Here is a 144,179-nt window from a genome sequence, read left to right on the forward strand (position 1 = left end):
ATGGACACAATAGCCTCACATGCAGCAGTTGTCAATCGCTGCTTCACTCCACAGTGGTGGAGCATTGAGTGTTGAATCTCGTGTACCAAACGATTCCATTCGGCACAGCGCAAGTAGACCTATCAAATTCGATCCCATAAGTTGAAAATAGATTGATCAAAAAATTCGATAATTCGATAATTTAATTACGATTCGAATTCAATAACTCGTTAACCTAACAAATTAAATATAGATTATGCTGATCTGATCGAAATAAAAAGTTATATATATATAATATAATATAATCATAATATTATATGTACAATAGTGTTGTGTTGTCGCCCACGCACTGTCATAATATTTTTTCATTTACTCTTTGATCTATTTTTTTTTTTAATTTTCCTTTCATATTTTATTTATCTTTTGTTTTTTAATCATTTTTTTAAATCATTATTTTTTGATCTCTTTTTGACATTAATTTCTTTTCTTTTTTATATAAAAAAACTATACCGTTATTGGATCTGATCGAATTATCGAATCGGATATTTGTTTATTAAAAAATTGAATATCGATCACTTACAAAAATTTTGTTGATTATTATATTGAATCGAATCAAGTAAAAGGCTTAACGAATTCGGATCGGATCAAGCCAGATCTGGTCCGAATTTGATCTGCGAGTTTAAGCACAAGCCATTATCCAAATAGGGTGTTAATGCTCTTGGTGGGTGTTTGAGATTGCTTCTCTACGATTCAAAAGCACTTTCAATACAAAAAATTGCGATTCAGCGTGTTTGGTAAAAAAAAAATAGGTGGTCAAGGTTAGGTCAAAAAAACGTCTTTAAGTGAAGTTAGGAATTGTAATTTTTAAAACTGCGTTAGAGATAGAGATTTATCTTTTTAGGTAACCAATTTTTTTTAGACAATGTAATCCTTTTATATTTTTTATATCTTTTATATATTTTATAAATACAATTTTGTCCCTACTAGAAATAAATACCAAACAATATCCTAGTTATTCTGGAATTCTGTAAGGAACGAATATCATAGTTTATTCTAGGACTCTCCAACCACCTTCTATTTATATTTTAGTACTAAATACAAATTCTATATCATAAACAAAATATGTAATATTTAAAAAATATATATATATATATTTATAAATTATTGAACTCAATGAAATTTTATAATATTTAATATTAGGGAATTAACAAAATTTTAGTATAAGGGTAATATAGTAAAATTAGTAATAAAAGTGTTTTAAGCAACATTATTACCAAACAAATTTAAAAGTGTTTCAAGTATAAAAAATTCTTTATACAATGTGTCACCAAATGGATAACTGCGTTTTACTGACAGCAAATTTATAACAGCTCTACTAATAAAAGCGCTTTCAACATTCTAACAGCAATCCCAAACGAAAGTAAGCTACTTTGTATAATTGTCGTATGGGACAAAATAAAAGCGTTTGGGATTGCTTATTTGTTTAAGTGCCATTGAGACCGCATTTGGATATGACAATTATACAAAGTAGCTTACTTCCTCGCCACCACATTCACCTTCAAAATAAGGTATTCACATAGTGCCGGCTAAATAATGTCACATATAAATGTAACTCAATTCAACATATTATTTATGTTATTATTTGAAGTTAAATTTTACACAAAAATAAAGCATCATAAAAATCATTGTCATAAGTTAATTTAAAGACTTCCATCCCAATGTTATAGTCGTTTGGGTTAACTTTAGACAACATAAAAAATATTCGATATTTAGCAAAATAATGAAAAGAGTCATAGGCTTCTTCTTCTTTTTTTTTTTTTTTTTTTTTTTCATGTATGCAGGACTTGGTCGATGTGAAGTAGTTACACGTTGACCGATTAGGGGCTTTCGGCGACGTCTGGTCCTTAGGCATCGACCGATATCTCCAATTTTTAGGCTAGATTTATGTGTGACATTAGTTATTCAGCATAATGTGAAATATCTTTATTTTGATGGTGAAGTTGGTGAGTGTGATCTTTTTATTTTATTTTATGTATACAGGACTCGGTCGACGTGAAATGGCTACACGTTGACCAGTTGGGGGATTTCGGTTGACGTTTGGTCGTTAGGCGTCGACCGGTATCTCTAATTTTTTGGGTTAGATTTATGTATAACATTAGTTATTCAGTACTATATATGTGAATATCTTCTTTTGATGGTAAAGGTGGTGAGTATGGCAATTAATATTAAACTTTACCAAGTTTTTTTTTTTTTTTTTTTTTTTTTTTTTTTTTATAAATATCAAATAATAACATGTGAATACATTTATGTGTAATTGCCGCATATATTTAATATCAAATAATATCATAAATAATATATTGAATTTAGTTACATTTATTTGTGACATTATTTAATCGGCATTATGTGAATACCTTGTTTTGAGGGTGAAGGTAGTGTTGAGGAAGTAAGTTACTTTGTGTAATTATCGCATCCAAATGTGGTCTCAATGTCACTTAAACAAACAAAGACGTGATAAAATATAGGGAAAGTAATATACACTGCATGAAACAGTAGGGCAAAAATGACTTAAAGAGGATTTTCGACCACATTGAAATGGAAGCGAATCACCTGTTGTGCAATTCCCATGCAGTTTCCTGCAGTGAGCAGTAAATGACCTTAGTTTGGCCACGTTTTACTCCACTTAATAGACATTAACACTGTGTTTGGCAATTGCACCACTATTTATAAGTAATATTTTACCACCATTTTTAAGTAACGTCACAGAAATTTAAAAGTAATATCACATAATTTAAAAAGTAACATCACCACCATTTATAAGTATCTCTCACCCTCAAAATGTGGTGATGTTACTTTTAAAACTATGTGCTATTACTTTTAGACTTTTATGATGTTACTAATAAATGGTGTTGATGTTACTTTTTAGACTATTTTTACATTTCACCACTAAGTAACATCACAGAGTCTAAAAAGTAACATTACCATTTGTAAAAAGAAACATGATGAGTACTGAAAAGTGCGCATTTAAACCTGTTAAGCTTAAGCATTCTAGTACCTTTATCTATCTTACTTTGCCGTTTTAGACTTATTACGTGTTATTTATATTTTCAGGCACTAATCCCAAAATTGAGCTAACTCAGCCAAATAAGAGCTTAATTGAAGCAATCCTGAGATAAACCAAAGGAGGGAGCAAAGTGGAGAAAGAAAGGAGCAAAAAGGAATCAAGTTGTGCAGCTGAAAAGTTCGATCGATCCAACTTAGAGTTCGATCGATCGAACATCTATGATCGATCACAGTACTTCTCGATAGATCCAACCTTGGCCTTTGCTGAAATTCCAAGTTCGATCGATCGAACATCACCTTCGATCGATCGAACCTTATTTTGTCCTATTCAAATGATTGATCTTATCCACAGCTGTACGCCTACCAACCACGTTTGTCTTTTTCCCCATAAATATCTTGAAAATATCCCAGTGTTATCATTATCCGGAGGAGTCAGACCACTTCGATCGATCCAAGATGCAGTTCGATCGATCGAACCCATTTTCGATCGATCCAAGTTAAGGTTCGATCGATCGAACTTCCTCCAGCGAGAAAAAGTTAAAGTCCAACTCATTTATTCCGTCCTTCATCCAATGATTGGAGAATATGCCTTGCACGACCACAGCTCATCATGGGGTGTATTTGACCTACCTATATAAGGAATATGATACACTTTTTGAGGGAGTCTCTTGTCACACATTGAAAATTGATCTTAGAGGCTATTCTTGGAGATGAGGAAGGAGGGAAGCTAGAGCACCATTGGAGGAGATCTTCACCAACAAGGAGCAGCCATGGAGTTAGCCCTTGAGGGTTGGATCATCACTACCATGAGTGGCTAGACATCCTCTTGGGGCTAGAGTTAGCCCCAAGCATGTTTTCTATACTCTAATCTTGTGTATTATTGAGGGATTAGTGTTATATGATACATCTTGATATTCATGTATATATAAATCTTGATTATTTCATGGTTTGTATGGTTTAATGCTTCCAATTGACTATTCTATTCTATCCATATGTCTATGTATGCTAGAGTAGGATATTCATGTGCTTATCCCTAGATTTAGTGTTTTTGATGCATGTCTATGTGTATTGATGCTATAGATCTAGAGATTATCAAGATGATATGCTTAATAAATGTTATTTTGGTTCATTTAATGGTTTATGCCTATTCTTGATGGTTTGTGCCTCTCCCCTAGTCTAGATAGCTTTATTTTCATGCTAGTAGTGTAGATTTAGTGTAGTGGTAGTGTAATGTTAGATGGGAGGATAATCTACTCTTGATGTTTGATGTTCCATGCTTGTGAGTCCAAATGGCATATTCCTCTAATATTGTATTGTATGTGGATTGTGAGCTTAATGAAGGATTAATGACTTGTTTTGATCTATTGTGCTATCCCCATGTTATCTAGACAATATATGCTCTATTGTTTAGATATATTGTGCTCTTCACATGATGTTTAGACAATACTTGCTTGATTTGTCATCCTTGCCAATTGAATCAACCTAATGCACACACACCCTTATCATGTTGCAACACATCCATTACCCTCAATTGATCACTTGTTAGTAGTATAGAAAAGTATTGCTTGGTGGTGAGCTCTACACCCCAAGACCTCTCTCTCTCTTGTTTACTTCATATTATTTTATTTAGTTGAATTCAATTTAGCTTAATCAACCAACCAATCAATTGTGTGATCACTCGACCTATTAACCCTAATTATCATAGTTTCACAATTCGATACACCATCTAATCCCTTGGGACGATTCCTACTCGCCCTATCTATATTTTATATAGAGAAAGGTAGTAGTGGCTTTCTTTAAATGTAAAACTTGGCCACCTCCTAAATTCACAACTCTTCAAGCTTGACTTGGTATCGCGACCCTTGTAAAGGACCGGTCAGTTTTTGGCGCCGTTGCCGGGGATTTTAAATTGGCAACGTCGAATTGTGAAATTCAATTAGGATTAGTACTCTTTTGATCGTGTCTTTACTTTCTTTTTATTTTCTGTTTTTGATTGCTTATTGAATTTGTTCTCCATTGACTAGGTGCATTGAGCAAGGAGCTAGCAAAGTAATTCCAAGCTAAGGAGCAAAGCAAAGTAAAGGAAAAATGCTTAAAATGAAAAATTGTTAAGTAAAATTGCTAAGCTAAGCTTTTAATTTTGGAGTTGAAGTGCTAAAGGACTATTGTGAGACCTTCTTACTCAATCTCCTTAGTTAAATCGGGGGCCCACGTGGAGGCATTGCATAGCATCATTAGATAAATCGGGGGCCCACGTGAGGCATTTATTTGACATGCATTACATTTGAAAATTGTGGTTGTGAAGTTTAATTGCATTGTTGAGAAAATTGCTTATTCGTGTTGCATTGTGCATGCATGGTCGTCGTTCATTGAGACCTACTCTTGTCCCTCTTGATTTGCATTTAGAATCCACTATTAGGAATCCAAGGGGAAGAGGAAGTTCACATAGAACCAATCTACCAATGGACACTCTCAATGATGATCATGTTGAAGACCTTGGTCACATAGGCCAACAAGGCATCCTTCATCCTAATGTGCAAAATGATAATATGCAAGTTCCATTAGGCATGCCTAGGCCATACATTCATCAACCTCCTCAACAACAAGGCCAAATTCCAATGGGAATTCCAAGGCCAATGTATGCACCACAACCCCCCATCATTAATCAAGCTCAATATAACCAAGGTGTCCATGTTGCACCTCAAGTTGTTAATCCACCACTCGCATTGAGAGATCACTATGTGCCTAATGAGTATAATGCACCCACACGCATTCAATTGCCACCATTTAGAGCACACCATTATGAGATTAAAGCACAAACTATCCAAATGCTACCTAACTTTCATGGACTTCCTAGTGAAGAACCTTACAAGTATTTGGATGAGTTTCTTGAAATTTGTTCTACCATTCGATACACGGACATGCCAGAAGAAGTTTTAAGGCTGAAACTTTTTCCATTCACCCTTAAAGATAAGGCGAAGTATTGGTTTAACAACCTTAGGCATTTTTCTATAACTTCTTAGGCAGAAATGTAACAAGAATTTTTAAAAAAGTACTATCCGGTTTCGAAGACCAATGCTATGAGAACCGCCATTAGAGAATTCACACATGGGGAAGGAGAAACTTTCCACGAGGCATGGGAACGCTTCAATGAATTGCTTAGGAAGTGTCCTCACCATGATATGCCTAAATGGCAATTGGTCCAATTCTTCTTTGAAAGCTTATCGGACAATTATAAAGGCATGGTTGATGCTTCAATGGGAGGTTCTTATATAGATCGGCAAGAGGAAGACGTGTGGCGTCTTTATGAGAGCATGAGTGAAAACTCTTTGCATAGAACATTGTCATCTAGGAATGGTAGAAATTCTCAAAGTAGGAAGAGTGTTGGCTTGCATCAAGTTGACCACTCAAATGATATAACCGCCGAGATGAAGTCTTTATCTCAAAAGTTTGATCAATTGATCAATCAAAACTTGGCGAATCAAGTGTCTTCCTTTCCTAACCATTCTCCTAGAGCTTAAAATGAATCATGTATGACTTGTTCTAGTGTTCTTCATTCTACTTCTAATTGTCCTCATGGACAAATTCAAAATGAACCCATTGAGCAAGTTAATGCAACATTTGTGAACCAAGGAAACAATCCTTATGGTAATCATTACAATCCCGATTGGAGGAATCATCCTAATTTTTCTTGGAAAAACCAAGGGGAGGGCTCAAACTCTTCCGAAGGCGATTTTCAAGGGAAATACATTCCACCTCCACTTCAAAACCAAGGATCCCAAGGTTCAAGACCATATAACTCACAAGGAAATCAATTTGCTAGTTCTCATTTTCCTAACCAATCATATTCTCAAGGAAATTCTAGAGGTTCCGCTTTTGAGGAAAAGGTTTTAAATGCTTTGGGCACTCTAGAAGCAAATACTCAATTGTTGCATTCTCATTCTCAATCAATTGCCAAACTAGAAACCCAAGTAGGGCAAATAGCTGAAACACTTAATGCTAGAGAGAAGGGAAAGATGCACATGAATACCCCAATCAAACAACAATGTGTTGTAGAAACCAAATCCTCATTGGAAGGGCATAATGTTGAGCATGTCAATGCGGTAACAACCTTGAGAAGTGGTAGGGTAGTAGACAATCAAGTTAGAATGCCTAATGAAGAGAGTGAACCGGTACAACCTCAAGTTGTCACCCGTCCCGTTCCACACACTATTCCTTCTTCATTGCATGTGCATGATCTTGAGAATGAGAAGCCCTCAAATTGTGAGTTGAAAGATAATTTCCAAAGAGATTCATTGAAAACAGTGTTGAAAAATGTGTTTGAGAAAAGTTCTTTGAAAAATGTTATTCATGATTCTTCTTTGAAAAGTGATTTGAAATCCAATGAATTGAATAAGTCCAATGCTGAGAATTCTTTGAAAGAAAATGCTAAAAGAGTTTTTGAAAAAGCTCCATTTTCCGGACGCCTTGAAAGGGTTCATTTCAAAAGAAAGGCAAAAGACCAAGAACAATGAGATAATGGATATGTTTAGGCAAGTCAAAGTCAATCTTCCACTTTTGGATGCAATTAAGCAAATTCCGGCTTATGCCAAATTCTTGAAGGACTTATGCACTCAAAAGCGGAAGAACAAGAGCCAAACATCAAAGAAAGTGGTCTTAACCGAACAAATGAGTTCCATTCTACAACACAACACTTTGCCAAAGTTTAAGGACCTCGGTGCACCTACAACATCTTGTATCATTGTTGAACATGTCATCAACCGGGCACTTCTTGACTTAGGGGCTAGTGTTAACCTTCTTCCCTATTCGGTTTATGTCAAATTGGGCCTAAGTGAATTGAAACCGACGTCGGTGGTTTTACAACTTGCCGACCGATCCATTAAGAAACCTAGGGGGATAATTGAGGATGTGTTGATTAAGATTGATAAGTTCTTCTTCCCGGTTGACTTTGTCGTCATTGACACGGAACCGGTGCCCAATCCAAAGAACCAAATTCCGGTTATCCTTGGCCGTCCTTTCTTGGCAACCTCAAATGCCAACATAAATTGTAGGACGGGGATAATGAAGATTTCTTTTGGGCACATGAGAGTGAAGTTGAACATCTTTAACCCCACACCCAATCCATTTGACAAATATGAGGAAGAGGTTAATGTGGTAGAGGAATATCATGATCTTGCTTGTTAAAGGAATGAGCTTTTGTGTATGAACAATGTTTCAAAGCCTTCATCTTTATCTTCAGCATTGCATGCAAGAAAAGTGATTTCGAACTCTTGTTGTGAAAGGGCGTGAAAGCCCAAGGAAAGTTTTGACAAGGAACTCAAGACGTCTTTTGAGTTTACCCCAACAAGTTCTTCCAAGAACCATTTGTTGGGAGTGACTTAAAACATCTCTCATCCCAAAAAGGAGGGGATGCATCACAAAATCTTTGATCCGGGCTGAAAGAACCCTAGGTCTTGCTAGAGACGTTAAAGACTAGCACTGAAATTCGTAGGATGTCAAAACCCTATTCCTCCCTCATTTCTATCTTGCATTTTGATTCTTGCGAAGTCTAGATACTGTTTTTGTGGTTCATATACATTGGAAGGAACTGAGTAAGGGATTGCATGAGCATTCAAGTCATTTTGAGCATTTAGGCATAATTTCGATCGATCCAAGTTTTGGTTCGATCGATCGAACATTGGTTCGATCGATCCAACTATGGACTCGATCGATCGAGCTCTCATTTTGCACCCAACACTTAGAAAAATTTTGGACCTGCATCCAAATTCCAAAATGCATGCTCTCGGGATCTCCAAATTTTCAAAAGTTCGATCGATCGTAAACCATTTCGATCGATCGAACTATCTTTCGATCGATCCAACATGTGGTTCGATCGATCATGAGTCCCAACACTTAGAAAAATTTTCAGGCCTCATCCATTTTTCAAAAATGTATGCTCTCGGGACTTTTCAAAATTTTTTATGTTCGATCAATCGAATTCCAAGTTCGATCGATCCAAGGTTCCAACATGTGTCACCTCTTGAGCCCTTAAACTTGTACATTCTTTATCCTTTTCGATCGATCGAAATCTTTCTTCGATCGATCGAAATTTGCATCTCATTAATTTAATTTGCTTTGATTTTTCAAAATTCAAAATTCAAATTCAAAAAAAAAATAATAATAATAAATTTAGAGTGAAGACCTAGGTTTGATCGATCGAACTTAATGTTCGATCGATTGAACTCTGCATATCGTGTTTTTAAAATAAAACCGAGTTGGATCGATACACTTGGATCGATCCAACCTCGAAACAAACCCTAACCCTAAGTCTCCCTTTATCTCAATCTCAAGCTCAATCTGGCCAACCTCCATCCCAATCATCTTCCCTATCTCCGGCGAGCCAATTCCGCCAAGGATAAGCTCCATTTTTATCGCGGCTTTGCCCCTTCTCTCTCATCTCATCTCTCTCGGTTTAGAGGTAAACCGAATGCAATTTTCTTGATTCCAAGCTTAAATTGATGCATGTTATTGATTGTTTATGTTAAATCATGTTCAATATGTATGAATCATTCATTGTTGAAGCTTCAATTTCATGATTACATGCTATATATACACACATGCATTCGGCCGAACCAAAATTGGGAAGTTGGGGAGTGTTTGGGTGTTGTTGATTGTATGAATGGTGTGTAGATGGGCCCACAAACACGTTTGTGTGGGCCCCGTACTCTAGATCTCACAGATCTGCGACTTTTCAAATTCGGCATTCGCACAGTTCGATCGATCGAACTTGTGCTTCGATCGATCGAAGTAGTGAACTTCATTTCACTACCTTTGATCGATCCAATCTTGGTCGTCTTCATGTTATCTTTATATGCACAATGCCTGTGATATTCCACATTGGATGCATTTCATACCTACATTGCTTAGCATGATTCACATTTCATTACTGTCATAGATTCATGTCATCCATATTTTGTCTATCTTATTTGACATGAATATTTCTATATTATGCTTTAAATTATTTATTCTGGTACTGATTTCCATTGCAAGTTTTTCTTTTTGCAGACCATGGATACAAATGCCACTTCTTCTGCTTCTGCCATTTCTGAGCCTCATGATTCGATGCCTCGCTTTGAAGAGCGATTTCAGATTCTTGAGGATATGCTAGTTGCCCTTAGAGCTAACTTTGTTACCCTTCGTCTGACTCTAGTGGCTGCCCTCAGGAATGAAATTGCTTGCCTGCGCGGAGAGATATTGACTGCTATTGAGGGCCTCACCAGCGAAATCCGCACAGTCCACCCTACACATCCCGCTTCCTCTATCTGATATCTTTTTATGCTCTATATCTCTGATATGCCTCTGCCACATTTGTGATACTTTTATTTTTGCAGCCAAACCTGTCGGCTTTGACTCTGGATGTATTGCACTTTATTATCATTTCTTATCTATGATGGATGTTTTATGATTTTATCTTGATCTATCCCTGTTTGATCCATCAGGTGCATCCCAATGGCTTCAGTGAGAGAGTACCACCCGATTTTTCAGAACCACCTTACACCTCTCTCTATTCTCTATCTTTCATCCCATTTACACTTGCATGTCCACTGTGCACTGATTATCCTATCTTGTTATCTAATGAGTTTAACTAAGTGCAAACTTTTCAGGACCACAGTTTATCCCAAGTTTGGGGGGGCCATGCCACCCACTTTGGATACTTCTATCCCGATCATTCATGTCTAAAGCACTGGTATACTCTTTCCTTTGTTCTCTTCACACATTGAGGACAATGTACAGTTTAAGTTTGGGGGTATTGGTGTATGTTTCAGTGTTGCTTTAAAATTCAAATTTTGAGCATGTCTTGTGTATTTGAGGGATATTTCTATACTTGGTCCATCTCTAGCTATGATTTTGATCTTTTGAGGACTATATTGTTTAAAATTTAAAAATTGCTTGACTTGAGAGTCCAATACTCCTTGTATGCCTTTTGAATGCCATTTAGGAGTAAATTTTTCAAAAAAAAAAAAAAAAAATTTAATATCATGCTTGCACTTGTGGTCCACATCATCTTGATTCTGTGATTGTTTTGAGATTCATTCTAGGATTCTACACTAGCACCGGCGCACGCTAGCATTCAATTGTGGGGTACATGCTTTGTTGATTATTGAATTGGTTATATCCCAATTGGGCTAGTAGTACATTGAAAACTTTCATTCTTGATAAAGGTGGATAACAACCCCTTTTCATTGAGTAGCCGGGATTCTTGCCTCATTAAGCAGTGAACTTCTCGCGCCGAAAGGTGGAGGGCTCAAACTCTAGGTTAATAATTGAAAAAAAAAAAAAAAAAAAAGAAGTTGCAAAAAGTAATAAAAGTGAGGACTTCTCCCAAAAGGCGAGAAGTGGGAAATGATTAGATGGTTGTTGTCTTGATTTGTAGCCTAGTTGATTTGAGTTTGTAAGTCCGTTGGGGTGTCTTAACACCTAATGCCCTAAAGCCATCTGGTTTGGGAGTCATTGACCTAAAGCTCGCTACATGAATCTTCTAGAAAGCTTAAGAGATCAACACATTGCACAATATTTCCATCTTTGATCCTCAATAAAAAAAAATAAAAAAAAAGAAGAAGAAAATGAGTGAAAAGAATAAGCGCACCTAGAACAATAAAGCTTTAATAAAAGGTCCACTCTCTTATCTTGATGATCGGTACTAGATTTGTGTGCTAATTTGAGGGTAAGGATGTGATTACTTCTCTAATTGGCTAAGATAGCAACACACTTGATGCCGGACCTCTCACATGGATTCTAGACTTGTTTCGATTTTCATGATCATTTTCTTGATATGTGGAGGACCATACTTGCTTGCTTGATATTGAAATTTTGGGAGATTGCTTAGAAAAGGTTGAAAAATTGCATACTTGAGGTAGTTTTCTCCCAATACTTGTTTGCAATATTGGTGCCTCTTTTGAAAGAATGAGCTTAATGTTTGTGGGTAGCATTTTTGGAAACCCTCACAAGACTTTACTCGTCCACTTGGGGTAACCTAGGGGTTTAAAAGGCTTGTTGCATATGCTAAATGCAATCGTGTTCCCTACGAAAATGGTGTTATCATTTTACTTGTTTTCCAGTTTATACTTGTATAGTTGTTTATTTCATTCTTTTACTTCTTAGTTCATTGCTAGGGACTAGCAATATTTAAGTTTGGGGGTGTGATGAGCACTGAAAAGTGCGCATTTAAACCCGTTAAGCTTAGGCATTCTAGTACCTTTATCTATCTTACTTTGCCGTTTTAGACTTATTACGTGTTATTTATATTTTCAGGCACTAATCCCAAAATTGAGCTAATTCAGCCAAATAAGAGCTTAATTGAAGCAATCCTGAGATAAACCAAAGGAGGGAGCAAAGTGGAGAAAGAAAGAAGCAAAAAGGAATCAAGTTGTGCAGCTGAAAAGTTCGATCGATCCAACTTAGAGTTCAATCGATCGAACATCTATGATCGATCACAGTATTTCTCGATAGATCCAACCTTGGCCTTTCCTGAAATTCCAAGTTCGATCGATCGAACATCACCTTCGATCGATCGAACCCTATTTTGTCCTATTCAAATGATTGATCTTATCCACAGCTATACGCCTACCAACCACTTTTGTCTTTTTCCCCATAAATATCTTGAAAATATCCCAGCGTTGTCATTATCCGGAGGAGTCAGACCACTTCGATCGATCCAAGATGCAGTTCGATCGATCGAACCCATTTTCGATCGATCCAAGTTAAGGTTCGATCGATCGAACTTCCTCCAGTGAGAAAAAGTTAAAGTCCAACTCATTTATTCCGTCCTTCATCCAATGATTGGAGAATATGCCTTGCACGACCACAGCTCATCATGGGGTGTATTTGACCTACCTATATAAGGAATATGATACACTTTTTGAGGGAGTCTCTTGTCACACATTGAAAATTGATCTTAGAGGCTATTATTAGAGATGAGGAAGGAGGGAAGCTAGAGCACCATTGGAGGAGATCTTCACCAACAAGGAGCAGCCATGGAGTTAGCCCTTGAGGGTTGGATCATCACTACCATGAGTGGCTAGACATCCTCTTGGGGCTAGAGTTAGCCCCAAGCATGCTTTCTATACTCTAATCTTGTGTATTATTGAGGGATTAGTGTTGTATGATACATCTTGATATTCATGTATATATAAATCTTGATTATTTCATGGTTTGTATGGTTTAATGCTTCCAATTGACTATTTTATTCTATCCATATGTTTATGTATGCTAGAGTAGGATATTCATGTGCTTATCCCTAGATTTAGTGTTTTTGATGTATGTCTATGTGTATTGATGCTATAGATCTAGAGATTATCAAGATGATATGCTTAATGAATGCTATTTTGGTTCATTTGATGGTTTATGCCTATTCTTGATGGTTTGTGCCTCTCCCCTAGTCTAGATAGCTTTATTTTCATGCTAGTAGTGCAGATTTAGTGTAGTGGTAGTGTAATGTTAGATGGGAGGACAATCTACTCTTGATGTTTGATATTCCATGCTTGTGAGTCCAAATGGCATATTCCTCTAATATTGTGTTGTATGTGGATTGTGAGCTTAATGAAGGATTAATGACTTGTTTTGATCTATTGTGCTATCCCCATATTGTCTAGACAATATATGCTCTATTGTTTAGATATTGTGTGATCTTCACATGATGTTTAGACAATACTTGCTTGATTTGTCATCCTTGCCAATTGAATCAACCTAATGCACACACACCCTTATCATGTTGCAACACATCCATTACCCTCAATTGATCACTTGTTAGTAGTATAGAAAAGTATTGCTTGGTGGTGATCTCTACACCCCAAGACCTCTCTCTCTCTTGTTTACTTCATATTATTTTATTTAGTTGAATTCAATTTAGCTTAATCAACCAACCAATCAATTGTGTGATCACTGGACCTATTAACCCTAATTACCATAGTTTCACAATTCGATACACCATCTAATCTCTTGGGACGATCCCTACTCGCCCTATCTATATTTTATATAGAGAAAGGTAGTAGTGGCTTTCTATAAATGTAAAACTTGGCCACCTCCTAAATTCACAACTCTTCAAGCTTGACTTGGTATCGCGACCCTTGTAAAGGACCGGTCAAAACATCACCACTTTTAATTTCAAATAATAACATAAATGATATGTAAAATTGAGTTATGTTTCTATGTGATATTACTTTTTAGATTATGTGATGTTAGTTATAAATGGTGGTGAAATGTTACTTATAAATAGTGGTGTAATTGGCCAAACACAGCCTCAGTGTCCGTTAGTTAAAGAATGATGTGGCCAAATATGGATCACTTAAAAGTTACATCAGGAAATTGTATGGGAGCCTCACTGCAGGTGATTCGCGCCCCATTGAAACATGCATGACTAGTTGTGAGTTTCGGAATAGAATTTTGACCCAATCCGGAGTCAGTTTCAAATTGTAATTATACCGTTACATTAACATTATAAACTACTAGAACTTCTTAGATGTTTTAAAAAAACTCGAACATTTTTCTTTGGATGAATGAGAGACAATAAAAATGATTACCTTCCCACGAACCAAACAATAAAAAGTCAAAAACTCATTCTATTTCTCCATCCTATAGCTTCCCACACATCAAACAAGCTTTAAAGTGAGTAAAATATTTGAGAAATCATGACCAAATTTGAGTTCAAATTTTAGAGTCTTTAATTCATGGATCGACATAAAGTTACATGTTTTATTTTACTTCTGTGACATTATATATATCAATTTTAGGGAATATATATATATATATATATATATATATATATATATATATATATATATATATATATATATATCAATTTTGGAATATGTAATTATTGTCGTAGAATAAAGTATAAATTAATTTAGTTATCTCTGAGAAGTTGGGGACACATACCCATTTGTCTCGGACTTGAACTTAAGCCCCTCACATTAGAAGGTCGACGAGATATTTTTAAAGTGCCATGGTTGTATCAGACACTTCTTGGATACGTGAATATGACTAGACACGTGTTAGATACGGCTAGAAGTATCCTGAAAAATTAAATATTTTATTTTCTGGTTGGACATGGTTGACACGACAATGATACATTTTTTAACACTTTCAAGATACGATGAGGTGATTTTGAAATTATCTTCTTTTGAAAGAATGTGATTCAATGTAATTAAAAATATATTATGGGTTAATTAAGAAAATAATATAAAATTTAAGAAAAGAGAAAAAACAAGCATCTAGCTCTAAGCTCTAAGTTAGTGGTTTTATTTACTATTATATGGATAAAATCGCAATATACATATATATATATATATATATATATATATATATATATATTTGTATTTATAATATATATTAGGGAGATGATCTTCACATTCTACTTTTGTACAATTGCATTTTATTTTTTTATTCTTTAAAGGAAATGATAAAGAAGGTTCCTAAACTAATTAATATATCATCTCATTTTATAATACCATTATAACCCAAGAAGGTTCCTAAGCTAATTAATGTATCTTTCATTCTTATAATACCATTATTACCCTTTTCACTGTAAACCTTGTCTTTTGTTACATTAATTACTCTTTTTACTATTATTTTTAGGCAAACGAAATTTTATTCAACTAAAATTATTAGGATAATGGTTAATATTAAAATCAGTCACAATTATTAAAATCAACAAAATTTATTCAATTAAAATTATGGATTCAACTATACGATATTTACTAAATATTGTAATTTTTTTTTTTAAAATTTAGAACAGTTATTTGTAGATATTTTAATATGTATAATGTCATAGTTGTATATAATACGATCTCTTTTTTATTATTATTTTTTATTTTCACAAAATCCATGTTCTTGCAATTTTATTGTCAAGAGAGTTAAAGACTTTATTTATCAACTAGGTACACTTAGATATTAAAAGAAACTCCAATTTAATTCTTAAAATTACATCCTGAAAAAAAAAAAAAAAAAAAATTCCAAACCTAAACTCAAATCATAAAACAAAAAAGAAAAAATGAAAGAAACAAATTACCATTCCCATCACCATTAGTATTAGAGGAATTTAATGGTTCATAAAATTTTAATAGTTATTCAGTGATTTTTTTGCTAACAAGATCAATTATTTTTTTAAACTCTGTTTTTTTCTTCTTTGTAAAATCTTTCATTATTACTTATAAAGATTAATATCAATCTCTAATGAAAGAGATAAGAGAAAGTCAGTACAAAGTAGAAAAATAATTTAGAAAGGCACGAAGACAAAAAAAGAGCTTATCATAACTAAAAATGATGGTTGTAGTATTTAAGATAAATAATTATTAATTTTTAAAGTTCAAACAAAAGATGTCATTTTTTAAACAAAATTAGAGTGCAATAGTATAATAGTGGAGTGCGCATCCTTATTTTACTTTTATTTATTTATTTATTTTTTCTGTCTTGCAAAGTAGCTGGACTGCAAATCAGGTCCTTGACTGGGGATGATGGTATCAATACTTATGGTGAAAGGGGAAGGAATCAATGAAAGCTTTGGTTTAAGGAGGCTAAGGTTTCTCGCAATATAAATAAATAAATATATATATATATATATACACATATATCATTAATGGTGGTAGGTCATATTCATCTAACTAATTTAGTTATCTCTGGGAAGTTGGGGACGCCCATTTGTCTCGGACTTGAACTCAAGCTCCTCACGTTAGAAGGTCAAGGAGATATTTTTATATTACAACTTAAGAAGTTCAAGTACTTCTTAAACTGCCATAGGTGTATCAAATACTCGGATACTTCTTGGATATGCAAATATGGTTCGGACACGTGTTATATATAGTTAGAACTATCTTGAAAATTAAATATTTTATTTTTTGGTTGGACATAGTTATGATACGACAAGGATATGTTTTTGAACATTTTCAAGATACGACGGGGTGATTTTGTAATTATTTTCTTTTGAAAAATGGGATTCAATATAATTAAAAATATATTGTGAGTTAATTAAGAAAATAATATAAAATTTAAGAAAAGAGAAAAAAACAAGCATCTAATTCTAAGCTCTAAATTAGTGGTTTTCTTTACTATTATATGGATAAAATCGCAATATATATATATATATATATATATATATATAGTTATAATATATATTAGGGAGACAACGATATTCACACTCTACTTTTGTACAATTGTATTTTATTTTATTTTTTTATTTTTTAAAGGAAATGATAAGAAAGTTCCTAAACTAATTAATGTATTATCTCTCATTTTATAATACCATTATTACCCAAGAAGGTTGCTAAACTAATTAATGTATCATCTTAATACCATTATTACCTTTTTCACTGTAAACTTTGTCTTTTCTTACCTCAATTACTTTTTTTAGTATTATTTTTAGGCAAAATAATTTTTATTCAACTAAAATTATTAGGATAATGGTCAATATTAAAATCAGTCACAATTATTAAAATCAACAAAATTTATTCAATTAAAATTATGGATTCAATTATAGGATATTTACTAAACATTTTAATTTTTTCTTTAAATTTATAACAGTTTTTTGTAGATATTTTAATATGTATTTTTTTTTTTTTTTTTGTCTCTCCTAATTGGGAACTCACACACACATGCCTCCATGGAGGTTCGAATCCTCTCTTTGAGAAGTATGGGCTTGGTATCACTAGGCCACTGGCATGTTGGTGATATTTTAATATGTATAATGTCATAGTGGTATATAATACGATCTCTTTTTTATTTTCACAAAATCCATGTTCTTGTAATTTTATTGTCAAAAGAGTTAAAGACTTTATTTATCAACTAGGTACACTTAGATTTTATAAGAAAAGAAATTCCAATTTAATTCTTAAAATTACATTCGGGAAAAAAAAATCCAAAGTAAACTTAAAGCATAAAATAGAAGGGTAAAAAAAAAAAATAATAATAATAATAACTTCAAACCTAAACTCAAATGATAAAACAAAAAATAAAAAATGAAAGAAACAAATACCATTCCCATCACCATTAGTATCAAAGGAATTTAATGGTTCATGAAATTTTAATTGCAATTCATTAATTGTTTTGCTAACAAGATCAATTATTTTTTTAAACTCTGTTTTTTTTTTTCTTCTTTGTAAAATCTTTCATTATTACTCATAAAGATTAATATCAATCTCTAATGAAAGAGATAAGAGAAAGTTAGTACAAAGTAGAAAAATATTTTAGAAAGGCACGAAGACAAAAAGAGCTTAAGTATAATAGTGGAGTGCGCATCCTTATTTTACTCTTCTTCTTCTTCTTCTTCATTTTTTTTTTTTTTTGTCTTGCAAAGTAGCTGGACTGCAAATCAGGTCCTTGACTGGGGATGACGGGATCAATGCTTATAGTGGAAGGGGAAGGAATCAATGAAAGTTTTGGTTTAAGGAGGCTAAGGTTTCTCGCAATATAAATATAAATAAATAAATATATATATATATCTCATTAATGGTGGTAGGTCATAGTCATCTAACTGTTCCTCCTGAATTAACTGAAGTAATATATGACTTTCCTATTATGGAATACAAATGTCAGTAGACAAGACAGAATTACTAGCATATAGGTACCCCCCTTAGTTAAGTTTCAGGTTGGATCTATACATATGGCATTTGATTGGCCTCGTAGATTCTTGGTTGTTGGCATGTTATTGTATTCTAATGTTTTTCTTTATTATTATTATTTATTTATTCCAAGACGTTTCTTCATCAGGTGACTTGCTATTAAAACGAGAGGTTAAGGTTTGTTTGGGACGTGTTGTGTTTTGTAATATTTTATTTTAGTTTAGAATAAAATAAATATTTTGTCATATTTTGTTTTGAGACGAGAACAAAATATGTTTGGTGATAAAAAATTATAATTAGAATTTTGGAACAGAAAACATATTTGGCAAGGTATTTCGTTTCAAAAAATATGAGAACAAAACATATTTGTCAGAGTGAAAGTGTAACCAAAATCACAAAAACTAAAACATGAAATATGTTTGGTAAAGAGTATTTTTAAATAATGTTTTCATCAATACATTATTTATAACTTTATTAAATATAAAGTAAAATTTAATTATTGTATAATTTTAAATTTCAATTGATATAACTTTAATATATATATATATATATATATATATATGTTTATGTTAGTTTATTAACTAATCTATAAAAACCACACAAATATATTTTAAATTGTAAAACCTATGAATGCTGTATATTGTTTTGACAATTGTAGAAGACATTGCTTTAATATCGAACAGAAATAAACTTTTAACATATTACACATTATATGAGTTTGAAGATATTATAAACATGAGATTCATAAATATTACATCATTTGTCAACAGGCACAATAAAAGTTCATGAAGTAAAATTGAACTAATATATTACATCATTTATCAACAGCCACAATAACCAACAACAACAACATGAACAATAACATAAATAATATAGTTATAGTAAGACTACAATAACCATCATAGATAATGTAGTTTTGCCTATTTTGTTGAGCTTGCATAACAACAACTACATCCTCCAACTCTTGCTCCACATGACCACCCACTTACAGACGTTGGTGCATGTCATCCAACCATATAAATGTACGAGCATGTGACTAAAATATCAATGACTTGTATATTATTATAATGCCCCTATGACGATAAGATGTACGTATAAAAAATGATTAATGTAAAGGAAATTGTATACCACCGAGGTTGGACATCTATAGAATGAACGTCCATATTTGAAGTTATATCTTTATAAATAAGTTATAAGTATATTAATATTCAATTTTCAAACTCCCTATTAAGAATTCAAAGTTTTCAAAGTCTATCAACAACTCAAAATAGAATCAGGCATGCATAACAAAATCCTTATACATATTCTAATAGAAAGCTAACAATAAAGGTTGAAATAATATACATATTCAATATATAGAATTAAGGTATGACAATGGTTATATGGGTCATGTTTTAGCAATGAAAGTTGAAATAGTTTTCCTATCAAGTAATTTATCCAAATTTTTTGCAAGTATCATAAAGAGAATGTATGTAAAATGGAAGAATGAAGGCATAAACAAGTTCGACTTCCATTTACTACAATAGCACTGGAATTTGTAACCATCAACAGAGAAACTCATACGAGACAAGAGAAAAACTCATATGAGACTTGCGGTCTCGATGCTAAATGTCAAAATTGCATCAGTTTTTGTTAATATATGAACGAAGAAAGTTTATAAGGAAGACATTGGTTCTAAAATCTCCAGGTTTTGTATACAGTTTCTGCAATTTCTTCGAAACAACTTTACTGCCTCAAAAAAATTATAATATGCTTTGAACATGGAAAGGAAAAAAAAAATCATCTTTGCTGCCAAAAAAAAATCGAACAACTGCTGACTCAAAAAAAATTTAATATCTCCGGTTATGAAACAAAAATAAATCAAAAAATCCAAATTACAGACCATCCATGGAATTCGAACCAAAAATTCAAAAATTAAAGAAAAATTAGGGTTTTAAGTAGAAAAATCCATATTACACCCCATTTGTGGATTTGTAAGTAGAAAACTCAAAAAAAAAAAATTTGAAAAGGAAAGACAAACTCCAACTCTTAATTGAACAAAAGAAGCAAAAATGGTTCAAACTTGGGCTGTTGTACAATGAAAAGACTGAAATAGCAAAGTTTGTTGGGCAATTTGAATAAAAACTCAACAGATTTGTAGTCATTTTCAGCAACAATGCACGAACAGTGGAATCGCATCCGGAATCGCCAGACGAGAGCATAGAACAAACCTTAGAAATTTGTTGCAACTCGTTAATATACTTGTGCTGCGTTTGGGCCAATGTTCTATCCACTACACTGCCTTTGTAGCCCAACTAATTGTCGGAACAACCTGCAACACCTAAATGGTGTTTCAACTTTGGGCCCGAAATCTTGGGTTGTTCTGGTACTGTTGAAAACAAAACAAGGTGGGCCAAAAATATTTTGGACTAAAAATGGGCTATTGTAATGGGCCGAGAACATTACAAAATATTACAAAACACTTCCTAATTAGGGCCTAAGTATTCAACTAGACTTTCAATGATAGAGAGATTTGAGAATACAGTACCTTTGGTGTGTTCTAAAATTTTTCGTACTCAACATAGGTAGATGAAGGATAATGTTACCAACTCTATCACCGGCACCAAAGGGCAATAACTCTGGCATGACCAGGGACTGATCCACATTGAATTTTTATTTTTATTTTTATTTTTAGTATTCTATCCTTATAATTTGTTCATTTTCAGTAATATCCCCATGAAATATTACATTTGACTCCCCTAAAATTACTAAAAAAATGCACTATTACCCCCCCAAAATTCATTTTTGTCCTCCCTTACCTTACATCCTGGTTTCATCCCTGAGCATGATTATAAACGATTGAGTTTTCGAGTTATTAGGGAGAATATTATAAGTATGTTTGTGATTTACAATTTTTTTTTATTTAAATTTTACAAAAAAAAAAAAAAAAAAAAAAAAAGAAAAAGAAAAAGAGGAGGCATGATTGTTAAGCATTTTTTTTTTTACTTTTTGGTAAAATCTTATTTATTTGGCACATATAGGAGTGTTAAACCTAAAGAAATATGAACAAATAGATGACTAAGTTTTTTATTTATTTTCTGACTAGGTAAAATACTCGTTGTACACACAAATTTCGTAGTCTGCAAATAAAGAACAAAATAGGGAGCAAATAGTAATTTATTTGTTTATGAAAAATTGAGTACAATCCTTTTAGATATTCTTTACAAAAGAAAGAAAATATCCTCTGATTCAATCTCTTTTGTTGGTTGGATTCAAGGGCTTTTGAAGATCTTGAAATGGGTTGTTGACAATCTTCTTCAAGTATTTGTAGTTGAAGAAGATCACCAATGATTTCTAATCTCGGGCTGATGAAGCTTGATCTCGAACAGTGTTGTGTGGTGATTCGTCAAACTTATTGAATCACGGAGAAAGAATAATACGATTTTGATGTGCTTGTTATTTTTTGTTGAATTTGAGGAAGAACGGCATGGCTTTAAATGTACTTGTTATTCTTCGTCTTCAGAGAGAATTTGTTAAATTTGGTGAAGAACGGCACGACTTTGGATGCGCTTGTTGTTCTTCTCCTTCAGAGAGAATTTGTTAAATTTGATGAAGAACGGCACGGCTATGGTTGTATTTTTTGTTGATCATCGTGGAATTTTGATAAAGAACGACACGATTTGATGTGCTTATTACTCTTCGCCTTCAGGTTTGGGGATGAATGTTGGCAGATCTTCTGTATTTCTATATACAATTCTCAATTTCTCTCTCTCTGAATTTCTGGCCCTTTGGATTTTCGAGTCTCTCAATTTTTGGACCTCCCTTCCTCCTTCCTCCACGCCTCTATTTATAGGCTTCTTGGATTAATAGGATGATGACACGTGTCCTCTCTTGATAAGGATAAAATCATAACTGGGCCGGGCCGGTTATATTATGATAATTATCCTTAAAAATAATTATTCCAAATATAGTTTATTAGGAATAATTATCTTTTCATTTAATCATCTGAGCTGGGCTAATTAAATAATTTAAGTGAACTAAGTTTGGGCTAATTAAATAATTTTATTAAACATGAGACCCATATTTGATGGGTTAATTTGTCAAAACCAAAGTTCATTAAAATTTTAGTGTCTACAAATTACCCCCACTTCTCGTCCTATGTTTGATAGGACTTGTCTCCTTTTTCCGGTGGGACTTGAAGTATCCAACTTGGTCTTGAAATTGTAAAAGGTTTTCCTATTCAACTTTGGATCAAAATTTTGCTTTCCCATTTGAACTAAATTATACAAATTGGAATACAAATAGGATATATTTTGTTGCCTATATATACCACCCATGTCATAGGATCTGACATCAATTCCAATAGCCTCTGAAGACTTGTCAGATTACAGACTCTACTCGAACTTTTTATTTTATTTATTTTTTTTTTTTACGCCTCTCCTTTTTTTTTTCTCTTCTTTTTTTTTTTACGCAATTTTTTTATTTCCTTTTTTTTTTTTTCACGCTTGCTCGGATTTTTTTTTTTTTTTTCACAACTTTTGCTTTTTTATTTTTATTTTATTGCCACCTAATCAATGCAAGGAGACCTAGTTGTACAAGTTTCCATGCACCTGTATATTGCTTTGACTATAGAGTTTATTATTATTTGTTTTTCCTTCTGATGCATATTTGATCTACATGAAAGACCTGCTACAGTCAACATCCTCATCAAATACATGAACTTTCAAGCACCATTTATATCTTTCTTGATTCATCAAACTATAATTTTGTATTACCCAAATCTTTTTCTTTAAGATTGGTAATAATAGATCTTCTAAGCAGTCACAATGAAAGTTTAATTCCTTCACTTCCTAAGAAGCCAGCAATGACGGAGATGCCAGCAATGGCTACGGGAACAACCCAGTATTGCTTTGTCAGATTCATGAGAACGTGCGTTGTTTGCTTCTTGGAGGAAATTTCAAGCTCAGGGATGGCTGGGGAAGTTGGTGAACAAAGCCTCTCTCTTTATAGAACTGTTTTTACTCTCTTAAAAAAAACTCTGGTTGGCGGTCCATGAACCAAGTGATTTTGCTCATACTTCAATTCAACATGTTCTGTGTAATTTCTTTTAGCATCAACACATTTCCATACATCTAGATGGATTGGCGTTAAATGAACTGCTTGATTTTGCTTCAACGATCTTTTTTATTTTTTATTTTTAGAGCTAATATTGTAGATGAACAAGCGTTCCCATCAACCATAAGAAAGAGAGGCCGTGGTTGTGCCATGACCACTAAAGCTCTAAGAAGCCAAGTGGATAGCCGGAGTACCATCATAATTCTAGCCCGTAAACAATATAAATTACAAGATATGTTATGCACCATGTCCTGGTTCTTCAATTGTTCTCCCCAATGGATCATTCATGCTTGTATCTCCAGAGTGATAGACGTGAATCCATGGCATTCATGTCCCCATAAGAACAAGATCGATCACCACAACTTGGTGAAGACTGTCTCAAGCTCTGCACTTTGCTCTATTTCAAACTTCAGCAGGGATGGAGTGACTTGAACATGTATTGTTATATTTATTTCACATAATCTGAGCATTGCAAGAACTCAATCACCATGTTGGTGCACGTCTATCCATGCCTTGAAGTCAGACAAGACCCAAGATTTTGATTTTTTTTTTGGGTACCACTTGAGTTGCAGATTTGTTGTAGCCTTACATGCATGGAGATTGCAAGGGAGTATCAAGGATTGGGGAGCCATGCATCACATTCTTCGACTTGCTACCATTCTCATGGAAGAATTTCCCCTCAAATCAGTTGCTTAACATGGAAATCTTGATAAGAGAAGATAGAAGAGTACATAGCTCAATGTTGTTTTCTACCTCTGCAACTTTTTTTCCAGAATTTTCCGAAGAGTTTTTTTTTAGCAAGGCTTTTTCAGGCTGCAACTTAATTTTATCGACCGAATCAAAGATTGGAGTCAGGTGGCATAAGAAGTGATTTTTTTTTCAACAATACCTTGACAATCCAGAATTTGTTACAGACTGTGTGAGGAGTTGACAAACGAAGATTGCATGCCCATGCCTCCCATTGGTGACTTGTTTTACTTCAGCAATACCTTGACTGTAAGTATAATTTTTTCTTGATGCAATATTTCAACGGAAAGTCAAATTTCTCTTTCAGCAATGCCTCGGCGGCGAGCAAAATTTTTTTTTTTTTCAATGACACCTCAACGGAAAGTCAAATTTCTCTTTCAGCAATATCTCAGCAGCGAGCAGAATTTTTTCTTCAATGACACCTTAGCGGAAAACCAAATTTCTCTTTCAGCAATACCTTGGCGACGAGCATAATTTTTTCAATGACACCAAAGCGGAAAGCTAAAGATCTTTTTCAGCAATACCTCGGCGGCAAGCAAAATTTTTTTTTTCTTCAACGACACCTCAGCAGAAAGTCAAAAATCTTTTTCAGCAATACCTCGGCGGCAAGCAGATTTTTTTCTTCAACGACACCTCGATTTCTCTTTCAGCAATGCCTCGGCGGCAAGCATAATTTTTTTCTTCAACGACACCTTAACGAAAAGCCAAATTTCTCTTTCAGCAATACCTTGGCGTCGAGCAGAATTTTTTCAACGACACTTCAGCAGAAAGCCAAAGATCTTTTTCAGCAATACTTCGGCGACAAGCAGATTTTTTTTCTTTAACGACACCTCAACGGAAAGCCAAATTTCTCTTTCAGCAATACCTTGGCAGCGAGCATAATTTTTTTTTCTTCAACGACACCTCGACAGGGGCGGCTCGATGTAAATCGGGGCCTTTGGCGAAAAATAAAAATGGTCCTTTTCATATCATAATATGCAATATATTAATTATTATATAATAATTAATTAAAAATTATCCTACTTGCTTTTTGAGATGTAAACGTACTAATTAAATTCTTTTATTCAAGTGTGGTTAAAATGTCTTTTTCAATAGACAATATAGCCAATCTATTTAATCTTTCTTGTGACATAGTTGATTGTAGATACGATTTTATCAACTTTAATTTTGAAAAACTTCTTTCTGCTACTGCAACGATTAAAGGTATTGTCAATAGTATTCTGTAAGCAATGTATGCATTTGGAAAAGAATCTAATCTTTTAATATAATTTAATATTTCAATTGAAGTGTTTGTTTCTATGTGTAAAATTTCTTTTAAAACTTTTAATTCTAAAAATAAATCTAAACCATCAATATTAGAAGACTCATCATGTTTTAAAAATAGTTCTAAATTAAGACAATATTTTTTCAAACTATCATCATCTAATGATTTTAGCTTTTTGAAATTAAACAAAAAATCAAAAATATCTTCATATATTTTAAATTGTTCAAACCTATTATGAATTGAAGAAATAGCTTGATCAACTATATAAAAAAAATAATCGATCCTAAAAGATTCTTCAGCTGATTGAGTTGACTTATTATCTACATTCTCACCAAATTATTTTTTCTACGAATTATACATTTTTCATGAAAAACAGGTTCTATTTCCATTTCATTAGCAATTTCTTTAGCTGAAATGATAGTGGATGTAAATCCATTTTCTCGATATTTTGTGAAAAAAGAAATAAGACCTTTTAATTGATCTATGGCAATATCAATATGCATATCTTGAGATTGTAAATTTTTACTAACTAAATTAACTGCAAATAATATGTCATACCAAATAGTCATGCCTAATAAAAACTCAAAATTTTCAAATTCATACGTTGCTAAACATTTAGCTTCACTTCTTGTCTTAGGATCCTCACTTACTTTTGCTAATTGAAGTAAAGAATCTCTTATTTGTTGAGCTTGAAATCTTATTGCTTTAACACTTTCAATTCAACTTTCCCAATGGGTTTGTGACAATGACTTAATAGTTAAACCGGGTACATTATCTTGTAAAATTTTTCACCATTTTGTGGACGAAGAAAATAATGAATATATGTGTTGTACCACTCCAAAAAAAAATATAGCTTTAGGACAAGAATTGGCCGTGTCATAAAGTAATAGGTTAAGACTATGACAACCACATTGTGTATAGAATGCTCTAGGGTTCATGTCTAGTAGTCTTTTTTGTACACCTTGATTTTTTCCTTTCATGTTAGATCCATTATCATATCCTTGTCTTCTTACATTATTAATATCAAGCTCGAGATTTTTTATTGCATTTATAAGTTCATCAAAAAGGCCTTTTTCAGATGTGTCAAAAACTATTAGAAATTCTAAAAAATATTCTTGTACTTTTATTGAAGTTGTTGAAATATTCACACATCGTAATACAAGAGACATTTGCTCTTGATGACTTGCATCTGGAGTGCAATCAAGTACAATTGAAAAATATTTTGCTTCTTTTATTTTTTTAATAATTAAATTTTTTATTTCAAATGCTAACATGTTTATTAATTCATTTTGTATGTTATGTCCAAGATAATGATTATGAGTCTCACCATTTTGAATACGTCGTATATGTTATTGCATTATTGGATCAAACTCTGCAATCATTTCCACTAGACTTGAAAAATTCCCATTATTTTCTTGATATATTTTCTCTTTTTTTTCCACGAAATGCCAAATTATTTTTGGCAAGATTTTTCACAATAACAATAATTCTTTGTATAACATTTTTCCAATGATCTTTCTCTTTATTAATTTGATCTTGGATGCTTTTATCAATTGTCTTATTATTTAACAACCTTAGTTCTAAATCCACCCAAGAGTTCATGCTAGTAATATGCTCATTTGTTGTTTCGTGATTTTTTAGCTTAACACTAAGATTTTTCCAATCTCAAGTTCCATCATTAGCTAATTGACTCGTGTTATACTTTGAATTAAACAACTTACAACAAAAACAAAATACTCTATCTAAATCTTTTGAATAAACGAGCCATTTTTTATCATGCTTCTTTCCATTTGGTAATTTTCGAATATAATATGAAGTGGAAATGCCTAAAGTTTTCATCTTTTGAAAAATTAAAATCATTAAATCTAATTGGACCATTTTCTACTAATAAATCTCTTACTTTAGTATCAATATTTTTCCATTGTCCAGGATCATATATATTTGTGGGAACAGTCTTAGAATATGATTTTCGATTACTTATTTCACTTTCTTCCAATTCGTTTGGTTGTTCTTGATTATTATTGTGAATCAAGTCACTGGTATTTTTTTCTTTCACTATTGTATAATCTTCTAATTCTTTTAGATGATTTGATTGTTCATTTCCTGAACTTTCACCTAATTGTTTTTTTAGGTTTTGATTATTAGTGGTAACAAATTTATGAATAACTCCCTTTTGAGATTGAATTAGTTTATCTATTCTTCTCCTTTTTTTTTCTTTTTTTTTTTTTAAGTTTTTCAAATCCAAATTCATACTTTCTAGCAGATATATTAAAAAATATCACAAGTCACAAACAGATATACAAATATATTAACAAAAGTATAGATATAGTCTTATAGATATATACAAATTTATAATAACAAAAGTCAGTAAAACTAAAAAATAATTAAAGAAAAAAGAACAATATAACTTGATTTAGAAAACCCCAATTCAATGCTGCTGCAAATTCTTTAATAAAAGAAAAATGGGTTCAAATTGAGATTTGAGACTAATGAATATTAAGTCGAGAAGAAAAAAATATTGTAAAGTTGTATAATGAGAGAGGATTGGGAAGGGATATGACTTGTAACTTGTAAGTAACTTGTTGATTTTGCTTAGAGATGAGAGAAATCAGAATTCAGAATGAACACGAGGATTAGGAATAAGAAAAATAGAATAAAATAAAAATCTAGAAAAAAAGAATATTGAAAGTTTCTTTAATTCCCTATACAATGGCTAAATATTTATTATGGTGCAACTTACTGAAAAAATATTAAATATATATAGTGCTAGTGTAAAAAAAAAAAAAAAAAAAAACACATATAACAATATAAGATAGACAAATAAATAAAATATTAATGAGATATTTTAGGAGATAAATAAAAAAAATAAGATATTTTAAGAGATAAATAATTTCTCTCTTGGTTAAAGTTTAATGAAAGGTGTGAATGATGATAAGGAGAGAGAAAATAAAAAAAGAAGAGTTATTTTAGTAGATAAATTTTTTAGAATTAGTGTTCAATAAGGAAACAATTACAATATATCATATACTAGACAACTATAACATTTTGGGGCCTTTTTATTGGCTGGGGCCTTAGGCGGCCGCCTAACTAGCCTAAGGCTCAAGCCGCCCCTGCACCTCAATGACGAACCAGATTCTTCAGCGACGCCTTAGCGGCAAGTTGAATTTATTTATTTCTTTCAGACACACCTCAACGATAAACCAGATTTTTCAGTGACGCCTTAGCGGCAAGTCGAATTTATTTATTTCTTCCAGCCACTCCTTGACGATGAACTAGATTCTTCAACGACGCCTTGGCGGTAAGTCAAACTTTTTTAGCGACACCTTATCTTTTCCTTTGTAACGACATTTTGGTGATGAAGTAAAATTATTCTTTGTAACTACACTTTCCCGACAGATCAAAATTCTTCTTTGTAGCTACACGTTGGCGGCGGACCAAATTTCTTCTTTGCAGCTACAATTTAGCGATAGACCAAAATTTTCTTTGCAGCTATACTTTAGTGGCATGCCAAGTTGATATATGCGACAAGCACTTTTGATATCGCATGATGAGTGACAACATCTTGATAGCGAGCCAAGTTGAAAATTTGTGACGAGCGACAACAATATTTTCACAGTAAGCCAAGTTGATTAATTGCGACTAGTCCTTTTGATATCTCATGACGAGCACACTTTGTCATTTTGCAACTTTGAGGAGTGTTTTTTTTTTTTTTTTTTTTTTTTTTTTTGGTGGACTGAACTTGGAACAGGCCTCCAAGATGCCTACGTACCCTGAACAGGAATCAAGTCATCATGTAGTTCAAATATTTATTTATTTATTTTTTTTGGGACAGTTTAAATTCGTATCATGGAGTTCTTGATTTTTTTTTTTTTTTTTCAGGTAGACAATTTATACTCATGTCAATGAGTTCTTTATTTTTTTTTTTTCTTCAGGTAGACAGTTTTAACTCATGTCAAGGAGTGCCATTGACAATTTAGGCTGGTATCTGGGAGCACTTGATTTTTTTTTCTTTCAGGTAGACAGTTTAAACTCGTGTCAAGGAATGTCATTGACAGTTTAGGCTCGTATCTGGGAGCACTTGATTTTTTTTTCCAGGTAGATAGTTTAAACTTGTGTCAAGTAATGTCATCGACAGTTTAGGCTTGTATCTGGGAGCACTTCAATTTTAATTATTCTTCAACTTTGTAAGAATAAGACGATAATCCAAGCTTATACTGGAGGGCACAGACTATCTTGTCGTCACTTTAATGATTTTTTTCTTAGTTTTCTTGACTTAATGCCCCCTGTGATTTTGCACTTTCGGTTGAAGTCATTGTTGTAGCATGGTGCGTTTCTTGATGCAAGTCTCTCGAGATGATGCTTATAATGAAAGCTGAACCTACTTCATTATCCGAGTTAAGAAGTATATTATTTTCTTCTTCAGACTCACTTCCCTCATCTTCTTGAAGGTTGTCGGGTATAACAAGAACATCTTCCCTAGCACCATGATTTTCCATGCCAAGCTCCATGTCGTGGGTTCGGGTAACAAGCTCTTCAAATGTGCGAGGCTTAATCCCTTGTAGGATGTAAAGAAGTTCCCAACGCATACCTTGCATACATGCTTCAACTGCAGAAATTTTAGACAAACGATCCTTGCAGTCAAGACTTAGAGTTCGCCAACGGTTGATGTAGTTAACCACGGGTTCACCCTTCATCTGTTTTGTATTTGTAAGCTCCAACATACTTACAGTACGACGAGTGCTGTAGAAACGGTTGAGAAATTCTCGTTCTATCTGCTCCCAACTGTCAATACCTCTAGCTTTGAGGTCTGTGTACCAATCAAATGTGTAATACCCCCAGTGTTAAAAAAAGGGTATAAATGGGAAATTAAATTTATTTTCTTATGAGTTTTAGTTGTTTTCATGGCTATGTGGTTATGTGGGTTTGTGGTAATTGTTTAAATGAATTAATTGTCTAATTTTGTTTAATTTTAAAGTGTGTGCTTATATGGTTTCATGTATATGTTTTAAATTCTGTATTTGTTTACATGGCTGGTGATTAATTGTTTAATTGATTTATTTATTTTAATTGAAGTATATACTTATGTGGTAATTAAATGTATTCTTTTTAGTTTTAAACGGAGTTTGGACTTGGATAGGATCAATGGACTTTTTGGATCGTGTAAATGGGTATAGTTTTACCCATGGATGTATATACATGTATATATGGGTATATGTGTATATGTGGATTAATTTAGTTATTATTAATTATTAAGAATTGAATTTGTAATTTAAGTCATCATTTAAGGTATAAAATAATTCTAGAGTTTTATTTATACTTATAATATCACAGGATTCTAAGTTGCTGACTTGCATACATATAGTTGGTATATAATTTTTCCTTTGTTTTCCTTAGGTAAATAGATTTAGGTTACAAATTATTTTTGCTTATAAATATTTGTAGTATGTCTGCCTAGGGTTTTAGAATCATATTCACGGCATAGTGGAGGCAGAGAGTTGTGAGGAAAACAGAGAGATTACAATGAGGGTTTCGGCTATGGATTAAAGGATGGACCTAGGAGGAGGGAAGATTGATCGGTAGGAGGTTGACAATGAATAGACGTCGTCAGAAAGCTTAGGAAGACGGTGACGGGGTTTTGATTCAAAACCACATAGGCAAGTTCTTTTCTTTCTCTCTCCCGTTGGCCTGTGTTCTGTGCATGCCTAGGTAGTCTCCAGGGTTTTAATTAACGTTAAAACTAATCTTATAAGTATGGTTGTAGGGAATTTAAATGCATTGAATTAAAAGGTTTAATGGTTTATACATGTTCTTGTTTTAATCATGATTTAGTTGATTTTTAAACTGGTTTTAATTCATGTCGATGATGTATGACACCTACATATAATTAATTCTGGGACATAAATTGAACCCTAGATAGTTAAATAAAACAATACGGAGGCTCTGAACTTCGCCGGAGGCGAAGAAGATGAGCAGTTTTGAAAAATAAGGCTCCCAAGTATATGGAGAAGGCTCCTAAGTGAATGGAGAAGGCTCCCAAGTATATGGAGAAGGCTCCCAAGTGTATGGAGAAGGCTCCCGTGTTAATGGAGCAGGCTCTCAATTTGTGAAAGCTTGCTCTCGCCCAAAAACGCATATTCAGCTATTTAAGGCACTGTTTGAACGAGGTGGGTTTCTGTAACTGTGTTGGAATATTAATAAGGGTTTTATATATTAATTCAAAGTGTATTAAAACCCTTTGATGCATAATCTTTAGTTGTATGCTAATAATTTGAATAGTATAAAAAATTAAACAATTTTGCATACGGTTAACAGATAGGAAGGATTAGATTGTTAAATTTTGTTTTAATAATATAATGGATTGTAGCATGGACTCTAAACCTTTTATTATGCTGTATTACAACCCAAACTACAGAATTGATGTTTTATGCAATTGGACTAAATAGTATGAAAGCGTAAAACAAGTTGTATGTTGTTAACGGATATAACGGATAGAGGGGATTTAATTGCTTAAACTGTGTCTAGCAATTTAACGGACTGTACTTTGATTTATAAAACTTGTTTTGAATGCATAATGGGGTCATTTAATTATCAGACTTGTTTTATACTTACTTTGGATTTTAATTGCTGAGATATTAAAACTCTATCTGCAATTACATGGATTAAATGCTTTGGATTCTAATTGCTGAACTATTAAATAATGTTCTAGCAATTACAGAGATGTTATTTTGGATTTTAGTTGATGAACTGTTTAAATTCTATTTTTATCAACTATATGGATTATGTGGATTTTATTTGATATACTGTCTAAAGTGTTGCATTATTTACGGATCATATGCATTATATGTACCGGTATAGGACGGTGGCATATTGGGGATGGATTAGATCAAAACGTTAATTTCTGCATATTCATACATACAGAATGAATTAACTAAAATAGTTAAATCCTACATGATTGCATATCCTGTTAACTAAAACAGTTGAACGACATATTGGATATTTGTTTATATTTCTGTATTAGGAAGGAAATGGGTTTAATTAAAACGTTTAAATCCTAATTTTATGTCGTGTCTTGGCAACAAACAGTTGAGCGGCACTGCATTAATTTGGATGAGAATTTATATATATAATTTATGATATCGCGATATGAGCTTGAGTCTCAGGATCGTTGGTTAGGGAGCGTATATGCGTTGGGATGCGTAACTGGTTATGATGGTTGAGGTATACCCTGTTAGGTCTAGGTACTCATGCCCACCTTTGGGTGCGTTTTTGCATGTTGCCTTCTATTCAGATTAAGATCCCCATTGTAGTCTAGTGAGAGTCCTGTAGTGTGGATATATATATATTTACGGACTATATAGATATGGTTGAGATATCTAGGATGTATCTACGTATCGAGTCTCTATTTGGATTTTAGTTAGAATAGAACTTGTTCGTGGGCCTGACCCACTATTATTTTTCAGGTATCAGACGATTCCAGTTTTAGAGCTTATTCGTGCTGAGTAGAGACGGTCACTCACTCTTCCGACTGCATAGGACTGTTATTTATATTTAGTTTTGGATTTCCTTATTTAGTTTAGTTTAACTTCAGTTGGGTTTTGAATAGGGGTCCACTAGATGGATTCCCGAGTTGTATTCATGGAGGACCAGTTGTATCAGAAGAGTTTATTTATTAATGGAAATTTATTTTGAGATTTCAGTTTCTGAATTATCATTTTAGTTTCTTTTTAGCAATTTTATATATTCTTGTTTATCTTAATTGTATTCTGTGTTCGTTTATTGCTAATTGGTTTGATATCCTCGGGTAATCAAGCATGGGCCTGACCAACCCGCATTCGGAAATCCGGGGGTATCACAAAATGCATTCCCTTTGAGGGAGCGAACGAATTATTTGACAAGGAGATCTCTGCCTGTACCAACATTGCCACAAGTTTCTACAAAGTGTGTGACATGTTGCTTGGGATTGCCTTTTCCATTAAACTGTTAAAGCTTTAGAGGTTGATACCCAACTAGCATTTTTAAGATGTCAATTTTTTCTGTGTAAGGCTTTGAGTACATGCGAGCACTTTGAGGGACGTCACTGTATTGTTCTCTTGTGCAATTCACTATCATATCTTAAAGTTGTTAGACAGAAAGTGAAGTGATGGAAGCAGTTTCAATTGTTGGATTAGCGGACATGTCATTTTGATCATCAATTGGAGTGGTTTCTGACATGGAATTAGAATGAGGAATTTGGCCTTTACTTAACTCAACATTGTCGTCATGCAATTTTAACTTTTCTGTCAGTGAGACAATTTTTAGATCTTGCTCCTTGAGAGTGTGTTGTAATAATTCAATTGCACTGGCCATACCCATCAATTGCTCTTCGTACGAGGTAGTACTCGTCATTATGACTGGCATAGTAACGGAGTCAGAAAAAATATTTTGCCTTGGGTGGACCAGCCTTGAACTTGAACTTGTGACTGGAGCAACCTTTGAGGTTGTAGGAACCTTCCTCCTTTCCCCCAGCAGGGTAAAGGCGGTATGAGTTTGAGTTATTACTTTGACAGATTTGGCGAAATCGACTCTCATTGCATCGTGCTGTCTTTTGGAAGAAACGGATAATTTGACCATGCTCTACATCATTGAACTTATAGAGGTATTTGTACCACTTGACGAAATTGCAACCTTCTTATCACCTTTTGTGGTGGTATTGATGTTGTCCATCACGACTGCGATGTCCTTGGTGGTATTCTTGCTCTTCGTCTGATTCTTGTTGGAAGTCATAGAATTTGACGTTGACTTTTGTTGAGGATTTGATTTAGGAGAAATAGATGAGAGACAGAGGATGTCCTGCCGGGCGTGCCAAAAATTTGTACACACAAATTTCATAGTCTGCAAATAAAGAACAAAATAGGGAGCAAATAGTAATTTATTTATTTATGAAAAATTGAGTACAATACTCTAAGATATTCTTTACAAAAGAAAGAAAATATTCTCTGATTCGATCTCCTTTGTTGGTTGGATTCAAGGACTTTTGAAGCTTGATCTTGAATCTGGTTGTTGACAATCTTCTTCAAGTATTTGTAGTTGAAGAAGATCGCCAATGATTTCTGATCTCGGGCTGACGAAGCTTGATCTCGGATAGTGTTGTGTGGTGATTCATCAAACTTATTGAATCACGGAGAAAATACAACACGATTTTGATGTGTTTGTTGTTCTTTGTTGAATTTGAGGAAGAACGGCACGACTTTAAATGTGCTTGTTGTTCTTCGTCTTCAGAGAGAATTTGTTGAATTTGGTGAAAAATGGCACGACTTTGAATGTGCTTGTTGTTGTTCGCTTTTAGAGAGAATTTGTTGAATTTGATGAAGAACAGTACGGCTTTGGTTGTGCTTTTTGTTGATCACTGTGAAATTTTAATAAAGAACGACACGATTTGATGTGCTTGTTGCTCTTCGCCTTCGGGTTTAGAGATGAATGTTGACAGATCTTCTGTATTTCTCTAGAGAATTCTCAATTTCTCTCCCTCTGGATTTCTGGCCCTTTGGATTCCCGAGTCTCTCAATTTCTGGACCTCTCTTCCTCCTTCCTCCATGCCTCTATTTATAGGCTTCTTGGATTAATAGAATGATGACACGTGTCCTCTCTTTGATAAGGATAAAATCATTACTGGGCCGGGCCGGGCCGGTTATATTATGATAATTATCCTTAAAAATAATAATTCCTAATATATTTTATTAGGAATAATTATCTTTTCATTTAATCATCTGGGTTGGGCTAATTAAATAATTTAAGTGAACCAAGTTTGGGCTAATTAAATAATTTAATTAAACATGAGACTCACATTTGATGGGTCAATTTGTCAAAACCAAAGTCCATTAAAATTTTAGTGTCTACACTCGCACATACATTTTACAAATTGCCTGTTATAGAGTCGGAACTCTTCACCTTTCCCAAGAAGAAGAGAAGTTATATATACCATTGAACCTTTGAATAGACTAACAATTTTGTCGACCAATAATTTGGACAACAAGAAAAAAATATGCTCACATACAAGTTACACACACCCACATATGTAAAAGGCAAACCATATGTAATTGTAAGGGTCCAAGTTGGATTCATGCACTACGACATAGCTAACTATAACAAAAGTCATTTGTCCTACATCGAATCTGAATGGAAAAATGATTTGGTATAAATGGGTGGATATGCAGCACTTTTACCCAAAATAGGGAAACGCCCACCCGTTACAGTTGGTATTAGAATGAAACCCAATTCTTGATCCGGTGTCACGCCAAGCATCCGGCTCGAAATGCATCCGGATGAGCTAACCTAGGTAGGTAGGGTGGCTCGAGCCGCAACGAGGGCATTACGAGTTTGGGTGGGGGAGAATGTAACAAATGTTATTTGTCCAACATCAGATCCGGATGGGAAAGTGATTGCGTATAAATGGGTGGGTATGCAACATTACTCAACAGCTTAAGTTTTGGGGTAAATGGGTAAGCATCCATCCGTTACATTAACCAACTAGAGGTTTTCACTAAATGACTTTTTATTTTTATTTTTATTTTTTTCTTGACAAATTAGGAGAGGGAAATTTGAACACCGATATACTTGCTCGAGAAGTTGAACATTCTACCAATTAAGTTACTAGGTAATGTTCACCAAATAACTTTTTATTAGTGAAAAAATAAGGATAAAAGTTATAACAAATAATCAATAGCCCTACTATCATTTTCCTTGTTCCCTTCCTTCCTAGAAAATGGAAAGCAATTATAGTGCGTTTGGATTAGAATGAAGGTAAATAAGATGAGGAGACAATGCTAGTTATGAGAGAGAAAATGCATGAAATGTATAGAATATTGTTAACATGTTGTTCTCGTGTTTGGGTAGCTAATTAATGAGAGAAAAGTTAAGAGGATTGTGTTAATCTTTCATTATATTTGTAAAATATGATGGATAGAAAGGAAATGATGTGATTGGTTAATTTTGTGAGTTGTTGGAGCAAAATATCATTTCACTTGCCATAAATTGAGAAAAAAAGGTTATAACTAAGGTCTTGTTTGTTTGGAAGATGGGAAATGAGATATAAGTATAAATATAAATTGAGAAAAAGGGGTTATAACTAAAGTACATAAAACCCCCTCGATTTGTAACATTTTCCAGTAAACCCCCCTCGTTTAATTTTTTTACCAAAGAACCCCCCTCGACTTATAACCATTTCCAATAAATTCCCCTTATCTAATTTTTTACCAAAGAACCTTCCTCAACTATCTGAGAGGGGTAAAAGAGTTGATATTTGGACCAAAATGCCCTTTTATTTAAATTTTAATTTTTCCTGAATTTCAAAAATTCATATCTCACAAACCGTACATCCAAATATTGGAAATAATATATGCACGAAAAGCTTATAAAACAAGGATTCTAGAAATATAAGATTTGTTTAACAAAACGTCATAATCAGAGAGAAATAACGATCTAAATATCTACTACAACAATCTTATTTTATTTTTTATAAAATACTCAGGTTATTTGTAAGAAAATTTTCAGAATTACTCATTTTCATATGGAGAATAACATATAAAAAATTAGACCCAATAGAGACCTAATATTCATTTTTATTTATTTTAAAATGGTAAGTCTATAAAAAGAACTAAAATACTTTGACGCAAAATATTATATCTCATGAAATCGATCTCTATTAGGGTTAAATTTTTTTATATATTCGGCTTCGTATATAAATGAATAATTCTGAAAATTTTATTGCAAATATCTCAACTATTTTATTTTTTAAAAATAAAAGAAGATTATTGGAATAGATTTTTAGATTGCCTATTTCTCTCTGGTTATGAAGGTTTGTTGTACAAATATTATATTTTTAGAATCCTTATCTCATAAGCTTTTTGTGCATATATTATTTACAATTTTTAAATGTACGGTTTGTGAGATATGAATTTTTTAAATTCGGGAGAATTAAGATTTAAATAAAGGAACGTTTTGGTCTAAATATCAACTATTTTACCCCTTTCAGATAGTTGAGGGGGGTTCTTTGGTAAAAAAATAGAGAATGGAGATTTATTGGAAAAAAGGTTATAAGTCGATGGGGGTTCTTTGGTAAAAAAATAGACAAGGGGGGTTCACTAAAAAATGTTACAAGTCAAGAGGGGTTTTCTGTACTTTACCCTTCTTTCTATCAGTATACCTTCAATATTTAAACTAATATGGATAGAGCAAAAATGGAATTCCATATTCTTTTCCTTCTCACTTTTGTCCAATTTTAAAGGTTGAAAAAATGCGGGAAAGGAACATCCCTCCATACTTTCCCTCTTTCTTTCTTTCCAATCAAACGATGAAATCTTTTTTTATCTTTAAATTTCCCTTCTATTCTTCCTCAATTTTTTAAAAATCTTTCCTTCCAATAAAACAAATAATAATAATTTAAATAAATTAAATACTTATTCAATTAAGTGTGTTGAATAACTCATTATAGGTATCTCTTAAAATGAAGTAGAAGTTTAAATAAGTGGGACTTCACTTATCATGGAATATTAAACACTTATAATTAAAAAAAAAAATCAAAATCAAAAGGTTTTTAAATTCAACTCTTAAATTTTTTAATGTATTAAACTAACACCCAACTCTCTTATCCCTTACTCCAAATTCTTACATTTTTTAAGTTACAAAAAGAGTGAGAAGTGGTGTGCTTGTTACTTAATTTATTTTTAATTTTATTAAATAAAAGGGAATAATGATTAATGCCGTCCAAATATGAAATTAGTCTACGGACTTCCATTCCTTTTTTTTATTATTATTATTTTTTATTTAATTGATAATCAAAGATGATATATAATAATAAGAATGTGCCACATATGTGGTGAAATAGCGTAATTATTTTCTAAATAAATATCAATTAAAATAGAATAAAAGTTTAAATAAGTGTGACTTCACTTATCACATAATATTGAACACCTATAATACAAAAATTAAATAATAAAATACTCAATTTATATAACACTTAAATTCAACTCTTTTTATCTGTTCAATTTTATTCCAAAATCTTCCGCTTACATTTATGAAGTTACAAAGGAGAGTAAGAAGTAGTGTTCAACTCTTTGCTATCTGTTTGTGCTCAATATGAAGAAAATATATATATATATATATCTATATACTCTCCTTTGTAACTATATGTTGGCTATTCAAAAATACATTTATTATATGTATTTTTTGTTTAAACATTATTATATGTATTTGAGGAGGTGAAAACTAAAGAAAATTGAAGGAATAGACAAACAATTTCATCAAACTATTAATTAAAAAAGGAAAAAAATATTAAGAAGACAGAAAAAGAGTCCCAACACGTAGAAACTGCATGCAGAAAAAAACAAACTATATATAATTGTAACGCTATATGGAATTATAGTGGACTAGACGAGTTTTTTTTTAAAAAATAAAAAATTCATTGGTATGTTTTTAGGTTAATAGGATGAAATAAAGATTTTTTTTTTTTTAAATAAAAATTCAAATTACTTCTTTTTAAGTGAAAAATAGTGATAAAACAGATTATCAATGGGCATTTTTACAAAAAAAAAAAGAAAAAGAAAAAAAAAAAAGGATTAATTTGAGATAAATGATTTGAATTAATGTGAGATAAATAAGATGTGAAGATTGTATAGGTCATTATAGAGAAGAAAGGAGAGGAAAGGAAAATATATTGTTAACGAATGTTGTGTTTGAATAGTAAATCAGGCCTGAAGGGGTTCAAGTCAGAGAGTCGACAAAAGGGGGTTCGTGTTTTACTTACCCTTTAGGGTAAAAAATTAGTAAATAATAGGGTGCATACAGTTCTATTTGGATCGATTTAAGAGTTTTTTTTTGAACAAAATCATTCTTAACTGCTTTAAAAAATTTAGAATCAAATCAAACCAAACCATTTAACCAAAGGAATCGAACCAAACCAAACTATAAAACCCCGGTTCGGTTCCTTTTTCTTTTTTTTTTTTTCGTTACGGAAATATTCATATTTCAAAGTCCAAATAAACAATAATAAACTAAGTTAATCAACATATTTAGAACTGCTAATAGCCTAATACATTTACATTCACTGTAGGATTATATTATATTATATGTATAATTATATATATATATATATATATATAATTTAATGGTTCGGTTCGGACTTAAAGGAACTAAAACCGTGACCAAACCTTATTTTTTACGGTTCCACAAAGAACCGTGACTGAACCAAACCGTTAGTAAATTGAACCAAATTGTTCCGTCCGGTTTGAATTTTCGATTCACCGAATTTTTGTACACCCCTAGTAAACAAGGGAAAAGTAGGGAAAGGATTGTTTATTTTATGAGTGGTAAGAGCGCGCAAAAAAAATGATTTCACTTGCTTTAAAAAGAATGGAAAAAACTAGTTAGAGCTTTCAAATCAACAATTAAGGTGTTTTATTTGAAAACTTAATTTAATATTTAATTATAAATAAAATAATATAGGCACTACTTTAATTGGAGTAAAAATTATAGTAGAGGGAGATTTCACTTATCACATAATATTGAATACTTTAAATTTTTTAAAATATAAAAAACATTCTCAATTTAAAACTAAAACTTAAAAATTTAGCACTTACAATTTAACTCATAAAATTTTGAATGTTTAATTTTCAGTTTGACCAAACAACATATCATTTTTTAACTCGTGTTTGTTTACCTTAAATGAATCAATTGAAACTATAGAAAAATAATTAGAATCTATTTAGTTTTATAGACTAAGGTGTTATTTGATAAAATTGAAAATTAAGCACCGAAAATTTCAAGAACTGAAATTTAGACATTGAAATTTTAAGTGTTGAATATATAATCAGTAAACTTGTTTGATACTGTATTAATTTTAAGCACTGATTTCATTAAGATTGTTTGTTAAATGCAAAAGTTGAAATCTCAATATTGTATATATTACATTTTTGCCTTGAATATTCTTACACATAATATTATTATAAAAGATACTATATTAAAACATAAACATACATATAAAATAATAAATTTCACCAAAGAAATATATCAATTTAACAATAGATATTAATGTCAAAACTGATTGCAAAAGTTTCAAAATCAACATATAAAATGAATAATTTATGAGAAGGAGATTAGAATTCACGCACAAATCATTCGATTTTTATTTATATGATAGATTTGTATCATAACAATGCTGTGAGAGTTTCATTGTATGATTGTTGATTATAAACTTAAGTGAACCATGGTTGTGTGTATATATATATATGTATATATATTTATTTATTTTGTTGAATATTATTTATATTTACATTATTTGAGAAGAAAAATACAATGAAACATTTGAGAAATTAGAGTAAGCTAAAAAGAAAAATCCATTGGAATCTAAAGAGGGAATAAAAATGCAATGTTTAATTTTAAGAGTAGAATTAATACGTTTAATTTCAAGGGTAACAAGTGATGAAGAACCTAAAAAAATATAATATTTTAGGGTAATACTGTCATTAACAAAATATTGTAATACCTAAAAAATCACTTAAGGTTTTTTTGTTATAAGACTTAAATTTTAATTTATTTTAAGTTAGTGCTTAATATTTTAAGTGATACCCTCAATAATTATCAAAATATATTATTTTAGGGTAATACTGTCATTTACAAAATATTGTAATACCTAAAAAAATCACTTAGCCTTTTTTGCTATAAGACTTAAATTTTAATTTATTTTAAGTTAGTGCTTAATATTTTAAGTGATACCCTCAATAATTATCAAATACACTAATTTTAAAAAACACTTAGCGTGTTATGTTATGGGTTGACGGCCCTAAACTTATCTAAAAGTTTCTCGTAATAATTAATACAATTAACTTAAATAATGCATTATTCAACTAAGCTATTTTTATTTACTATTTGAATAAAATTATTGTTTATGCACACTTCATCTCCCTTTTCAATTAAAATCTTCTAGTAACACAATAACTAATTAATATGCACCCAAACAAGAAATATTATTTCATTAGCATATAAGGTAAAAAAGATTAATATATATCACATCGATCTAATATTAATAATGCAAGCCCAACCTAGTAAAACATTACTACTAATCAATCAAATCAGATGAAAATAAATATGTATACAAACAAAGATATTTAGTTTCGGTATTTTTAACCTCTAAAAAGTGAATCGATAAAAAAATACGATTTTAATTGATTCGAATAAAATTAACGTGCAATTTATTTATTTATTTATTTTCATGATAAATATATAAATTAAAAAAAAAACAAAATAAAGGGAAAAAGAAGAAAAAGGGCAGTGCACGGCTAATGAATAAACCCGTAACAGGGTATTATTATATTACTCCGTGTATATATATATATATAATACGGTACCACCAACCAAACCACAAAACAATTTTCCAAGAAAAATAAAAAAAAGTTTTGGTAATAACATATTTATTTATTTATATATTTTTGTTATATTCTCTGTATTTTTTTTTTCTCTCTTTCTTTCTATCTTTCTCCAAAGTTTGTCTTTCTCTCTCTAGTTCGGGAGAGGACGAACCAGACATGGTTTCGACGAGACGAAGTGGATCTCTACCCGGTAACAATAGCAAGAGATCTTCGTCGTCCGAGGAGAAACCTCCGTCGCCGAAGCGTCAGAAGGTTCTATTGCGAAAATCGATTCAGGGCCTTTTTGATTTTTGAATCACTTTTTGGTCTTGGTTTTTTTGATTTGCTTTTTCTAAAACATAAATTTTTTGATTTTGTGACGATGGGTTTGTGCCAATTTTCAGGACGACAATGGGGTTGTAGAGAAATCGACGTTGGCTGAGAATTCGAAAGAATTGGGTTCACCTCAAGCGGTGGATCCATCTGGGTCGGTTGACCCTCCTACCGGTGGCGGCAACGAGGCTTCGAGTGTCGGAAAAGGAGGAGAGGCGGCTCAGACGGTTGGTGTCACAGCACCGATCGCTGAGGGTGAGTTGATTCTTACTGATTAATTCTTGAATTGAACTGTCATTCACGATAGATTGACTTCAGATTGAGAGTTTTGTGTTTCCTTGTGTTGAAGGGTCTTCGCCCGTTGTGGTTGATAAACCCAGAAATTCATTCTCTTCGTGGAGGAACACCAATTTTGAAAGTCCCTGGTGTAGACTTCTGTCACAGTATCCACAAGTAATTTATCCATCACTTTTTTTTTTTTTTACATTGTGTTTTGTGTTTTTGAGTTGGTTTTCTTTAGTGAAGAAGGTGTATTTGTCAGCATCAGTGTGAGTTTGATTATTGGTTTCTTTTACATGCATGAATGAGGTTGTTTTGTGCTGCAGAATCAGAGTGTTTCTATTTATACATTAAATTTCACCATTGGTGCGAGCAGACAGAGCAGTCTTGTATTAAAGGATCAAACTGTTAGTGCAAATCTATGTGTAATCAGGCACACACAGGTATTGCTTTTATATAAAGCTCATGTTACCTGCTTAAGTGTGCAAACACGCAGGAGTAGATTTTACATAAATATGATCAGGAGTATCTTCTAGATAGATATTCTACTTGGGTATTGTTGCATGTTTCTTTTTTCTTTTCTTTTTTTTTTTTTTTTTTTTTTTTTTTTTTTTGGGGTATAAACTACATAGTTTGTATATGCAGTATGAGTACTCATTATTTATGAACATAATCAGCGCGAAGGCACTTCTGTTGCGGTGCTCGAAAGCAGGGGGAGCAAAGGATCTGTGCAAGTAAATGGAAAATCTATTAAGAAGAATACGAGCTGTGTCCTCAGTTCTGGGGATGAGGTGGTGTTTGGCTTGCTGGGGAACCACGCTTATGTATCCTTTCCTTTTTGTTTTAAGAGTGCTCTTCATTTAATTTATTTTATGGATTGTTGGAATGATAAAGCTCACATTTTTACCCGTTTTACTCTTGCATTGTTGTGTAAGATTGCATGCATATGTAAATGAGGGAATTTTCCTTAATGTATCTTCTGTACAGATTTTCCAGCGACTATCAACTGATTCTGTTCTCAAGACTCCTCCATCAGTTGGTGGAGCAGAGGCTCAGAGTAGTGTAGGAAAATTGCTGCAGATTGAAAGGAGGGCAGGGGATCCTTCAGCTGTGGCTGGGGCTTCTATTTTGGCATCTCTCTCGAGCCTGCGGCAAGACTTGTCACGGTTGAAGCCTACTGCTCAAACAAGTGGTAAAACACACCAAGGGAGTGAGCTGCCCCCACTTCCTGTTGTTCATGACAGTATGGAGATTGAGCTCGATGGTTTAGAAGTCAATTCATCAACAAATGTTGGGAGTGATAAAGCTGCAGACGTCGGAGAAACTAGCAAGATCATGCCGCTCGGTGGCAACCCGGACTCTGGCATAGAGGCAGGCAATGTAAAACTTTCTGGGCTGAATGATTTGCTAAGGCCTTTATTGCAGATGTTAGCTCCGTCGACTAGTTGTAACCTGAAATTGAGCAAAAGTATCTGTAAACAGGTATTTGAAGAACGAAATGAGTGGACCAGGGATTCACTGCCAGCATCAACATCGGGTATGTCTCTAAGATGTGCAGTCTTTAAAGAAGACATTCATGCAGGGATTCTTGATGGCAGAGACATAGAAGTTTCATTTGACGATTTCCCATATTATTTGAGGTATGGTATTCAGAAACCTGTTATGTTTATTGGCATGCTCTCTATGATTATCCCACTTTGGTTACTTTCTGGATTGTCCTGTAATGTATTATATTACAATTCTTTTTATTTTTTAAGCTTTGGATTTTTGGATTGTTGTGTGAGTTTTTAGAAGAATTCCTGCTGGAAATTATTTATGAGAAGAAACAGAAAGGAACTTTAGTTTAGGAAAAACTAATAAACTGGGAAATAAGCTCATGAAGTTTATTGCAAAGCTCTATGGATTTTTTTTCCAAGTTATTTTCTCTGCAAATGTGAAAGGATTTGGACTTGATGGTGTACTTGTTAAGGCTTGAAGATGTTAGATGATGGTGTATACTGGTTATTTATATTATTTACTTAGATCATATACTCTAATAAAATGCCAAACAAAGGGGAAAATTGCTGCATTATTTTTATACAAGGAGAAATGTAATTAGCTGGACTTTATTTTTGGCTTGATATTTGTTTAACTTGAGAAGGAGTAACTCCAGAGCTTTTGGGATTGCTGTGGATAAGGAAGCCACTTTAGTGGTCCACTTGAGGTTTTCAGAGACTGGCATGGTACAGAACTATGGATCTTCTTTTTGATGGTTGTCTCATTTAGTGATTTGAGTCAGTGAATGCATTTTTTTTTCGTTTTCGGTTTAATGATATCAACAAGTCTGAGGATTATAAATTGCTGTTCTGGGCTTCAGGGCGAGGGAGGGTTGATATGGATATGTATTACAAGGTGTTAATTGGAGACATTGCTTGCACCCTCCAGTAGTGGGGAATTTGGACAGCTGTAGTCCCCACCAAGGTTTCGTTCTTTGCTTGGATTCTTGGGGAGAACTTGGTGAGCGATGACTCACTTTAGAGAAAGTACTTCTAAACTGGTGATATATGTGCAAAGGTGTGGTGCTATTGTAGACAAATTCTCCTTGGTGAGTGATGACTTACTTTAGAGAAAGTACTTCTAAACTGGTGTTATATGTGCAAAGGTGCGGGTTTATTGTAGACAAATTTCCTTCATTTTAAAGTGTTGCCTAGGAGGCTTGTCTTTAGTTTGTCTTTTTAGGATTTTTCTCGGTGATGCCTATGTCAGTAGTGGAGATTTTTGCTAGTTGGCAAGTGGTTGTATTAGCTTTTTAGTTTTCAGAAAGTGATTCCAATTTTAAAGAAGAAAAGGGAAAGCAAGAAAATGTTGATTTCTGTGTTTTCTTACTGTAGATGAGAATTACTTCTACTGTAGGGGCACATAAAAGTTACTGCAGCTTCCTAAAATTAGGGCCTTTTCTTCTTTAGGACCTTTGCTTTCTGTAGTGTGAACCATAGTACCAGTATCATCTCCTAACCCAACAGCGAGTGCCCGGCGATCGACGACACCACTGGAGACGGTTCGATCGGCTGATATCACTCACTCTCTCTCTCTCTCTCTCTCAGCATCTCGGTTTCTTCTTTCTATCCTGTACTCGCTCTCATAGTTTTTCTCAACCACCGACAATCGATGACACCACCGTTTTTCTTAGACTCTTTGATCGACGACTCCATACCTGGTATCAAGAATTTGCAGGAACTGATTAATTTTGATCTGAAGTTTAATAATTGTTTATTGGGAACATCTTCTGTTTCTCTACATTAATTGTAGTTTTAGATCTGAGTGATGGCTCTAGTAGAGGGAGTATTCAGCTCAAATTAGGTTCTTCTCATGCAATTATGAAGTTCTTTAATTTGGATTTTGACTTTTAGATTTGAAACGATCCTTAAAAGTTAATTTTTCTTGCATTTTTGTTTTTAAGTGTAACTGTTGGTTGTGTGTGAGACTTGAGCTTTAGTATATGAATGGGATTTTATTTTCAACAATAGAGAAGACTTTATATGGTCTGTATTTTTTGGCTAAATGATAATTCCTTTCAGTTTAGAATCTTTTTTTTTTTTTAAATTTAGTGGTGGTACTAACTATCAGAGTAATTTTGAAACCATATTCAATATTTATATAGGTTGTTATTTTTGTATATATATTACTAATCTATCATTAATTGGGTTTTAGCATATACAAGTGAAAAATTTGCAGGTATTTTAGATGTGAAGAAACAAAAAAGTTGCAACCAATTCCTTGAGAGGAGGACGGGGGTGTTGAGTATCAACTAGGACAGAAAAGATTGTGATTAGAAATATCGATTAAACGTTGGCTATTATTGGAAATAAATTTCAAGTCTACCAAGTCAGAAAACAAAATATATATATATATATATATATAAAATTATTGAACTTGAATTATGTTATTTTGCTTGATTTTGCTTTCGGGTAAAAGCAGAAGCAAGAATCACTTTATATTTAGTAAATGGGCCCTAAATATTAATTTTATAAATTGGAAAGTTGGACATAAAAAGGCAGGGATGACAAGTTCATAAGAATTCTAAAGAAGAAATTATAAATATTACTAGAAAAGGGAATTGAATAATACTAATTAAATTCTATTGTAAAAAATAATTAATATGAGTAGAATTTCTTTGAGGTGACATTTCCCTTTAATATATTGATAATAGAGAGATTAGAAGTTCTTTGGGATGCCTTGCTATTTTTTTCAATTATTACATTGATGAGAGAGAGAGAGAGAGAGAGATTACTGTTGCTGGTCACAGCCAGCTCGCACGGTGATAGAAATTGAAGACTGGTTTTGGTGTTGATTGGTACTTGGTAGTGACAGCTCCAATTTTTGTCTACCTCTTTTGCATCTTTTTTATCATCCTCACATTTTTCTCTCCTTTTCTTTTTAAAATTCATTCTGGTTATAGTCCTAATGGTTTGAATATAGAAGAAAATGGGTTAAAATTTTGCAGTTTTTTATTTTTATTTTTTCTTGGAGAATGATTTATATGTGGTGAAGGTTTTATTAAATGTGAAAATGTAGATAAGAATGCGTAAATGGAGGAAAAATCTGTATAAGGAAACTGAGGTTCTAATATGTGCAGAAAAAGAAAAAAGAAGTCCTCTATCTAGTTAAGAACACTTATATCTGCAGTCTATGTATGCAGGTGAGAAAATGCCCTGGATTAAGAAGATTTGGGTCTTAAAAATATTGTTATATCGAGGTTCAAATGCTAAATGAAGAAAGAGTTGAGGGTGAAACATTCCAATTTCCAAGCTATTGAAAGGAATTGTTGCTCATCCTTGGGACATGCACTCAAATATTCGCGTATCAGATCTCGGAAACGTACTGAGGGGCTTGAAATGGTGTAGCTTGTCTTGAACATAAGCTTACCTTTTATATTCTGTTAGACATTTCCCCCAAAATATGTAGATGGGGGGAAATATGTAGATAAGTTTAGGTCATGGTATCGGGTGGCGCCCCCCCCCCCGGGGCGAGTAACTCTGGCGGTATATCATATACCTAAACCTGATTTTGGACATTGCCTTATGCGGGATGACTGCTCATACCACTAAGCTACATGTGTAAAAGAAAGCTTTTATTTTTATATTTAAATGTGCTCAAGTAACAAGGTTTTGATCATTTAATTATGTTGACATATATTCTGTCACGTAGCAAAGATGTAAATCATATCTTTCTGGAATGGATTTTGGATATCCTATTTGTGTGATGATGTCACTGTAATTAGCATTTAGCTTTCATTCATTTATTATAGGTTTGTTTTACCATTACCATGTCAAGATATTAAGTAACTTAAAGTGATCGTGTTACTTGTGTATATGGTGGTTTTCTAATGAGGAACACCCTCAGCTGTTGATCATGCCATTCTTACTGCTGAATGATACACTAGATGCTTTTTTATTTCAAATGCCACCACATCAGTAATTACTGAACTTTCTTATGGTTTCCCCTCTTGCAGTGAAAATACAAAAAATGTGCTGATTTCGGCTTCTTATATACACTTGAAGCACAAAGAACAAGTTAAATATACGTCTGAACTTCCTACCGTGAACCCGCGAATTTTGCTTTCTGGTCCTGCAGGTTTGGATGGATTTCTTTACGAGTAGTATTTATTTTGGAGATTGTATTTTTTTCACTTGAGGAAATGCCTAACTGCAGAGTCTAATTTTATTTTCTGAAATTTTTACAGGGTCTGAAATATATCAGGAGATGTTGGCGAAGGCACTTGCCAAGTACTTTGGGGCTAAATTGCTTATATTTGATAGCCATTCATTTTTGGGTGTAAGATAAAAATAAACTAGATTGACTTTGATAAAGGAATAATTTGTTTTTAATACCATTTTGCATCAACAGCATATGAATAATTATTTTCTTGTTATGATCACTTCAGGTTGTAGGTATGATTGACTTGTTTGATATTGTTTTATCAAGTTCTCATTACAATTTTATTTACCAACCATAAAGAATCAGTGAGTAAATCATCATTTATCAATGTGTTGTAGGGTTTATCTTCAAAGGAAGCAGAGCTACTGAAAGCGGGATATAACACAGAAAAATCTTGCAATACTACAAAGCAAGGTTCTGGAGCCACCGACTTAGCTAAAAGCACTTCTCCTGCAGTTGCTGAAGCAGATACTCCTAGCTCTTCAAATGTTCCTTCTTCTGTTGGCTTGGAGTCCCAACCAAAGTTGGAGTCTGACACTGTACCGTCTTCTTTGGGGACGTCGAAGAGTCCCTTTAAAACAGGTATGCCCCTTCTGGTTACTTGTCAGCGGTGTTTTCATGGTTCGCTTTCTAGTGCCCTTCAACATTAAACTGTTACATTTTCTTTTATATGAGCTCAACATTTGTTCCCCTTTTCTAAATGCACTGTGGAACTTGTAGGTGACAAAGTGAGATTCACCGGGTCTCCTTCTGGCAGCTTATATTCAACGTCATCTCCTTCAAGGTATAATTTATAATTGTACGGTGCTACCTGGACTGCTTTTTATGTTCTCATTTCTTCTTTTTTGGGGCTGAGTTGTAGTTTAATCTCTCAGCACTTTCATCTCTAGATTCTGGTTTATTTATTTTTTGGTAGTGTGCTACAATTCATCTATATATTCTAATTGAAAGTTGAAACATGATAAATTACCATTCTAATTCAATATATTTTGCCTCCTGGACCTTTTTTTTTTTAAAATTATGCTTAGCTTATAGTTTCTTCCTTTGTTATTCATCTACTAAGTTAAATCACTTGGTTTGTATTACCTTCGGAAATTTCTGTCGCTTGGCTCTTGAAGCTTTCTAATTTAATCCATAGATTCATGTACTGATCTCTATTTGTTCAGTGGTCAGTCACTAAGGTTAACACTTCTAAATTAAAAAGGTTCAATTTTTTGGATCTTATAGGCATCTATGTCAATATAACTTCATTCAAGTGATGTAATCTATATAGAATAATCTGCTGTTATAGGTAATGTTACCTTGGCATGAGCCTGAGCTTGTGGCCTCTACGACATGTCTATTGGCATTTTCATAAAGATTGACCATTTATTTTTTATTTTTATTTTTTATTTATCTATATGTAGAGCATTACTAGTGGAATGTTTATTTGTATCCTCTCTTTCTCTCATTTGTGGGCATCTGAATTTTTACCTTGGTAAATGTCTTAGTTTTTATCTATCAAAATTTTAGGGGCCCAACTTTTGGGAGTCGAGGGAAGGTTGTATTACCTTTTGAAGAAAATCCTTTATCAAAAATTGGTGTTAGATTTGATAAGCCCATACCTGACGGAATTGACCTAGGGGGTGTCTGTGAGCCGGGTCATGGATTCTTCTGTAATGGTAAGGTCCTAATTTTTTATTATTTCCACATGCTCACGACTTAGTAAATTTTGTTATTTTTTCAATATTGTTAAGTCCCTTTTACCTTTTCTTTCTTACTCTCTCTAGTTAATGATCTTCGTTTGGAAAGCACTGGTGTGGAAGATCTGGACAAGTTACTCATTAGCACTTTATTTGAGGTAGGCCTTATATTTTGTTCAAGTAATTATGGTTCTTTTGTCCAAGTTTTGTGCTTTATTGTCATTTCATAAATACTTCTGAAATTCCATTATTATTATTATTTTTTTCTTTTTATCAGGCTGTGTTAAGTGAAAGCCGAAATTCTCCCTTCATTTTGTTTATGAAAGATCCTGAGAAGTCCATTGTTGGAAATTCAGAATCGTATTCAACATATAAAAGCAGGCTTGAAAAGCTCCCTGACAATGTTGTCATAATTGGTTCGCACACTCACACTGACAACCGTAAAGAAAAGGTAATGATTGCCTGATTTGGAGGAATTAGTTTCCATGGGGATATCAGTTTGTTCTTTAATTCTATTGGCTGATATATCTGTTACCCTTTGGTTTAAGTGCAAAGGTGTTATAGCCCTCATGAGTATGAGAGTTAAAATCATCATGTAGAACAAAACTCGAGTCAAGAAAATGCTTTTTAGTATTGACATATGTAAAATTAAATGATGTTAAGCCTGAAAGTCTTACTGATTCTTTCAACATCAACAGATGTGTATCCTTACCCATAGTGGAAAAGAAAATCAGATGTGGTCTTTTCCGAAAAGAGAAGATCGGACCTTACCTTTGTTGTAGTTTTCTTTTTTTTCTTTCCTTCTCTCGCATGTGCACACACTCACATGCACACTTCTTCCATCTTTATCTGTATAAATTGAACTAGAGCATCTTTTTTGTTTGAAAAATGTTGTATATTACCCATGACCCCAGTATTGGGAAGTTTATAGTTCAGATGAATTTAAAAGCTGTGAAAAACTTTTTGTGAATTGTGATGATCTCTGGCTCTTCTGTTGGGTTGACTTATGTGAATGTATAAGGGGTCTTCTGTTCAGTTTTTTTAGTGAACTTCTAAGCTGTATCACAAGAAGAGATTTTTTCACGAATTATCGCTTTATTGCAAACTTATTTTCAGTCTAATAGGTGGTGTCTGTTTTGGGATCAAGAGAAGCTGTGGAAAATTTTAGCGTCCATGGTTGAATCCAAAGCTGTTTTTTAGGTTTGCCTGTGGGAGTGATGGCATAAGTCTCATGCATTAAAAAACCATTTATGAGCTCACTTGATCGCATATTTATAAATTAAATTCCCTTTGCTTCTCTTGCAGTCACATCCTGGTGGTTTGCTTTTCACAAAATTTGGCAGCAACCAGACTGCTCTTCTTGACTTGGCTCTCCCGGTAACAATTATTTTATTGAAATCTTGAATGCGCTGTTGCATATGCTTATTTGAAATTTTGCATTTCATGTTAGGTTTTGGGCACAATTTTTTTTTACTGGTTCTTGTTTTCTTTCTTTTTCTATTTCAAGAAGGTACAACAGCCATTTTGGTTGCATTTGAATGCTTTCAAGCAATTCATTTCGTTTCCCTTTTAAAGCCTTGATTAGAATTCAAAATAGTTATATTTTGGGTATTTGTGGCTCTTATCGATTTACAGAGTATTTTTGGTGGCTTCAAAGTTAATGAACTTCATAATATTGTTCTCTTAATCCATTGAAGTATCATCCTTTCTTTCTGTCTTTCTACTGTTACATAATTTTCCATTAGTTTGGACTAGCTTCTTCATTTATGGGCATGATCCAGAAGAAACTCGTGAAGTTTATATAAGTCTCAAGATATTCTTCATCCTAATTTTATGTATAATAATAGCCTCTAGCGGGCATTTGTTGTACTAGTTCTTTTCTTTTATCATTTTTACTCCGTTTGGGGGTAAAAGTGCAAAAGGATGTTCCAGGTGTTCCACACAAGAAAATAACTAGCAGACTTGTACTATTCATAACTTGTTATAGACATAAAAACTTGGAGTTTCTTTCTCTCTTTTCTTCCCCCCTCCTCCTCTTAATAATGTGGGAAATGCATAGAGATTGGGATATCAGAACATTTGTTTTTTGTAGTTTTGCTTGGAGTCGCAATGATAATCAAACTTTGCCTGTTGTACCTTTTTTTTGGTTGTTTGGAGGGGTGTCACCACCTAAAGTGGAACTAGTCCCTCCAGACAAACCAATTTTAATCCAGGAAGAACCTTGTGAGGCCTCAGTTGGGAAGAATCAAAACCTGAATGTTTGCATGCTCAGGCTTGGTCCCTGACCAATGATTCCATTCCTTTGGGGTTAACTTTGCATGCTAAGTTTACTCCTGATGAAATATCTGCTTCACCTCCCAAAATAGAAAAATTTAAAGTTGTGGTGTCAATTTGTAACAATCAGAATATGCAAAACCTGCACAATGTTTTGATGAAAGAAGCGTCATGAGGAAATGATATTTACATAAAATATCTCATACGTGGTGATTCTTAGAATGTATTAGAAAGCGTTCCTCTTTTGAACACTTTCTAATACATTTTATTTATCAAAAAAAAGAAAAAGAATTTAGTTCACTTCTTAATTTTCAGATTCGTCTTGAGTGGCTGGACTGGTTTTCAATATACAAGGAAATGCCTTGACTATAAGCCAAACTTTTGTTGTCATAGACAAGATGTTTTGGTTGTCTTCAAATTTATTTTTTGATAAGTAAGATTAGATTAGAAAGCGTTCAAACGGGGAAAGCATCCTACAAAAGCTACACAAGGGTCAAATAGGTACCCGAACTCTTAACATGCCCAAAAAATCAACTCTCTCCCCCATTGATTTTAGGCACATGAATGTGTCAAAAGTTCCTGGTCTTGGTCATTAGTTTGTTTGTTTTGTGTTTCATCTTCATTATATGTTTAGTTCAGGGGTTCTTACTAATTTTTATTAGGCCGTGGGTGTGTATAGGAATAACTACAATAGTTTTGTTGAAGGTAATGAATATCCTATATAAAGTTTGCAGCTTGAATCATGTTTTGGATGGCATGATCATCCTCCCCCCCCTCCCCCCCCCCCCCCGGGTTGTGAGTGTTGAAGAAACTTTTGGTGTTTTCTTCTCCACATTATCTTCTCCTCTTCTTCATAATATAATTTCTGTGATTTAATGCAGTACTTCTAGAACCAAGAAACACCTGAAACCATTTGAATTGGCCTTGGTTAAATCTATTATAATCATTTTATAACAATTTCTAATCACAAAAAATCATTCTGGAAAACCAAAGCCCTGATTACCCATGGCTCTTGTGAATTCGGAAAATTTCACTTCATACTTCCTGTAGGTATGCATTACTTAATATGAAAGGAGATACATTATGGATAACAAGTTATGTGTGTGTGGAGAATAAATAGTATGTGCATACTTCCTTTGTATCAGATCTTGTCATTGATTTTCTTGTAAGAACCATCATAATGGATTTCCATCATAATGGATTTGCATGATAGGGCTCAATAAACAGTTAATGATGATTTTTGGTTTTGCTTCCTTATACATCCTCTCAATATGAACCATGAATGAAAATGTCAACTTTGTATTTGCTGTTTCATGTCCATGGCTCATTGGATGCTCATATTGTAGTTTGTTAAATGTGTTAAATATTTTTGAAGTCAAAAGCTAGTGGCCACTATAGTTGGAAATATTAATGGCTCACTGCAAAATAATTTAAAACTGGAAATATAGCAAGGGGAAGAGGAGCCTCGTGATAGGCCAGGTTAGTGATGTACATAGTACCAAAAACCTTGCATATTGGTGGGAACACTTGTCTATGAACTTGATTTGGAAGTTGGGAAGAAACTTTCAAGAACTTTTAGGGGGTCTTTTGAAATGTTATGGGAAACTTGTAGGGAACTTTTTAAAAGTGGGCCTGGGAAGGCATTGAAGTCTATGAGAAACACACTTCTCAGAATTTCTCTTGTTCTTGAAATGCTTTAGAAGCCTTTTTCCCTTTTATCAATAGCATAGTTGTTAAAGGCTCAAGGCACCAAAGGCCTTTTGGAGCCTAAGCGCAAGGCGCAATACAAAGCTCGAGCCTGATTGAAGTAACTCGCGTGTGTAATAGTAATGCATATTTAAACATATATATATATATATATTCAGAATCAAGCACTAACTGCACTTAATGTAAGTAGTGAATCATAAATTTATGAATTTTGTCAAATATTTCACAAGATTAAACGATACGATATATGATATATAAACCTTTTAATTTAGTGATCATTAAATGATTACAAAGTACAAGGTGTGAGATCCTGAGGGCTTTATGTGTTCATGATTGAAGGGGCCTGGCCTGGCCTGTCGTAGGTTGAGGCGCTCTAGCTGAGCCTTGACTGGCCTGGGGCTTTTTTGGAGTCTAGGCCCACCTTTGTCAACTATGACCAATAGTATTTTATAAGTTTTCACTTCTTGCAGTGCTCTCTTATGTAGTCCCAAGTTTTTGCTTCAGCACATAGCACATTTTCTAGTGGTTTTGTATCTCACCAATTTTTTCATACAGATTTCTATTATGATTCCAAATCATTCCTTCACGATTTTATGGTAGTTTCTTGAACTACTTTTCCCCTTTCAGCTTTCCACTTCAGCTTCCGATTTTGTTAAACATTGTTAAGAGAGTAAGTAGGCATAAAACGAAGGGAGAGGACGTAGTACAGATTCTTAATGCATATGCTTTTGTTTGTTGTTGTTGTTGTTTTTCATTCATTTTTGCAGTTCCACTTACAATCCTTTTTCAATGATTTTTAAATTAAGTTCATTCTGAAATGAAAATCTGTTCTCCTTTGAATCAAATATTTTTGTATCTTTCCATTCCTAACTGTTTCTGGTCATGCTGTGAAATGTCTTCCATAACTGAATCTCAGTGTATGAGGCAATTTTGTCAAACTGTCATTTTATGTGACTGGTTATTGACATCCAATTCTTAATTTTTTTTAGCTGCTCTTGCTAGTTTTAGATTCCATATCCCTTCTCTCTGTATATCTTTTTGCTTTTATAATATTTTATATAATAGGTTGGAAACTGAAATGTAACCTAGTATATATTAGATTTGTAGAAACCTGATGTCATTGCCTTTTGATTTTCTCAGGATAGTTTTGGGAGACTACATGACAGGGGGAAGGAGGTTCCCAAGGCAACAAAACTCCTGACAAAACTTTTCCCTAATAAAGTAACCATTCACATGCCTCAGGTGCGTACTCACTACTCAGAGTTCAAATGAATCACTTGCTTTTTGTTTTCAACAATATCCAATGTTAGTTACTTATAAAAAAATTAAAAATATATCCAATGCTAGTTTCTAAATTATTGCAGGATGAGGCGCTTCTTGTTAGTTGGAAGCATCAATTGGATCGAGACTCTGAAACCCTCAAAATGAAGGGGAATCTAACCCACCTGCGCACAGTGAGCAAATTTTGCTATATCTGAAAACTATGACAATATCATTCCTGTTTATAATTTCAAATCTGTTGATATTTCTTCTTCATGGATTAACTTTCAAGATTTTCTCGACTTTTAATTTTTCTGAGCTAAATTATAGTTATAATCCCTGGTACAAAATCCTAGTTCTATTTTTCCTTTCTAATGCAACAGAAACAGTGTCTATTTTGTGATCCCATTTTTGTAAATTGTTGCAAATACTTGATACCCTCCTGCCCCAAAGCCGGAACCTCAACCCACCTTCTTTTCTTCTCTTCAGGTTGCGCTCACCAAGTACATCTCCAAAAGCGTATCTATGCTGTTTATTTTGTGCACATTGAATCAGGGTTGCAGCTAATTGCTGCTGCTGTTGATTTTGGAACAAAAATGACATAGTTAACAGATTTTATGCACCTTTAAACTGATAATTTATTTGGAAATGGCAGTTTGTGGTTTGCCACATTGACACGTATAATTGCAGTTTTATTGCACAAGTAGACACTTTTAAGTTATTTGCATTTAATTTTGTCACAATTAGGAATAAGAGTTTGATAGTTGTCAAGATTACCAATATGAATTCGAATTGTCAATTTTTCGGATCTCTACTTGTTAATTCTGAATTGGGTTAAAATCTCTCATTTACTTCGACTCTGAAATGAGTTTTGTGTTTGACATATTCTTATGATTTACTTGTATGTTGATCCAATTGGTGGACCAGTCAACTCAATATTTTTCACCTGTTTGTACATCTATAGATTGTTATTTTTAAGTATAATGAAAACACTTTAATCTTGAGAAATTTCATATTCTTGGTTAATAGAAGGCAATATTATTTATTTATTTATTTTCTGAAGCAATACAAGCAAGTTGTGATAATATATTGATTTCATGTTACTTAATAATGTTAAGAATTTTTCGTAAATTAGTGTGTGGACAAGTCTCTCCCGCCTCTCTCTTAATTTTTTTATTTACTGCCTTTTTATACTTTCTTTAGATTTTTATAATACCTCCATATTACGACAACAACACCCAGAAAAACAATTATTTCTAATTTCTCAGAACTTTTACATCTGTCTTTTTACAACCAGTTGAATTATTTGAACAGTTAACTTTTATAATTTTAATACAACTTTAAGTCCTCCTTGGTCGGTCTTCTTATTACAACTTTATTCTAGTGTTGGGAATCCCATTTGTAAATTGGAACCAGAAGGGTTTGTTATAAATATAATAGTGCAGATATAAATTTACTCTATGCAATAACTCTGCCAATGCAAAGTTTAATAGAATTTCAGCCTAATACCTTAACTATTTCTGGTATTGCCGTGGTAAAGTATTGGTAAAACATATATATTCCCTAAACTAAGGGTAATGTTTAGTTTGGCTACTTGGCTAATTTTACATTGACTATCTTCCAAAACTTGACCTGAACGGGTGTTATTTAAGAGTGTTTACAATCTTTTCTTATCTGTTGTCTCATCTATTGAATATTATTTAGTGGTAGTAATAAATTTCTTGTTCTTTTGTTTTATTAGGTAATTAATTTTTTCATCAGTTAAATAGTCCAACATTTTTTTGTTTTGTTTTTTGTGTTATCTGTTTGAAAATCAATACTCAACTTTTTGGGTACATTATCTATCAGATGCTAACTTCTATCATCTATTTTTGTTTTTTTAGTAATGTATTCAACCTAACAATCTGAAGGAAGATTAAACAATTTATTATCATACTATTTATCATAATTTTCAAGTGTTGATATATCTGTAAAAATTATCAACATCTTGAGAATGATATATATATTTTTTTGGTCTCAAATTTTTTTGTCAAATCCCGCATGTTGTTTTCACACCATTGCCATACTAGTTTTATTGAACAAAATTCGGTTTCCTGTCTTTCTATATTGAAGATGTTCAATTTATTTGAAGAAAAATTAGCTTCTTCTCTTCGCAACTAGAAATTAGGTTAATTTTCCTTTCAACGGTCGCAAGCTTCTAAATGCTTCATGATAGACTATAGTAAACCTTCTGCAAGGTTAATGCTTAAAGATGTGATATTTGGAAATGATTGTCATAGTAATAGTTAATTGTTTTGGTCATATGTAGGTCTTGAGTCGGAGTGGGTTGGAATGTGATGGACTTGAAACATTATGCATCAGGGACCAAACTCTTACAAATGAAAGTATGTTTATCTTCATTACATAACAACTTGAAGTATTGTTCTATTTTTTTTAACTTCAATTATTATTCTATTTTGTTTATAATGAATTGTTCCAAAATAAATAAGAACTCTGGAATTATGTTTTGGCATGAATTGAAGGTGCGGAGAAGGTAGTTGGATGGGCTTTAAGCCATCATTTAATGCAGAACCCCCAGGCTAATGCTGACACAGGGCTTGTTTTGTCAAGTGAGAGGTAATGGAAACTTCGCAGCACACCTTTTTTTTGGATTTACTGTCGGCTGAATTAGTAGTTAGTTATTGGATACGCTATACAGTTTTTATTCAATGTTGCAATTCTTGCAGCATTCAATATGGGATCGGAATTCTTCATGCTATCCAGAATGAATCCAAGAGCTTGAAGAAGTCACTCAAGGTAATCACTTTGCTTATTAATGCCAGCAAATATCTTCGAAGAAATTGTTCCTTATGTTTGTGAATAATATAAATAAACTTGTGCAATGTTCTCTGTGGTATAGATGTATTAATTTTTATGGTGAACTTCAGGATGTTGTGACAGAGAACGAATTTGAAAAAAGGCTTCTAGCTGATGTTATTCCACCCACTGATATTGGAGTCACATTTGACGATATTGGAGCCCTTGAAAATGTTAAGGATACATTGAAGGAGTTGGTGATGCTTCCTTTACAGAGACCTGAGCTTTTCTGCAAGGGTCAACTGACTAAGGTTTTCACACGTCTCCTCTTTTCTGCCTTAATTTAGATCTTATTTGCTTTCATTTACTTTTGACTGACATTTTCATTGTTCCATTTGGCTTATGTTTACTTGATACATTTCCTTTCAAGAATCTCAATTTTCAGACCCTTTTCTGGACTGTATTACTTAGGGCGTTTGACAAAATCCCCACTTTGGTATTCAGTCAATTGGTTGACGAAGGCTGTTAGGTTATCTGTTTGTTTCAAAAAAAAAATCCACAGCTCTTTTATGTGCAACTGTTTATCAAGTTTATATAACAATCTGTTTGTGATCCTTGTGTGTATGGTTTTTTCCTGCTCCACAGCTCTTTTGACATGCAACTATTGATATGTGTTTTTGGATCCTAATATATTGATCCTCAATTTTTTTTTTTCAATATTATTTTCCTTTTCAAAGGCTCACCCTTCCTGCCTGTTCTATTCCAGCGTAGCTCTTGAATATTCTTGAGATCATATGTATGTAATTAAGAGTCCCGACAAGAACAATCTCACTGTAATTCTTTCATTCTTTCATTTTTAGCCTTGCAAGGGTATACTTTTATTTGGCCCCCCTGGAACTGGAAAGACAATGCTTGCAAAGGCTGTTGCTACGGAAGCTGGTGCAAACTTCATCAACATTTCCATGTCAAGCATCACATCGAAGGTTAGCATTGTTGAGGATCTTCTGTGACTTCAATTAGATCCTATAAAGTGATTTAATTTTGGATTTCAACTCATTCTTCCCATCTTTCTAACTGCAGTGGTTTGGAGAGGGTGAAAAATACGTGAAGGCTGTCTTCTCGCTTGCTAGTAAAATTGCCCCTAGTGTTGTATTTGTGGATGAAGTATGCTTCTCCCTATTTTTCTATAATATTTCAAATTTTATTTGCATACAGATACAGTTTCTTATTCTTTTTTTATTGATTGTTTTTTGAAGGTTGATAGCATGTTGGGACGGAGGGAAAACCCGGGAGAACACGAAGCCATGCGTAAAATGAAAAATGAATTTATGGTGAATTGGGATGGCTTGCGAACAAAAGACACAGAACGCGTTCTGGTACTTGCAGCCACAAATAGGCCGTTTGACCTTGATGAGGCCGTTATTAGAAGGCTGCCGCGTAGGTAAACAGCAGTCGAAGTTGCCTAAACAATTATCTTGGTTTGTGGACATTTGGGATTTTTGTATTTCATATGTCTGTTTTTGTGATGTGTGTTCTTCCACAGATTGATGGTTAATTTGCCAGATCCTCCAAATAGAGCCAAGATTCTGAAAGTGATACTAGCAAAAGAGGACTTGTCTCCTGATATTGAGTTGGAATCAATTGCTAGTATGACAGATGGATATTCAGGAAGTGATCTTAAGGTTGTCTTTCTACTCTTTTCCTGGGTTAGAATGTGTTCTCCCATTTTTGTCAATGTTCTGAGTTTTAAACTTTTTTGCATTGTAGAACCTTTGTGTAACTGCTGCACATCGCCCCATCAGAGAGATCTTGGAAAAGGAAAAAAAGGTTTGTTTCTCTTGCTCAACAGTGAACAAGCTTATTTCTAATTAAGTTCGAAATGAAAATGATGACGTGGTTTCTATTGGAGATTAAGAAAGTTTTTTATCTGCAACAGCATAACATAGCATTATAGTGATATTATCATGAGTTGTCCATGTTTCTGGCTGCAAACATGGATTTTGTTATGCCAGAGGCCAGTCTCTCTGGGAAGATGTATCCAGTCAAACAAATTAATTTCTTGGTTGATAAATAGCTTCAAGCATCCTTGAGGTTATCTCAATGCCTAGCTCTCCTAGTACAGATCCATTGCTGTCCTTGTTAAGCTATCCTTGAGCAATGTGTTACTATGCTCTCAATTAGAATTCCTTGGGAAGTTGATCTCTAGAAACATCTTGGAATTCTTTCCTGTATAAGAAGAAGTGCATTACCAAATGTATGTTCTGCCTTCCACGGTTGTTGGTGGGAGAGGGGGATGTATTATCCAGTGAAGTAGATATATGCCCTGCTAAATAGAATTCTTTCCTAGATATTGTTCAGATTATGCATGGATCATTCTGTGTGTAGTATCCCTTCAAATTTCTTCATAGCAGATTTTGAAGCACTTCTACAGTGATCTAATATACTAAATTGATGACAGGAGCGCGCTGCAGCACTAGCAGAAGGTAAACCCCCTCCGGCACTGAGTGGAAGTGGTGATATACGGCCTTTAAACATGGATGACTTCAAAAATGCTCATGAACGGGTAATAAAGGGGAAAACTGTTATAATTATATACCCCTTGCAAATATTTATCTTGTTTTTGCGTTAAAATTTACTTTTGCTCATATCACATAATAGGTCTGTGCAAGTGTTTCTTCCGAGTCCATAAACATGACTGAGCTTCAACAGTGGAATGAACTCTATGGTGAAGGAGGTTCCAGGAGGAAGAAGGCTCTCAGCTACTTCATGTGAAGGCTTCTCATCTGTACAAAAAGGTTCTTTACCCTCGCGTATTCTGTACCTTTCTCTCAAAACCCTAACGAAGTTGCTGCTCTCCGGACTGCTGTGAAGCCTTCTTGTTTGTAAAATGAAGTATAGGTTTTTTGAATTTATACTCTGTATCCTTAAGTTAGTTTTGGGATGGTTGGTGTAAAGGTGGTGTAGCCTTCCAACTTTTGATGTCGTGGCTGCGCCGCTTTTGTTTTGTTTCCCCATCTCCATGCAAGAGGACTGTCTTATTTAAGTTATAAATTTTTTTCTCAATATATATTTAAGTTATTTACTTGTAAGACAGAAAGGAATCTAAATTCTGTGCATAATGTTTAGTCAATTCTTTCCCGTGGTTCCTAAAATTAGACAATAATTGATAGTGGATGGTTGTGATTTGTGGTTTCATGTAATAAAGTCACAAAAATGTTTTTTTGGATGTGTTTCTACATATATTCATAATAAGGATTTCATACGCTTAAGGTTGTCTTGTTGCAATCGGCATGCAAAAGTTGAAAGATCAACCATTAAAATTTATCAACTTGTAAATTATATTGTTTAGGACTCTAGAAGTTCATAATCTCCACTTGATCAGAGTGACAGATGCCACTATTAGGTCTACAAGGTGGGTTGTACGTACAAAAATTTAATTTAATTTTATATAAAAAATGTAGTTTTAAAATTATAAAAACTATGGGCTTGCTTGGTTTGAACTCTGGAACAGTCTCAGAAAATTGAACTAAACACAATTTTTTTTTTTTTTTTTTTTTCAGTTCTGTTTTTATAGATACAAACCAAGCAAGGCTTATAAATTTTTTAATTTTTTTTTTTTTTTTTTCAAATTCTTTGGATTGCTCTGGTTAACAAAATCTGTTCAAATTCACAATCGCGTTATTTGGCTCTGCCTCCACCTCGGCTCTTTTGGGTAGAGGCTCCTGTAATTGCTATTTTGTACTCGCAGGGCGGACGGTCATCTTGTCCTTTCCACTGGCCTTGAGAGTCACTACGTAGCACTCCTTTGCTGTTACGTGGTCACCATAAATGTCTATCACTTTGCTCTCTTCTGGATTCAAACACCTCATGACCTGGTGTTGACCTGGTGTCCGACGATTGTTCAGGTTAAGTCCACCCTTGGGTATAAAATTAGAGTGTATTTAGCCAATTTAAGAACAATGACATCCACCCTTGGGTATAAAATTATAGTGTATTTACCCAATTTAAGAACAATGACATTACCCAACTGAAGAAAAATAGATGACATGCCTGATGCCTAACTCAATATTGAGTGATCGGTTAAATAAGTCAAAGAAATCCAAAGCAAGGAACCTTTTAGTTCCCAATTCCCAAAATAGCACTAAAATCAATAATTATCACTTACTAAGACGTGTCATGATCTCATTGGCTACACCCTCAAACCAGTCTTGCATGAGAAACAAATGTAAGAGAGCTTGCCAGTGCCCCCTGCTAAAATGCGCATGTAGGACACGCCAAACACCCACAAAATATTTGGTAAGCTTCTTCTTCTTCACATTACTTTCAGTGCATGTGTCCACAAAATCAGGCTTCACCTTTATTTGCATGCTGCTTAAAACTGTATTTTCTAGAGAGGGAGAGAAAGAGAGAGAGAGAGCTAAAGAGAGAGAAAGAGAGATGGGCAGCAAGGAGGCATTGGTGGTATGCAGTGACAAGAAACTGAGCACAGGGATAACCATCTGGGACATGGACACAGGGGATGATCTCTACCACATACCAACCTGTGCTTCACCTCCTCATGCACTCACTTGCTTGAGAAACCAGTACCTTGTAGCTTCTCAGATTCACAGACAAGGGTCATTTGGTTCTGGGGCTATCTTTATCTGGCCATTGAATAAGGTAAAATTGATACTGACTCAAGATCTACTAGCTATTTCAAATCTGGTGTTTCTGTTCGAATTTGTCACACACAAATTGTTTTGGCCAATCAATGACTCATTTGGTCCTTCTTGATTATAAATTTCCTTAATTTGGTGATTAGATTTCAATTTTTAGTTTATATATGTTAACACTCTGAGTAGAATGCATTGAGTATATGGAATTTCAAGTGATCTCTTATATGTATTCATGTGCCTTTATATGTTTGCACCTGTAGAAAATTAGAGAGGAACTTTTTTATAGGCTCAGTTTTTTTTTTTTGGTTTTGTTTTACAATGTTAGTGTCGGGCCTCTTAAAACACCCTATAATCCATCACCGGATAAATGCAGTCTACCAGTCCCACATGCACTGGGTAATTACCGGAAAATTTCCCTGGGCCAGGTGGCCCAAAATGATTCAAATTCATGATCTCTAAGTTGTGAGGTGAGAGTCTTTACCACTAGGTTATCCTCGTGGGGTTGCTTTCAGTTAAATTAATCATTCCTATTTTTATTTGTTTACTAAAATGCATTAACATATAATATATTAACAGATTGAATCTATGAGGTGTCAAAATTTGAGCAGAGGACCTCTTGAATCAGTTCTTAGTCTTTTCTAAGATCAACTGCTCCCACAACGCGTTTGTATAAGCATGAAAGAACAAAAGGAAAATGAAAACACGTAAAGTTTAACCACTCATTTTGTTTCAACATCAAGGGTAGAAAAAGAGAGAAGAAAAATGGTGGCTCCTTTGTTTTCTTTAGAAAATATCATAGTGGAAAGAAATTGAATATTTTCTTATGTGTTTATAACTGGAAAATAACAATAATTTATTTATTTTGTCGGTGATGGTGGTGCTAGAATCTTAGAGCACCCTATAATCCACCACCTTGCGAATACTTGAACATGGGCATGATTTATAAGAATGAGGTGCCAAAATTCTAGCATGAGACCTTTTTACTCAATTCTTAGTCTTTTCTAAGATTAACCCGTTCTCATAGAGCGTTTGTATAAGCATGAAAGAAACAAAATGATAATGAAAACACGCAAAGGATAGTGTTAACCATGCCTTTCGTTTCGATACCCCATCCGGGGTAGAAAAAGAGAGAAAAGAACAATGGTGGCTCCATTGTCTTCTTTAGAAAAGATCATAGTAGAAAGAAATTGAATATTTTCTTTTGTGCTTATAAATGGGGAATAACAATTTTTATTAATATTGTCGATTTTGGTGGTGTTAGATTCTTAGAGCAACCACCGGACACTGTACATGGTCCCTTGTCCAACATAAATTAGGCAATTGTCAAATATGTCCTTGAGAGTGGCCTAAGGGAATTTGAATTCTCAACTTCCAAGATGTGAGCTTGTCGTTAAGTTATCCCCTTATGGTCAATAATTTCACTTACTAAATTAATCATTCATTTGCCTTAAAATGTTTTCACCTATGGAAAAGAAGAGAAAAAAAATATATATTTAGAAACTTTTTTGAGCTTTCAATTAAATTAATCATTCCCATTTTTATATGTTTACTAACATGCATTGACAGATAATATTAACAAATAATTAATAATATAATTTGTACAATTCCTCACATGTTGCCAAAAACTCCTTTGTGAATGTGTTAAATACGGGCATCATGATTTATAATTATGAGAATGAGGTGTCAAAATTCAAGCACAGGACTTTTTAATCAATTTGTAGTATTTTCTAACATCAACCACCCTCACAGTATGTTTGCATAAGCGTGAAAAAAACAAAAGGAGAGTGAAAACATGAAAAGGATAGCATAAACCAAGCTTGTTGTTTTGATATCCATGGTAGAAAAAGAGAGACAATAACAACAGTAGCTCCTTTGTCTTCTTTAGAAAAGATCATAGTGGAAAGAAATTGAATATTTTTTTATGTGCTTATAAATGATGAATAATTCTTTATTTATTTTGTTGATGATGATGATGGTGGTGTCAGACTCTTAAAGCACGTCCTAATCCACCACCGGATTCATGGGGCCCATTGTCTAGCATAAACCAATCAAAAATGTCCTTGAGAGTGGCCTAAGGGGATTTGAGTGCCCAACTTCCAAGATGTGAGATGAGAGTCTTGTCATTAGGCTATCCTTAGAGTTCAATAATCATCACTTAGTATAAGAAATAAGTTAGAAAACAAATAGTGGAAAAAAGATAAAAAGAAAGGTAGGGATGACAACATTGCAGGTTAGGGATGGGATGCCCTAAGCCCTAACCCGTCCCATTAAACAATACCAATACCCGTTGCAAACCAGGGATAGGTTTGAAGTTCCAATCCCGTCCCTGACTGGGAATAGGGCTCAAACCCCCCTCCCCGCCGCCGCCCTATTATATGTGTGTGTGTGTGTATATTCCCTCCATCCTACACCTTTCCATTTTTCATTGTCCCAAAATAATTGTCCCAATTCAAACTCCAATGTACAATTTTTTAATATTCCTAATTTACCCTCATTGCCTTAGAATTTATAAAGGCAATTAAAGTTATGTGGACCTACCGTAGAAGGGTATATTTGAAAATTCATTACCTACCACTATAATAATAAATAAATAAAAATTAAAAACTACACTATTAAAAAGTTAAGTTCCCAAAAGGGACACTTTTTGTGGGATGGAGGGAGCATATATATTTATATATACATAAAGAGATACAAACATATACACTTATAGATCTAAAATGAAAGACTAATTTATAATAGAGGGGAGTAGACTAAAGGACAATCTAAAGCTTTTTTTTATTGCCGGTCGGAGACTTGCCATGGCCATGGACGAAGTGGCAAGAGAATGTCAATCTCGAATATTTGGACACGTTTGTCATTGCGAGAGAATGAAAGGTAGAGGCTGGAGAGGAAGTTGACTGATAGGAGTCCTCGATGGAGCTTTATAAAGAGCAAACACAGTAGGTGGCGGACAGTGGGGGAGTGAGCAGGATACTTGCCGCCAGATTGAGATGAGAGATCATCATCATCATCTTGCCTTTTCTCAAAAGAATGGGGTCAGCCACATGAATTATCTTTTTCCATACTTTAGATATACTTAAGGGTACTTAATGAATATTAAATATAAATAGGGGTATAGAAGTAATTTTGTTATAAACTTGGGGCGGGGCAGAGAGGAAAGCTCATATACTCAATCTTCCGAGAACCTAGACCATGCTAACTATATTTTACCTTACCCGCCTTGTTACAATTTAAATCATCACCATACCCATCCCATGAGGGTGGGTGCGGCGGAAACCATCGGTGCTGGCCAATTTGCCACCCTTAAGGAAACGAATGCTTTATTATGTTGGTAGAGATGGAAAACAATAATCACTTAATTGACATAAGAAATAAGCAAATGGGTAATCACCAACTTCTTTATTCTTTTCCTCTAATTTCTCCTACTTGTGGAGGATAATAGAACAACAAATCCCTCCTTTGCCCTCATTTTCCTACTTTTTTTTTTCCCGCTCCTACTCAATCTAAAATCAAACATGAGAAAGCATTTCCATCCATTCTTTAACTTTCCTTTCATTTCCTTCTGGCTCCACAATGTAAACACGCTCTAAAATTTTGACTACTTTAAAGAGCTTAAGCGAGCTTTTATATTATACCAAGTTTCTACAATTTTTTCCCTTTTATTTGATATATGGTATAATGATTTATGTTGGTGTCTGAAGTCTGAACACTAGTTAAAGAGAAGTTACATTTGAGCGTGGTTCATATCCACTTCAAATAGGTAGGGCACTCTCGAAATTCATTCATCACTTGAATATTCGGGAATTTTAATAAATATTTCACGTTTACTTACTGAAAAGATTCATGTAGCTCTTGCTCGATTTCATCTTCTCTCATTCCAAACAGAACAAGACTTGCTAAAAGAATTGGTATCTTAATGCTTGCATTCGTGTTGGATAAGATCATTGTTTGCCTCCTATCATCCTGTGGCACTATCTATGGCCGAAAAATCCTTTTGTCTTGGTACATAAATTGGAATTTTGATTTCTATGCTCACAATTGAATCATTGGGTTATTAATTAAATGAAGACGATATTGCTGATTAGAAGGAATTATATTGGCATTGTAGTGAGGTCGACGGCTCGACACACAATATGTAACCTTGAAGCATAACCATTTTTCTATATGCCACCTTCATCTATCACATAAAATTATGTTTAGACTTTCTCTGGTTTCTGAACAATTTCGCCAAATCCCTTCCCCACAAACACATAATGCTCACACTAGCAGCAGAAACCCGATTTGGCTGAAAACACACCCAGGCCTTTTGGGTGACTGCCAAGAGATTTTACTTGCACCAATTATGTCATATGAAAAATTTTACTTAATTTTTTGTTGTTTTGACATCCAGCCTCAAGCACCACTAAGGAACTACCCAATCGAGGCCATTGGACCAGTCTCCTGCACAAAGGATGGTGTATATCTTGCTGGTGGTACTCTTTCTGGAAATGCTTATATTTGGGAGGTCAGTAAGCTCTTTTTATTTCAAACATTTTACAGCTTATTTTTTCCCTCCTATCTAGTCAATAAGACTCATTTTCTTGAACTCATATTGAAGTGTACGGAGACTTTAACAGTGAAATTTGTTGACCATTAGCTTGGTTTTGCTTAATTGTCTTTTGTTTCGATTAATGAGAGTGTCAACTTCATATGGGCTACAATTACCTCTGTTTGAACTAAATTCTGTTCTAACTTGTAATGAAGAATGTTACATGATTGAGGTAACTTGTAGGTTATAAATGGGAGACTGCTCAAGAATTGGTGTGCCCATCTTAAGTCGGTAACCTGCTTGGTGTTTTCTGATGATGGTACTCTTCTTATATCTGGTTCGGAAGATGGTACGATAATCGTGTGGCCTATGATTAGGTAATGCTCGAAAGTTCCTTGTTCAATAATTGGAAATTTAAATTTTAAAGGAAAAAAGAACTCTAAAATATCACATTGTTATAACCATTTGGATGGAAGTCTGCTAGACGAGACAGATTGTGGAAGCTTTCCTTCTATGTTAAGCTTTTCAGCAAAACACACGTCCTCGGTAACTCGTCTGTTATCTACATCAAGCAGCTCAAGCTCCGTTTTTCTGTCAAGCTCCCTTGATGGTACTTGCAAGGTTACTTCTTGCATAATGGCTCGTACTCTTTGTTTTCGATCTTCGATTTTTAAAGATTTTCTTACTCAAAAGGACATCATTTTTTATTATTCATTTATTTTTATTATTTAAGGTTTGGGACCTTGTCACGGGAACGCTTTTAGGAACTCGAGCATTTTCACATCCAATAACTGCAATTGTTCTTGATCCATTGGAGAAGATTTTGTTTTCTGGAAGTGAAGACGGGAGAATTTTTGTGAACGCACTTGATATTGGAGGAGTGGAGGATCCTTTTGATGTTTCAGAGAATCAACCAATCGTGCTCAATGGACACAAGTAATGTATTGTTAGAGTTAGAGATTTATTGGAGATAAAATTCTCTTTTCCCATGGACATAGATCAAAAAGATTAGTGAATAATTTTTTTCTGCTTAGTGACTACAATTTTCCTGATTTCAGTTAATCATGCCCTTTTTTCTGAATGAATTTGAACAAATGAGTTATTTTAATTATGTTTTTATATGTTGTTTGGATATTTATATAAATGTAAGTTAAACTTAATTCTATATGTTATTCTGTAACAAATGTAAAATTAAATTAATTCTAATTTCTAAGGGTCACTCGCCAACTTGCCTAAGTTAGGTTGCAGTAAAGTGGCTAGTGCATGTCCAATCTGTGTGTTTTATGATATTTCCTGTAATGTTTGTATCTTTTGTTTATTACTCATATACTGTTAAGTGAATATGGGACTCACCAATTGACCTTTCAGGGGATCCATAACTGTACTGACATTCAGTGCATCGGGCCTGATCTCTGCATCGGAGGACTGCACTGCCTGCCTTTGGGATGTCGTTAATTGTGTGATCATTCGGAGATTCAACCATTTAAAAGGCAAAAATATTCTTCAGTATTTGATTTCTGATTTCTATATTTTCTTTCTTTTTCTTCGAGTTGGTGTAACAAGAAGAAAATGGAGCATGATGAAGACACTAAATTTTGCTTAACATGCATACTTATAACCTATAAACTTCAATCGGAATATATTTCTTGAACAGCATTGGAGATTTAGAGCTAGAACAAGATACGGAATCTTATATTCTACACAACATTCACATGAATCCTAACAATAGCACCTAATTATGATAATAAATTCTCAAACATTTTCTTTCCCTCCCTCTGGGTGGGTACCTTCTCAGCTGATTGGAATTTTAATATAATACCATTCATGATTTGTGCTTTATTTGGTAGGAGGGTAGGGATAGGGGGAAGGGAAAAGAGAAATGACAGTGCAGGTTTCCATTGTTTGGTACAAGGGACAATCAGGTAGAAGGAAGGGTTGATGGATGAGTCATGCGCACAATTTTCCTTTTGTCCAAAAGTTGGATGGAAGAGAGGAGGGAAGAGAAGGAAAACTACTGTATATAATGTAAAGTGACATTATTACCTATCAATGTTTAGCATGCTTTTGGACAATGAGGATGTAGTGATAATATATATATATATAACCTCTAATTCCCTTCCTTCTCACCAAACAATGGAAGGTGTCAACTCCTCCTCTTTGCTTCCACTCAAGCAAACAAAAGGAGTGGATGACACCTCCACTTTCCTAGAGATGACTCATCTAACCTTTTTACGTATCCTTTTTTCCATTTACTTTTCAAGCGGACGAAGCATTGAAGAGTAACTGTAGAGTAATTATCCTTTCTACTTTTCAAGGTGACAATTGTCTCTTGTTTAATCATGAGATGTGTTTGACTGTTTGTGTATGTATGCGTTTTGTCTTTTAGTCCATCTCTCATTCATCGTAATCAAAAATTTCAATTCTCATCTTTTTTGCAGGGTCCATAACTAATTTGGTAGTGATCCCACATTTGTCATTGCTTCCTGTGATGAACCATAGGCAGAGAGCCTCTAATCAGTTCCGTGTTTCTTCGCTTGATAAACTTCCTCGGCCAACAAACTCATCCAAGGGAATGGTGACTCTTCTACCATCATGTTCTTCCCTCAAAGTGCAACATTTTACCTCGGAGTTTCGAAGCACTGATTCAATGAACCAACAGATTCTTGAGTTGGAGGTTCTCTCTCTCTCTCTTTCACACACACTGTGTGCTTGTGTACATGCTTGTCTCTATATATGCATGTTCTTGTGGAAACTTCAATACATTGCAAAGTTTGTTTGCTAAAGTTTTCAAATGAAATTGCGGGGACAAATGCCCATCTCTTAGATGAACTGTGTGGACATATTCTAACCATGTGTATATATTCATATTATTCTACATGATTTAGTAGCACTCTGAAAATACCATTTTGCCCCTTTCGTGTTTGGGCAGAATGGGTGGACACAGGGCGCGATACAAATGAAGGTAGAGAAAAGCATAGAAGGTCGAGTTTGGGCCTCAAGAATGACGAAGCATCTAATAAAGATGAACAAGCATTTGCAGTCTCGGTTACTAGATCTGGTGCAATGCCAGTTACTGCCTCTGGATAGCTGCCCACCCCCAACAGGGAAGGGAAAGAAGCTCAAGGTTGAGAGTTTGCCATTGCAGGAGGAAGAGCAAACACCGTCGCCGGCTTCTTAAGTGGTTTGTATGTTTGTGTTCTTCTGGTTGTCTATGATAGAAAAGTCTTCTAAAGGATTTTATATTACCTTGGTATAATCTTGATCAGTTATAATCTTGATCAGTCATTCTTTTCTTTGAAACCATTGAAATGAATGACATAGCTTTTCCAACTCATGTCTTAAGATTGTAACTACTAGGGTTCAGAATATCATGTACTAATGACATAACTTTATTAAGATCATAATGGAAGTAAGATAGAGGTTGACAAAGACATGACCAAAAGCATGTAAACTAAATACATGTATGTATAGTACATATAGCTGATGAATGTGTACATGAATATATGTGCGAGTATCATACAGGTAACGAGCCTCACTTTTAGGGGAGATATTTTGATAAGGAAAGGGGTGACTCAGTGGCATTTAGGTTTGTAGTGTGGTAGTAGAGAACATTGAAAGCCGTAGTTTAGAAAGTGCGAGAGTTTGGGACCTGAAACTTATAATCTCTTATTTTTTTAATAGTGAAATTTTTCGTCGGATCTTCACCGTAGACGTAGGCTTTATGCCGAACCACATCTTTGTGTCTAGTGTTTACTTTCCATCACATCATATTTATTGATTGTGATATACTGACATGCTGGTTCGCTGTGTTTGTTGTAACAAAATTGCCTAGGAAAACTTGGCAAGGACCTAATTTCAATCAATGTTAGCAGAGATGGTAAGTCTTTAGATAGCTCAAATGAAAATTTGATGACAATGTGCAATGAGCAAATAAAACAAACACATGATTTAATGAAGCAGCCTTTTGAATATTTTTTGATGGAAATTATTTTCTGGAATATGTAAATCAACCTGAGTTTGGAAAATCACATGCATATATTTGCTTAGAATATATAAGTTCTTAGTGAAATCTTTTCGATTTAATTCATTGAGTTGGAACCAAAATGAACATTCTACTTAGAATGAATAGGAGGAGTACAGGGTCCTCTTAGTCTTTCACAATGTAGCTAGTAATTTATTTTATTTTTTAAATAGCAAAACCTAACACGATATGTGCACATTTCTCAGAAAATAGATTTAGATCATCTGTTTGATTTAATGCCTTCAAGATTTTAAGGGTCGTGATATTGGCGCTCTAAAATAGTAGTACTCTAACGTTTCACTACTATTGTCAGTAAAATAAAATATCAAAAAAGTTCTTGTTATGTTTATTTATTTATTTATTTTCTTCAGATAAGTAATTCTGAATACTTCTTCTAATTCTCTATCTTTTCAAAATTTAAGGAGGTAGTTAGAAATTTGAATGCAAAATTAGCCCCATTATTAATATCATTTATTAATACTTTTTCAATTGTCATAGAACGCATGGAGCTGTTCACATTACAATAAAAAAACTCAAGGGTCTTATCAAATTCGAAAGGCCCTTAAATTATTGTCTCCATGCATAATTAGACTTCTTTAAAAAAAAAAATCTTTAATATTAAGGCCCCACAAATTATTAATTACTTATATTATTAGAATTGCTAAAACTTTTATTTATAATTTCCCTATAGATAATGGTAAGTAATGTGAAAGTTGATGCATTGCAATATCTGATTTATGTATGTGAGGTGTCATTAAATATGATGAGGTCATTATGACATCATCCTTTACTCACATAAATTTAGTTGGATATCTGTAGAGTTAGATTAGTCATTTCATTTTATATTGGAGTGCAAATGTAGAAACAATATGTTAAAAAACTCTTTTGTGTGCCTTCTACATATTATGTGTATTTATTTATTATTTTTTTTTTCCAGCAATTTATTATAACATTTCCAACAGTCTGTTAAAAATCTCTTTTGTGTAAAATATACATGGTCACATATGATGTGTAAATTTTTATTTTTATTTTTATTTTTTTTTTATCTTCAGTTACACAAACACATCAGCATATTTCCTTTCTCCTCCTTCTTTCTTATTCCATTAATGAATTAATCTATATTAATTAGGTTTGTAAAAATTATGAGGGGTCCAAGCATGACACTGATTGATTATTATTGGGACTAAAAATAAATAATCCAATAAGGTATGAAACCACCGCGAGAGCTAAAAATAAATAATTCAAAATTTTTGTATAAATCTATTATGACACGTTATATTTACATAAAAAAAATAAATACATAATAATTCGAGATGCTCTTATTATTTTCTTATTATATTATTAGACTTAGCTAAAATGAGATTTCGGGGGGAGAATTAACTCATTTTAAAACTTTTCATTCCACCTCCATTAAAAGTCCTTATTCCACGTTTTTGTACTAAATACTAGTATTGAATATTAACTAATCAATACAACTTTCATCTTTTGCCTATTAATATTTATCTCAACTCACTTAAACAAATGAACAAATAACCGTTGTGTATATTTTTTTTTTTTTTTGTGTAAATCTGATGTGTCATGATGGTTTTACACAAAAATTTTAAATTATTCAATTTGAGCTCCAACGGTTATTTTATACCTTTTGTGTAAAAATATATTTTCTAATAATAATCAATTATGTATCATGCCAGGGTCCACATAATTTTTACAAACTTACTTAATATATGGCTGATTTTTTAATGGAATGAGAAAGAGAGATGAAAAAAGAAATATGTTGATTTGGCCGTGTAAAAAGGTTATGTATTAAAATAAACAACCCTTTTACACATTGGTGATATGGCAATATAGGTTAACACTGGAGATGAAAAAAATTTACACATCATAGATGATAGTGTATATTTTACACAAAAGAATATTTTAACATACTATGCTCTAAGTCATTAAAAGTAGTGAAAGAAAATGATATAATTGACCTAAGAAGAGTGTTAGTTGGAGTTAGGCTTACGACCACCCTTCCATAGTAGGGTTTGTTCATTTATGAGATGTGCCCGGCTTTTATGGAAATTAAAAATATAAAATTTTAAGACAAAATTACCCTTTAGCCTTTTCTTATTTCTCCCCTTTTATTCCCCTCTCCTCTGGTATACATATATACAAACCGTTAGATGCACATATATACATAGTGTGTGTGTGTCTGTATATATATATAACATTTTAGATTGTCAAAAAAAAAAAACTGGAATATATTATTTTCTTTCTTTTTGGATTTGCCAAAACAAGTAATATTATGAGAATTGATTATTTTATTACTTTTTAAAAAAAAATTATTTTTAACTATATATACGTGCTCTAAAATGACATTAAAAAATTTATACGTTTATGTATATATATACATACACATACATGTACATTGATTAAGTGAGGAGAAAAAAAAAATTACTTATACGTATAGGAAGTTTTATATATATATTACATATTATATATATACATGTACATAAATTAAGTGAGGAGAGAAAAAAAAAAAATTAGAAAAACAAAACTATATATATGAATAGGTTTTGAACGTAACTCCATATAGAGCGCATATATATATATATATATATATATATATATATATATATATATATAGTTAAAATATAATATAAAATATAAATATATATAATATGTATATATATATTACATATTATATATATACATGTACATAAATTAAGTGAGGAGAGAAAAAAAAAAAATTAGAAAAACAAAACTATATATATGAATAGGTTTTGAACGTAACTCCATATAGAGCGCATATATATATATATATATATATATATATATTTATATTTTATATTATATTTTAACTATATATATATATATATATATATATATATATATATATTGACAATATAGAATGTTATTGATATAAGGAATAAAACTAAGGAAAGGGAAATAAAAAGTGAGAGATAAGAAAAAGTTAAAGGGTAATTTTATCTTAAAAATTTATATTTTTAATTTTTATAAAGGTAGAAAACATCTCATAAATGAACATGTAATTATAGAAATGGTAACTAATAAGAAACGCAATTGTGGAAGAAGAGCGACTGTAATTAGTAATTCTCCTTACCTAATTTTTAATGACAATCAAATGTGTGTCCCCACCCTGGTGCAACTAGTTCCATTTAAATAAACATTAATTTTTAATTTTATTTATTAACGTATCAACAGACCATTTTTATGTTTTTCCCCTACAATCTCAAATTATATTCACCGGTGGAGCCATTATAGGAAATAAACCTCGATACTTTGTTTGGTAAGAAAAAAAATTTTGGATGAAAGCAAGAGAAAAATGGATGAATAAGATATTCCTAGTAAAGATATTGCATGTAGTTGACAATTTATTATGATTGTTAAGAGAGAAAGAAATTAAAAGTTTTAAAATATTTTTATCATTATATTCTCTAATATCTATAATATTATAATACAAAGAAGACAATATTATAATTTATAATATGTATAATATTATAATTTATTTCATCTTTATCTAATGAATCCTTCCTATTTTATTTTATCAAATATTTTTTAAGAAATCAAAATTTTCTTTTTATCAAAAGGTAAAGTAGGTGTGGAAAGATGTATTCAGAGACATTTTAATTCCTTTTCTATTTTGCTATTTGAAAGTTTTATTTGCACAAAAATAAATAAATAAAAGAGGGATTTATGCACTATTTGAAGGTAATTTTTTCAACACGTGTGTCTGCGGACCAATCACAGTTATTAGAGGTTTGGACAACTTGGTCACAAAAGTTGCTTTGTGGGGCCTACTGTGGTATAAGAGAGACGAAATGCAACTCCTAAAACCCTAATCCCTTGCAAGCCTTTTCACGTTCAAGCAGCTGTTTAGGTTCTGTGAGAGAGGGTGTGTGTGTGTGTGATTTAGAGACAGAAAGTTCAAAAATTTTGCACAGCAATGGCTCAGTTGCAGGCCATTACGTCCTGTTCATCCGCCAATCTTCTTTTCCATGGATCCAAGAGAGGTACGCATTCACACCTTCTATATCTATATATATATATATATCTCTTTTTACGCATTCATACTTCAATCAGAATGGTTGTATATGATATACATATATATTATGTTCATTTCTTCTTTTCTGATTAGCTTTTATGCGAACTTGATTTTATTTACAGAGCCCTTTCCGCATCATGGTAACTTGTACTGTTCAAAGAAGCAGTCTTCGTGTCTAGAGGTAGCTATTCTGATTATCTCTTTGGGCTTTTCGTATTTTTTTGTTTTTGTTTTTGTTTTTTTTGGTTTTTCTCCTCTTGATGAGATCTTTGTTTGCACTTTTGCTTTGATTTTGTTGCAATGTAGATTCAAAATTTGCCTGGGCATTATTTATTTATTTTTCCATTTAATTCCAGTTAGGGGCAAAAGCGAGTGAGCTTAGCGGGCATGCAATTGCTGGTCACAGTAGGAATATTGTTCGGGCCTCTAACAATCATGGTATCAAGCTAATTGTTTGTGGTCTTCTTTTGATCATATATATGTGTGTTCTTCTTCTGGTTTTAAATTATGAAATTCTATTGAGTCCATGTCTTTATCTAGTGGTCAATGTTCATGATTCTTTTTTTTTTTTAATAATATATAAAGGAATAGTAAGAGGAAAAAGATCTTTGCTTTGATGACATTTTACATTGTAAACATGGTGGTGGGCAGGGGCTGAGCTAGGATTCTAAAGTGGGGAGGGCTAAAGATAAAAAAAAAATTGAAAATGAACACAAAAATTCTTATGACAAATATATGTTATATATATTCAAAAAAGAAAAAAAAAAAAAAAAAACGATGATGTTCTTATATATTAAATCAAATACATCACAGATGGATACAAAAACATATATAGCATTCTCTTAAGTAACCTACTGAAGATGAACCTAAGTTATTGAAGATGAACCCTCTGATCTTTAAGAGAGTCAAATTCATTAACTATTAAATCTATATCAATATCTTCAGCAAATTCTCTTTCAATGTTGAGAATCATGCAATCTGCAAGAAATTCATTGGCCATCTTGTTGCGAAGTTTAGTTTTGACACGCTTCATTGGCGAAAAAGCTTGTTTTGTTGTTGCTGTAGAAACAGGACGAGTCAATATGAGACGAATCAATCTATCAATCAGATAATAAGTTTCCCTCTTTCTTGTTTCAGCTAGCATTTTGCATAAATCAGAAATGGTGGACAAATTCTGAAAACTCGGATGATGGAGTACATCAATCTTATAATGCTCCAATTGGCTTCTTCAAGCACGCATCTCATCTTGAAAATCCTTAGGATAAAATTTCCCTGCAAGATCGCAAATATCATCAACTTTAAATGATTTATAAGCATCTTTAGGATCCAAAGCTGTGCCAAGAATAAGGAGTTCCACTGTACTTTCAGAGAATCTTTGATTTAACTCCATCAATTGAAAATCTATAGCAGCATTGAAAATATCAACTTGATAGTGATGATTAAATGTAATACTATCGTTTTGTTAACAAGAACGACCTGTACCCACCGTATAAGAAGCACTCATATCAGGTACTACAATGTCATGCTCTTTACAAAATGATTCCACATTTTGAAAGAAAGTATGCCACCCATTTTCTCTCAAATTTTGAAGGAGTGCATTCGTACTTGAAACAAGGCTCATAGCATTTAAAATGTCTTGAGTTTTTCGTTGCAATGCTTGACAAAGTATATCAGTAATTCCCATCATCTCACGCAACAAATGCAAGATAAATACAAATTCAAATGATAGCATTGCAAGATAAACACCTTTTGCTTCCCCACGTATAGAATTAGTTGGTCCATTCTTTGAAAGATTTTCAATAATTGTACGAGATGGACCAAATAAGTCTATCAAACTACTAACAGAACCAAAATGAGAGCTCCATCGAGTGGCACTTGCTCGTTGCAAAGTCTTAATCTGATTAGCTCCTTTACCACTCTGAAGTTCACCAGTAGCCAACTTATTAGCGGATAAAATCACTTGACTTGATTGTAACTCGCTATGACGCTTAGGAGAAGCACTGACAAGATTGACAATAGAATTCAACTTGGAAAAGAATAGCCATATATCTTGCACATCTTTGGATGCAGCAACTAATGCTAGTTGTAGTTGGTGAGCAAAACAGTGTACATAAAATGCATATGGACATTCTTTAAGAAACAACGCTTGTAATCCATTCCATGCCCCACGCATATTGCTCACTCCATCATACCCTTGGTCTCGCATGTTATCAATTTGGAGATCATAAAGAGCAAGGACATCTGATATTTCTTTTTTAAGAGTTAAGGCAGTGGTGTCTTTAACGCCTACAACTCCAAAAAATCGTTCTCTAAGCAAACCATTCTTATCAACAAATCTCAATACAATGGCCATTTGCTCTGTATTAGACAAATCTTGTGCTTTATCAACCAAAAGACAAAATTTTGCATCCCCAACTTCTTCACGAATCTTACGTTTCACCTTATTGCCAAGAATATGTAAAACCTCTTTTTGAACCATTGGCGAGAGGTAATTTGCATTTTTTGGTGCATTCTCTAAGACAACTTCAGCAACTTTGTTATTTAACTTTGCTGAATGCTTTATGAATTCAATAAAGTTGCCACGATTCAAAGATTCAACGGATTCATCATAACCTCTAAATGCACGTGTTTGGAATGCAAGCCACCGAACACTTTCAATTGTTGTCTTAAGGCGTAATCGATTCTTTTCTACCACATCTCGAGATGATACATTCAACACTCTGTCAATATGTTGTAAAGGATTCATTAAAGCATCTGAAGCTCTTACGGCACACAAGTGAAATGAATTAGGACCTCCCATATGTTGCAAAAGAGCACACCTAGATCCATCATTAACCCTTTTCCAACTATTAAACCCCTCGACAGTAAAAGCAGGACGGGATGGTGGATTAGTTTCAAAGAGAAAACATGGCAACAATATACTTTATTTTTCGTAGGAGAATACTCAATCCAAGTGAATTTTTTATACCAACTACTTTGAAATCGACGAGATTGAGTTCTATCTTGAGTGGAAGGAAACACAGGGAGTTTTGGTTGATAAGGTTCCCTTAAGATATAATTTCGTCGAAGCTCATCACGTTCATTAACGGGGTGTTTCCATATTTGAAGACGCAAACCAGGATCTCGTATAAAAGACATATCATCAACCTCTGTTTGCTCAACTCTTGGAATTTTTGAAGGAGGCTCTTGTTGCTGCTCATTAGAGTTTGTAGTCTCAGGACGGGTACTCGTACTCGTAGAAGTTGTCCCAATTTCCGATTTATCATCTTTCCGTTTATAAAACGAAAACAAATTTTTCATCTTGAAGGTGGAAAATTCCTACCGTGTGGTGCTTCAACAAACAAAAATAAAGGGCACACCTAATGGCCTATCACCTATAGAGCTGGAGCAGGAAAAAGAAAAAAAAAAAAAAAAATTATTGAGGTCTGTGTATTGTGAAAGAAATGAAAAACTTTTATTGAAATTTATTTCAACTCACTCTAACTCACACAGATACAAAACAAACAAATGTATGCAAATATATCATACTTTTATATTATTTTCTCATAATTTGTTTCTGATTCACATAAGTTCATAACTCATGTTTTTATTGTCGGGTTGTGTTTCTGTTTAATGCCACCATCAATAAACATTCACCTTATGAAATATGATTTATGGCTTTGTGATCTTCTATAATCATCTATGTGTTTGGGTGCACCTAACAGGGCTTTGAAATTGGAACATAAGATCATGCTACAGCCAATAGACAAAGTAGATATGTGTTCGGGTGCACCAAACAGGGCTCATGTATAAACTAATAAAAGCCTAAGTTTCAATTCTCCCAAAAAAATAAAAAAATCCCAAATTTAAAAGTAACTGAAACAGTGAAACCCTAGATTAAAGTATGCAAATCTCTATATATATATATATTAATATATATCTATTTTTATATTTGAAAGATAGATTTAATATGCACAATTTGTCAATTCCATATACAAATTCATATATATATATATATATATATAATCTAAATTTGAGCACTTACAACTTACAAGATCATGGCCCATGTTTTCCATTCTAATCCGAGTCTTCAAGTAATCAAGTCTTCAATCTTCTGGTGACTCTGGTCCAATTCCGAAGCTCAAGTGGCTGGGTGATTCATGGGATTTAATCATTTAGTGTTTCAGTCTTCTGTATTCAAACCCTTGTGGCCTTGTATAGTTGTATCATGTATGATTTGTATGTATCAGTGAACTCATTCGTGTAGCAGAAGTATGCGTTGAAGTCTTGAATAGTTAGGTCGATAAGGGCTAGTGCCTAGTGGGCTGGGCCATGGATTGGGAAAGTTGGACTGGGCTATAGCTGATTGGTAATAGTACTAGTAAATTTTTTTTTTTTTTTGGACCTGGGCTGTAGCCCAGGTTAGCCCACAGGTGGCTCCGCCCATGGTGGTGGGTGTTTATTTAGTTGAAACCTAGACTTTTGCCCCCATTATTAGTAACAATTAATATATGCCTTTTCTTGATATTGTGCTTTTCTAGTGGGGATCTACCTTTTGTTTTGTTTTTGCATTGTTCATAATCCATCAATCTTCAGTAATTTTTTTTTATATGAAATCAGCCTTCTTGTGTTATAAAATTGTATATGTTTAATTAATAATCACAAATCATGGAGTGAATTGTGAGTTTTAATTCAAATCTTCGAATTCAACATTTCCATCCTCTTCTTACTGAATATTGACAAGATTGAGAGATATCTGGATTTTTGGATGGTCTAATAATATAACATTATACATAATGGCATATTTCTGGGATATTCCTAGGGTGTATTCCAAGCTTTTTTCTCTATTTTGTCTGAGGTTTTGTTTGTTCTTGTTTCCTGCATATCTTAGCCTACTTGTTTGGTCTTAAAGTGCAGTTATTCAAGCAGTTTTGGCCAGTGACAAAGAGACGGAAAGTTCTAGTGCTACAAAAGGGAGAGCCTTACGTGGAAAATTGAATAAGGTGGTTTTAGCCTATAGTGGTGGCTTAGATACATCAGTTATTGTCCCATGGCTAAGGTGCGGTTATTGTTGTGTATTTTTAATCATGGTAATGACATATCTTCTTTTATCACAAGAACAAGTATCCTTCCTTGTGAGGTTTGGCGTTTTCATCTTTAAATGTGTTGAATATGGGCATTATAGATGCATTGGATGAGGGTGAAAATAGACATGACATGTTCTCTTGTAGAATTGGGAATGCGAGGTTGAGTTCAGGAAAATTTCTGAATATTTATATGATGTGAAGGGTTAGCAATAGATGCTCTGGTGAGAGCCTGTGCAGGTCTGAGCATGCACTATATTTAAACTTCCTGCTGGTCATCTATGCTTCACAGACTGCATAATTCCGCAGATGAAATTTATGTCTACCTCATGTTGATACGTTCCATACTTTTGTTACTAGGAGTGTATTTAGGTGTTCTTACTTGTAAAGTATTTTTGCTTCTGTATCTCATAATTTTGATTCAATTTGCACATTGCAGGGAGAATTATGGCTGTGAGGTTGTTTGCTTCACTGCAGATGTTGGTCAGGTATGCTATAAAGAGAAACACTTACTATTTTTCTGTTTAACTTGTTCTTTGATATCTATTTGGCATTGGATTGTCTTAAAATAAAGAGTAGTGTAAGATATGGTTGATTTATTCTCACTCATGCAAAAGTATGACGAACTTTTTCATGAGTCCCTGATTGTTTTACCATGTCCTTTTTACATGGTACTAAATGTTACAGGGTGTGATGGAATTGGAAGGTTTGGAACAAAAGGCCAAGGCAAGTGGCGCTTGTCAATTGGTGGTGAAGGATTTGAAGGAGGAATTTGTGAAGGATTACATATATCCTTGTTTGAGAGCTGGTGCAATCTATGAAAGAAAGTACTTGCTAGGGACCTCAATGGCCCGCCCTGTTATTGCCAAGGTGAGGAATGATAGATAGTGCCTGACACGTGCAATTGCTTCTGTTGATTATCTTTTAAAATTTTACCACCTTTTGCACGTGCACTTATGGGTGAAAATAGGCATGGCTGTGGAAGGAGTTACCTTTGTTATCTAGTAAGGAAATTGAGGAATCTTTTTTCCTCTGAAGATGACTAGGAGATCCTGCTTGTTCTTTCTTCTTCTTCTTTTCTTTTATTTTTTGATAAGTAAAACATAAACATTCTTCTTCTCTTCTATCATCAATATGACCCTTATATTTTCTCAATAGTCTCAAAAGAGTCTTCATATTGCTGATATTTTATTTAAAATATCAATTGTATAAGTTTCATGTGTTCAGCAGTCCTATTCATTTATTATTCAAAATGTTTCAAGTTTTGGTTATTGCTAGTCAAAATAAGACCATGTTTATGTTACTCAGTAACAAGATTTGTTAGAGAACATAGCTAAGTTTGGCTCTTTGGCTCGTGATACATGTTTCAAAGATAAATGCAGCACCCATGTTTTTCTGTTGAATTCAGATCAACCTTTCAGAAACATATCTGAACATCTGGGATGGAAACATAAAAATTAATTTTTCTCTTTTTCTGATAAGTAAAAATGATTGTTCTCATTGTTTTGTGTGTGTGTGTGAGAGAGAGAGAGAGAGAATTAGAAGGAAATATGAGTAACCCTTAGTGTTGATTGGGGCTGAAGTTTGGCTCTTTGGCACGCCATAGAATGATTCAGAGATGAATGCAGCACCCTATATCAATTTAGTCCTTCTGTTGATTTCAGATAGAATTTTCAGAAACCTACCTGAACATCTTCGAAGGAAACATAAGAATGATTATTCTCCTTTTTTTTTTTTTTTTTTTTTTAGTGGTAACTAAAAATGATTATTCTCCTAATTGAGTGAGGGAGGGAGTATTAAAAGGGCATACGAGTAAGGCCCCAGTATTAAATGGGGCTCTGAAGTTTGGCTCTTTGGCTCATAATATCATGCCTCAGAGATGAATACAGTACCCTATATTGATTTAGTTCTTCCATTGAATTCAGATAGACTTCTCAGAAACCTAACTGAACATCTTCGAAAGAAACATAAAAATGATTACTCTATTTATTGAGGGAGTGAAACACAGAGATAAGGTTTATCTGGAAAGGCATAGTTTCAATGATTAGATTGAAAAAGTTGTCATTTTTCTATATATGGATGCTTGGGTGGTGAAAAGCTTCTTAGATGGTTTAATGATTATGGGCCATAGATTGTCAGAGCAATTGAACTTTATGTAGTAATTTACTTCAAGCCAATCTGGTGTATAATTGAGGCTGTTTTGAACACTGTCAACTTGGACACTGGAAATGGATGCTTATTTGCAGCTTTTCCGCAAGTGTGTATTTCCCCATCAGGTGTTCTGTCATTCATTTATTGTTTCACAATGTGGGACCCTTAGGTTATTGCCTTATTTCTTTGTTTTCAATTAAATTAAAAAGGTTTTCCTTGTTTTTTGGAGTGGATCCTTACTGCTGCTTGGCTCTTTATTATCTCTCAAATCTGCATTTTGCTATGTTAAATTTATGTTTATTCTTGTTTTAGTTATACAACTTCCATCCTTTATTCGCAATGCCAGGCCATGGTTGATGTTGCTAAAGAAGTGGGAGCTGATGCTGTTTCTCATGGATGCACAGGGAAAGGGAATGATCAGGCATGCTTCGGCATTGTGCTCTCAATTTTATAGCACCTCTTAATAAAAATCTTTAATTTTTGAGAATATAACATAGCAGCTCTTGTATTTTTTATGACCAACTATCGTTTCTGCCTTATTACACAGGTTCGCTTTGAGCTCACTTTCTTTGCTCTAAACCCTGAACTAAATGTTGTGGCTCCTTGGAGGGAATGGGAAATAGAAGGGAGAGAGGATGCTATTGAATATGCTAAGAAACATAATGTGCCTGTTCCAGTAACGAAGAAATCCATCTACAGCAGAGACAGGAACCTGTGGCACCTGAGTCATGAGGTATTCTGCCTTTACTTTTTGAAGTTCGGATGCTTATTGTATATTCCCCTTCTGCATTAAGTAGTTGGCGAAGTTTTATTCTTTTTATTTGTTATTGTACCATGGTTGCAAATATAATTTTTTTGCACATTTATGCCCTAGACTCTTTTTTTTTTTTTTTTATTCTCATTGATATTGAGTAACAATTTTTCCTTTTGAGTCGCCTATTAGGACTGGAGGAAAAAAATATTGTGCCTTATTGCATCTTAATTGTTGCTGGAGATTGTTTGTTAACCAACTTCTTTGTGTTTTTTATAAGTAAAACTCCTGGGGGCAAGAATCGAACCTCTGGGTGTTAACCCGCTTATTGTAGTGTCTATAACCTTTGAGATGTGTTCGCTTAGAATTATCAAGAAAAAAAGTCCTTTAGTATTATATTTAAGGGATATCTTCAAACTGACCAGTCCATTCAGATGTTAAGCATAACATTATGAATTCAAGAATAGAAATGTTTAATGTTCTTCCGACATTTTTGGTCATGACTTTATGAGGAATCCATGTCTGTTTCCAATGGCTAAAGTGGGCTAGGAAAAGCTTGGATGGTAAACAGTCTTAAGGTGTCCACAGTCTTGTAAGCATTGTATGTTTGCTGGTTGTATGGGATCTTGGATTTTATTGAACTTGTTAGGGAATAGTTTTTTAATCAATTGAAAGAGACACGGTGCCAGACTTCGGTTACCAATTAGTGCAACTCCTTCATGTGTCTGATATCTATCTAACGAGGGTCAAACTTCTGGAAGTCAATGTTATTATTTGAACTTCTTTTAGAAATAAACTGTAATTGTAAAATTCCTTTCAAACTTATAATTAATTTTCTGCTTGCCCCATTATCTAATGTGACAATAAAGGGGGACATTCTCGAGGACCCAGCAAATGAACCAAAGAAGGATATGTACATGATGAGTGTTGACCCAGAAGATGCACCTGACAAACCCGAGTAAGTTTTCTTTCTAATATGAATTCAATTGATTTATGTTCTTTGTTTTACACACATTGTTAAATTTCCTTTTCCGTGCTCTCAATTCCTGCAGATACGTAGAAATTGAGCTAGAATCAGGACTTCCTGTTTCGGTCAACAAAAAGAAGCTCTCTCCTGCATCTCTTCTCTCTGAGCTAAATGAAATAGGCGGAAGACATGGGATTGGCCGCATCGACATGGTTGAAAATCGGCTTGTTGGAATGAAAAGCCGTGGAGTCTATGAAACTCCTGGTGGGACCATCCTCTTCACCGCTGCACGTGAACTCGAATCTCTTACACTTGATCGGGAGACAATACAAGTTAAAGACTCCCTCGCCCTTAAATATGCCGAGCTGGTGTATGCAGGCCGGTGGTTCGACCCTCTTCGTGAGTCCATGGACGCTTTCATGGAGAAGATCACTGCAACGACAACTGGAACAGTTACTCTCAAACTGTACAAAGGATCCGTTACAGTAGCAGGTCTGAAAAGCCCCTATAGCCTGTACAGGCAAGATATTTCATCCTTCGAGAGCGGGCAGATCTACAATCAAGCGGATGCTGCTGGATTCATTCGGCTATATGGACTTCCAATGCGGGTACGAGCAATGCTTGGGAAGGATTGATGTATTTCTGGTTTTAGATACAATGCTGGTTCTTATTTGCCTACCTACGTGTTGAAGGTCTAGTAATCCCTTGTAGAATGTTGTTCCTTCGGAATGGCTGGATAGCTTTAAAGCCAGTTAATAGCATATTAGTACTTACTCTTTTTTCAAGTCCTTTTCTGGTTGATAGCCTCCTCTCCCTTGCCAAGTAATGAAATTTAAGCATGAATCTTAAATTTTCTCTTTCTAATAGAATTGTTAATTTTATTTATTTATTTTTATTCAGGTCTAAGAATAGTTAGAATGACAAATCTTGTTTATCAAAATTAGGGTATGCAACTTTGATTTTTATTTGTAGTTTAGTCAAATTTTAAAATTCGATTACTATCATGTTTTAATTCGATTACTAATTTTGGTGAGTGAATTGAAATATCAGACTACCCTTATATCCTTTGTATAGAAAAATACTCTCTTATGTCCTATATTTCTTAAATTTCATGTTTTGATTTGAAAAATCCTATTTGATATGCATTAAATATAAATTCGTTGGATACTATGATACATCGATAAATTGTTAAAGATATCAATTTCATTTTCGAAATTAAACACTAAAAAAACACTATATATTTTGCATATATGGCAATTTTTTTTTCTTTGCTCTAAATTATAATTTAATTAATCCGGCACATTTATATTGTTGAGAAAAAAATGCTTAAATTTTTTTAACACTGCAAATTACAAAGGAAATGATTTTTAATTTTGATATTGGGCAATTTTGCGAAGTAGACATTTGATCCACTTATCTAAGTAATTGAAAGACCAAAGTAGACATTCCAAGCCTACATGAGCTAAAACAACCTTAACATGCACATGTCAATGCAAAAGCACAAATATTCGATAATTATTCATAAGATAATATCACGTAAGATTTACATTATATAGAACACTATTATTGTAATTGATTAGTTGTGTGACTTGTGTCTAATCGGCTCACAAAATACAAAATTCACTCCAAAACGGTTGTAGTGCATATGAATGCTTGTATTATCAATCTTTTGAGAATCCGACAAAATATGTATTAATTTAGGTGCTTTATTCTTCTTAAAGCCTTTCATGTTATAAATCCCCCTCCAAAATAATAATAATAATAAAAAACCTTTAACATTGTATGCATTTTTTTACATGGTCCCACCTGTAAAATCCTCATTGACAATTTGATAATAATTTTTAAATTAAATAATTTTGTAATTCTTTACAATAGTATCTATTTCAAAAAAATGTATAAATGTAAAATATATGTTTATATATTTTCTTTTCGTTCTATTCTTTTTCTATTTGGCTAATTCTCTCCATCTCTTTTTTGAAAGTTATTTATGACGATTTTTGTGTACTGATGTGATATGATGTTGTGATCCCACGTTGCGTGGAGAAGGTAAAGTGCCATATGTAAGGTTCAACAACCTTCTATAACACAATAATAGTTTGTAAAATTGGTGGAAAATCAATCAGAATTCCAAAATTAAATTTGCTTACTGTGTAGTAGCAGCAAAAATGGGTGACCTAGGTGCATCTACACCAATAATTGGAATTTATGTAATTATAATTTCTTGAAATCGAAGGGCCAGAAGCAAGATAAGTAAGTGGGTTCCACCAAAATATATTACGTCGTTGAAGTTATATGTAACATGCCTCTTTAAAATGTTTACCCATTGTTTCTAGGGTCTCTCTGGTTGATCGAAAAAAACCCAAACGAAGAGGGAAGCCATTGGAGTGCACTGAAGTTAATATAATCTCTATTCTCAGATCTGGTAAGCTTATACACACACATATTGAGAATGAGTTCGATGATTCATTTTAATTGCTTTGATTTGAATTATTCTACCATATATTGTAATAACTAATTTCCCTTTTAATGTCAGAAAACAGGCTCGCTCTTGGGCCTTGAGTTTGGGCTTTATTGATTTCAGCTCAATAATCAACAACTATTAGGCTTTCAGATAAATAAAAATATTGGGCTTACTGAATCGGGCGGGGCCGCGCGAACGCAGGCCCCCACTACCACAAATTATGACGTAGGCTCAACCACTTGGGTTGACCTTAGGCGGGCGCCCCTCCTAAGTGCAATGGAGGTCGCCAACCTAGGCCATGGGCCTTGTTGATCGCCCATTGACCCCGTCCAGGTAAGTATGGAATCCACGTTGCTTTCAATCATTTATATAGGCCCAACATCCCACCCATCTCGCTAGGGATGACAATTTTTATCGCCCCGCCGGGGCTCCGCCCCGTCCCACCTCGTTAATAACAGGATATGGAAACAAATTTTATACCGTCGGGGCGGGTATGGATACATTTTTTGTACCTGCCGCGGGTCATGGGGCGGGGACGGGTTTTGATTCATATCCGCTCCGCCCCGCCCCGTTATATATAATTCTTTAAATTTTAATATATATATATATATATATATATATATATATATATATAAAAGTTACTCTATATAAGTTATAACCCTAATGCATAGTAGTAGTGTCTCCACATCTGCAAGTTCACATCATAGGGGTCGGCGCATCTTACCCAAAAACCAAACTCTCGGTCCACTTAGGCAGTTGAGATCGATGATTCATTTGAATCTCTGGTAAGATCTCTTGATTCTCTTCAAGTTTTTCTGCGTACTTGAGGTTTGGGTGACCTGCGCAACACAAGTTAGAGAGAAGATCTGGGTTTTGTTAATGGAGAAAAGTGAGGAGAAAGAGGGTTGTGGTGGTGAATAGTGGTGGGTTTGTCTTCTGACGAAGGAGTAGAGTGGGAGAGAGATTGGTAAGAAGAAAATCCATTATTTTTTAGTCGATTAGTTGTTGTCTGGACTCAATTTACCATTTCACAATTCATGAGAGAGGGAGAGACACTAGCGACGACTTTATTAGTGCTCTTTGAGTCGATTTAGGTTTGTTCTTATTTTTTTCAATTGCTGATTCTACATATAGTATTTTGGTACTGATTTTTCTGGGAGTTTGGTTGAAATTTTTTTCTCTTGCTAATTTGATGAATACACCAAAGGTAAATTGTTTATTTGTTTGTTTGGTTTTTCTTTTTCATAATTTTCAGTACTATGGAAGACATGGGTAACCGCATATGCCAATGGATTGATATATATGTTATTCCAGTAGTCAAAAAAGAAAGAAAAAAAAATGTTAACAGGGTAGGCGGGGCGGGCACGGGTATTGTCATCTCCCAACGGGGCAGGGATGGACTTGATAATTCAACCCGTCCCGGGGCACGGGGCGGGTATGGATTTGTCACTAAACAGACGGGGCGGGGACGGGTTTAGCCAAACCCGCTCCAATCCTGCTCTCTTCTCCAATCTTGCTTTCTTTTGATCTACTAATATATATATATATATATATATATATATATATATATATATATATATATATAATCTTGTATTTTTTAAAGTTTTTAATTTAATTTGCCATATTATCTTCACAACTGTTTTTATTTATTTATGTCATTAACAGTATCAGAAAATTCAATATCAAACAGATATCCTACCACCATATAGAAGGGCTAAATAAATTGCTTTTGTTAGTTTTGTTTTGAGAAAAGAACAGTGACTTTATTTTGTTATGCACAACTATATATAATCACTTGAAGTCAATGAGTTGGCTGTAACAAATTAATGCCTCTTTTTATATAAGAGATGTGTACGTAAGTACCAATTAAAAGAACAAAAAAAAAAAAAAAGAATGGGCAACACCTATTTATATTCCCTTCGTAAATAAAAAATAAAAATTTTAAAAACAGGGCATTCGACATTTCTTAGCAATTTCTTCAACTGTCCATTTTAAATTTTCAATCAAGTCTTTAACCCCACCTCTCCTTCTAAGACACCATGCCGACACTTAAAAACTGAATAACGCAATTCGAATCCCTAAATAGACGATGTTCTAACACAAATTATAAGGATTATTCGTTAAAAAAAAAAATGGAGAAGTCATCAGTAGTAGGGTTTCACAAACCAAAAATGAATTTATAAAAAGAGAAAATTGAATTGTACCTGAGATTGAGTAACAAATTGGGATTAGTTCGCTGAAATCGATCTGTAGATGCTTTTGCGTTGATCGAATACAACGAACCCAGTCAACGCGCTTCCCAATGCAGCCACAAGTAGACGCTCCTGAGAAATTCCCAACATCAATGTATAAAAATACTCTTCACACAAACATACTCACATGGACAGAGAGAGAGAGTAATTGAATAGAGTAATAGCTTAGCTTAGGTTAGAAATTGTGGCTCACTTGAGTAATAATGCTGATCATTGTCTTCGCCAATTCCGTTGATCTCTCTGCGACTGTGGACTTTGCTGGAAGCCTTTGCGTTGGTGCAGCTTCGGTAAACCCTAAACCCTAAAAGAAATAAAAAAAGTAAAATTCACTTAGTTAAAAATTAAAATGTTAGTAAAAATATTAAAAGTAAAATTCAGTCACCCGGTCATTGATGATGTGTTCCAATCACTCATGTACAAATAAATCCTAATTACAAAATTAGGAAATTAATAAATAAAGATAATAATTTTTTTTTTTTTGAAATAAATTCAAACAACTTCTCTGATTTTTATATTTATTACTTTTCAGATTTTATAATTACAGATTACATTTGTGTGGTCGGTAGGATGACCAACCTACTAGTGAGTATGCTGATGTAGAACAATAACATATAAATATGTCTTCTTTCATATATATATATATATATATATATATAATATCACTAAATAATAGAATGAGAATAGTCATCTCATTTCCATTCTCATCCTATTTCATTCACACACCAAATACAGCATTGTTGATATTCAATAAAAATATAGTTTACTGTCGTAAAGAAAATTGTTAATAAAAGTATTATTGCATATGTTCAAACCGCTTGATTAGGTCAAATATCAAGAAATCGTCCATGTCAAATCTTCCTCTCACTCCTCTCCTAACCAAATTATGCTTTGATTAGTGACTATGATGTGGGTAGGACTTGTTTACTATCTTGGTTTGGCACTTGGGCATTAGAGAGGGCATTGTCGTCTTGTTGGTGGCGTGCTAGCCATCCCAGGCCGGGGTGAGACTAATAGTGAAAGAAAAAATATATATTTATATATATATATATGCGCGCGCGCACACACACACATATAATTATTTATAGTATTCATTTTATGTAATTTATGAAATATTTAATTATAAGAGTGAAGGGCAATGAGAGAGAGCTGTAGAGAGGAGAGAAAATTTATTAAAGGAGGAATAATGACGTAAGCGAGAGAAAATAGCAGTGAGAGGGAGAGAGAAAATACGCGCGCACGCGTGTAGAGTATTGATAGAAGAGTAATACTTCCATCCTGCGCAAGAAGGATAAAGTTTATCTCCCTACTGACATGGCAACATATTATTGCGCCACGTGCCCAATACTAAAAACAAAAATGAATTGAGCAATACCAATTTTTGCGGGTTAAACCTGCTTCCCCTTGTAGGTCTTTTCCCTCTATCTCTTTCTCAGAAGACCCAATCTTTCACGCCTCCCACCACCATCACCTCTATCATCCTTAACTCTCTTAGCCCTTTCCTGGAACACCCTAGGCTCATGCTTCTCCCTCCCAACCCTACTCTTCTTAACCTCCTCCAAATTAGATCTCCAAATGTTATCCACGATATATATATATATATATATATATATATATATATATCTTCGGACACCCACGTCGTGTCTGACGGCAAAGGCGGAGGCAGTTCTATCACGTGTCTTTACAAACTCTTCTGTTAATCCTAAACTCCCTAAAAAGGTCTACCTATTTCTTCCATAAGACGCTTTTATGGATGATTATATACAGCTTCTTTGAATCTGTGAGTTAAAAGGCTGAGTTTGGCAAAATCAATTTTGGGTTTGTGTTTAGCCCTACTCTGAATCTGGGATTTTTGGAGCTGCAAAGCGGCGGTTGTCGTCGGCATCGAAGGAGGTGAGTTTATGAGTTTGATGAGATGTCGAACTTGGTATTGGGTGAGTGAAGGGAGAGAGTTTGAATCGGGTCTCTCAAATGCGAGAATTGCTTCATCTATTGATAAATTTGATGATATCGAATGTAGAGAAACCGATCTAAATCTGATTTTGGCTCCAAATTTTGTTCTCAACCATGGCTGCCATTATACATACATATACCTTACAAAGTTACAATAGAGAGAAAAAGAGAATGTAAGTGAAAGAATTTTAAGTCGACTAAAATGCATCAAATCCTCACCAAGGACTCAAGATAACAATGGTGATTCTCATGGACCAACCAACCCCAACACCGTGTACAGGGCAACGAAAAAAAGAGACTCACTCTTTATAAAGTCCCTAACACGAACCAAGAAAAAAAGGAGAAACCCTATTCTCCCACAAGTGTCAACATGACAAACAAGAAAATGGAGCATTCTTCCTCATGAGCACTGAATATTTGCATATTCGAGCCCCTAAGTATACATATGTTAAGGCCTAAAGTGATACTTCTATCATAGTTAGACTGATTTATGTTTAATATATGTTTATAGGTATTTTACCAGATAAATGATTAAAACCGGGACTTTATGATGATATCGAAACTTACAGAGTCATTGCCGGTCATCCAGAGCAAGCTGATAGCTTAAATGGTAAAGTTTGGAAGAATTCAAAAACTAGAGCTCGAGCCCAAGTCTTGAGGCTCAAGCTTTGCAAGAAGAAAAGTCAACAAGGCATTGAAGCTCAAGCCTTGTACCTTAGCGCTCGAGCCCTAACAAAGGGTGCTCGAGCCTTAACTAAGGGTGCTCGAGCCTTGACCCTCAAGCTCGAGCACAAGGCGTCAGAATTTGAAGAGTTAATTTTGATTGAAGAACCAAGCTCCCAGACCTCGTGCCTAACCTCAATGATCGAGCACCATCACTTAAGGTGTAATACCCCTAATTTTAAAAGGATAGTCTCGGTAATTTAATTAATGGTTTTATTTCATTTTTATTTGATTAATTGGCTTAGTTGCTTAATTGTTTCATTGTTTAATTGTTTAATTAATTTAAGTGGTTATTTATGTAATTGTTTTGTTTAAATTATTTAATTGCTTTATTTATTTATTATTTTTCTTTATTATTATATGCTGATGTGGAAATTCATGTAATTTGTTGTTGTGATTAAATGTTTATTTCGTGTCTTTAGTTTTACGTGTATAACTATAGGTTTAGGGTTTTATATTTTTATGTAGTCACCGACTTGTAATTTAGGTTGGGGTTGGAATTAGGTTTTAATTGAAGCTTATATATACCGTTGTAATTAGACTTAGGGTTTAGACGCCTATATATATTATTGTTTACGTCTACTAGGGTTGGAAAATCCTACCCATGAAACAGTGACTTGAGAGGAAAAACGCAGAGGGAAGCTTGAGAGGAAACAGAGAGGGTTTTGAGAGATAACCAGGGAGGCTAAAGGAGGAAGGAAGGGATTGCTTCTGGATTGAACCAAGAGCAACGGAGGTGTTGAACGGCAGTCGGTAATCTGTCGGAAAACTCAGAGACGGTGGTTTAAGGTTTCAAAACTGAAACCGAAGGCAAGTTTCTAATTCTAACTCTTTCCCTCAAACCTGTGTTCTGTGCATGCCTAGGTAATCTCCAGGGTTTTAAATTGACGTTAAAACTGATCTTTTAAGCATATTTGAATTGAATTTAATTGCGTTGAATTAAACTGTTTAATGGTTGATACATGTTCTTGCTTAAATCTTATTGTAGTTGATTTTTAAACTGGTTTTAATTCATGTCGATGATGTATGACACATGCTTATAGTTAATTCTGGGACATAAATTGAACCCTAGGTATTTAAATAAGATAGTACAGAGGGTCTTGCACACTGCCGGAGGCGAAGAAGACAACCAGAATCGAATTACGGCTCTCAGAAGGAAAGAGACGGCTCTCCAAAGGAGAGAGCCGGCTCCACAAGGGGTAGAGCAGGCTCCCACAAGGGTGGAGCCGGCTCCACCAAGGGGAGAGCCGGCTCCCTTGTTTAGGGAGGCGGCTCCCTCTTCTGTTTTTTGGTTTTTCGTGGTTCTGGGTTTGGTTTGGCCAGTAGGGGGCTTTCTAAGTTGTTTTAGTTGCTGTGGATGATGTATATAACTGTTACAGAGATATATAAACTACTGGGAAGCATATTTACATTAAGATGTTGAAGAATGAAATAACATAAGATTAAACAGTAAAATTGCATGTGGAAGGTTGGACAATTAATTTAAATTGCTTACTGATATTTAGCAATTTTGTTTCTCTACATGATTTAATTATGTTAATCATGTTTTAGTAGGGTTATAAGCATAGTTTATCATCTGAAAATAATTTTGCTTAGATGAGATTAATTGATGTTTTAATTTATTGTAAATTGCATCAATTGTTGGATTGTTTGGAGAATTTAAATGCTTAGTCTTAATCTAGCAATTTAAAGGACTGGAACTTGATTTTTAAATCTTGTATTGGATGCATATTATGGTCATATATATATTAGAATTTATTTACGCTTATTTTGGAGTATGATTGATGAGTTACTTATTCCTGTTTTGTCAATTATACTATTTGGGGGATTGTATGCACCGGTATGCACTACAAGAAAAATGACTTTTTACCACGGTGGAAAAGGCTTTCTACCACGGTTTTGAACCGTGGTAGAAACAGCCGTGGTTTCTACCACGGTTCTGCACCGTGGCAAAAAGTGGTTCTTTCTACCACGGTTTCGCACTGTGGTAGAAAGTCTATTTTCTACCACGGTTCTCCACCGTGGTAAAAAGTGTTATATAATTTTTTTAAAAAATAATATTTTAACCCTTATGAAGCCTCTTTTTTTTTCTTCCCATGGTAGAAATAATGTGATAGTTTCTACCTCACATTAAGCCCATGCCATAAAGTGTGTATGTATATATATATATATTAAATGGGTAACTTGTCGTCCAACAACATATATCACTCATATCCTACTCCACATACACAACCAAATTGCAACCAAAGGCATATATATATATAACAATCACCTAAAATTAATCCCAAACATTTATTAAATAATTTGAAGTACAAAGTTTCCATCATTGTTAAAAAAAGAACAATCACCAAAAATTAATCCAAAACATTCATTGAATAATTTAGAGTACAAAGTCTCCATCATTGTTAAAAAAAAGAAAACCAAGTACTAACAAAAGATTGCAAAAAGAAGTCGCCCGCTAAGCTTGCCCAACCATCTTCATTCATTGTGCCAACAAAGGATGATCACTAAGGAAGTTAGGCATGTGGTCACTAGCATTACCAGCATCACTGCTAACCCTGAAATGGATTAAAATTAAGATTGTGATCATTGAAGCAAAAGAGCTCCCTTAATTAACATGGTAAAAAACCAATATTGCAGTTGCTAACTAAATGCCAGTTGAACAAACCTTCTACCCAAGGTAAATAACCAATGTATTTATCTTAGAAGCCAGGGGAAAAAAATTACCCTTATGCTAGACAATACATAAGATCTAACAATGAACTATTTGTTGTTTTTATCACGAGCATAAACTCATTATTCTTTTATGGAATGGGTAAAAAAATTATGTACAAACCTTCTACCTAAGGTAAATAACAATGAACTATTTGTTATTTTTATCATGCATATCTTACATGTCCTGTTATTCTTTTATGGAATGGGCAAAAAAATTATGCATTATAAGATTTGCTTAGATTCTAAAAAATTGAGAGGAAAGAAGAATAGATGTGTGTGTGTGTGTGTGTGATCCACGTAATACTGGGAAGAATAAGCCCAAATCTTAATAGAAAAATAAAGCCCATTATAATATATTAATACACATGTTAATATACAGACATCAAGAGATATATTACTAATAAAAAAAACTTCCACAACTAACTTTTAATTTTTAAAGTAGATAGAACTAGTTTGGCCCCCCAAACAAAAGTTGACGGGTCCACCCCTGATTCATAATAAAAAAAAACCAAACCAATAAGATAACAAAACTGCAAATGTTAAAGACATCAATCGAATGAACACAAATACTATGCAGTATCCAGCAATGTCAAAAGCATAACCAGATCATTATGAACTTAACTATAATCGAAAGACCTTGGAGCCAACCATATCATAAATAGAGTTCCCTGGGCATATATTTCGATGCTATGCAGGTCTAATTAGGGGTATACAATGGATCATCATTTCCATCTTACCACCTTGGCAACAAATAAAATTCCATACATTAAAAAGGCTCAAAAATTATTCTGCATTATTACATATTATTTGGACCAGCTAGTTAAACCAATGAATTATGTATGTTTTCTAAAAATTATATATATATATATATATATATATATATATATATATACAAAAAAATCATTAGTTAAAACATAAAAGGAACCTCAATTGGGGAAGGAAATAATAAATAAACAAAAAGGAAAAGAAAACAGTTTTTCTTTCAATTGTTGAATAAGAGGGCTTTATTCAACAAAGAAATTGACCTTATTTAATTCAATTTTTCTTTCTTTTTGACACTTTTTTAGGACTGAAACCTGGCCAGATTCTTTTAGGAAGTTTAGTAGATCTATTGTTTTTTTATAACCTTTCTTCTCTTCTTTTCAAAGGAAGCGCCTGGTTTAATTAAATACTAATTTATCTTGCTATACCTATTTTGGGATATGCTACCAATAGTAATGGAATCAAATAAATGATCTAGGATGGTTTGTCAGCCATATTATATGGGACTCAGGTACTTGTGTCTTGAGTTGGTAAATATCAAAGCAGGCAACTGTCTAAGGTTGAATATATCAAATACCTAAATTTGAGGACACTGTTAAATAAGAATTATTATTGCCTTGGATGATAAGTCTTTTACGTGACAATGAGATTCATATCTACATCACCTTCTACTTTAGCACAGAGGTCAAGTATTCTAGTACCAAATGGTGATTTAAGGGACTAACCTAACTCTAATTAATTTCTCACATTCAAAAACAAACTCACTTTTGATCTAAAGCTCACCTTATCACCACCACGTACATATGTTTCGGTTCTTAGGCGCATTTTTTATTCTTTATTTTTGCCTCTCACATTTACTTTTATATACACTGCCATAAATTGAAGCTCAATTTCAACCTCTCATAGACAAAATAAATGACGACCACACACTTGCACAACATTCATTTGGACGCCAGTGTTTTAGAGTTTAGAAACAACTATATTTTCATTGTTGGCTATTCAAGTGTATTAATAAGCATAATGAGGATATGTTTCATAGTTTCTGGATGTTTTTCTTTTGGTATATTTTTCTTAATTACGAAAGCACTAAGAACTTTCACTTATTTAAATTCAGATGTACTTTTTTTATTCAAGAACAAACATCATACAATCACAAAATATTCCACTATAGCAAAAAAAAAAAAAAAAAGACGAGAATTTATTATGAGAGAAAGCAATCATCAGACTAAGAAAAACCCAATCGCACCATGACCTCTCTGAACCAGCAGTTCCACCCCCTTCGCCTTTATAACAAAAAACAGCACAACAGCAGAATCTGAACATATAAACGCCCAAAAAGCTAATAAAAGAAAGACATGCAAAATGGTAACACTACGGTTAAGCAAGCAACTCATGCTAACACAGTTATTATTGAAGTGACTGGGATCACATTATAACTTAGCACGCACAAACAAATACACACAAAATAATTACAATATTATAGAGAGAAGAAGGAGCCTTCACCACTTCTAGGGGAAACTATATATCACTACCTGGTAACACTTCAGTTTTTAATTTTAAATTTCATATAAAGAAATTGGCAGACTGTGTTGGCACATTGATTGGATTGGGAAAACATCACTTTGTTCTATCAGATCAGTTCGCACTAAGGTTTCATGAACTTCCTACAATAAACAAATAAATCAGAAGGAAGCCCAAAAATCTGTTTGAAACAGTTTTTCCTAGCAAAACTTACTTCCCTTTGAAAATTCATAAAAAAATAAATTCTCAACCAATTTGCATGAAACCAATGTCCATTGGAAGCTTAAAGAATATATTTTTCTTCTATCAATTTAAATCAATAAATTTTCTTACCGATTAAATCAGGTTTGAAGGAAAAGATACGAAAAATTATGCTCACAAAACAGTTTTGACAGCATGTTAACATCAACTTTGAAAATCTATAATAATTTCAAAATTCAATCAATTTAAGCCAAACAAAAGCCTGTAAACTCATTAACAATTGTACTTTCATATCCAAAATTTAATTTAAAAGATAACAGTTCTAAGTATAGAGATTTGAGTTCTATAATCAGCATGTTTGGTTTCATTTTCCAACACAACTCTTCATTTAAATTCTAACAATTCTTCAATTAATTTCACTCCATTAACAAGAAGGTCGAAACCTACCATACCTACAATCTATATATGTCATAAAATCGAGTGGTTTGATGATAAAACTGTACTAATCCATTTCTTAAAATCGTCAATCGATAAGGAAAAATAAAAATTGAAAAACCATTAAGTCCAACTTTCAAAACGCAGCAATCCACCCATAAAGTATCTCTGAAGATTCCTCTCAATAATTAAACAAATATGTAATCTATCTTAATTTAGTTGAAATTTGAACCAGAAATGTACTCTTTGAAAAAAAATAAAATAAAATAAAATCTAGAAATGTACTCTGAATTTTGAAATCTATATACTACATGCCCCAAATAGAAGGAAAAGAGACGTCGCCGCCCCACCCTAACCCCAGTTTTATACTATACATCAAAGAAAAAAGCTGGGTGGTTATAACTTCACATTTTTTTAATGGAGCAAATTGTTTATAGAGAAATGTTGGAACAAATTCATCCTTCAAAACAAGGCAATTTACATAGATTTATTTGAAACGAAAACTATGTAAGGAGATATATGCATTCTTAAAAAGAATTCACAACATATGATGATGATGAAAAATAATCCACCAGTGCTGTAATAGGATTCAGAACTAAATTAAATTCAAAGAATGAAACTTCAAACTTACATCTGCTTGTTACATGATGATAGCAATTTCCTATAAATGCAAAGCACAACTTTTACGGAGCCAAAAATCTGTGCTCTATGTTGGGAAACGTGCTAGTTTTAAAAACTTTTCGAGGGATTTAAATTCATAGATCTTGATTCATCACTTAGAGACAAGTTTTATGCAAAAATAAAACATGATGTATCATTCAATTAAAAGATTGAATACTTACATCAAGGTTTGAGTAAACCTTAGATCTCTCCTCTAAAGTGAATGTTCTCACTTATTGTAGATCCCTTTTGCTAGACACCTTTTCCATGGATCTCCATCTTCTTGGTAATTCTTTTGCCTTTAGGAATCACTCATATGCCTCCATGAATGACCTTGGAAAACTAGGCTTGTGGGAGCCTCCATTAGATGAGAACATAAACCCTAATTTTCTAGAGAGAGAAAATTTATTCCTTTTTCCTTCTCATAAAAATCACCCCCTAAAATATACATAAACCATGTATATTTATAGGCAACATAAAAATAAAGAAAAGGAAACAACAAATCCTTCTCCATCTCTAATTCATATGTCTCAAATCTAATATGATTCCAATATCAAGTTGGGCTATGAGTGAGAATCCATTGGGCCTATTATTTTATTGGCTACAATGAATTAATAATTGGCCCGGTCCATGGACCCAATTCAATTAATTCATAAATTAATTTCTACTCCACTAAAAGAAATTAATTGAACTCCAATTAAATAATAAATAACCTCTAAGTCAATATTGCACTTTGACCCCTCTATGCATAATTAGTTATCGGATAAATATAGCCATCAATCCGACTCTTTAATTAATATATTTATTTTGATACCTTTGATTATTTCTGGCTCGATCACAATAAAACATTTGTTTGACAAAAATAATAATTTAAATAAATAAATATATAATAAATCATTTTGTCTAAAAACACACGAAGGCCTTCGAATTTACTTTGTGATCAACCATAATCAATACAAAATAAATACAAGTAGCAATGATGCAAATATTGAAAATATAACCCTCTAACTATTAATTACATAACTACCCAAAGTGTCGGTCTAAGGATCCCGAAGAATCCGCCGAACAAATCAAAATAATTATTAATTAATAAAAGAGTCTATACTTTTTTCATGCTTAAGAGTCAAATGCCATGACGGTGATAGGGAGTAATTGCATACGACGGCTCTCGCAATATATCTCAACCTAACGCGGATCCAGTTCAAGTCTTAATTAATTATGAGTCCATCTATAATTACCGACTATGAACAATTTATAATTACTATTTATATATCATGCATTGATTGTCATCACATACATATATATAAATATTTCTTGTAATTAACTGGACACTATCAATTTCATAGTGAATTGAAACATAATACATTGAATTCACCAATTATATAAATCATAAATATTTCAGATATGTTAGGAACATATGTCAATACAATCCAGATAGGAATTTGCTATGCCAGGGCATATAAATCCCAACAGCTCCCACTTGCCCTCATAGCCAATTCAAATTGCACCTAACTTCAATGTTATCCAGATGATGATCAAAATTATTGATCAATCACACCTTTGATAATGGATCAACAAAGTTGTGTTCCAATGCAATGTTTTAACTACAAGTGCATTTTCTTGCCGGATAATATCATGTCGAACATGATACTTCCTCTCAGTGTATCTTGTTCCTCTATGGAACCTTGTGTCATTGGTTTGGACTACTTCTGCACTATTGTCACAATATAGCTCGATAGGCAGGCTAGTATGCTCCACAACCTCTAAATCAGTGAGATCAAACCAATAGGCTTATATTGCCACCTTTAAGGCTGCAATATGTTCCACCTGCAGGTTTGAGTCAACAGTTGAAATCTGTTTGACAATCTACCAACTGATTTCCCTTCCATTAAGTGAACATACACTAAGTCATGAACCTCATAGTATCTACTTCTGATTGAAAATCAGAACTAGCATACCTGACTAGGACCATATCATCACATCCATAAATGGGTATGATATCATTGATTCTCCTTAGGTACTTAATGATATTTTTCACAATAGACCAGTTGTCAAGTCCAGTATTGGACTGATCTCTACTGACTATCCCTACCATGTAGCGGATGTCCTGTTTGGTATAGACCATGGCATGTATGAGACTCTCATATGCCGAAACATATTGTTCCAGTCTCATTTGCTCAATCTCCTCTGCTAGTCTTGAAAAACTACTTACTAGAGAGAGCGATCCATATCAATAAAGCAAGAACTCATTCTTTGAGTTATGCATACCAAACCTGGTCAAAACTTTATCAATGTAGGATTATTAAGATAAGCCTATTTTCCTTTTAACCTGATCTTGCAAAAGCTTGATCCTAGGAATATAGCTTACATCTTGAAAATCCTTCATTTAAAAGTAATTGAACAACTACCTTATAATTGATGACAAAACTTCCACGTCATTATAAATGAGTAGGATGTCATCAATATATAGAATTAAGAAAAATAATAACATTCCCTTGTATACTCATGATTTATTCACTAAGAAATCTTCTGGTATCTTTTTGTAGATTAACTTGCCTTCCATAGGAATCACCCTACTAGAAAGTTCTACAAGATCCCAGAATTTATTAGAATACATAGATTCCAACTCTGATTTCATAGTAACTCACCAAAACGATCTGTATCCACATCAGTTCACGCTTCCGTGTAGCTTACTGGGTCCAACTCATGTTTAACAGGGATGTCTATAATGGTCTCACCTAAAAACATGATTCTGTCGAATTGGATGACAATCCTCCCACTACATCAATGTACCGATGCAAGAATCTGTGTAGTAGATGATGCTAACGCATCAATAGGGAATTCATATATTATTCTCAATCTCTATAATAAGTGTGTTCACATGTGGTACACCTGGTACTCATACCAAATTCTCTAACATTATGCTACTAGGTATGTGATTCATAATATGATTCTCCTATAGATAAACAGTGAGTGAAAACAATCAACTTTTATCTTTGAGATCATAAAATAATCCATCCTAGTGACATTTAGAGTAGCTATCAAATCTAGCATGCCTATGATCTGCTTCCAACTTACTTGTCCATATCAAGCGCACATGTGCAAGACTACCCCATATGTGCATATGATTCAAACTAATATTTAGTCAAAAACACAGCTCAACGGTATCCTTGAGACAGACTAAGATGGAATGCAGTTCATAATGCGCATCGATGTCATTAACGCTAAACTCTTAAATGAAAGAGATAATGTGGCATTACTGATCATAGATCTAACCATGTTAAGTGGAATTCTGTTATTCCTATTTGACACCTAAATTAATTTAGCGTCAATTGCGGAAAACTGGTACACAACACCCTCATTGACCATATAGTCTTTGCACTATCCCAAGAAATACTCAAATACTCGATCAGATCGAAAGTGTCTTGATAAGTTTACCTAATCTGAGCTCCACATCAGTCTTGACCCTCTCAGAATATACCAAAAGTATAAGACTTGTGTCGCAACAGGTAAATTTATCCAAAACGTGAGTAATCTTGATTGGATGTTCATAAGACTACACGTGTACGTGTGTACCGACTCCAATTGTTCTTTATGTCTATTTCATTTGGCTGATTAAGCCCTTAGAGTTATCTATCCTTCAAAACAAGATTCACAAGTTTGGTTTAGGCTCCTCTGCCTCACTAGGTAATAAACCTTCTTTAACCAATCTTTAAATCTCATTTTGATTGATTACAACCCAAAAATAGACACCAAAAATACAATGAGTCAGGAATAACAAATTTTCTCTTAACATTCAATCTAGAAGATGCAACATTAGTTTCTACATCCTGCAAATCTTAAGAGCTTGTGATTATAGTATATTAACCATCTTTCAATACACCAGAAGCAATCACATATCTATTCAATTTTATAAAACCAGTTTTACAAAATAACGATCTAGTTTTTATAAGTCAAAAGTGAAATAAGAATGAGATTGCGTTTCACTTCTGTGCGTAAAGATAGTTCTCTAATACTAATATCCTCATACTCTCTAATTTCAGATGTAATACTCCCACTGACTTAGTTACAACCTTGGCATCAGGTCAAAAGATAAATATATACCCATATCATCAAGGCTTCTGGATTCCTGAAATCCTTACAATAAATTGCAAACATGTTTAGTGGCTCAAGAATCTATCCATCAGGAATTAATAGATACAACCACATAACATGGCTCAATGATTAAATATATATTTTCCTATGCCACGTCATTGCTTAGACAGTTTGTCCTTTAGTGTCTTAGTTAACGGCAAAAGAAACAGTTTCATTCGCCCTCAACATACACTGCCTTATTCCCTTTAACCTTTTAGATACCTATGTTTTGTGCTAGCCTAGTTCTATTATCATCCTTCTTCTTTGCTTTGCCCATCCACTTGGGCCTAGAAGAAGATGGTATAGACTAGGTTAGATTGATAGGAACGCCCATACTCTTGATTATCCCTTCTTCTGTTACCAATTCTATAAGAATATCAGCGAGTGTGAACTCAAACTGATTCCTTATTTAGTTCACTCTAACAGAGTCGAATGAGTTTGGTAACAAGGCAATAATCATGTCAACTTGAAACTTACCACCCAAGTCAGCCTTATTGATCTCCAGCTAATTTTTAAATAATAAACAATCATTTTCCAAAATTTGATTTCAAACTGGAGTTCATCAGGCTATCTTGATGGTATTTAAATTTGACACAGTACTTAGGCATATGCTCTATCTAATCTCACCAAAATATCTCATTGACATTTAATATGATGCTTGAAGAAAATAAAATAATACAAATGTTAGCTTTGGAGTATAGTCGAGCTAAACTCTAGAATATTGCACCAAGTCATATCATTTGCCTTATCTAATTTATTAAAAGCATTAATGTCAAATTTGGTATCTCAAAGTAAAAGAGATAGGTATAGGAGTAATAAACACATTTTGTACCCTTACGTTGTGAATAAAATATCTAAGTTCATTTTCCAGTCATTATAAATAAGGTCCAATATCATAGAATATGTAAGCAAGTAGATAAACTGGATTAGACATAATTAATCTGAATATAAATGCATTCATACAATATGCAAGGTGAATTATTAATTCTGTCATGCATATTTAAAATTAAAATGAGTTTGTTAACCACATAATATAATAAATCTCAATCAAACAAGAGATCATTATCATTATTGGTGAACAATCCCTTTTAATTAATGCGGGTCCCTCAACTCTGTAGCATAATAAATCAACCAATCAATATGTCAATAACTTATCCTGTTGGAGGAGTTCATTATTACTATTGTTGAGATTCATTTACTATTAGGTGAGCACTTCCATTAAAATAGTATGTGGGTCCCTTAACCACTGCATGAAAAATCGGATAACCAATACACCAATAACTTATTCGGTTGGCGAAGTTCATTATTGCTATTGGCGGGCAAATCCCATCATCTCCATATCTCTTAAAACAATGCCTTGTCTATCTATATGAAATGACTCCCGATTGTGTTTAGCCTTTCTAAAATCACCTAGTGTAGACCACTCCGTTGGGGAGCTAACACTATTGATTTTAGATTGAGTGTATAACATTATTAATGCTCTAATGAAAAATAAAACATTAAATATGTTGTCATTATAATCTAGACTCTTTAAATCATGCGTATGGCCTTATTTTTAAAGATCTAATTACAATGAACATTTAATATTTTTATTTTCATGAGACAACCATTCTTGTAATATTAAGACTCTTCAAATCATGCGTGGGGCCTTATTTTTGAAGATCTAATTACAATGGTTTTAATAACGAAGGCCATGGGGCAATGTATAAAAATCCCCGCTCCCACTCAATTTTTAATCATTCATAATTAGGGTTTTCATTTTATTCATTTACATGATATAATGCATGCAAAACGTCTTGATTTTAATCCAATTAAATTTAGAAAATATTTGGACTTTAAACGATTCACTAATATTTAACTTGAGGCACACTTCAAAAATAATTTATAAAAATAATTTTTCGTTTCCCAATAAGTGCCCTCTAATTAATTAGTAATCAAATCCAATTAATTTTCATAATTTAACTAATATAAATCAAGCCATTTAAATAAATATCATGGATCCAATGCATGAACAATAATAATTAGCAATTAATTATTTCATGCATCACATACAACAATAAATGACAGATAAAGTAAATTAAATGGCCAATGGAATCAGCTTTTAACATTTAATTGCTCTAATCACTGCGCGAAGATCTTCCATCAGCTTGCAAACACCCACATAAGGTTGGTACGCACCAGGAGAAGCAAAACACGGCTTGGAACGCGACTGGAGGGCCCCACACGCGCTCACACGCGCCTGGGGCATGCTGCAGGTGAAGCCACGCGCCCCCACGCGCTGGCACGCGCATGGGGCGCGTGGGACGCGCCTCCACGCGCCTGCACGCGCGTGGAGGCCATACACATTTGGCTGGCGCGTGCAATGCACGCGCCAGCAGATGTCACCTCCTGGCGCGTGTTCCTCACGCGCCAGGCTCACCCCAGATGCACTACACTTGATTCTAGCCTCCTCCGACGTATCTTCTCGCCACCGGTGATGCTCCGGCCACCGGAAAAACGCCGAAAAATCCAGAAAAATTAATAAAAATTTCCAGAAATTAAATTAGGCCTTAAAAAATTCCAGAAAAATTCCGGAAAATTGCTAAAAAATCCCAGAAAATTTCTGAAGCCTAATTTAACCCTCTTGGACCTTCTTGAAGCTTCATAGCATCCTTTGACGAAGATTACATGGCTTTAAAAGTATTTACAATTTGAAATACAATGGAAAAAATTAAATTACATCATTGAACTTTCAAACGGCTAAATCAAAGCCTTAATTACATTCATCCAAAGATAAAATTACATTAATTTAACCTATAAGCTTCATCCATGGCCCAACCATACATCATCATTCATTCACAATCATTCATACATCATTATGTATCAATATATATCAACATATTAAATCATACATCAACATACATCAATAAAAATATATATGAATATAATTTTGGATCCATGAATGATGATTTTCATAAAATCATGATCTCTAATAATGAATCAAACCATGCTCTGATACCACTGTTGGGAAACGTGCTAGTTTTAAAAACTTTTCGAGGGATTTAAATTCATAGATCTTGATTCATCACTTAGAGACAAGTTTTATGCAAAAATAAAACATGATGTATCATTCAATTAAAAGATTGAATACTTACATCAAGGTTTGAGTAAACCTTAGATCTCTCCTCTAAAGTGAATGTTCTCACTTATTGTAGATCCCTTTTGCTAGACACCTTTTCCATGGATCTCCATCTTCTTGGTAATTCTTTTGCCTTTAGGAATCACTCATATGCCTCCATGAATGACCTTGGAAAACTAGGCTTGTGGGAGCCTCCATTAGATGAGAACATAAACCCTAATTTTCTAGAGAGAGAAAATTTATTCCTTTTTCCTTCTCATAAAAATCACCCCCTAAAATATACATAGACCATGTATATTTATAGGCAACATAAAAATAAAGAAAAGGAAACAACAAATCCTTCTCCATCTCTAATTCATATGTCTCAAATCTAATATGATTCCAATATCAAGTTGGGCTATGAGTGAGAATCCATTGGGCCTATTATTTTATTGGCTACAATGAATTAATAATTGGCCCGGTCCATGGACCCAATTCAATTAATTCATAAATTAATTTCTACTCCACTAAAAGAAATTAATTGAACTCCAATTAAATAATAAATAACCTCTAAGTCAATATTGCACTTTGACCCCTCTATGCATAATTAGTTATCGGATAAATATAGCCATCAATCCGACTCTTTAATTAATATATTTATTTTGATACCTTTGATTATTTCTGGCTCGATCACAATAAAACATTTGTTTGACAAAAATAATAATTTAAATAAATAAATATATAATAAATCATTTTGTCTAAAAACACACGAAGGCCTTCGAATTTACTTTGTGATCAACCATAATCAATACAAAATAAATACAAGTAGCAATGATGCAAATATTGAAAATATAACCCTCTAACTATTAATTACATAACTACCCAAAGTGTCGGTCTAAGGATCCCGAAGAATCCGCCGAACAAATCAAAATAATTATTAATTAATAAAAGAGTCTATACTTTTTTCATGCTTAAGAGTCAAATGCCATGACGGTGATAGGGAGTAATTGCATACGACGGCTCTCGCAATATATCTCAACCTAACGCGGATCCAGTTCAAGTCTTAATTAATTATGAGTCCATCCATAATTACCGACTATGAACAATTTATAATTACTATTTATATATCATGCATTGATTGTCATCACATACATATATATAAATATTTCTTGTAATTAACTGGACACTATCAATTTCATAGTGAATTGAAACATAATACATTGAATTCACCAATTATATAAATCATAAATATTTCAGATATGTTAGGAACATATGTCAATACAATCCAGATAGGAATTTGCTATGCCAGGGCATATAAATCCCAACACTCTAGGTAATCAGTAATCTGTATAAGAACCAACAATGGAAGTCACTTCAAAAAAAAGTCATAGGCACTTTGCCAAGGTTACAAATTTTAGAGTAACTTTTTTGCGTCTGACAGAATTTTTGAACTATCAAAAATTTGTCATTGGGTTCAAGAGATTGATATTTTCATTGCTTCAAATTCTCAATTGTTTTCGACATTTTCTTAATCAATATTTCCATTATCTTTATAAGATTTTAGAGTAAATATTTGATTTCAACAGGGGGAAAATTTGAACTAAATAAAAAAACTCTAGAAACTAACCGGCTATGAGCATAAAGTTAAGAGCACAAGGCAAGGCTTGCCTTTAAATAAATAAATAGATATTGGCTTCTCTTGTCTCTTAATGTGCCAGGAAAATTGTATTAGACTATTAGGTGATAAATTTCAATTTGAAACCGTAACTAGAAAAATCTTTCAAAAAAAAAAAAAATTTTGATGGGTTAACTAAAGAATAGTATAGTGGCTGAAAACTTTATATGGTAACTGCAAATTTAAATTTAAATGTTGAATTCAGAAACTTGAATTTGCTTGAGTCGGGATTTCTGATATAGCCATGAATTGACAATACAATATGAATTGAATTTTCAGAACAATAGCCTCTTAGTGAAAGGGAAGTTAGGCCATACCTTTGGCATTCGTAATGGATTTTTTAAAGCATAATCACAAAGCTTCCCAATTTTTTGGTCTTTTGGTTCAGCATCCTACAAAAGGTGATTGACATAACAATATCAGAAGCCTTTAAAAGGGATAAACCCTAATTTCATATATACATCAACAAAATTGGAAATCCCTGTGATACCCCTCGGATCCGAGACGCGGGTTGATCAGGTCCGAGCCCAAACCCGAGGGATATCAAATAATTAAAGTATTTTAAATCGAACACGGAATACAAAGTGAAATAAGAAATGAAATTAAATAGCTGGAAGAAACTAAAAGTAAAATCCTTTATACTTAAATACTTATAATCTGATAATCCAAAACTCCATCAGTTTAACAACTCGGGAATCCATCTCTAGTGGACCCCTAATAAAAAATCCCAAACTAAATGAGAGTAAAAACTGAAAATAAAATCCAAATCTAATATTTGGAAAGAAGTCCTACGTCGTCGGTAGAATGGAAGATCGTTTCTGCTCAGCACGAACAAGCTCTAAACTGGAAATGTCCGATACTTGAAAAATGATGAGTGGGTCAGGCCCACATGCAAGTTCTATACTACTACTACCCAAGCAGAGACCCGATACGCATGTACATCATAACCAATCCAACAATAGCTAATAGTCCGTAGATAAATATATATATATATAATCACACTACAGGACTCTCACTGGACTACAAGCCTGTCTCAACCTGACTAGTAGGCACCATGCGAAAACGCATGACTAGGTGGGCATGACTACCTAGCCCTAACAGGGTACACATCCAACCATCATAGCCAGCTATGCATCCCAATGCATATACGCTCCCTAACCAACGACTCTGAGTCTCAGGCTCATATCGTGGCATCATAAAAATATATTTAAATTCCATTCCAAACCAAAGTGTCACTTAATTATTTATTGATCTGACACAAAAGACAGGTAGGACTTAACTTTTGTAGTTAATCCATCCCTTAATCCAGAGTAGGTAGGACTTAGCATTTTTTGAGCTAATCCCCCTAGTATGACACCGTCCCATACCGGTGCATACAAACCATCCATCCAGTATTGATAATATATATATGATAGCATAACATATCAATATCAACATATCCAATCATAAGCATAACAAGAATGTTTAATTAGCATGCTTGTTCCATACATCTAGTACCTGATTCTTTGACACATTTTTAAATATAGAGAAGAAATATAACCATCCTGTAACTCACAATAAGCATAATAATAATAACAATAGTATATACATGCTTACTTGTAATTATTCCACAACATTCCACAAGTTAACATAAATAAATTCTTGGTAACATCAACTGGTTCCTCATTAAGTATTAACTGAATTTATATTAGTTAATAGGCTTAATCCCCATACCACTGATATATGATTTACATATCAAACTCCTAATTCAGTTGCTAATTTAAAATTAATCAACTTGAATCATCTACAAAATTTCAACCATGTAAACTTCCTAAAAAGTGTCTTACTGTCACTTATGAATATATAATCATTCTGTAATCTAATAAACTTAATTTAAATTACAGAAAGATGATTTAACACTATTACCATTCCCAGATAAATTGCAACTCATAGGGTTATGCACTTAAAATCCTCTGCCTCCAAGAACAGTCCACAAGTTCACCTGAAACTATAACGGTTTAAATCTACCGATTCCTTTGTAATTTATTATGTATCATCACACCTTCAGAATTTCTAATAGGACTTAGATGCTACTGAAACATCCCTGCATAACTCCTAATAGCATCTGAAAACACCAAATTCTGAAACCCGTAGCCAAAACCATCACTGAAAAGGCGAAAAACTGAAACCTGTTGAAGGAGCCGGCTCCACACAAAGTGGAGCCGCCTCCACTACCAAGTAAAGCCGGCTCTACTACAAAGTAGAGCCTGCTCCACTACAAAGTAGAGCCTGCTCCACTTTTTAATTGAGCCTGCTCTATTTGAAATAGAGCAGGCTTCTTCCCCTGTGCGTCGTTTTCCAATTCCGGCGGTGTCCGGTTGTGTTGATCCTCCAAAACCAAATTTCTTGCTGATTAAAATTAAGTCCTTGGGTGTTCAAAAGTTAATTAACTTCCTTGATTAATAATCACATTCAGTGGGAACAAGAATTAAACAAAATAATTTAAAAACGGTTAACATGCACCTACAAGGAAACATACTGTTCAACTTCTTCTCTAACTCCGGCAACTTGGTTCCTCCAACCCAAGTTTATAACTGATCAAAACTAAGTCCTAAGGTGTTTTAGAGTTAACTAAATTCTTTACTTATTAATCAAATTCAATCAGAACAAGAATCAAGCAAAACAGATTAAAACCGAATGAAAACACATACATGAACACATACTGTTTTGAAACAATTACTTGTGCAACTATATTAATTTAACTTTATTACTTCCTGGAACTAAATTAGCGATGCAAAGAACACAGGCCAAAGAGATAGAGTTAGTTATAGAACTTGCCTGTGAGATTCGGTTCAAAAATCTCAACGTCTTTCTTCAAAGTTTTCCGGCGAACTACCTTCTTCTAACTCCCCTGATACTTCTGCCTCCAATACGTGTGGTTAGGGTTCTAAATCCTTGGCAGTCTTATACAGATATATATATAGGCCAACTAAACCTAAGTGCAATTAAACCCTAATCCTATTACTAGACAGAAAAAAATAAGTCGGCTAAATACGTGGCTTCCCTAAACTGATAAAACCCTAATTTAATAAATAAAATATTTAACTTAATTCAAATAAATACTAACTAACATAAACAACCAATTTAAAATAAAACAATTTAAAATAAAACAAATAATCAATTTAAGCAATTAAAGCAAAACAAAAATTTAACTAAATAACAATTTAAATAAACAAACAAACACAACAATTACAAATAACCAACTAAATAAACTAAAAACACAATTAAACATTTAAATAAATTCCAGAACTATCCTTTTAAAATTAGGGGTATTACAATCCCTAACCTGTTCGTATGCATCCTCTTCAAAAATTGAACTCCTCTAGCCCAACTCTAACATCAAAATCACATAGATGAGTGGTGAGAAGAATAAGAATCAAAATTTATGTATCCATTTTAATCGACCGAGTAAGTTTTACGAACACACACACACACACACACACACACACACACACATATATACGTGTATAAATAGAGAGAAATAGATTGGAAACAAACCTAGCAGCAGCAGTCGTCTGCAAATCGCTGAACACACCTTCGCGTCTCTAATGGAGGATTCCAGATTTAGGGTTTCTTTTTTAGGGGTTTGGGTTTGCTCTGATGGTCAACTGAAAGAGGCTTGATGGAAAGAGGGAAAAACATTTTCACCGGTTAGGGCTTTAATCCACCAACACTGTATGTGGTTTTTTTTGTGTGGGTGTGTGGATTTGTCTCTGAGTTTTCGTTCGACACAGCTTAAGGGAATCGTGGCATAGCCATTCCTAATCTAGTCGCTCGCCCTCGCTCTACTAAATATATATATTTTTTATTTTATTTTTTTGGAGAGGACAAACATTCAAAGTATCAGCGGGAATAATACCCGCTAATAAAATTCACCTCCTACCACGGTTCCAGAAGAACCGTGGTAGAAAGAGGCCCTTTTGAACACGGTTCAGCATTAACCGTGCTAGAAAGGGCCTCTTTTTACCACGGTTCCGCATTAACCGTGGTAAAAAATGATTTCTACCACGGTTCCGCAAGAACCGTGGTAAAAAATGGTCTTTCTACCACGGTTCTTGCGGAACCGTGGTAGAAAGTGTTTTTTACCACGGTTAATGCGGAACCGTGGTAAAAAGACCGTGGTTAAAAGTTATTTTTCTTGTAGTGATGGGACGGTGGCATACTAGGAATGGATTAATTCAAAACACTACGTCCTATAAGTTGGATTAACTATAAAAGTTAAGTCCTACTTATGTATATATATATGCACTGGTATGGGACGGTGGCATATTAGGGATAGCTTAGTTCAAAACACTAAGACCTACCTATTCTAGGGACGGATTAGTTCAAAACACTAAGTCCTACCTATTTTGAAATAAGATGGATTAACTACAAAAGTTAAGTCTTACTTATACTTGTGTCAGGTCAATAAACCTTTTGAATGACATACCTTGAACGGATTATATATATATATATATATATATATATATATATATATATATCTTTATGGTAACGTGATATGAGCTTGAGTCTCAAGATTATGGTTAGGGTGCGTATATCGTTTAGGATAGATAACTGGACCTAATGATGTTCCCTGGTAGGTCTGGGTATACATGACCACGTTACATGCGATTTGCATGTTACCTTCTACTCAAGCTGAGACAAAACTGTGGGCTAGTGAGCATCATATAGTGTGTATTTATACATATATGGATTACTTTAGTTATTGTTGAGCTATCTATGATGTATTTGCGTATCGGATTTCTGTATGGATTGTAGTAGGATAGAACTTGCATGTGGGCCTGACCCACTCTTATTTTTTTTAGGTCTTCGTTAGTTCCAGACTTAGAGCTTGATCGTGCCGAGCAGATATAATCACTCACTCCTCCGACTACGTAGGATTGTTTTCCATGTTTAGCTTTGGATTTTGTTTCAGTTATTTCCTTTTTAGTTTAGGATTTTAATAGGGGTCCACTAGGATGGATTCCCGAGTTGTTTAATTAATGAAGGTTTTTGGATTATTGGATTTTAGTTTTTAAAATTGAGGATTTTAATATTTAGAATTCTTTTTAACTTTTATTATTTTATTCTTTAATTCATTTTGTATTCCGTGTTCATTTACATATTAATTGTCTGGTATCCCTCGGATCTGTGCTCGGACTTGATCACCCGTGGCTCTAGAATCGAGGGGTATCACAGTTGGTATCAGAGCACTCCAAGTTCAAGTGTCTCTAGGGTATTTCGTATTAAGACTTCCGCGTAGCGTTTTCTCTTGATTAGAGCTTAAGTTTAGGATTCGTTGTATTCTTTTACGGTCCCTTTAAATCGTACTGATGTCTGTCTTTCTATGTTAACAGTATGGTTAACGCTAGAAGATGACAGAACATGCAAGGAAACAGTTGACAAAAGAGAGCGGCACGTAGGCAGCAAAATCGCCTGTGGTGTCATTAAATGGAGGAAGAGCAGCAAATGCCTGGATTTCAAGATGATGATGGTCAGTTTTAGGAGGAGTAGGAAAAAGATGGTCAGTTGCACGTAGAGTATGAGAAAGTTCAGCATACTCAGGAGTTTCAGGATCGGGCCTATAATCAGGGCAAGAATCCAGAGTATTCTCCTCAGTTAGTGTACATCATAGCTCAGGCTATAGTGGCAGGCGTAGCAACTGCATTTCAGAATCAGCCACACGTTCAGCAGACACTAGAAGCAGTACCCATGGTGCAGAATATGTTTAAAGGTCATTGTTTTGCCTGTGAAGATGATGGGCATACATCCAACCAATGTCCTAGGTTAGCTCAGAGACAGTATAATGGGGAACCACCGGCAAGACGGGATAAGCCACAGGCTAACCAGCATAGGAGGACGTTTGGTACTTTTAGGGGTACTTGTTATACTTATGGAGAGTTTGGTCATACTTGCAGGCAGTGTCCTAAACGAGGAGATACCGGGCCGTCCAAACAGGAGGGTACCGAATCACAAGGAGGAAGGTTCTTTTAATAGTAATTGTTATTACTAGTAGTAGTGGAGGTATTATAAAAAGTGTAGCACAGATTTAATCACGTACACTAGTAGTACTATAAGGAGTTTATGACAATGATTCTTTTGGAGGTTTACGATTTAAAGAAGTTCTTAATAAAGTAAACTAGTAGTTTTGGGCTATCTCTATTGTGTTTCATGATAACATTTTTGTGATCTATACATGAATGGTTTTATTAAACGATATTGGAATGTGTTTGTTACGATGATATAGGAATATCACAGTTGGTATGTGATGGGCATGTGACACTAGATATTGGTAGACTCAGATTTCTAGTCAATCTATTGATCCTGGACATGCACATTTATGATGTGATACTTGGGATGGATTGGTTATCTCACTACCATGCCCAAGTTAAATGTTATGATAGGTCTATTGTTTTCCCCATACTGGACATGATATATATGTAGTCACTATGCCACGTTCTAACGGGGCTATTAGCACGTATTTGTTCTATGTGAAAGAGGAAACGGTGGAGGAGGTTACTGTATCATTGGATAGCATACCAATCATATAGGACTTTTCGGATGTGTTTCAGGAGATTCTAGGGTTGTCACCTAGTCGAGAGATATACTTTGTGATTGACTTAGCTCCAGGCACTACGCCTATTGCTAGGGCACCATACAGGATGGCACCAGTGGAGATGCGAAAGCTGAGGGATCAGATTTAGTAATTACTCAGCCAGGGTTTTATTAGTAGAAGTACTTCACCCTGGGGAACACCAGTTCTGTTTGTGAAGAAGAAGAATGGTTCGCTTTGCCAGTGTATATATTACAGGGAATTGAACAAGGTTACTATTCTTAATAAGTATCCTTTGCCCAGAATTGATGATCTTTTTGATCAATTGAAGGGAGCTACATACTTTTCTAAGGTTGATCTGCGTTCTGGATATCATTAACTTTGGGTTAAGGAGCAAGATGTTCCAAGGACAGCATTTCTTAATAGATATGGTTCTTATGAGTTTCGTGTCATTCCTTTTGGATTGACTAATGCACCAGCAGTCTTTATGGATTTAATGAACAGAGTCTTCAGGGCTTACTTCGATCAATTTGTCATCATCTCTATAAATGATATTTTGATTTATTCTAAGTCGAAGGACAAACATGCGAGACATCTTCGCATAGTGTTGTAGACACTTCGTGAACACCAGTTCTATGCCAAGTTTGAGAAGTGTGAATTTTGGTAGCGGGAAGTGAAGTTTCTGGGTCATGTGGTGTCAGAAAGGGGAATAGCAGTAGATCCAGCCAAGGTTTCAGCAGTGGTTGAGTGGGGACAGCCTACTTCACCTACTGAGATTCGGAGTTTCCTCGGATTGGCAGGATATTATCGTAGGTTCATCCAGGGGTTCTCAAAGATAGCGGGATCACTCACTCATCTGACAAAAAAAGGGTGTACGGTTCGTGTGGGATGAACACTGTCAGAAAGCTTTTGATGAGCTAAAAAGTAAGTTGACTTCTGCATCGTTCTGTCTACTCCATAGAGCGGAATTGAGTATCTTATCTACACAGATGCTTCTTTGCAAGGTCTTGGATGTGTTTTGATGCAGGAGGAGCGACCGATTTCATATGGATCTCAAAAACTTAAGCCTCATGAGTTTAATTGTGCAATACATGATTTGGAGTTGGCAGCCGTGGTCTTTGTCTTACGCATTTGGAGGCATTATCTGTTGGGAGAATCCTTCAGATTATTTAGTGATCCTAAGAGTTTGCAGTATTTGTTTACTCAACGGGAGCCGAATATGCGATAGCGCCGATGGTTGGAGTTTATGAAAGACTATCATTTCTCTATCCAGTACCATCCAGGGAAAGCGAATGTGGTGGCAGATACACTCAGTCGTCGACCCGCTGCTAGTCTTTTTGCTTTATTCACCACTGAGTGAAATGCTTTGAAGACGATGGATGAGTTGTCAGATGTTTTCATAGCTCGCATAGTAGTTACATCTTCTATTATTCACAAAGTTTTGAAGGTGCAACTCACAGATCAGAAGTGCATTGACAAAATTACATAGATAATTTATGGGGAGGTTCCATTTTACTATGTTGGGACTGATGGAGGTTTGAGGTACAAGGGACGTTTAGTGGTACCTTCTACTGACGATTTGAGAAAGGATGTGATGACTGAGACTTATCATTCTGAGTTTTCTGTTCATCCAGGAGGAGACAAGATGTATCAGGATATAAAGCGGTAGTTTTGGTAGGCAGGTATGAAAAAGGACATTGTTATTTTTGTCTCTCGATCTAGTACTTGTCAGATGGTCAAGATTGATCATCAGAGGCCGCCAGGAGCTCTACAGCCACTACCTATACCGGAGTGGAAATGGGAGAGCATTTCTATGGATTTTGTAGAGGGATTGCCAAATTCTTTTAAGGATCACAATTCCATTTGGGTCATCGTTGATAGGTTGACAAAATCAGCTCATTTCTTGCCTATTCGCACTGACTTCACTTCGGAGCAGCTGGCGAGACTTTACATTACAGAGATTGTGAAGTTACATGGCATTCCGTTGTCAATTATATCGGACATGGATTCAAGCTTTGTGTCAGGTATTTAGGAAGAGTTTTCAACAGGCTTTGGGTACGGAGTTACATCTCAGCACTATTTATCATCCTCAAACAGATGGTCAGATCGAGAGGGTTAATCAGATTATGGAGGATATGCTTCGGTCGTGTGTTCTTGATTTCAAGGGCCACTGGGAGGATTATTTTCCACTTGTGGAATTTGCGTATAACAATAGTTTCCAAAAGACTATTGGAATGGCACCGTTTGAGGCATTGTATGGCCTACCATGTTAATCTCCTGTTTGTTGGATGGAGGTTGGTGAGAGTAGATTTTTGGGTCTTGAGTTCGTCAAGGATACTTCTGAGAAGATTGCTCTTATTAAGGATCGCATGCGCACTGCCCAGAGTAGGCAGAAGAGTTCTGTAGATCGTCATACTCGTGTATTGGCGTTTCAGGTTGGGGATCAGGTTTTACTCAAAGTGTTTCCTATGAAATAACTGATGCGCTTTGGGAAGAAAGGGAAGTTGTCACTGCGGTTTGTCAGTCCATTCATGATTATGGATTGAGTTAGAGCTGTCGCTTATCGGTTGACACTTCTGGATCGTTTGGATCGTGTGCATAATGTATTCCATGTTTCCATGTTGCGGAAATTTCTGCGAGATGAGGATCGGTATCAGCATATCGATGTTGGGGAGATTGAGTTGCAGCCGAATACAACATATTTGGAGCCACTGTGTCATATTGTCGACCGTCGGGATCAAATTCTTCCTAAAAAGGTTATCCTTTTAGTGCGTGTCCAGTGAAGTCACCATAACGAGGTTGTGTCTACTTGGGAAAACGGAGGATGTCATTCTGTGATACCCCTCGGATCCGAGACACGGGTTGATCAGGTCCAGGCCCGAGTCCGAGGGAATATCAAATAATTAATATTTTATAATGAACACGGAATACAAAATGAATTAAGAAATGAAATTAAAGCTGAAAAGAACTAGAAATAGAATTAGCAAAACATTATAATTATTAAAATCCATCAAACCCAAACTCCAAAACTCCATCAGTTTACAACTCGGGAATCCATCTCTAGTGGACCCCTATTAAACATCCAAACGGAAGGTAAAACAACTGTAATAAATATCCAGAAATAAAACTATGGAGTGAGTCCTACATTGTCGGAAGAGTGAATATAGAGACCTCTGCTCAGCACAAACACGTCTAAGCCTGGAATTGTCGTGTACCTGAAAAATAGAAGTGGGTCAGGCCCATGCGCAAGTTCTATACTACTACAATCCAAACAGAGGCCCGATACGCATGTACATCCTAAACAATTCAACAATAGCTAATAGTCCGTAAATATATATATAGTCACACTAAAGGACTCTCACTGGACTACAGGCCGGTCTCAACCTGAATAAAGGTAACATACTAAAACGCACACGAAGTGGGCATGTGTACCTAAACCTAAACAGGGTACACCTCTAACCATCGTATCCAGCTATGCATCCCAATGCATATATGTTCCCTAACCATCGATCCTGAGACTCAAGCTCATATCGAGGTACCATAATAGTAATATATTTAAAATCCATTCAAAATTCATAGTAGTGCCGCTCAACTAGTTGTTGCCATGACACTACAAATCCATAGGATTGAACTTTTAGTTAATCCATTCATTAATCCAGAATAGGTAGGTTTTGGTATTTTGAAACCAAACTGTCCCTAGTATACCACCGTCCCATACCGGTGTATACTATCCAACCATCTAGCAGTTGATAATATCGGCAACTGAAGCGAATATCAACTAATTCCATACATCCAATAATTGAGAACAACAGTAGTGATGTGAGCATCAATAAGTAGAGTAAACATAGTCAGTACATACTGTTACACAAAATCCGATATAATACTAAGTTTAAATATTAATAGTATTCCACATCCAGTAGTTGATATCACAGACATTTGGGGTAAATATCAACAAGGTCCATGCTCCAAAAATTGATACTAGCAGTACTAATGAAAGCATCAAAACAAAACTTTAGCATATACATAGGCATGCTTAATCTCTAATTTTTCACAGACTCAGTAGAGTCCACATCCAGCAGTTGATATCACAGACATTTGGGGTAAATATCAACCAGGTCCATGCTCTAAAAATTGATACTAGCAGTACTAATGAAAGCATCAAAACAAAACTTCAGCATATACATAGGCATGCTTAATCTCTAATGTTTCACACACTCAGTAGAGTGCTAAGTATGTTTAAATCTTAATATCACTCAACTCCAATGCATCCAAAACCAATATAATTCAGACACATGATCATGTTATATGGTGACACATGTATTAATTATATTATTTGTCTCTGAAGAATACAAAACATAAAGGATTAAACCAATCTAACTCTTCCGACTCCAACTACAGTGTTTTAAATTGTTTAAAACATATACTGTTCAAGTGACAACCATAGTTAGGTTATTAACATGCCTCCTGAAGTCTTAGAATTGTCTCCAAGTACCATCCATACACCTCACACACAGCCCTAAACCCAACTGGAACCACAGAGAACCTACCACTGCAACTAAAACTGCCTGAAAACGAAAAAAAATTAAAAATTGCATAAAGGAGCCGGCTCCCTAAAGTTGGAGCCGCCTCCTTTAGCATTGGAGCCGGCTCCAACTAAAAGGAGCCGCCTCCAAATTAAAAGGGAGCCGGCTCCCTCTTAGGGAGAGCCGGCTCTCTCCCTCTCTGCCCCGTCTTTTCCGATCCCGACGTCTTCTGCACCCTCTATATCCTTCTACTATGGTTTCCAGAGGTTGAAACTAAACCTCTAAACATTCACAGTCTATGTTTAAGCCCTTATTACATCACCAACAGGAATTTAAATAAACAATCATGCAAGTATAACTCATGGTTTAACAGGTTTCCATGCACACAACACATACTGATATGTTTCAGTTTTTTTTTTAGCACGAACAAAAACATCTTTTGTTTTAATTGATTCAATTTAATTCTAGAATTATTTAAGAATGCAAAGAACACGTAACCTAAGGGAGAGAGTAAGGATAGAACTTGCCTTACGCCGACGTTCGCCTCAATTTGCCGTCGAATCCTTCGTTTGCTCTTTGTTACCTGCCGTCTCTAAAACTGCTCACAGACGTACTATGTCGTAGTATTATGCTAAAACCCTAGACAAACCCTTTAGATGAGTATTTATAAACCACTATAACCCTAGGCTCAAATAAACTCTAATACAAATTCACTCGGCCCATTGAACAACCTAGGTTTAAAACATTGACGGCTATATAAACTATAACCCTAATGTAATACTATCTGTGTGCAACCTTCTATACTGACACGTTAAGATATAATAAATAAGGAAAATTGAATTAAATAACTTCAAGTAAAACAATTAAATAATTAACTTAAGCAATTAATTCAAATAAAGCAAATAATTCAAATAAAGCAAATAATCACAATTAAGTCAAATAATTCAAGTAACTAAACAATTAACCATTAAAAATTTAACTAAATAAAACAATAATCAAAGAATTTACAGAACACAATTAAACCAAGTAAAACATTAAATAAAACAATTAATGAAAAGAAAACAATTAAATAAAATACCGAGACTATCCTTTTGAAAATTAGGGATATTACACATTCGTTCGCAGTTTCCTGAAATCATAGAAGAAGATAAGAGCGAATTCCGAGTACGGAATTCCTTTTGTTAGGGGGGAAGAATGTAATACCCCTAATTTTAAAAGAATAGTCTTGGTATTTTAATTAATGGTTTTATTTCATTTTTATTTGATTAATTGGCTTATTTGCTTAATTGTTTCATTGTTTAATTGTTTAATTAATTTAAGTGGTTATTTATGTCATTGTTTTGTTTAAATTATTTAATTGCTTTATTTATTTATTATTTTTCTTTATTATTATATGCTGATGTGGAAATTCATGTAATTTGTTGTTGTGATTAAATGTTTATTTCGTGTCTTTAGTTTTTTGTGTATAACTATAGGTTTAGGGTTTTATATTTTTATGTAGTCACCGACTTGTAATTTAGGTTGGGGTTGGAATTAGGTTTTAATTGAAGCTTATATATACCGTTGTAATTAGACTTAGGGTTTAGACGCCTATATATATTCTTGTTTACGTCTACTAGGGTTGGAAAATCCTACTCACGTAATGGTGACTTAAGAGGAAAAACACAGAGGGAAGCTTGAGAGGAAAACATAAAGGGTCTTGAGAGATAACCAGGGAGGCTAAAGGAGGAAGGAAAGGGTTGCTTCTGAATTGAACCAAGAGCAATGGAGGTGTTGAATGGCAGTCGATAATCTGTCAGAAAACTCAGAGACGGCGGTTTAAGGTTTCAAAACTGAAACCGAAGGCAAGTTTCTATTCTAACTTTTTCCCTTAAACCTGTGTTCTGTGCATGCCTAGTGTGATACCCCTCGGATCCGAGACATAGGTTGATCAGGCCCAGGCCCAAATCTGAGGGAATATCAAACAATTAATATTTTAAACGAACACAGAATTACAAAATGAATTTAAGAAATAAATAATTCAAAGCTGAAAGAAATCTAAAATATAATCCTTTAAGAATTAAATACTTAAAATCCAAAACCTCCAATAGTTTAACAACTCGGGAATCCATCCAGTGGACCCCTAATAAGAAAATCCCAACTGAAAAAAAATAAAACCAGAAGAAATCCATAATTATATCATGGAAGGAGATCTTACGTCGTCGGAAGAATGAGTGACCGTCTTTGCTCAGCACGAAGAAGCTCAAGCCTAGAACTGACATGCACCTGAAAAATATGTGTGGGTCAGGCGCACGAACAAGTTCTATCCTACTACAATCCAAGTAGAAACTCGATACGCATATACACTCTAACCAACTCAACAATAACTAAATAATCCGTGCACATATATATATATCCACACTATGGACTCTCACTGGACTATGATGCGGGTCTCAACCTAAGTAGAAGGCAACATGGAAAACGCACCTGAGTAGGCATGACTACCTAAGCCTAACAGGGTATACCTCAGCCAACATAGCCAGCTACGCATCCTACTGCATATATGCTCCCTAACCATCGACTCTGAGACTCAAACTCATATCGCGGTACCATAAAAATATATTTAAAGTCCTATCCTATCCATCCATAAGAAATCCAGTTGGCCATTCAGCTTGTGCAGCTTTTTTGACTCAACATAGATAACAAGTAATCCAGCTAGTCATTCAGCTTGCGCAGCTTCTTTGACTTAGCATAAATATAAGTAGGATTTATTTATAATCCATTCCCTTATTCCAATGCAGGTTAGATTTAGTACTTTGAAACTAAACCATTCCTGATATGTCACCGTCCTATACTGGTGCATACAATCTATCCGTCCAGAAGTTGATAATACAGATCAAGAATGTAAATATCAACTAATTCATAATAAGCAGAGTCAAAATATTTAATTGAACATGCTTACTTTACACCACTACACAGTTATCCAAGCATTACTAATACATTTAACATATGTATAAGTAAATTTATCTATTATAAGCATATAATCATTCTGTAATCTAACATGCTTATATTATACCATGGAAACATGATTAAACAATAATTCCATTCACAGATAGATTGCTACACGTAAAGTTATGCAATTTAAATCCTCCATCTCCAAGAACAGTCCCCATATTTACTTAAAATTATATACTGTTCAACCTACCGACTTCACGTGACTCTTAATAGTACCAAATTAATCAAATTTCCATTCACAGAGAATGATTAAACCAAGGTTCAGAAATTTAAATCCTCCACCACTAAAGTAGCAACAGTTTTATGAAAACTTAACTACTGTTCCAGCTATCAACGTCTACTGATTTATTATGCATTAACCAACTCTCTTAAGTTTTAACAAGGCTTAGAACACCTCTAAGCATCCCAAAATAGCTTCCTTCAGAATTTGAAAATCTCAAAATCCAAGTCCTGTAGCCCATAAAGTCGCAGAAAAATGAAAAACTGAAAACCAAATGAAAGAGCCTACTCTTTCAAAGAGAGAGCCTGCTCTTTCTTGCTTAGAGCCAGCTCTCCTAGTCTTGGAGCCGGCTCCAAGTCCCCTAGAGCCGGCTCTTTGGTTCTAGGAGCCTTCTCTTTGGTTCCAAGAGCCTGCTCTTTCAAACTGTGAGCCGTCTCTCCTCTGTTCCTTCATCTTCTCCACGTCCGGTGAGTTTCTGATGAACTGACCTTCATTCCTAAGACTTCTAGGTCTCTAAACTGGGTTCCAGTATATTCAAGAAATAATTAAATTCCTTATTCAATCAACGACATTAATTAAATATGATTTTTGCCACAAAGGATTTAAACCGAGATAATTGTCCATTCATGAACGTACTATTCAAGTGATCACACATCCGAACTATATTTAGTTTAATGTTTTCCCAAGGTGTTCCAGAACTGATTAAACCCTTTATTCATTAATTAACATGAATTTAATTATATGATAAACAAGATAACATCTAAACATACAATGTATAATTTACGCATACAGTCAGTTTTAAAACAACAGAGACATGGAAAAATTCAGTTTAATCTTAATCCTTATTGTTTCCCTGGAGTTGTATTAGATATGCAAAGAACACCAATCAAAGAAAAAGAGTTAGGATTAGAACTTGCCTTTGAGATTTTGGTTCAAAATTCCTAACGTCTTCTTCTAAGTTTTCCGGCGAACTACCGTAATCCTCCTCTATTCCTTCTCTGCCTCCATTGTCGTGAATAGGGTTTTCTAAAACACTAGGTAGAACCTTATACATATATTTATAGGCCAACCTAATCCTAAGTTCAATTAAACCCTAAACTGACTTACTCGGCCCATTGAGCAACCTAGGTTATAAATACGTCGGCTACACATACGTGAGTTCTACAAAAATGTTAAAAACCTAATTTAATAAATAAAACATTTAATTAGAACCAATTAAAATAACCCATGAAATTAAAATAATTAATCAAATAAAAATGAACTAAAATAATCAACCAATTAAAATAAAACAACTAATCAATTAAAACAAAACAAAAATCCAATTAAACAACAACTAAATAAACTCAAAATTAATGCAAACAAACAAATAACCAATTAAATAAATTAAACATGCAATTAAACAATTAAATAAATACCAAATAAATTAAACATGCAATTAAATAATTAAATAAATACCAGGACAATCCTTTTAAAATTACAAGTATCACACCTAGGTAGTCTATAGGGTTTTAAATTGACGTTAAAACTGATCTTTTAAGCATGTTTGAATTGAATTTAATTGCATTGAATTAAATTGTTTAATGGTTGATACATGTTCTTGCTTAAATCTTGTTGTAGTTGATTTTTAAACTGGTTTTAATTCATGTCGATGATGTATGACACATGCTTATAGTTAATTTTAGGACATAAATTGAACCCTAGGTATTTAAATAAGATAGTACAGAGGGTCTTGCACACCGCCGGAGGCGAAGAAGACAACCAGAATCGAATTACGGCTCTCAGAAGGAAAGAAACGGCTCTCTAAAGGAGAGGGCTGGCTCTAGGGATGAAAGAGTCGGCTCTCACAAGTGTGGAGCCGGCTCCACAAGGGGTAGAGCCGGCTCCCACAAGGGTAGAGCCGGCTCCACTAAGGGGAGAACCGGCTCCCTTGTTTAAGGAGCCAGCTCCCTCTTCTGTTTTTTGGTTTTTCGTGGTTCTGGGTTTGGTTTGGCCAATAGGGGGCTTTCTAAGTTGTTTCAATTGCTGTGGATGATGTATATAACTGTTACAGAGATATAAAACTACTAGGAAGCATATTTACATTAAGATGTTGAAGAATGAAATGACATAAGATTAAACAGTAAAATTGCATGTGGAAGGTTGGACAATTAATTTAAATTGCTCACTGATATTTAATAATTTTGTTTCTCTACATGATTTAATTATGTTAATCATGTTTTAGCAGGGTTATAAGCATAGTCTATCATCTGAAAATAATTATGCTTAGATTGGATTAATTGATGTTTTAATTTATTATAAATTGCATCAATTGTTGGACTGTTTGGAGAATTTAAATGCTTAGTTTTAATCTAGCAATTTAAAGGACTGGAACTTGATTTTTAAATCTTGTATTGAATACATATTATGATCATATACATATTAGAATTTTATGCTTATTTTGGAATATGATTGATAAGTTACTTATTCATGTTTTGTCAATTATATTGTTTGGAGGATTGTATACACCGGTATGGGATGGTGGTATATTAAGGATGGATTAGTTCAAAAAACTAAGTACTACCTATTCTAAAATAAGTTGAATTAATTATAAAAGTTAAGTGGTACTTATGCATGGCCTAATTCAAAATATTAAGACCTACCTATTCTAGGGACAGATTAGTTCAAAATACTAAGTCCTACCTATTTTAAAATAAGATGGATTAATTACAAAAATTAAGTAATACAAAAATTGAGTACGAGCATCATGATTAGGGTGCCTATGTCTCCCTCTTCTCAGACAATCATTCAAAAGCACACCCTGCACCCTCTCTCTCCTCTTCCTGCAGCAAACCCATTTTCTCACCACTTTCTCTCTCCTCCAAACTTTCAGTCTGCACTCTCACATCTCTGCAATTGTCTTAACCCATCCCATCTTTCTCCTCATAACTCTCACCACTCTATTCAACACTGTCACTTCCGAGTCCAACTCGAACCGAGTCGCAAAGTCCCAAACCACCTTCGCACAGTTCGGTTTCAAAGCTCTCCCTCACTAGAAAGTCGCAAAGAACTCTTTTATTTTGTTTTTGTTTTACCTATTTTTCGTTTTCTGTTTTTTATTTTTTGTATATGATAGTTATGCTACGAAAAGAAAAACAGAAAACGAAACATAGGTAAAACAAAAATAAAATAAAAGAGTTCTTTGCGACGTTCTAGTGAGGGAGGGCTTTGAAACCGAACTGTGCGAAGGTGGTTTGGGATATATATATATATATAAGAAAGTGATATCAGCCATCTTTTTGGTACCATCAGTCTATCAGCCATCGCCTTCAAAACCCAGCAAGAAACTCCTAAACACCACCTTCACCGCCCAAGATGTCATTGTTGAAAGTTTTTCTTTGAATTAATTATTACCACAAGAAGGCACTGATTCCATTGAGATCCATCTCACAGGTATGTGTAACTAGCTTTCTCATTGTATCTAAATAATCCGATTCAATTTCGAAGAAAATACACTCAACCCAATGAATCTATTGAACATTACTCTCTTTTCCACCTTTTTGATTGTTCGTGGATTGTGTTATAACGTTGCGAGTACCGAGTTAATTCAGTGAGTTTGGTTCCATCTTGATAGTGTATGAGACTGATATTGATGAGACAATGAGATTTGTGCTCAATATTATGAAGGTTTTTTCATTTTCGAACACCGAATCAGACATCTAAAAAAGCTGTGCATTGGTAAAAAAAAATGGCAACTGTTTGATATGCGCACCAATTGTTTGATAAATTGCCAATTTAAGCTGTAGAATCTTTTGGGTTGGTAATCTTTTTCCTGCGTCTGGATTAAATTGCCTCATCTAATTTGTTAACATATACTTGTAAATGGCACTTCAATTATTAGTGCACGAATTGTTCGATAAATTGCCAACTATGGTTCTGCTTTCTAATTTCATTGTATAATCTTTTGGGTTGGTAATCTTTTTCCTGAGTCTTGATTAAATTGCCTTCATCGAGAATTTCTTAACATATACTTGTAAGTGGCACTTCAGTTATTAATGCACGCACACATTAGAATGAACCAAGTCTACGCTCGAGCACATTTGTATGCAAGTACTTACAAGCCCTATTTGGGAGTTTTGATGCTTAGTTGTTTTGGTGTTATAAATTACTCATAGGCACACATGTACACAGGTGAAGATTGAGAAAGCAGGCATTTTATAGTGCATATGGCAGTACCAAAGAAGTGATGCTAGTAGATATGCATATTTAGTAGTGTACTGAGGTGAAAGCAATATACGCTACTTTGTAGAAGTAAACATGTGTTATCACATGTAGATAGTTACAAAACGTTCCCTCTTATGCTTAAAGTGCTATGATTTCCTTTTCTAAAGACTTTTCAAGAGTAAAAAGTTCGATTTTGATCAGAAACTTTTGCTGCTGATCTAATTGTGGCCTTTTCTTGCATTATTAGCCTAAAGTTATTTGATGCTACAATTTAGAATATGGTTTGCAAAGTACATGGATGTGAAAATGAGTACAAGCATCCTCCAAAGGAGATTCCCATTTAAATCATTTTCTTTTTCTTAAAAAAAAAAAAAGGAATTTATGGAAATGTACATTATAGATCCCGATTTTTTTTTTTTTTTTGATAAGTAATTTTTAATATATAGTGATCTAGCAATTTTATCCTGACCAATTTTTATAGTAATTACTACTCTTCCAATGTATTCTTAGTTGAGATTACCACATCTGTGTGTCTGAATCACTGTTTGACACGTGCATGCATGTTCAATGTGTCCTTAATTAAAAAATGAATGTGTAAAGCATGGACACTCGACTGAAAACTCCTGCACGCTCCTAACACAAGATCCAGGAAAAAACTTTTGACCAGCATGTGTATAGATTAGCATATGATTATGATAAACTGAAAGAGAACTTTGTTTGTGTGAATTAGAGAAAAAAGATGGGTGTTGGCAGCCTGAAAAGCATCCTGGCCGAAGCAGCTATTCAAGGATTGACTGAAGTAAGGGCGAAGATTTTTGGGCATGTTCTTAACCCAACAGGGGCGAAGTCTAGCCATAAGATCTTACGCAAGAAGCTTATTGGTGAGAAAGTTGCGCAGTGGTATCCTTACGACATCAAGAAAGATGATCCTCTTGTCATGGCCCAAGAAGAACAAGAGTATCCCCTACTCTCTCTCTCTCACACACACCTCACCAGCACACATACACAAACACTTGATAGCCTAATTTTTCTCTCTTTCTAGTGCTCTGAATTCTCTAGTTTCTTTTCCAACTAATTGTTGCTTAGCCTAATTGTGTTTTTTTTTTTTTCTCGAGTTGTGTCAAATTGATAGATGATAGGATTTGAATGCTGGTGCTTGTTTCATGGTTGAAATTGCTAAAATTTAAGCAAATTATATTCTGTCTATTCTACTAAAGTAGTGACACTGCTCAAATGCAGATTTGAAACAACAGATTTTAAAAAACAGAAACACAAAATATAGATACTGCTAAACTGTGATACGCAAACTCAAAATAAAGTTTCATATACAGTGCTTAGTATGATGCATGCTTCTAAAATTTGACATGCTTATGAATTGTGTGCATTTTGGCAGGCGCATAGCAAAACTTGAAATGTTGAAGCGTCGTGGAAAGGGACCGCCTAAGAAGGGCCAAGGAAAGAAAGCTAAGAAACGTAACTTGTAGAGATTTCTCCCTTAGTGGTCCTGGAATTGGATCATAGGTTACTCTCAAAGAACAAGGCTACCCGTAGTTCAATTATAAGAAATTTGTGTTTCTGATCTGATGGTGCAACAATCTCTCTTTCATTTTCCGTCAAATTTCTAGCGAAAACTTATTGTAGCTATTTGTGAAATGAATGGCCTTATTTTGGTACATTAAAGCATCTGGGCAACATGCATCTTGTTTTATCCTTTTGTGCTCTTGTTCATCACCCACTGAAACCAAAGGAATGTGATGGCTTGTGCATCTTTTGATGTTATGGAGAGACTTAGCGCAGATGCTTTTTGAAATCCTTTAGAAAGATGTATAGATGTTCTGGCAATTCAGTTTCCTCTCATTTTTGTTTCATTAGCTTTGTGTATACGAGTATGGTGCAACAGTAAGGTTGCTCCATTATGACTTGGAGATCATGGGTTCGAGTTTACGCACGGGGCTAGTCCGGTTGTGTACGTCAAAAACCTTCATTATTCCTTACCCTTTTTAACTTTCTAACTTTTTTGCAGCACTCCATCCCCCGAGGTTTATTAGAGGACATGGATATATTCACAAGCTTTGTTATGACTTGGAGGTCATGGGTTCGAGTTACGCACGGGGCTAGTCTGGTTGTATAAGTCAAAAACCTTCATTATTGTTTACCCTTTTTAACTTTCTATCTTTTTTTCAGCATTCCATCCCCCGAGGCTTATTAGAAGACATGGATATATTCACAAGCTCTATTAGTAGGAGCTCTTCAAAGTTTAGCCCATACCTACTCACGAGGTTATTCATAGTTCGACCTCTTCGAAGTTCAATTATGAATACCATTTTTTTTTCTACTAATCATGAATACCTATCTTGAATTGAAGCATTACATCCATTCTGTTATGTGGGTATAGTTTTGTCGATTTCACATGCACAGTTCAGACACTTTTTGAAGGCTGGAAACATTGATCCCATGAAATAGCATTCTTCATGCATGTACAGTTCCACTGTCTTAAGTACAGGACTGCAGATTAACAGTGTAAGATGGATTACATGTTGTTGAACCCCAAGGGAATAGTCCAATGACAGACTCAGCACCTTCAATATATTTGGGTGGAGAGATTGGGAGTTTGAATCCTCATGGCCACTCCCAGAAAATTTTCATTGTAATTGCATAGTACACGTGGAACAAAGGGACCACATGTACCTGGTGGTGTTCCAACACCGCCATTGTTAACCGAAAAAAAACAAAGTACCTGGTGGTGTTCCAACACCACCATTGTTAACCGAAAAAAAAAACGAAGTAGGAATACACGTTGCTGCAAATCCAGTAAATGAATGTGTTATCCTTTCAAAGGAAATGCAATTGCACCCTCGTACTGAGGGAGGCACAAGAAATCTTTTAAGAATGTCTTCACTGTAGGGGAGGGAAAAAGAAATGGAATGACCGAGTTACCGACAATGATAAATTAGTTCATAAGGATATTGAAAGGTTAAATAATCAATACATATTATAAGTGTTCTCAAATACCATGACAAGCTCATTTGTTTTCATGGCACATCTATACACCCCAAATACTGAGAACAAAGAATCAAAGCCAGCTAAGCCTCTCTCAAGACATGATTCCAGAGCATGACTAATTTACAACAAAATAGTGAGTTTCTTACATGCTTAGGCAAAATCTGTCCATCCCTATGTATTAATCATTAAAAGTTAACAAGACAGCACAGCTTGCGGATTCAGTTGGACCTCTTCTTAGAACTAAGCAGCGGTTTCATCTTCTAGTAGAGAATGTCTCTCAAGGATCGCAACAGTCTCTTCTTTGGCACTGCCAATACCAATAAAAACCCATTAAAATTGTTACCCCAAAATAGACCTACATACACAGTCAATACCAACAATTTCACATGATTTCAGGAGAACTGGATGAGAATTCCCCTCAATATATAAATGGGTACTTTTTCAGTTATGCATTGAACAATTATTCATATACGCATGAAAAATAACTAAAATGGTTCATGCAGCAATATTTCACCATATATAAAATTAAGGTTTCATCTATCATTAATAAAAGTGCGTTCTTTTAAAGGATAAAACTTAAATTGGATCCTAACAGGGTAAGCATCTGTATAAAAGCAGAAAAAAGCTTGTCTGGAGGACAACTAAGCACCATGCAATTAGACGGCGTGCATATGTCATTATTCCATAAACTGGAATTCTCCTCCCCATACTCCCTTCCCCTGTTCCTGCTTATGCCAAAATTAATTGACATCAACTACAGGTCAAAGTTTTTTTAGAATATATTTTGGAATAAAAGTATCACCGGGGAGCATTAAAAGGACGCATCAACCACCACCACTACCAAAAAAGAACATTTCCAGTGATTGATTTACCCTTCGCATCAGCCAAAAAAACAAAGAATTCCCAAAATATGTATTCGACTCTATGTATAAGAATATCCATCCTCTTGCAAGCCATCATATATATATATATATATATATATATATATATATATTCGGAAGCCATCATATAACTTTTCTCCACAAATACACCAAATGAAGTGCATAAGGAGTTGCGACTAAAGCCTCTCTTTATCCTAATTTGTATATCTTCTACTCGCTTTCCAATTAATTATTAAATCTGCCATAGGACCAAGGGAGACCAAAGATGCCCCCATTACCCCATATGGTAAAAAAAAAAGAAAAAAAGAGAACAAAGCTCCCTAGTCGTTCTACAATTGATAAGCAGATGATCAACAGACTCCAGCCGCCTCTTCACACATACAACATTAATGAAGGAGAAATTTCTCCCTATTCAACATCAATCATCCAATCCTTTAAACAGCTGCCGTCCACACAAAAAACCCACCTTAGACGGAAAACCAAAATAGACTTCCACAGAAACATCTACTCACAGTCGTGATTAACAATTTTTAAAAATATTACACCTCAAACCACCTATCTAAGTATGGCGTTGTCATTTGTGTGTATGAAGCAACTTTTAATATTCTATATTTTATGACATAAAAATTAGTGCATCCACACGATCCTCATATTCTACAGTGTCTTTTAGTTTCAATGAGAATGGTATAATTATGGAGGGGAGGGGAGAGGTATGGTCAAAAATGTTATATAAACATAATACTCCATGTTTGAAACATTCAACGCTTACCTTCCTGGTCTCAAAATCCTGTACTTTCCTAGTTTAGTAAGGTCCACAACTGTTGATCCAGCACGTCCTGATGGAAGCGCACCAGCATCATAGACATATGCACAGTGTTCCCAGAGGTTCTCAAAATCTTTGATGTCTACACTACTAGGCTGCCCACTGAGGTTTGCACTCGTAAGGGCCAGTGCACTTCCAGAACCACTGGAAATTACTCTGATAAAGTTACAATCAGGCACTCGAATTCCAATGCTCTCCAAACCAGGGTTTAAGGACTTCTCTAGTACGCTTGAGTCCCCTGCAAAACATCCCAATTTCTGTTTTCAGCTGGGAAATTGAAGATTACAGTTAACAGATCAACTACTAAGCTGTGTAACATAGTTTAGAAATTGCATGAACAATGGAAGAAACGAGAATGTCCAGGGAAATATAACTTGGCATGTTTTTTTCTTTTGATAGGTTAGTAGTAACCAAACACACCCAGCACCTCCACTGAGGCTTGAACTCTAGACCTCCCCTTTGGGGAGTAGGAGTCGGTACCGCTGGGCCGCTTGACCCTTTGGTATAACTTGGCATGTAATTTAGTATCTTAACAATTTTTCTTTTGCCATGTGTCTTAGGTCCTCGAGCATAAAAATTCTCTTATCCTCCCTTTGGGCATTTGTCCAAGAAAAACAAAGTTATGAATACAAACCTCGCCTTAGCACCACCGTTACAGGTCCTGGAATGAGACAATCAAGCAAGCCACAAATGGTCTGCGACGGCAAAACGCTGTATGTCCTGTACATCCCCAACACAAATTGCAAAAGGGCTTGTATGTTTACGCCCTTTGATCTCATAAATCCTATTAACTGCTTCCATAGAGCTGCACCAAGGCCCCATGTGAATACAAGCCACCAAAAAGTGGAGTCTTGAAATTGGATTTTACTTGTATAAAAAGTACACAAAGGACTAAGAGTTATTTCTAAATCATATATTTATGTATTTATTATGCATATATACGTCTATAATTCCTCTTAAGCAAGCATTAGTTCAACTAAATCAAATTTTACCAGCTAATTTAAGTCTTCAGCATGAAGGTTCTAGATCCAAATGGTAGTATCAAGGCTTTTTAGCTACAAGGGAGATATATTTGTATCATACTTGCAGGACCGGATTGATACAATTGACGGGTAACACAAAAGTTACGAAGTCTGTCATTGTTTTATACATTAACCAGTTACAATTTTTTTTTTTAAAGAAAAGAACGGATAAGAACAAGTGTGAAGAAGTCCATATCGATGTAACACAACGTTCAACTTTTTCATTGAATCTTAACATTATAAAGTACAAACTAATGCCTGATATATTCATAAAAAGTTAATCTTTTGTGAATATATTTGAGCTTTACCGATCCAGCACTTTGCAAGGGTCCTGTGAATTAGTTGGGCAAAGCCAAAAAAGAAAGAATTTTCATGACATTTCTATGTATACAAACGAATTTATGTTCGTATCATGACCATATCCACATTCTTTTTACATGTGTGTTTGTGTATATCCAATGTCCATAATTTTGGAAGTGGATATGTAGTATCCCAATGTTGCCGAAAGCTTTTAAGGGTTTATTTATCGATTAAACAATAAGACATTGATCTGCCGGAATGTTTATACAAAACAAGAAGAATAGAAATCAGTCAACTGGCATACCAAGCATCACAGGCAAATCCATATAGTGTATCTGTGGGCACAGCTACGATCTTCCCAGCTTTGACAGCTTCAATTGCCTCTGCAGCATAAGCTTCCGTTGCGGGCTGAACCAACCCTAATTTAGTTTCTATATACCCATTGCAACTCTTCAAACTCGCCATTTTCTTTGGAAAACCCCCAAATCTCCTACTACTATGCAACAAATTCACAAATCCGAACCTAGACAGACCTGAACAGATAGATACACATACACATATCAAAGTAAGTGCCAATCCGTCCAATTCATATATATATACCACTAAAATAGGTTATAGCTTACTGTGTGTTTATACACATATATATAAAGAGAGAGAATTAGAGAGAGAAACTGACGAGTATGTTGAAGGAGCACCACCGGAATAGTGCAAGCGAGTGCAGTGAGCGTTGATGAGGGGCAAATACACATTCATAACTCTTGCCTATTCAAGCCCTAGACCTTTGATGTGTAAGTGTTACTAGCTAGCTATTCTCTGCTTCTTTCTTGTGAATTCAAGCTCTTCTATTTTCATCTCTCTCGTTCTTTCCCTAATCGGGAAGAGAAAGAAGGGTTTTCGATGAACAGAGTAGTAGATAGACGACGATAGCTGCTTACAGTTAGGGCTGCAAATGAGCCGAGCGGAGGTCTGTTTGGACTTGGCTCGTTTGTTTATGGGATCTGCTCGGACTCAGGCTATATTTTGAGCTCGGGCTCGGGCTCGGGCTCGGGCTCGGGCTCGACTTAATTTTAAAAGTTTGGACTCGGATTCGTTTAACAAAAATAAATAAAAATCAAACTCAAAATTAATTATAATCCACAAGCAACAACAAACAGTATGCACTATCATGAAAAAATGGCTCGACTTCCAGCCAATTATCAAATCAAAGCTATCTGTTTTTATAAGAGAAGTCTGAACTTACAATATTTATAATACAATTTCAGAATTAAAAGTATGGTACGTAATACCTAAACATGAAAACACCAAAAATCAAGGGCAGAGGCAGAATTACAAAATAAGGAGGGCTAAAAATAATTAAATCCATGATTGCATAATATGTCATTCATGTTCTAAATACTTAATTATCACGCATCAGTTATTCAATTAAATCCAATAAACTACAACCTTCTAACACATTTATACTTTCAAACTCTAAGGTATTTTCACAGTCAAAAATCTATTGAAATTTGCTTCATACAAATATTAAAACATACAACTACAAGAATGCAAAATATATATGTTCGTAATCAATAAATTCACATTAGAAAGTAAGATCTATGTGCTCCGCCCCTGACTAGTTATTAATCATTATATAATAAATTACTCAATTTAATAAGAAATTATTAAGTCCGCCAAACCCCCTTCCTTTTACAAAAATAAAATTCAATATTTCACTGAATTAACAATAATAATTCATGGTATCCATCCACTTATGCCTTACACACAAAGAGTTTAAGTTTTTTTCCATAGACTAACAATATATTTGGGCCCTATTATATTTTATTATGATTTATTTTGTGATTGGGTATGTTTATATGATCGATAGACTTGCTCATATTTAAGATTTGACCTTTGTAAATTTTATAACTCTTTTTATTTATAGAAATACTATGAATTAGACTGCACAAGAAGAAGAATAGTACATGGACTTATAAGAACAATAATACTATTTTTTTTTTTTAAATTGAACCTGGGCTATAGCCGAGGTTAGGCCATTATTAGTTCCTCCCTTGCCAAAAACAAAATAGGGTTTCTTACTTAAGGCAAAGATCAAGCCCCAATTTTCAGTGATGCCTTGAGACACCAAGAGAGAGCCCTATAGAAAGAATCGATGATGTTTTACCTTCCACCGAACTTTAATCTTCATTAGACTCTTAGAAAGAGAGGAAGAATGCACAGATGATATAATTCTTTCTATGTTTGCCCTCTGGTTTTTCGTTGGTCTCTGCGGCGCCTCTCTTGGTCTTCACTTGCTCTTCACAATTTCATCTAATTGTTATAAACAATAAAGTGACTGACTACCGAGAGAATGCAAAAGAAATGAAAAGAATAGAAAAAAGGGTCGAAAGTGATAGAAGATAACGTGTACGTGTCAACACTTAGATAACGAAGGAGATTGTGATGAGATAATATTTACATTATTTTATTTATTTTAGTACTTAACTTATAATAAAATTAAAGATCTATATATATATATATATATATATGTGTGTGTGTTTATATAGCGAGCCGAGCCAAATCTTGTTCATGAACATTAACGAGCCTAAAGAAGTTTGTATTCACAAGCCTATACGAGCCGAGCCCAATGTTGTTTAGGTTCGGCTCATTTATTAAACGAGCCTATAAATTGGGCTCGAGCTCGGCTCGTTTATTTAACAAACGAGCCCGAGTTGCACTCGAGCTGTTCATGAACAGCTCGGTTTATGTGCAGCCCTACCTACAATTTACCCATTTAGAAATTGATACTGTAATTATCAAATTAAGAAATGATCCATGAACCCAATGGGCCCATATCAATTGGACCTCCGATTGCATCTTTACTACATTTCCCCGCAATCATTCTTTTATATACATATTTTTAACAAATTATGCATATTTTTATGTCATAGATAATTTGTTTTTCAAGAGGTCTATTGAAATTTGAACTTATATAAGCGTTAAAAAGTCATAATTTGTTTCATCATATAAAATAGAGCAAAGTTATTCATATAAATGCCTTACCAGAGAGTTAAAAATTCAAGTTCTCGCACTCCCGTTTTAACTATTTGTGATTTAATTTTTTTAGGCTCTCATTCCCATTACAGATGTGCTCATAGATCTTCATTTCATATATAAGACCAAATTATGTCCGGTCTTCATGCCCTCTATGCCATTAAAAATTATAGGGTTAAGTACAAAAAATTCTCCTAAACTATTGTCCTTTTGCAAATAGCTCCCTGAACTAAAAATCGCCCCCTGAACTATTAATTTGTTACAATTAAGGACAAATCCATTACAAATGACTATTTTTCCCTTTCACATTAAAATTTTTATTTCTTATTAAATTATTTTTATTATCTTTTCTCTTATGTAAATAATAATTATACTATTTACCTTAATTTTATTTTTAGCATCAATTTATCATAAATAAAAAAAAAAAAATTTGATAACTAGATTTGTAACTACCATTTTCTAAATTGATTAACTTATTATTAAAATTTTATTATTTATAATAAAACGTATTATAATCAATTTAAACATTTTTATCGTAAAAAAATATCATTTTTTTTATACAATTTATTGATGAAAAATTAATAAAATACTTTTGAAAAAAATACATTCATTTCATGTAATATATTTATTAAAAATTTAAAAATTAATTAATTTTTTTAAAAAATTTATACTAATTTTTTTTTTTAATAATTAATTAAAAAAATTAAAAGTAAATTTAATGAAAAATATCTCATCAAATTAATATGAATTTTTTCATAGTTATTTAGATAAGAAAAATATATTAAATGTAATTCAATAAGAAGGGGGCATTATGATCATTTAATGAAATATAATATAGTCCTTGGGGTAAGTTGCAACAAAATGAAATAGTTTAGGGAGTTATTTGCAAATTCAAACATAATTTAAAGGAGTTTTTTGCATTTCACCCAAAATTATATTTACAAAAATAAGCAAACAGATGAAACGTTGAGACAAGGCTTGACTGAGGATAAGAAAATATATTTCAAATTCCCATTCTTCTATGCCATGATCAAATCCACTATATTTTAAAAACTTTTGAAACAACACCATGTAAGATTCTCCTATTATCTTTCCTTGATGAAGAGTAAGATTTAATTTTGAAATATTACTCAAAACATCAAATACTCACTGTATATATAAATACAAGTGGAAGCCAGAACACCTTTTTCGCTATAATAGTTATCAGCCATTACATAATACTAATTTAACTAACACTGAAAATTTCTGCATTTTCTCTTTCGGTTTGCTGGACTTGAGGACCTACATGGGATGACATTGCAGTTTGAGGACGTCCACCGCACGGGTGCATGGCGACTTGAGAACTATGATGCTGATCTGACAAAGCACGCTGCCTTCTCCATCTATAGAACTCAACAAGAATCGAGCTCCCACTCATTGCAACACCAAACCCTGCAAATGTTGAGAGAAGTACCGATAGGATTGCTTGCAAATGAAACTATAAACAAGAGAAAAAGATTTACAAAAACAGATTGAATATTTATAACTCGTGATTTGGCTCGATGCAAGCCATAAATTGGAGGGCTTTGCATCGTCTCCCTCAAGTTTCTGCCAATAAATTGCAGTGAACCATATTAAAACTTGTGAGGCACAACAGTCATCTCCAACCACCAAAGAAGGAATGGCAAGCTGGCAATTTTTTTGTTATTTGGTACATAGGAGACAGATGCTTTAGAAATTTACTAATCCAGATGATCAAAGAACATGCTTTAATTATTGAATAGCAAGCTTGTGCATGCACATGTGCCCATTTGTGGTAGTTTTATGCATAACATCACAAATTGGAAAGTCCTACTATAGTAGAAACAATATAATTTAAAAGTTTGAATACTATAGTATGGCACAAAGACTGACAAAAACATGGGATAAGCAGCATTAATCGAGAAAAGAAAACAAATCTGACCATCAGTTTGAAGGAAACTTTATACAAAAAGATGATTATATATACAGGGAATTGAAAATTTGAACCCACATTGATGAAGATGTAAAATCAAGTTCTAAATATATGTACTCGGGATGATTTACGTTGGATTTGGCGGAATAATTCCATGAGCATCCAGGTTTAGATTCATATATTTCTGCTGATCAGTGTAGCAAATTTGTTTGGTGCTGGCTGAGCCACAAAAATTAAAATAAAGATTTGTATCCTTCTACCTAAATCTGTACTGATATTAGCACTATGAATCAAGCCTGTTTAATGTATAGAAAATTTTGATTATTTACATCCAAACCAATATCCATACAACACAGATATAGCTAAAAGAACTAGAATAATTGCATGGTTTTTGACTACTCTTTAGCAGTTCGGAAAGGTAGTTAAAAAATAAACAATAAAATAACTGATATACAATACAGCCACCAAATTGAAAATCCACTCAGTTTATTCGTTCCTGAGGATATGACTCAAATTTCAGTTTACGAGTCCAACTTTAATCAACTCAAAGGTCCAAACAAAAAGTCCACATGGACACCAGACGAAGCAATTTTTCAAGACAGATTTTGTACTCCAATATGATTAGTACTCATGCAGGTTTTTTAGTAGATTCCTTTCGGTAATTTATAAATGTGTAACAAGTAGAGAACCACTTACCAAGGAGTAGAAAACATGTGCAAAGAGAACCACAATTACGAATTGAATTGATGCATAAACCCAGACAAATTGTCAATTCACTGTACACCAAAAAAAGAAAAAAAAAGTGAGACGCCTTATCAGGGATAACTACAGTAAGATGTTTTCATCAAAATTTGAAGTTTATGAAATATCCTACAGTTGACGGCAACTTGCTGCCCTCCAAAACATTGACACTTATTTTAATTATTTATTTTTGCCTCTCTTTCAACAAACAAAAGATTATATTGCAATGTGTTTAAAGATTGTTCAATTAAACCGAATCTGGACTTAGATAGCATCACATTTAGGTCCTGTTTGCAGGTTGATTCTGACCTAAAAAAGGCACTACTTGTTCTATGGAGAATCAAAATCAATTATCCTATATATATTGTTTAGGACCTTAGCTTACCCATGGTTGAAGAGGTCATAGATGCAAGGAGACCCAATACACAAGAAAATGGAAAAGATATGGCAATTGCACCAGTACCCATTTTTCCAACCTGTACATAAGCAAAAATGACCAAGAAAACAATTGCAAAACTTAAACTAGATAAGAGTCGCCAATTTTACCACAAGCTACCACTGGGCCATTGGCCCGGAAAGTATGATCTCCTCCCTAAAGGGGAGGTTGAGAGTTCGAGCCCGAGAGGGGCAATGTGTAGGTGTGTGCGTTTGCTTTAACCTCCAGACAGAGAGAGAGAGAGAGAGAGAGAGAGAGAAAAAAAAAAAAAAAACCTTACCAGAAGCTGTTCAAGAAAGAAAAGTAGGAAAGCACGCTAACGATGAGGAGAACAGGAACTTCCTGCCAAACCCTGATAAGATTTGTAATACAGAACTTTAGAAAACACTAACCCAGATGTCATGAAATTCAAATGTTAATGTGATACAAATAATCTTCTGTTCAGAACAAAATATGACAGACAGGAATCCAACAGAGAAGAAGTGAAATACTAAAATTTCAGTAACCTCAGTGTAATAATTTTATACTTAAAAACAAGATGTTGAGAAAATAACGTTCCTAACAACTGGAGGGAAGTGTGGTGGTGTTATGGGTTTCAAACCATGGTGAAAGCCCTTGGAAAGTGGTTGCATTGCAATTAGGTGATCAAAAGAATGAAATATTACATATCATTCACTTACCTGTATCCATTAACTTCCATCTGCCCAATTCTATTTGCTCCAGTATTTCGATTTCGAACACTCTGAATGCGCAGAAGAGTGACGGGTAAATTCCGAACCTCTTGCTTGCATACATCACAAGTCTTATTTCCTTTTATGCTAAACCATTTTACAGCACATTCTTGATGGCCAAAGCAAGTTCACCTTTGCAGCTGCATTCCATCTTGAGGGTCTCGCCACCTTCACACAACTCAACAAAACAAATTCTGCAAACAGCCTCTTCTTCAGGTATATCTTCACCATCAGCTTCATTGTTTTCTGAACCATAAGACTAATATTAGACATGAATGTTATTATGATATGAACATGTGTATATACATATACATGCATACATCCCACATAAAAGCATTAGAAAACCCTCAAGAACTTGCTCTCCATTTGATTCCCAAAAAATATAGTAGTAAAAGAACTTGGATTAGTTGGAGCTTTTTGCATGGTAGCAGAAAGATTCAACAAAAGTTTTCCTTTCCCCCCACAATCTTCTCACCAACCAGGCACTCAAACAGAACAATCAGAAGAACTTGAAACTCAGTTAAGAATACCAGTGGCTAACAAAGTATGTCATACCCTAGAGATTTGTTACATGGACATGGGCATGTGTGTCGGGTATGAGTATGCATCCACACATCGGATGGGTCAAATCGCTATACATAATGGCACGTGGACACTGCTAAATATTATATTATTTTATTTTTTAGAGCCAAATCTTGTCTTTATGTAGCATTGTGTTCATCATAGGCATTTCATTCATTCTGAAGCAATAATATAATAAAATTGAATTATTGGATATGGTTTTCAGTTGCATGTTCAACCAAAAGTGTGCACACATATCCCACATCCATATCCAAGTATTGTGTGTCGGACATGGGTACTTCACCTACTTTTAAAGAGTGCATATAAAATAGTCTCAGAGGAGTAGCTTCTGCTACATTTGTAGACATTAGACAGTATGTCAATGATTGGGCAAATAAACACATGAGGCCTATCAAAATTTTCTTTGACCCCAATATTCAACAACATAGAAAATAGGATATCTAGACAAAACAAATTCAACAATTAAAACATGACTGTATTAGATAATAAACTCAATACAATTACCATCATCCCCTGTGTGACTTGTAATTGACATCATGCCATCCCCATCTTTCGCTCGAGGAGTTGAGGGAATTACACGGAAAAATGAATCCATTCTCTTAAGGCTTCTTTCTTTGTTGTTGATAGGAACTGAAAGTGAACGAGACATGTGCCGCTTGGCTCCTTTTTCCTACAAAGAACAGTGCATTAACACTTAAATGCTTCTTTACATACGAGTCCAACCTTAAGACCTTTTTACTATTGGCGAACAGAGATATTGAGACTTCAAAGTTAATTAAAAGGACTCGCCCAATTTAACAATATGAGACAATGCCCAAGGAAAAAAGAGCCCAATCTCCTTAAAGAAGAATAATTTAACTTTAAGTTCTCGTCAATCATCACTTAAGTTCTAATGCTTGCCCAGCATGAATGGTACACATTAAGAATTGTTGAAGGACACAAGTAACTTAATTCTACCCAGAAAATTGATTTTTTTTTTTTTTTTTTTTTTTTTAAGGTAGGTGTATTCAACAATCCAATTCAATTCACCTCGATTAACAGAGTTCAAAATTGGGTAATGGTCTTCTTAAAAAAGTATCAGGAACTTCAATAGAATTTTAAGTAATATTCTTTTCTCTATTGTATTCCTTACAAAGGCCAAAAAAGTACAAAAAATCAAGACAAGAGCCCAAGGGTTGGTGCTTTCGTTGCAGGTGGCACTGCCACCCCCTCTATGCGCACACACCATAAATACACCTGTCAACCTGTGTCAAATTGAGCTGGTCGAGTGTCACCCCTAAGTTCAAACCACCAAATGACGGATCAGTGCAATCAAATCCATATCCAGCATGGCCTGACTCAATTGAGGCGAATACAACAAGAAGGAATTATGCCACTCAACTTGGAAAATTTTCATGCTCACTCTCTAAAACTCCCTGCAAGTTGATCAAGAAGAATAAGGCATTGCAGAACTTGATTTTGATGTTTTGCAACACAATTGGCAAGATACAGTGTACATTGCTAGGATTGTATTAGGTGGGATTGATGAGATGCGTTTAGCAAATACTTGGTCAACCTCAAAACCACTTATTCATTGGTTAGACCCATGTCGGGGAAAAGCCTAGTTAGTGCATTGATACTAAGATTTGGCCTATTAGATGAGCTTTTTCCCCATGCAGGAAGTACATTTGAATGCAGGTACTGTGAGAACCTTACATCTATATTCAGCGAACTGCCAACACTTCCTCCACGCACAGATTCTGGATTTGAAAGGGAAATTGGGGTAGCGGGTAGAGATGATGTTCTCTTCATACGAGGAGTGAAAATTTTCAAAATTGACCACGACCTTGAGATTGAAGACTTCTCTTGCGGTATTGTAGCTGGAGCTAGGTTGGTGGCCTTCTCCGTATCTGAAGTAGCACTCCGGTACTTGAAGCTTAATTTTGGCATGAAATTTTTTATGGATGATTTAGCTCTGGATAATCAGGGGCCTGGAGATTCACTCACTCTTGCATCAGAAGGGCTAGGTGTAAGGTTAAAATTTACTTTCTTGGGAGTGGGAGTTGGAGTAGGGGGCATCTTTATTTGAACAAACTCCGTGGAGGCTTCCAACGTTCTTGAGGGTATCTCCAGGTAAAGGTTTTGTTTCCTCCAGTGCTTAACATGCATGGCTTCTTCAGTTATTCCAGAGGAGTCTTCCGCCTAAAATGAGAAATAAAGAAGCACTGCGCTAATGCATATGCAAAAATAGGCATACAAAAAGCATTGTGAGGTTTCTTACAAATCTCACTAGTTTACCTGGCTAACCATATCTATTCTAAGGAACTGACTAAATTCGATTAATCAAGAAACCAAAAAACAATTCAAATGTCACACAACAAAATTATTTTGCAACTCTTTGGTTCTTCAAGGTCACAAACTTGCCTAGAAATAAGAGATGTAGTTTGCCTAGTCAGTCAGAGATGGACTACATGCACATATTTACAGCCCCAACAACAATATATTAGAGCCTCGTGTGTGTGTTTTAGAGAGAGAGAGAGAGGAGAGAGATGAATTGTTTCTACCAACAATGTAGCAACCTACTTAAGGCATTGTAACTTTACACAATACCTTTGGTAATGAGCCAAGATGTTATTTAGTATACAGATCAATTAAAGCTCCCACATGAATTGGAGAAGAAAAAAAATAAATGTATTGAACTTTTATTGAAAACTTAAAATTTTCTGAACATAAGCCTGTTTAAAAGGATCCAAGTAACCATCTCAGCATGACGTTACGAAATGTGACATATTTATGGGTAAAAGATGCTTGCTGGAAACTTAAAATTAAAATATATGTATATATATAATTATATATATATCCCATTTAGGTAAATACTGATTAATGAAGTGAATGAAAGAGTAAATAAAAAGTTTTAAGATTATTAACTGAGGAAAGAGATTATTTATTTTAAGTGGCATTTGGATGTTTTATGTCAATTTCCAACTCCATTTTGTTTCCCGTAGCAATTAGACGAATAAACCCATCCTTAACCATGAAGTTCATAACCACCCCTTCCCCAACACCAAATAATGGAACCATCTGAAATAGGAGAAAAAGGAATAATGAAGGCAGTCAACAACTCGTGAGAAGAAAGTTAGGTATATTTGCTTACGTAAATACTTTAATGTCATTTTTAAGACTTTAATACAACTAACAAGATAAGAATGGGAAGCTTTCAAATGTAACATATATATCAGTAGATTCATTTATTACCTTAGTCAATTTAATTGCAATAATTTCAAACTTTGGGCCTCTAAAGCTTAGCTCAATTATCAAAAGCATGTCCAAATAGTATAATTCTTGTCATGCATGATATATCTCTACAAACCTGACTCAGCTGTGCAGATATTAATATCACCTGAATCCGTAGTAAATTAGTTCAGCGGAAATTCCTATATGAGTCCTTCCAGATAATTTTTCCCTGACTTATCAGCTAAAAGACAACAAAACACCCAAGTTCAAAAGCATATTGCCACTGGAAGTCCCATTCCCACAAAGTGCACAGTTACATCTGCACAGTCTCAATAATTTTTGTAGTTGCATGATAGCCACAACAAATGCTTTTGTAACAATCCCAATTGGTACTCCCCGATTGCTTATAAATTGGATTTGGAAAGTCCTAAGGTGAAGTTGTAATAATTAGCTGCAACTTATCATGTAGCATAGTAACATTGAATCTGTAACAAAACAAAATCAGTATTTCTTATTGTGTATAAAACTTACAGTCCCTCAAGGATTACAAGTTTGTTTCGAACTCGGAATTCTATCTAATGGGATCTTCCAATCAAACCAGATAGAGAGGTGTTGGAGATTATGAACCTTGCGATCCCCATCTTATAAGAAAATCCTAATTAATGAATAACAATTTTGTATTGGCAAGTTGTGATATGTCAGATTAACCTTTTTTGCATCTTAGAAATATAAAAGTCTTACTAAATACTGAAAAATCAAAAGTTCAATATCCACCCACTATCCAGAGACTTTGGAATTAAATGCTTCATCACCACACAACTGTATACCGGTATCGATGATTGAATTAACTAATCCATAGCGAGAATTCATGTCACTATATGAAAATGTGACATGTGAGAGTTGAGAGCTATCATGCCACTCACTATCCAGAGACTTATGAAGTACTTTTTACTCAATTAATTCGAAACATTGAATTAAACCCATAATACAAACAAACCAACCTAAATATAAAAACAAAATTTAAGAAAAAAAACCCAGAAATTTAAAGAGATTTCCGTCCAAATCTTACAAAATTTGCACAATTATAAGAAAAGAACAGCCAAATGAAAAAAAAAAAAAAAAACAGAAACACAAGCAGACAGAAATTAGATATGACCTGCTGAATCGGAATGCGAACTTCTTCTGTTCCGCAAGCAATCCCATCATCATGTGCCTCACTCTCACTCAACGACTTTGCGTCTTCAGTTTTCATCATCTCATAACAACTCGTGTTGGCCCCAAAAAAAACCCCCCAAGCCCCTGAAGAACTGAAATTGAAAAGATAGAAGGAAAGAAAACCAAAGAAGAGAGAGAGTGATTAAAGTGAAGTAATGGCGGTATTTCTTGAGATGGGTGAATGAAGAGAAGAAAAGGGGATGAGGTTAGTTGGTCGGATTTACCCCATTTATGGCAACAAAGTGGCGGGTCTCCATGGCCTACCCTCCACTGCCACTCTCAAAAGTGCCGTGCGCGCAGACTCGCACTCCCTGTGACTCTCGCTCATCCATCCTCGTCAGCGTGGCCACTGTCATAACAAGGGTCAATTGTAGCCGTGTGGGTACAACCCCGTGGATCAAAATCCTCCAATCACGTTTTCAACGTCCAACCAAATGTCTGGGTTTTATTTAAGTTTTAAATTGTACGGTCATTTTGGGCTGACAAGGATAATATAATCTCAAATGTAATAATTTTTTAAATGGAGAAATTTATTCATCTTAAAAATTTATAGAAGGAATTTGATTCCTATAAGTTAATCTGAACTTTTTAAATGAATAACGTGAAATCGAAAATGCAACAGTTTAGTGATTTTACAATGTTGAGATTGAGATAATATGTCAGACAAGTATTGCATTTTCAAAGTACATGCCTCCCATAATTTTCAACCAATTCTATATAAATGGTGCATGTGGTTAGTTATTGTAGGTGCGATTCACAGTATTGATTACGGTCGTGGTTGCTGTATAACGGATTCAAACAAAACCAGTGTGAATTGGCTGATACGAGTCGCGTATCAGACTTAAAAAAG

The 144,179-nt window shown here is 34.1% G+C and overlaps 4 protein-coding genes, 1 long non-coding RNA gene, 2 other non-coding genes and 2 pseudogenes across 9 annotated transcripts; 4 read left to right on the top strand and 5 right to left on the bottom strand.

Annotated features, from left to right (window-relative positions):
• Positions 1 to 6,116: 6,116 nt before the first annotated feature.
• LOC132287562 (small nucleolar RNA R71) lies at positions 6,117 to 6,223 on the bottom strand. The gene has a single exon (XR_009473066.1). It is a non-coding gene; the product is annotated as a small nucleolar RNA R71 (small nucleolar RNA).
• A 35,995-nt stretch (positions 6,224 to 42,218) lies between these two features.
• Positions 42,219 to 61,271, top strand: LOC132286377 (uncharacterized). 3 transcript variants are annotated; one of them, XM_059788704.1, is made up of 28 exons: positions 42,219 to 42,386; positions 42,518 to 42,701; positions 42,796 to 42,899; positions 43,052 to 43,168; positions 43,403 to 43,549; positions 43,713 to 44,105; positions 44,208 to 44,365; positions 48,217 to 48,338; positions 48,448 to 48,539; positions 48,761 to 49,004; positions 49,143 to 49,206; positions 49,935 to 50,083; positions 50,192 to 50,262; positions 50,382 to 50,555; positions 51,410 to 51,481; positions 55,226 to 55,327; positions 55,450 to 55,539; positions 57,654 to 57,729; positions 57,868 to 57,961; positions 58,072 to 58,141; positions 58,273 to 58,452; positions 59,002 to 59,124; positions 59,222 to 59,305; positions 59,398 to 59,582; positions 59,685 to 59,823; positions 59,909 to 59,968; positions 60,600 to 60,704; positions 60,800 to 61,271. In XM_059788704.1, the coding sequence occupies exons 1-28, from the start codon at positions 42,291 to 42,293 to the stop codon at positions 60,911 to 60,913; spliced, it is 3,609 nt and encodes a 1,202-aa protein (XP_059644687.1). In that variant the 5' UTR covers positions 42,219 to 42,290; the 3' UTR covers positions 60,914 to 61,271. The 3 variants fall into 3 exon arrangements, with proteins under 3 accessions (XP_059644687.1, XP_059644688.1, XP_059644686.1); XM_059788705.1 differs by having other exon boundaries at positions 43,713 to 44,096; XM_059788703.1 differs by having other exon boundaries at positions 43,713 to 44,365.
• A 1,307-nt stretch (positions 61,272 to 62,578) lies between these two features.
• On the top strand, positions 62,579 to 70,502 carry LOC132281146 (protein ROOT INITIATION DEFECTIVE 3-like). Its single transcript, XM_059782878.1, has 8 exons — positions 62,579 to 62,800; positions 67,187 to 67,300; positions 67,568 to 67,701; positions 67,801 to 67,945; positions 68,058 to 68,260; positions 68,693 to 68,814; positions 69,763 to 69,998; positions 70,254 to 70,502. Exons 1-8 carry the CDS (start codon positions 62,579 to 62,581, stop codon positions 70,500 to 70,502), a joined length of 1,425 nt encoding a protein of 474 aa, XP_059638861.1.
• Positions 70,503 to 75,180: 4,678 nt separating this feature from the next.
• On the top strand, positions 75,181 to 85,210 carry LOC132282764 (argininosuccinate synthase, chloroplastic). The gene is made up of 10 exons (XM_059784548.1): positions 75,181 to 75,361; positions 75,516 to 75,574; positions 75,750 to 75,831; positions 80,290 to 80,431; positions 80,896 to 80,944; positions 81,144 to 81,326; positions 82,954 to 83,028; positions 83,155 to 83,340; positions 84,228 to 84,316; positions 84,411 to 85,210. The coding sequence occupies exons 1-10, from the start codon at positions 75,295 to 75,297 to the stop codon at positions 84,958 to 84,960; spliced, it is 1,482 nt and encodes a 493-aa protein (XP_059640531.1). The 5' UTR covers positions 75,181 to 75,294; the 3' UTR covers positions 84,961 to 85,210.
• Positions 85,211 to 86,966: 1,756 nt separating this feature from the next.
• On the bottom strand, positions 86,967 to 87,127 carry LOC132287221 (U1 spliceosomal RNA). The gene has a single exon (XR_009472952.1). It is a non-coding gene; the product is annotated as a U1 spliceosomal RNA (small nuclear RNA).
• Positions 87,128 to 93,971: 6,844 nt separating this feature from the next.
• LOC132285843 (uncharacterized) lies at positions 93,972 to 98,042 on the bottom strand. The gene is made up of 2 exons (XR_009472620.1): positions 97,977 to 98,042; positions 93,972 to 94,269 (listed from the first exon to the last, which is right to left on the bottom strand). It is a non-coding gene; the product is annotated as an uncharacterized LOC132285843 (long non-coding RNA).
• Positions 98,043 to 124,356: 26,314 nt separating this feature from the next.
• On the top strand, positions 124,357 to 127,127 carry LOC132285702 (small ribosomal subunit protein mS33-like). Its single transcript, XM_059787890.1, has 3 exons — positions 124,357 to 124,648; positions 126,150 to 126,376; positions 126,813 to 127,127. Exons 2-3 carry the CDS (start codon positions 126,159 to 126,161, stop codon positions 126,901 to 126,903), a joined length of 309 nt encoding a protein of 102 aa, XP_059643873.1. The 5' UTR covers positions 124,357 to 124,648; positions 126,150 to 126,158; the 3' UTR covers positions 126,904 to 127,127.
• A 1,225-nt stretch (positions 127,128 to 128,352) lies between these two features.
• Positions 128,353 to 133,800, bottom strand: LOC132287000 (uncharacterized; annotated as a pseudogene).
• Positions 133,801 to 135,532: 1,732 nt separating this feature from the next.
• LOC132286986 (uncharacterized) lies at positions 135,533 to 143,676 on the bottom strand (annotated as a pseudogene).
• Between the last annotated feature and the right edge of the window lie 503 nt (positions 143,677 to 144,179).

This window comes from Cornus florida, unplaced genomic scaffold (genome assembly GCF_030987335.1).
Source record: "Cornus florida cultivar Cherokee Brave unplaced genomic scaffold, ASM3098733v1 CherokeeBrave_3.0.0_Hap2_Chr11, whole genome shotgun sequence".
Lineage (NCBI taxonomy): Eukaryota > Viridiplantae > Streptophyta > Magnoliopsida > Cornales > Cornaceae > Cornus > Cornus florida.

What these genes read in the sequence shown, in the direction of transcription:
- LOC132286377 (XM_059788703.1), top strand. Translation starts at nt 42,291, where the DNA reads ATGGTTTCGACGAGACGAAGTGGATCTCTACCCGGTAACAATAGCAAG. An exon ending in CGTCGCCGAAGCGTCAGAAG is followed by an intron (nt 42,387 to 42,517) that starts GTTCTATTGCGA and finishes GCCAATTTTCAG; the next exon opens with GACGACAATGGGGTTGTAGA. An exon ending in TGTCAAGCATCACATCGAAG is followed by an intron (nt 59,125 to 59,221) that starts GTTAGCATTGTT and finishes TTCTAACTGCAG; the next exon opens with TGGTTTGGAGAGGGTGAAAA.
- LOC132281146 (XM_059782878.1), top strand. Translation starts at nt 62,579, where the DNA reads ATGGGCAGCAAGGAGGCATTGGTGGTATGCAGTGACAAGAAACTGAGC. An exon ending in ATCGTGCTCAATGGACACAA is followed by an intron (nt 68,261 to 68,692) that starts GTAATGTATTGT and finishes TTGACCTTTCAG; the next exon opens with GGGATCCATAACTGTACTGA. An exon ending in GAGATTCAACCATTTAAAAG is followed by an intron (nt 68,815 to 69,762) that starts GCAAAAATATTC and finishes TCTTTTTTGCAG; the next exon opens with GGTCCATAACTAATTTGGTA.
- LOC132282764 (XM_059784548.1), top strand. Translation starts at nt 75,295, where the DNA reads ATGGCTCAGTTGCAGGCCATTACGTCCTGTTCATCCGCCAATCTTCTT. An exon ending in AGCAGTCTTCGTGTCTAGAG is followed by an intron (nt 75,575 to 75,749) that starts GTAGCTATTCTG and finishes ATTTAATTCCAG; the next exon opens with TTAGGGGCAAAAGCGAGTGA. An exon ending in CCCGCCCTGTTATTGCCAAG is followed by an intron (nt 81,327 to 82,953) that starts GTGAGGAATGAT and finishes TCGCAATGCCAG; the next exon opens with GCCATGGTTGATGTTGCTAA.
- LOC132285702 (XM_059787890.1), top strand. Translation starts at nt 126,159, where the DNA reads ATGGGTGTTGGCAGCCTGAAAAGCATCCTGGCCGAAGCAGCTATTCAA. An exon ending in ATGGCCCAAGAAGAACAAGA is followed by an intron (nt 126,377 to 126,812) that starts GTATCCCCTACT and finishes GCATTTTGGCAG; the next exon opens with GCGCATAGCAAAACTTGAAA.